Source organism: Aptenodytes patagonicus, chromosome 10, assembly GCF_965638725.1.
Source record: "Aptenodytes patagonicus chromosome 10, bAptPat1.pri.cur, whole genome shotgun sequence".
Taxonomy (NCBI): Eukaryota; Metazoa; Chordata; class Aves; order Sphenisciformes; family Spheniscidae; genus Aptenodytes; species Aptenodytes patagonicus.
In genome coordinates this window covers 1,606,138-1,716,425 of record NC_134958.1, presented here as the reverse complement: position 1 = coordinate 1,716,425, position 110,288 = coordinate 1,606,138, and the positions used below count along the sequence as shown (strand labels likewise).

Below are 110,288 nucleotides of genomic sequence, written 5' to 3'. Positions count from 1 at the left end.
TTCTATAAGAAGGGCTGTTGCCCACCTCTCTCCTGCCCAGCTGAATTCTGCTTTTTTATAAAACAGTAGAAGGGTGCAAGTGCCTCAGTGACCATTTTGCTCTCATGACATTCCCTCATTCTTTGAGATACAGCTTTCAACCTGGACATCTTGCTTTTGTCATCTTTAATTAGGCTAGTAGTTTATCAAATTACTCTACCTCCATTTCTCCTGCCTGGAAGGTACGGGAAGCGTTCTAGCTGCAGTAGCACGGAGCTCTGCACGTGTTAATATATTCTGCTGAGCAGCTGACTGCAGTGTAGACATTTGCAAGTATGAAAACAGTGAAAAATTTCAACTCGGAAGTCTGAGTGCCTGAGAAACTGTTCTTTTTTTCTATAATTAAATTGTTATCTACGAGTTCCTGTGTCTCTTTAATGTGCAGATGAAACCTTTCTCCGTCTGCGGGAATTTTGACCCTGTAATCCTCCTTAGTTTAGACCTCTGTCGGGAGACCTCTTCCTTACATGAGGTTACCTGCTTTTCATTTGTAACCTTCTCAGGAAGAAGCCACCTGTATTCAAAGGGGCTCGTTCTGTGTGGATGTAACATGCTGTACTTTCACATAAAAGCCTCCCAGATACCTCTTAAACAACAAAGTTGGTGTATAGAAACACACCACCATTTCACTGGTGATGTGTTTGCGTTTGTCAGTTTAATTAAAGTGTTGGCTATTTTTATTTTTACTACATTCCTAAGAGTGAAAATGTTTTAATCGCTTTCATAGGTTTGATGCTGACTAAGCCTTTACTAAGTGGTCCACTTCAGCTTCCAAAAAATGAGGCTTTTTGTGGATTACAAAGATGAAAAGAAGTAATTTTTTACACTGTCTTTTGTAAATTGCTCTTTTAAAGTCTTATTTAAACGTGGAATTTTAGAAAGTGTTTTCTCAGCTTAAATTGGTTTAACAGTCATCTTGTAATTAAAGTCACTTGAATGAACTTAGTCTTATCCACAGTATTCTTTTAGTTGTGAGTCTAATGTATAGTTTTATTTAACTCGAAGACAGTTTTTACTATCCCTTTTCCCAGCCTCCAAGTATGAGAGAATTACTTGGAATTGGTTCATTTTACCCAAATTAAAAATATTAAGCCAAAGGAAAGAGGCTGTAGACTGAACCGTGTTTATTCTTGTACTGACTGCTCAGAATACTTCTTCCAGAAAGGGCATGATTTGAACAACTTCCAAAAAAGACGCGTTTCTCTGAAGAGCTGATACTAAGCTACTAAAGTGTGAGTACTAGTTTTTCTGGCTAGTGGCAGGATATAGGATAAATTCTCTTGAAACAGTCACTGAAAGCTGTTCTTGGCTATATAGTTTTGTTGTTTCAAGTAGATCCTTCAACTGTATCCTGGTTTCCAGCTGGTCTGGAGTTTTCTTTCTAGTACCTGGTAGCATTTTCCACCAGCCGTTTTGCTCCATCCTAGCCGTGCAACTTGGCGTGGTGGTCGTGTTGCAGCACACCTGATGGATCGGGGAGTGCCCACCGAAAGGAGCAGCTGCCCATGCAGTCCTTCGCCCTTCCTAGCGGCAGCGCTGGCCGTATCTAGCCCAGCTCAGTGAGTCACCTTGCTAAACCGTCAGGAGATTTCTTTTCTGCTGAGTGCCTGTGTTTTCTGCCAGGCATGCCTGCAGAACTGCCTTGTTGGCCGTGGGAGCATCGGAGCCAGCTCAGTCAGTTGGCGTGGTCGTGACTTGGGGGACATCAGGGAAGGGTGATCTCTTCGGCAGAGGTGAACGTTGACTTGGCTTTCTTTTGAAAGCTTACCCCGACCGTGCGGAAAGAAGTGACTCGTTTTCTCCTGGTGTAGCTGCCTGAACTGGCACACTGAAGAGTCAGCTGTGCCTTGAGGTGGTGCAAGGGGAAGCAGAGGTGGAGCTGGACAGATCCTGTATATGGCCGCGCGTTTTAGCTCAGCCCTGATAGGAAGCTGCAGCCTGAGGAATGTGTTAAACATGAGATGGTGACCTTCCTATGAAGTCACGGGTATTTATTTCTCAGCCAGGAGGCAGGGGGGTCCTCGGTGTCAGCCCGTGCCAGTAGAGTGCTTTTGTTTAACAGTGCTAGACTGCTGATCAGGCTGTCTGGGGGCGGTCAAATGTACAGAGGTTGTTACAGGGGAATGGTTGAGAAGATGGTTTGTTTCTGATAAATGTTCTTTTCATTTTTGCTGTAAGAGGTGTAATGTCGTACACTTGTGAAACTTAAATGGGCTACTCTAACGCTCAGGAGCTTGCCTCTGGCTTGACTTGGAAGTGTTTCTTGGAGAGCAATGTGATGCCCTTTGACTTGAGCTCGGGTTTTTTAATACTTGTCTGGACATGAAAGACTTGCAGAAAAGCTACAAACTGGTATTGATTACTAGCTTGTGTCTTTAATTGCTTTAAAACTCCTGGGCATTCTGAGGAATTATATAAGCTAAGTAGTTGCAAAAATAACATAAAATTAAGTACATCTGTGCTGAAATGATTCTCTGACACAAAGCCTTTTTATTTGGGGAAAAAAAAAAGGAAAAAATTATTTGACAACACTTTTTGGTTTCTTGAGGTTTTTGGTGGTTGTTTTTAAAGGGTATTTTTACCCTATGAATCTTAGTTTACTGGGCTGATATTTGGAAAAACTCAGTTATTAAAGTGGGAGCTTAACTTCAGAAAGTGGTTTTTGTTTTGGTCTGGGTGTTTTTCCCATTAAGGCTTAGTCTTGAAGAAATGAGAGGTGGCAGAGCCAGTTTACCAACAGGCGTAACTTCATGTCTCTGGGTTATGTTGAAATTTTCTGGGAAGCAGTAGCATGTTGTGTTCTTTATTTATTGTAAATATAAATAAAATCTTATAAAACAGTGGAAGTATTAACTAACATACTCTCTTCTTTACATCCTGTGACTGCGTCAGATTATATCTCATTTTATATTGTTTCATGCTTTTCTTGTTCTTTGCAAGATACCTCACTTCAGAATATAACTGTGGAAGTGAGGTGTTAATCTTAGCCTGGTAATTTGGCAGTTTTCTGAGGGGTTTTTTTTTTTTCATCGAGTGTAAAGATGTATGATAATCATTCTGTACAGGACAGGTTCTTACAATAAGACTCATTATTGATCTTATGATAAGTCCATTTTTGGAAAATTTACATGGGTGCTGAAGGAGCACTCTCATTTTCGATATGTAATATATTCATTATGAAATAAACATTGGGGTTTTGGTAGCAGCAGTACCAGCCCTTCCATTCAGGTGTTTAGTACACTTGTATTTACTGTTCACGTGCTCGGTTGGGGGGTGTAACTTTGAGCTCTAGAATCCTGCTACAGCTGCTGGTCCAGTGTTGGTTCTGGTCGTATTTGCTGCCAGCAGCTTTGAGGTTTGTTTACTGGCATAGAACAAGGTAACTGTATTTAAACTGCATGAGCTTCCTATCTCCCAGTCATAAGTTTTTAGCTTAAAATGAACTGCTACTTGGACTATGCTATATTTGTGAAGGGAGGAGTGTATCCCAGAGAAGATAAGGAAGGATCAAGCCAAAGTGTTGTGGCTAAAACATGGTTGGTTGGTTTTTCTTTTCTTGTTTTTCCCTCTCAAAAGTAACTGGAAGAAGCTCAAATGCCAAGATCACAGTTCAAATTGATCAAGATCACACAATTTAAAATTGACCCTGGGCAGCTTGCACATTTCCAAATCCACACCTGATAACGTTAGGGGGTTTTCTCCTTTCTTGCAAGCAAGTTAATCTGTGTTGATTTAAGGGAAACGGTTAATCTAGACTCTGAAAGGTATCTTTCTTTCAGTAAAGATAGTTCACATTTTTCTTAGAGGATACCTCATTTTCTATTAACATTAACGCAACTTGAGTTACTACCCCTTTTCCATAACCACGTTGCTACGCTATGTATGTCAGATCAGTAATTTGTCTTTTGGATTGAATTTTCTGTGTTGTGTCTCTCAGTACAGGTTTTTCTGGTGATTAGGAAAGGAAATGAGAATATTCTTCCTTTGGAAAAAAATGCAAAATACCTGCTGTCATTTTGAGAAGCCTTGGTGATCATTTACAGCTTCATGTCCGATGATGAAACAAGAGGCTTAAATAACGAGGACAGAAATAGTGGAGTGTTAGCTTACAGACTAAAAACGTTTGTCTGTTGTTCTTCCCAACAGTTCTGTGAATTGCCTTGGACGTAGATGGTGTTCCTCTGTTCTTGGAACTTACACCGGTGCTTATTGAACGTAGATAGTCTTAGTCCAATGGAAAAAGCTTATGGTTTCATAGAACTGCAAATTTTGGCCCAAATATGTTTGGATTCTTAAATCAGTCTTCTGAGAATGACCGGGACATGATGTTATGTTGGGACTAAGTACATTTACATCAACCTAGTGGGAGAACATAGGATACAGATCAAAGTCTTGCAGCACCTACAGTAAAGACGTTTGATCCCGTAGCAACCTCCTGTATTTTAAAAAGAGTTAAACTGATGAAGGCTAAACTTTCACATTACAGTTTCAGGAAAGTATGTAAGTTTTGTAACAGTCATAAATGGTCTAATATACCTAAGATGTACATTGCAATGGTCTACATGTAACAATGAATGGAAATCGATTTAGAGGGGAGCAGCCTTCAAGTCAGCGAGTTGACTTGACAGGCCTGTGGTTTTTAAGGAGGGTTGACGCTTTCAGAAGTGTTTGGGCTTATGGTGAAGGATAGCCAAGCCAAGCTAAAGTATCGTAGAGATAAAATGGTCAGCTTCCAGAATAAATACACAGGATCCTTAACCCAGTGAACTGTAGGTGCTCCGTCTAGGATGTGAAAGCTGTCTTAAGGAAAAAAATCTGTCTGTTCGTCTAATGAGGGTGTATAAAGCCTGTTACAGTCCCTGGTGAGTTTTTATGGTAGGTTTGTAAAAGATCCAAGAAATGTGTTGTACAGTGAAAACACAAACTCAGCCTTGACTTGTCACTGTGTGACTAGGCATTGCTATAAAACCAAGAGATTCATTTGTTTCAGGTAAGGGGGGGATTGGGTTCCCTGGGAAAATGTCTTCTTTTTCTGAAGTAGGGTGTGCAAATAAAGCACGCTCGGGGAGGAAAAGATAGACAAGTACCTTCAGCAGAAATACAGGAATTTGTTACTAGCTGTTCTCTTCTCTAAAGTTATCAAGACAAATTGGTCTTCATTTCAGCACCCAATGAAGTGTGCAGTTACAGGACGTGCCTGGTCACTGTCAGTATTAATTTCAGGTCTGTACTGAAACTTTTCCAAGGATTTAGGGAATGAGCCAGCAAGCGGCAATACAGCTGCCATATGGGCAGGTTTTGAATAGTCCGTCAGAGCCCAGAGCGAGGAATGCAGCATTACAGAGGCAGCGAGTTCTGGCGCCCAGTCAGTTTCTGTGAGCGTGTTTAACCTTCAGTTTAGGAAAGAGAAGTCCCGCTGAGCACAGCACCCTTAAAACATTGCTGTCCGACGGAGTCAAAGCATTCCAATACGGGATTATATCTTCAGCTAAAGTCAAGGGCACCTTCTTCTCTTGCAGTCATGCTTAGTCATGGATACTGGGATATACATGGAGAACAGATTTTCATCTTGACAGCCAACTGACTTGATCTGGCTGCTCTTACTCTATGGACATGTCGGATAGGATGTTGCTGTAAATAAAAAAACCTGATGGGTATGAACATGCCATGTCTGAGTTTAAATATACTTAATTGCAATGGGATGAAAAAATCACGGGGTAGGGGAATGAATATTCAAGGATAGCGGGAGTTGTCTTATATCAGCTGAATGAGATCCAGAGTTTTCTGCAGCTCTAACTGCCCCTGTTCTTATCACAGAAGTAACATCTGTGCATCTATTTAGGTTATTTATGGTGCTTGTCTGGTTTGATAATTAGGTTTGTGTCTGCTGTAACCATTTAGATAATGTTTTCCCAGGATCTGCACGGGCAGTGGTTTTCTGCTTTTGGAAAGTGTGGGGTGGAAAGCTCCTTCGGAAGGGTCCCCTCCTGCCCTTCAGGTGATGTCTGTGGTTTGATGCTGCAGTCAGCTCACTCCACTGAGCGCGATGTTCCTGTGATCTAAGCGGACTGCATTTTCCTTTGGAAGCAGTTCATTCACAGTTGCCTTGGGCGGAGGCTTTTCTGTTGTGAGCTGAATGATGCTGCTATTTTCATAGTAGTGGCAGAGCACAAAGAATTAAGAGGAAGGACTTGGAAGTTTCATATCTAAGCTATTTGTTAAGGACCTTGTCAACAATGAGCTTTGGGAAGCTCTTCAGAACTGTTAGTGCCTGTAACTGCAGGTACGGTTAGGCATGCGGCTGTGTGCTGGGTTGTGAGACACTCGCATCGGTGCATCATTTTAGATTCACTGTGAATTAATTGTAGAGAATATCAGCATGGACTTTGTCTGCTTAATCAACTGGCGGTAATTTAGTAGTATCTTTAAATACTTTCTTCCTTCTGAAGAAAACCTTGTTTAGAAAAGCTGATCGCTAGAGCATATGGATGGGCTTTTCTTTGCTAAGAAGGAGATGCTGTGCTCTGTTGATGTGTTCCCCCGCTTGATAACACGTATGGCTGTGGGAGAACCTTCCTGTACCAGTAAGTGAGTCAAAATGTGCGTGAGGGGTAGGTAAGGGGGGATCGGTGTTTTATGAATACCATTCGCAGGTTTTTTTCATATATATTCACACATATGAATGTCTATTTTTCACGTAATTCTAATGTCTCTGGACACGGTCAAAAACTTTCTTCATATCTCCAGATGAAAGTGCTTTCTGAACATGATTGCAAAGTGACCACACTTAAACTGAAAACATTTCACTAATCTGTGGATATGTTACCCTTTTACAAATACTGTTTGATCTCTCGGAACTAAATAGGATTACTCTGGCTCTCAGACTTTCTCAAACACTAAATCTGGAGCAGCCGCTGGCATGTAGCAGCCAGCACCGTGTATGTCGTTATCTGTCTTAAAATTTAGTCCTTCCGTAGCACGACGTTACTAGATGCTGGGGAAAACTAAGTCTGTGAATGCTGCGCTGCCCGTTTGAAGACTTGAGTCATTTTGTAATTTGGCACTTTACTGGACTTAAGGGCTGCCATTTTCCTTAGTTATTTACTGCCTCTGCTCCTGCATTTCTAAATTTTGGGACAACTTTCCCTTCAGTTAGCCAGCGAAGGTTTTGAGTAAGCAGGATAATCTGAGCTTTTTCAAGCTATTTAAATGTCCTTAATACATATGACAATGACATTTGTTAAAGGCAATTCTGAATTTACGTCACGTGAATTACATAAATGTGTGATGCACCGTGATTGCAGTATGTTCAGTAGAAACACACCTCTGCGGAAGTCACACAGCTGTGTAGAGCAGCGTTTTTAAATCTGATTTCTGTCTGAACTTATTTGCAAGGGATCCACACCACGCAACTAAGAAAAGCTTGGCCAGTTGTGAATAGGCGTATATCGGATATGCGGAAGAGCTAATACTACTGTTAAGAATTGAGGCTGCAGACTGGAAAAGGTTGAGAGCCGCTGACCGGGACTCTAGGGACAGTTCGTAGTTTTGTTCGCGGTGCTGGATATGACAGTAGTTTGCACCTGAAATACGCTTGGCTGCATAGAAAGAACAATTCCCAGATAAGCTGGAAGGAAGCTTTTTTAAGGGAAGAAGTTATTTTGAGGCATGTTTCATAAACTCCTTTTGAGCCTATCTTTATCCCCCTTTTTTTTTTTTTTTGCCTTCCTTTCATGACGTCTTAATAAATCTCTTCAGACCTTCCTAGGCCAAACAGGTTTTTGTTGTTACACGACCTCATTCAAGGTGCGCTGGCAGATCAGCTGGTATTGCCGGGGAGCTAGAAATGAGAGCTCAAGCTTTTTGACGCAGTTAAGAAAACAAGGTGTCACGTTTGAATTGGGGATCTCTGGGAGCAGTTTAAGACAGATGCATTGCATGCTGCGGGGCTGAACTCTGAGCAAACACCCATTTTTTCCAGCAGACTGTGATTGTAAAATTTAAAAAGAATATACAGCTTTCAAGAGTTATTAGACATTTTAGGTAAATGGGCTTTCTGAAGGCCTTTGATCTCGAAGGGGTCTGGCTTTTACATGTTTCTTAGATCAGGTTGTATAGGTGTCTCAAAAACCTGAAAAGCTTTCAAATTAAAGGTGGATGGAAAAAAAAAAAATCTGTTGTTTTGGAAGCAGAGGAATGGCAGAACTCTCAGCAGGTGGGTAATCTAGCAGAGGGGCTTTGTTGCATGAAGCTGCGGCTGTCTGAACCTGCAGTGCTTGCAGCCCCCCTGCCTGCGCGCGGGAAGCCAGCTCCCCTGGGGCAGAGCCGTGCAGGACCACGCAAAGGCAAAGCTACGGGGGGTGTGGGGGAGCGAGGGCACAAGTCACAGCCTTTTGTACCGTATATTGTACCTTGGCCTCGTACACGGGGGGGTTGTTGCAGCTGAGTTTGAGAGGCAGAACGTTATTTCTCGCTCTTTGGAAAATGTAATTAATGAAGAGTGGGCTCACAAGTACAAAAAACCCAAGCATGCCCTGTCTTTCTATAAACACACACTAATTACTCAGAAGTACACGAGTTGTCTGCCAGAAGGATGTGTTTTCAGGATGTGTTTCCAGATGGTTCTTTCTAAACGATACATAATACAATATCGTTTTTAAATCGTATTTTAAAACTGGTAACAAAGACAACTGTATAATAAACTGAAAACCCCAAACTTGCATTAAAAAAAACATTTAGAACACATACCAATGCAATTTAGGCTGAAAAATTATTTGGATTCAACAACAGAAGTATGTGATACTTCACATACATTCACACGCACGGATCCTGTGCCTTTGCACCCACCGATTCGACCAAGCTGCGCGTCTCCGTGTGCGCGGTGTGCTGGGGTGCAAAGCAAAACGGAGCCCTCCGCTTGTGCAGCAGGGCTCCTCGTGCCCCGCTGTCCCGTGCAGGCCTGCCACGTGCGTGTCTCCCCCTGTTAGTCATTTGTTTGTCGTTCCATCTCAGTGGCTGAGCTTTCGCGGCGTGTTTCTGCTCCTGCAAGGCAGGGCTGTACCTTTCTACGTACGAAATGTTTGGCTGTTGCATAAGTCACGGTCTGTTAAGTGTTTTTTCGGGCAAGGTGCAATTTTTTTCTGCTCCAAGATAGTCAATTTCTGGGAAGGATCCTGTGAGCGTGTGGAGGCTGTCGGGGGTTTGTGCATGAAGCCTCCCCCTGAGGCTCGGGTTCTGCGATTAGGGCCATGGTGTGGCATGGCAGGGGAGGACCAGCTGGAGGGCCTGGTGTTAGGTGGGTGGGAGTATAGCTTACAAATCCTATAAAGAGTTTACTTAAACATTTAGAAAGCAGGAAAGTGTTTGCTAAGGTGTATAGAGTAGCAGATATCTAAAGCCAAACTTCGGCAGTACAGAATACTGAGTGCTTTGGTTCTTGGGTTGCTTGGCATGAAACACCAGTGGTTTTAGGTTCGTAGAAAAATAGGCTTGGACATGGACCTTTGAGAGGTTATCTAGCCCACCTCCATGCTCTGAGACAGGATAACTTGGTGTAAGCCTTCCTGACAGGTTTTAACCTGTAAATTCCCAGCGATGATTGTGCTGCTTAGCTGTCTCCCAGTTTTCTGAAGGTTTTCTGAGTCTCGGCTCACCTTTTGCTACAGCTTCCGTCAGTACATTTTCTACTCTTAGCAGGCAAGGACAAGGTGCAGTTTTCATAGCTACTTTTTGAGCATTTTTCTAAATGCGGTGGTGTCTCTTGCATTCAGATGTGGACCACCGAGTTCTTGCCAGCTCCCATTTGCTTGGACTTCTGGATTATTCCTGCTTCTGGAAAAAAACATGTCTTAACGCCTTACAACTTAAAGGTCTGTTGTCTGTCTGTATGTGGGGAGTCCGTTCTGTGAAGATGAAGCAAGGCTGCACGTTGCGTGAGGTCATTTGGAGGTGGCGGGTGAACGATCTTTGCGCTTTGGTGTGACCCTTGATAATACATTGGCAGAGCTTTGATGTGAAAAGCTCAGATTGCTGCTTTGGGCTGGCTGTAACTAGTCCGTGTCGCCGTTCATCAGCGTTAGAGTTTCAGAAGGGAGCAGGGCAGATTAGGAGAGAGCAGCACACGAAATTCTTGTCTTTGGGCAGCTTTTTGGTTCTTGTGACTGGTTTCCATAGCAGGAAAATACGCAGCTTTGGTTAAACCTGTTATGTGTGACTTTGTTGTTGTGCTCTAAAATGGTTCCTGTATTTAACAGCAGTGCTGAGCAATGTAAAATCTGCTGTTGCCAGATAGCGAGTGGGTGTTGTGCCAGTGTGTTTGGGCAGATAGGAACTGTTCCTGCAGCTGAAGGGCAGCCGGCAGCTTTCCTGCCTCGTCATGCGCGCTGGCGCGCTCTCCGCTGCCTGCTGAACTGATTCACCGCACCAAAATAATTTGCTGGTCCGGGGCGTTCTTGTGAACCCTACTGGCATCTCAGCACGATCAAGGGTAGAAAACGAGACTACCTTCTGCATGCAGCTGGTAGCTGGGAGTTTGTGTGTCATTAGTACTGAATAGGAAGGGAATTCGTATTTTGAGCTGAAGATCCCAGTGTATGCTGGGATCCCTCTTGTCCAAAGCCAGGCACCTTTGGGAAAACGAGTTAAGCAGTGATTTTGCTGCCAGACCTACCCAGGTGACCCCACAGATTTATTTCCATGGAGCGTGGTGCAAGTATGGGGGCTCGTGTACCATGCATGCTCTTCCACTAGCAAAAGAAGTCCCGTAATCCCAGTGCTGATCAAATTATCATCTGTTCAACGGCAATGCCTTGTGGCAGCTTTTTCTCTCTCTTTCTGAAAAATCCACCAAGTCTGTACAAGAAGAACAGTGGTTCACAGCTGCCGTTTGGAGAAAGGTCGTGGCAAGGAAGGATTTAAGATTATGTAGGAGTGAGGTATGTCCCTGGGGAATGTTTGTAGGAAAAACCTGGTAATTTCCCCCCCCAGTGAATCCCAGGAGCCACTTTCTGAAGTGGAGGGGTAGGTTGCATAAATTCCTTCCCTGTGTTGGATGTGGGCAGCCTGTTGCGTTAGGCCAGCTCTCTGCGCGGCCTCAGGAAGGTGCCAGGGCAGCTGTGCAGACCGTCCTCTTGCCAGGGCACTTTCTGTGCTTGGCTGCTGCATTCCCCTCCTTTGCCTTGGGTCCTCTAACCTTTCCACAGAAGTCAAGTTTGGGTCCTCTAACCTTTCTACAGAAGTCAAGTTTGGGTCCTCTAACCTTTCTACAGAAGTCAAGTTTGGGTCCTCTAACCTTTCTACAGACGTCAAGTTGTCTTCTTTCTGCTCGCGGTAAATTCTGAATCGAAGCGTGTATTCAGCAGTGGCTTTAATCTCTTTTAAAAAAAAGTTGTCATGTTTGTTTCTGTTTTCAAGAGCAGCTAAACACCTTCTTTCTCTCCAACCTCCTTCCACTTCCCCAGCCCTCTGTCGCAGGCCACTGAGGTGCAGAATCACTCTATCCGCAACTGCTTTTAACTGATAATAGTTAATCACTGCCTTTTGCAAAACGGCCTGCAACGTATTTTCTTTCTCTTGCTCTTCTGCTGGCCTGCTCTGTTCTCTTTCATTTTGATTTATAGCTCTACACGTGGGTATGTTAATGGAAAAACCTGGAAGGGACAGATTGTGTATGCTCAGACAGCCACTTCAGGAAGAGTATGCATTTATCTGCTTAGATTTCCATGTATGTACTGCATTATGGCTCAGCAGAGCAAGTGGGATGTGCATTTAATTTAGTATATGTCTTTCCTAACCTGTCACAGTGCTGCTTGTTTTTGCTAGAGCATATGCTCTGATGGGGGCTGTTGATTCAGCAAAAATAACGATAGCCAGTAGAGCTGATCAAATGCTCCAGAAATAGTGTATCACATAAATTATTCAGTGACTGTTGCTGTTTCTTATCACGTAATGTGTTTGACCACTTGGAGGTTGGTGTGCTCCTGTGCAAAAGCTTGCTGAGGGGGCTGTTCAGCTTCACTCACCTTTGCTGCAGGTACAAAGGTTTCCCATGCTTCCCACGGGCGGTACAGGTGGGGAGGCGAGAGCCTGAAGCTCTGGTAAAGGCTTGAAGTCCTCTTAAAACAAGTCCCAGTCGGAGCCCTCCGGTTAGCGAAGCCATAGAGAGCCCCTGAGAGCCGCTGACTGTGCATGTTAGATATTACCGTTCATTTTTGCCCACCAGCTGGACACTGCCACAGTCATGCCAGTAGAAGGGATCCTCGGACGTGTACTGGGCGGTGATTTCGGGTAACCCGGCTGGCTGTGCCCGAAGCTGGGCTTGCACAACCTGTGGGGCTGACGGAGCCGTGGGAGCGGTAGGTGACCTCCAGCAGAAGCCAGCGGGCCCACTGGTTGTTCGGGGAGTGGGAGTCTGGCCGTGTTGCAGCGCAGCGTTGCACACAGCTTTGCCAGCAACAAACCAGTTTAAGAAGTTCTCACGCACTCCAGTAATTCATTCTTGCCCCCTGCCGCAGCAGCTGTAGAAATCAGGAAATCTAGGTTCAAAAGTGTGCGGCAGGTCTTTTTGTCTGGGTGAAGAGATACTGTCTCATGTTTTTCTACAGCAAGTTTGTTTGCTGTCTGATGTGACGCATTTATACTCGTGTCAGGGTTTGTAGGGTTTGCTTTTTTTTGTTTTCTGGGCCAGGTAAGTTATTCACTTAATGCTTAGGTTAATTATATGAGTATAAACCTTCTATGATACTGATAAATGGATTATATATCAAATACTGAGGGCACTGTGTAAAACTGCACTTAAGAAAGGTCTTTTGTTATCTTCCACCTGCAGTTGTCCCTGTCACCTGCCCGATTTGACATGGTGTCCCCATGGGAGCGGCCTTTTCCCTTCCCCAGTGCTGGAGTCGGCTTGCTGGGGATATGCAACATCAAAACACCTTCTGATGCTGGTGGGTGGCTTGAGTGTTGATCTTGGTAAAGGTAGGCAGTAACAAGGATGGGTACACTGGGAGTGGCAGGGAAACCCCCAAGACTTTGGATTTTTTTCCGGAGAAATCTTTGTCGAATTGCAGTTGAAATAGCTGACTTATTCCTCCTCTAGTAGTTGGCTGCTGGGCAGTGCTTTTACTGCATCAGCTTCTATGGTGAAAATCCCAGTTTCCCTTTCAGAAGCAAAAGAGGATCAGGCCTGCAGATCTGCCTAGGATGATAACTTGCCTGTGCACGGTCAATTTGCATTGCAGGTGTGGTTTCCTCACAAGCCAGGGGCTGGAAGGCTGGCTGTTCTCCACAGGCATCCGGCAGTCCCCACACCCATCCTTGCCTGTTGTGCACCACCTTGTCCCTCAAGCACTACAGCTTCTCTGAGCAGTCTCTGCAGTATTTTAACCCGGTGCTTCTCCTCGGGATGGTGAGTGGCCAAAGCAGTCAGTTAACACCTGCTCTGCCCGCCCAGCACTCTTTCCTTGGCGTTGAGATGCCTCCTAGTTGGTGTCTGGTGGAAATGTTGGTTTCTGCGGTATTTTAGATACATCCACTCTTGCGTGCTTTTTGATACAGTCATTAAGGAGATGTGGGGTCTCCTTAGATCCATGAAGAAAGGTTGTGGTGAGCAGAGAACATGAAGCCGTGATCCTGACCGTCCTCCAGGATGCTGTCCTTGGTGTGCAGAGCTTAGGAGGCACCATCGACAGGATCACCTCCCGTAATGCTCTTCTTTCCCATGGCCACCTTTGTCACATGGAAGAAGAGGGGAGAGGAGGCTTCCCTTGAAGGGGTCCGGGATGCGCTGTGGTCTGAAGGCTCTGCTTCACTGCCTGGCTTGGGAGGGCTCTCAGGGACTTGTTCAGCTGGGGACCTGCGAAGCAGCCTGCTCCTCAGCCCTGTCAGTACTGCTGCTGCCGTCGTGGTGGTTCAGTGGGAAGTTGCGGGGTGAAGGACAGGGCTGTTCTTGCAGTGGGCTGGTGTGGGTGTAGTTTCACGGTGTGGGCACTCTGGTGGCAATGTTCCCCACTCCACCCTTGGCTTCTCGTCCCGGCTTCTGGAACTGAGCAAACCTCCCCTCGTGGTGACACAACTGCGCGTGGGACTCTGCGCCAAGCAGGTCTGCGTTTAAAGCAAACACAAAACTGATTTTATCTTTCTTGCTTTTAATATCGTTAATTTTAAGACCTAGATCCGTTCCTCAGTTAGTGGAGACCCATAAAAAGTTCTGTCGCTGACAGCCCAAGGGACAGCCTGGTGTGAGGTGAGAAGATGTCAGCCGCTTCTGCTGCCCAAGTGGGGTGAGCTCCACCTTGCTGCAGAACCAGGCAGGATTTTCATCTTCTTGGTGATTGATCATCCCTAGGTTAGGTGGACTTCATGGTAGGTGGACCTCACAGAGTTTCTGTGGCAGTTTGTGCTGCTCATACCATCCTGTGCATCCAGAATTCAGCAAATTGTTCGGAGAAGGAAGGATTTAAAAGTCACAAGCCAAGAGCTAAATGTCTCCTAATGTTACCTCAGTGCCTGTAACCACCACCCATCACATGCCTCTTGGCTCTTGGTGGGGTGGCATTCAGCCTGCCCTTAATACATTGGCCTGTGTAGGGAGAGCAAGGGGGAACTGCATTCTGTGAGAATATTTCATGTACCAAAATGTGACTCAAGGGGTAGCTCAGTGCCATGTTTTCTTTAGCAACAAAACCTTTTGACAAAACAAACTAAAGCCACTTGACAAAACTATTCCTGCTCCGACGGCCTGGACTTTCCCTCATGCCGCTTTGCTGATAGAGCTACCTGTGGGGGCCACAGCCTAAGTGGGAGTACTGAAATAATCAGTGTTTATTTTTTTAAAAAAATCCTTTAAAAAGAGGAAAATTTGTTCTTGAACTAAACTCCTTCATCTGTGAACTGTATCGTCCCTCAGCATCTGATAACATTGTAAAGCGGTAGAGAGCATTACTGGCCTTGCAAGTGTGTGTCTGAGGAATCTGTCTCCACCCTGAAACTGGGGAGAGGAGGAAAGGAGGCACTGTATTTTTGGCAAAGGTTCCTTCATGTATTTACATTTTCTGCTGCGGCGAATTGCCTGTAACGGCCAAATCTGAGCGATTCAGTTCGTTTGGGTTTTTTTTTTTTTTTTCCTCCAGCCTTGCGGTAGTTTTGCAGTTCTGCACAGAAGCAGATCTGAGGCTGTTTAAATATTGCTTACTTTCATGGTTTATCATGATTCTTCTTGATCTTTCCTCCTGCCAGTGAAGCGATGCTTAAATATCTGTCACATGGCAAGCTTTCAAGTTAATTGTTAGGGTCAATTTGTTGTTAATAGCTGAGGAGACCATGCTAGACTACCTCAGCATCCTCGGGGCAGTGGTACTGTGTTGGTCATACTACAGCTGGGAAAACCCCTCTAAAAGCCAGCTGTGATACCAGTCTGTCCTTGAGACTGATGAATGGCAGGTAGGCTTAGAGGAGCACCGCGGTAATTCATCGGGGAGCTGATGCCCTGCTTCCTCAGGTAGATGTTTTGGAGCTGCTGTTGAACTTTCCCACCCTGCAGTGCCAGGTCTCCCTCTCCGAAGGCAGCAGCGTGTGTGGAGTGAGGGCAGTCGTCGCAGCAGTGATCCTCCTCCGGTTCTGCTGGCTTCTCCCACAGCCTTTACGTTACTGTGGCTCTGTCAGTCCCAAAGGCTGCCCGAAATCAAAGGCTTGGGACAAAGCATGACGCGTGGAGCGGAGCAGCACACCGTGCCAATGGTCGACGTGCCATGGTGGGTTAAAATAGCTGCTGCCCCTGGGGCTGTTTGAGGAAGGACGGTGTTAGGAACCTGGGCCGCCTTCCCACAAACCTTCCTGCTGCACAGATGTGCCAGGTGAGCCGGTGTGGAGGCTCGTAAGCGGGGTCTGGCGTCTGTTGAGAAACCGTGCCTGAGAAGGGAGCTGCTTGCAAGACTAAAGTTTACAGGATGGGGTGTGAAGTACATAGGCAGACATCACTGTAGACATCCAAAGTCAAAACTCACGCTCCAGAAGGTATGTTGTTGTTCTGACTTGCAATTTACTTCCAAGATGTTACTCTGACCAGGATCTTATTTTCTTTTATTTTAGTAGCTGAATGAACATCTTTGTCTCATGAGAATGTACTGTACTAGGCAGAAAGGAGTTACTTCTCCGGAGTGACACTAATTTGGGCAGCGCCAGGCTTTTCATTGTCATGGCAAAGGGTCTTAATGTGGCATGAAAATAAGATGAAATCTGCTACCTTCTCCATCATCAACTTCAGCAATACATGCAGCGTCCACCAAGGACTGCGAGTCCTGGCATTCATTCTGCGAAAAGCAGTGACGCTGCGAGGCCATACCAGATAGGTTACGCACAGGTAACTTAACCCAGCAATAGTAAGGGGAAACTGGCTTGAACATGAGAAGGTCATGTTGTGTTGCTTCTCTGGTTTCCCAAGCTAAGGCCCACTGTGTGTCCCTGAAAGACCTAGGTAAAGCTAAAATTAAGTCAGTCAGATAAATATTTATAGTAGATATGTTAGGATATAATCCTCAAGGGGTCTGATTGCTCTCTCTGTGCTCTGAAATGTACTAAAGGGGAAATAATAGCGCTATAAATACAGTCGTGTTTAGCTAGGTCATTACCTTAGGGGTGTTTATGGTTGTTCTCTAGGGAATAGAGTTGCAGCAGTGAAAAAATCAACAGGGAATTGAAAAACCGGTAGAGGGTGATCCCCTTGCAAATGATACTTCGGTTGCGATGCTTCAGTTACGCAATGATTCGTTATTACAGTAGCAACAGGTTTAAAGTCCTTGTATGTGCAAGTCATGGCAGTAACTAGTGCAGCATTTGTACAGGCTGATCAGACCATTTTGTTGCAGATTTCTTTGGAGAAGCCGAGGCCATCAGCTCCTTTGGGTCGTTGGTGGTGGGGTTTTTTTTTTAATTTCTTTTTTCTTACATTAGAAAATAGAACAGTGCACAAGAGTTTGAGGATTCAGACAAAAATAGTAAAACTATTATGTTATTTTTCAACTGTTGGTTTTCCACACCAATGTACTTAGACATCTTCCGAAGTATTTAATATCTATACACAGACAAAATGCAACTTTCTGTAGTAAATGAGTTTCTTTGATTTGGTTTGCTCTTTCCCTTTATAGGAGCAAAACCTGGTGAGCTGCTGAGTACGTGCTTCCCCTGGAACAGGCTGCTCCAATTTCAGTAATAAAGTGGGTAGAGTTTGCAAGAATTAAAAATGGCTTGCACAGAAAGTAAAAGGACCTAACGTTCATAAACCCACGATCCCCAGCTTCTGTGGGAAAAACATTGAGGTTAATGTGCTGCTCCTTTGACCAAGAAGTTCCTGGTATGTGAAAGTCTTGCTGGGAAACGTTTAGCTTTTAATTTGGTCAGATGATCCCCCGCGGAGGAAGGGAGGCTGGCTCCCCGGGTTAGGAATGTGGGGGTGTGCCTCCTGCCCGCGGCTGCACGAGCCTTTCTGCTTGCGTATTGGGAAGCGCTCTCCAGAAGAGTCAGGAGGGAGTTGTGCAAAACGATGCTTGCTTTATTTTCCGAGGGGGAAGCCAGCGTACATGCGAGGACTCTTTATCCGTCCTCTTTTCCATCTGGCAACTTGAGCCCGTGTTATCTCCTTAATGTCATTTAGTCTGTACTTGTTAGACCTTAGCAACCTTGCCGCTTTAATTCCTATTTCTCTATAGTCAACTCTGAGTTTCTGCAGTATGGCGGCCTTTATAGCAGTGTAGCAGTTTTGGATAAGCATGTATTGTTTAACCCACGCATGACACCAATACTGAAATAAATGTGTCTAGCTGGTCCACGCGTAGTGTTTTACCCTATGCAGACAGTACATGGGGGTATATTTAGGGTCATGACTATATTTAGTACGTCGTTCTGAAACATCTGACAGCCAAAAGGTCTGGGTTGTGGGGACTTTGGCTTTTGAGTATCAACAGCAAGCTGAAACTTTCTCCCGTGTCATCGATGTTTGTTTGGGCTACATAATCAGCAAAGAATTGGTTCTGCTTGAATTTATGTCATCACTCTGTTGATTTTCAGCTTCTCTGTGACAATAGGAGCTCTGGAAGAGAAAGAATAAAGTCTCTTTCCTTTGCTGAATGTAGTAGCGATGATGTGGAAGAAGTAAGTGGACAAAGTGTTCTGTGAGCTGTGTTCTGGCCCGGGATTCCTGGGGCCTTCAACCAGTTGTCCCAGCGTATCTGAATATGCACAGACCTGTGATTGTCAGTGTGATGGAGAAGTAGCCTGTAACTGTGACCAATCGACTTGCCCTCACCCAGAAAGAGAATTTAATTTCTTACTGTAAATTGTGTTTGGCACAAGCTTTATCTAGTTTCATCATTCATCTTCACACCTAACTTCCTACGCTCTTTTTCCTTTGACCTCTGTTTCGGATCTTTCTCTTGTGGTTGTGTATTGTTGCGTTGAATGGGCGGCTGCAGTCACTCCCCAAACACCTGCCGAGCTCTGGAAATTTTGTCACAGATCAGTCAGCATCACGTGGTGGGACTAGTTTATACTGAAACAAAATCCTCTTTATTTATCTTCCCCCCCCCAGGTGGATAGTTGAAAATAGCCTTGTTCAAACAGACCTCCCACAGAAGCCTGTATGAGTCTGGCAGACACTAGAGATTAAGTGCTTCATGATTTGGTTTTGACTTAATAGTTCATATCAGCATTTGAAAAAAAAAAAAACCAAACCACGCCACCCCTTCTTCACTGAAGAGCTTTCAACTTTGTGCTTGACGACTGCATTTATCTGATCATGTACAAGACGACTGATTTTCATGTGATTTCCTTCTAATGTCAAGCCATAAAGCAGCCTGGAGTCTGATCCCAGAAGACCTTACCCAGCACTGTCTGCCAGCTGCAGCAAACAGTGATTTCTTGCGAATAATTAAATCCCTGGGGAGCATCAATAGCTGGGTTGCTAATACTGCATTTAGATAAGAAGGAGGAACTGTAGTTGATGTGGGAAAATTACTTTGAAGAATCTGCTGTCTCTCTAAAGCACTTTCTACTGAGGGCAGATGTCTATCAAATGTTCCTCTTGCCAATTAAACTTAGGGCTGAAACTGCTGCTACTGTAGACCTTCAGGAGGTCCAGCCCTTCATGAGCACATCGGCTTCTTGCTCCAGTCGTCTTCTGGATTGGTGCAGGCTGAGGCTGTGATCAGACGTGTCCCAGAGTACCCCCAGCCCGGCGTGCTCTCCCCACTCCTGGCTGCCCTTAACTGCAGGTACCAGGGCAAGAGCTGGAGTCAAAGCTTTCTCGGCAGCTGCAGCCTATTCCCATCCCCGCTCAGGGCAGAGCCCATGGACATGGCGTGTAACAGGCTGCCCCAAACACGCGCTTGCACTTGCCCCTCACATCAGGAGCAGAAACTTACTGGATGCATCTCGAGCCTTCAGTCGGAGTGGGGGTGCTTAGCCCCCTTCCACACGTCGGACTGTTGTGTTTCCAAAGGGCTAAACGCTCGCAGCTTCTGCCGCAGCTAATGGGAGCTGCAGTAAGAGCTCAGCAATCGTGGAAATCAAGCCTTCAGTTGCACTCTCAGGAATGAAAGGAGATGGCTTATCCTGCCATGAACCTTTAAAAGCCCTGGTAGTGCAGTGGAAGTGGTTTGTAATAGCAAGAATTCATTTGTTAATAAATTTCCCCTTGCTTGTCCTGTCACTAATTCAGCGGGCTTCCCGTGCGAGCCTCTGCTGCAAGGCGGCTGGTTCTCAAGCTGGGGAAAAGCAGCTCAGTGCTTCAGGGATCTTGGTAGTACCACAGTTCTGAAAAAAAGCTTCCTGGCTCATTTCAGTATAGATGGGGTAACATGTACCTATTTACTAGCTTGATTAGCAGCTTGTTTCCTTCTGGAGTATATGCTGTACATTAAGAATAGCAATTGTAATATTTTTAGGAGAGTAAGTTTAAAGGAAATACATAGGAAAGGGACTGACTACATAAAACGCTAACAGGCAACAGTCTTGCACTGGCAGGGAGAAGAAAAATGTTTTAATGGGTTTCCCTGATTACCAATGAAATCCCAAACTGTGTGTTTTGCTATTTTTTATATATATATAAAAAAATACATATATTTATATATTATATATTTTATATCTCAAAAATACAAAGGCATGGATCTGGAAGGCAGAGGACTATCGGCGTTCTTCAGCCGCACCCGGGTCTCGTGCCGCCAGGAAGAGCGCTCGTTGCTCCTGCAGCCCGGTGCCTAGTGGCAGTGTCCAGCACGTGGCCCCTCCTGCTTGGCACCGTTTCCCAGGGCCTCAGGCTCCGACTCCATGTGACGGAGCAAGCGGCTGCAGCTGCAAAGGGTCACCTCGAGCCATCCCTGGGGCTTCTCGGGGCAGCAGGGGACATGTGTCCACACCTCGGGGACTTCAGTTCCCAGTCCAGCATCTTAGTGCAAACCTGTCTTTGGTGGCAGTTGATGGCTCAACTGGGAACTGAGCTGACCCAGATGCAGACCCAGGAGTGGCATTTTCCAGGAGGGAGCAGGGAGGTGGCTAAGGAGGGTAACGCTGCTTGGCGGCGCTGCAGCCAGCTCTGCTGGAGGTCATCGGCCAGAGCCCAGAGTCAGGCTGCTCTCCCTCACTTCTGGCTCCTGCTGCTGCACTTTCTGTTCTCGAATTTTCCCATGACTTGTTTCTCCTGCCTGTTTTTGGTCTTTTTATCATCTGCCCCAATCCCACGGCAGCCTGGTTGTTTGCCGCAGGGGGTCCCCTCACCTAACCATCACCACATTTGGGGACGTTATGGAAATCGTTTGCTCTGGCAGGAGGCAGAGTTTGCTGTTTGGTCTGTCACAGTGATGGGTTTTGTGCAATATGAACGACGGTTGGCCTTTCTGCTCCGCCACGCAGCATGGGATTGACTAGAGGTTGTTTTATAATTAAGCTATAAGACAAGACGCGCCATGTGTTTCTGGGTAACTGAAACATGCTGGGGGTGATGGTAGTTCTGAGGCAAAAGGATAAAGCGACTTCAATGTAACGCTCGCCTGCCTGAAGCGCGTTGCCAGCGCCTGCAGTATTTTTATAATAATCATGCTGAATGCTGAGTACTTAGCACTCTTCAACTTCAAAACACCTTGCAAACATTAACTAATTAATCGGCACAACAGCCCAGTGAGGGAGGCGAGCCCAGGGAGAGAATGTTAAAAGCAGAGTGGGTCCGCGGGGGAGAATTAAGTGGGTAAGATAGGTAATGTTCTATTGCGTGACCACTGTAGCACAACGGAAGAACCCAAGGTGAAATGTATGAGTCGGACGAATGCACTTCTTGCGTGTTACCCAGGTAGGGAGGAGAGGACCCCCGTCCCAGGAGGCCCAGCTGTGCCCTGAGTGCCGAACCATCGAGGACCCTGCAGCGCCGCCTCCGCAGGCTGTTACTCCAGGGCTGTTTGTGCACATCAGGGCTATGTTTTATAGTGCGCATCTAGAAAAACCACCACGTAAACAGGTCTGTTTGCAAAACGAGGCTGTGACTTCCATTGAATTCTGTAGCTCTTCTGACTTAGCAGAACCCTTTACTTTCCTTAATGAGAAATAGCTGAAGTGTCCTGACTTTAGGAGTGACCTATGCATGACATCTTTGCTTGAGGGAGAGGAAGGTAGAGCAGGACTGGTTTTCCTGGAAGAGGTGGGAGTATTCAGTTATTTATGGTTAAGTCTTTTGAAAGAAACGAAACAGTACTATACCAGACTAACTCAAAATAAAAAGTTAAATATGTAATCAGAAATTTCAGGAGTGGTGTTTCTTTTGTTAGTTTGTTTTGAATAACTCTTGCTCTTAAAAACTAGAGAGGGTTAGGAGGTTGGTGGTGTTTTCAGAATGGCTTGTCCATTTGAAATATGGAGAGATGCTGCAGAGCCTCTCCCACAGGCAACAGCTCCCTCTGGGAAGGGGTGGCAAAGCAGAGGCAGTGGCATTGAAGCCTTGTGCTGTGTCATGGTCACAAGTGGAAATCAACTAAATTTCATAAGTGGGAATCAACTCCAAAGCAAAGTGGGCATAACCCTGTTTTTTTCCCTTACGGTTTCTGTTTGTACCGAATTAGTGCCCAGGCTGTCAGACCAGGGCTCTGTCACATGTAGCCGCTGCAGGCGCGACCGCAGCGCTTTGGCCAGGGAGAGCTGGCAGCTGAGCCTGGTTCAGGTGCAGCTTGCGTTCATGATCCACATTCAAGAGAAAAGCATCAACATCTCTTTTGGTGCTGTGATTAGACTGCTGCCACGTCCTTTATTGGGACTGACCTTAAATTCAGCTTCAAACAGCGCCTTGTACGCAGCACTGCTGGTGCCTGCTGGGCCAGGTCTAACGGCAGGGAGCACAGGCGAGAGCTCTCTCCCCTCTGCCGCTGGCTGAAGGCCGGGTGCGGTGCAGCGTGGCCCTGCCGGTGCTGGCACCGTGGCTGCTCTGCTGCTTGTAGGCAGGGAAAACTAGCGGAGCGATTTCTCCAAAAGGTGCCGGTGTGGGAATGCAACACTCTGGGGGGGAAATACAGGGAAGTTTTGCAAAAGTCACCTCTGGTGTGGAAAAGAGGAGAGTCAGCAAGGAGGGGTGTACACGGGAGAGAACTCGGTGGTTCACAGTTGATCTTGTCAGTCGGTTTTGGTGCTGGTAAGTTCCTGTGTGTGCATGATTATTAGTGAGTATTTACAGTTAAACATTTAAGAGATGGCTCTTACAGTCAAATAAAATTGAATTCTCTGCAGGCCCTTATCATGCCCGACACTTAACAAGCCCTTTGCCCCCGGGTCAGGTGAAGGAAGGTAGCCTCCCACATCCCCTGCGGTCAGACTCGCGGTTGGAGGGAAATGCCAGCATGGTTTGTCTGTGCGGTCATAGAAAGTCCGGAGCTTCTCATCCTGGAGTAGATCCAAGAGCTCTTGTGCTTTATGCACAAGCCCATCCTTGGAAGGACGTGCTGTTTCCTGATACTCCTGGAAAACAGTTTCCTGCCCTGAGATAACCAGAAGTCGTTAAGCTTAGCTGGGATTTGTCCAGACATCCGATTTACTACCAATACCCATGCGGGAGTTGTGGGATCAGATGAGGCTGTCGATGTGCCAAATTCTTCCACGGGGCTCTTCAAGCCAGAGTAGAAGAGGCAGTCTCTGCTTAGCTCACGTTATTTGAGGGAAGAGAGGAGGAAGAGGGGGAAGACAGAATGCAAAGCCTGTCTTTTCTTTCTTTCATTTGCATGTATTTTCTGGACAGATTTTCCTGCTCTGACTCAACATTAGTAAGCCCGTGTTTCCCAGTGTGTAATTGTTCTCTGCTGATAGAGGAGGAAGGCGGCTGTCATCATGTGCAGTCAGTGAAATGGCCTCTGATACATCTGTTTACTTGTTTAAACAAATACATCTCAAAACCAGTTCTGTTTGAGGGCAGTGCACAGAGGTTAACTCTGTGTGTGCTAGTAAGTACTTGTATATCGTGTTCTACTTTTTCAAGGAGGCATAGATATATTTTCATAGAGCTCGAGCTCCAGGCAGCAGCTAATTTTGGGTTGTTTAGCAAGATGTAGCTCCATTGCAAATAAGTTAACATGAATGCATTTTCTGCTGGTTGTGGAGTTTATGTTGCTCTTTAGATGAATATAATGAAAATATTCTGTTTGCCTATCCAGACTTTCAGGTATTTTCATAAGTGTGGTCTTGTTTGTGAAACTGGTAAGACTACATCATGATAATCTTTTCTGGTTTTTAAGAGGGCTATGACACAGAGCTATTATGAATAGACAAAAATTACCGAAGAAGCCTGTGACAGTGTTTAATAGCAATCTCTTTATGTCCTTCATTACTGCAAGCATGTAGTCCGCTTTCTCCCAACAAATTCATGGCATCCTTTGATTAATCCCTTGGACTGCACACGTTTTAGTCTCATGTTCATGCATGTCTCAGAGGGTGAAAGAAGTGTAGTCTGTGAAGAAGCAGCTGGCAATCAGGAGGCATTTTATGAGTTGTTTTCTGTCATTTTTGTTTCACTGACCAGTTCCAGTCTACCCAAGGGAGCTGCTGCCACTTCTCCAGGACCACGTAAAGCCTGGATGTGAGGAGCAGTGTGCTCCAACTGAAGCCCCCTGTTTTCCATGCTCCTGGAACAATGTGATGAGTTTCCAGATGACTGGCAAAAGGTTTCGGAGTGAAATAATGCCCAGGCTTGTTCTGTTCCTGACGTCCAACCCCCCAGTTCTCACTGGCATCTCAGACGTTTTGTGAAATTCAGAAGCCTGTACTGGTCCCTGTGTGCAGCAGGTTTGCCAAGGGCTTTTGGAAAGTCTCTGACAAAGACCTTCCTTGGTGTGCTGAGATAGAGAAGTCTCTTAAGGATTGGGGTTAGCTAAATTGTGATAAGCTGCCGGAAGAGATTTTTAGGTTGCGTTGAGCTCAAGGGGAAAAAACTTTAATCCACAAATCGTACCTCACTGAAGGAGGTTTTGTTTTGCGTAACTGGTCAAATGGCGGTTTGTCTGTGTTTTCATTTCTGTTTAGAGCTTAGGAAGAACACTGGCCTATTTGAATCCTGGAAAGGGTTGTACAGAGGCTGACAAAAGGAAAGACCTTCTCCCTTAGAGCGAGGAGCCACCAGTCTCAGAGCTGCGTTGTGTGAAGGACCAAAAATGACCCAGTAAGGGTGTGAATTCAGCCCATGAATAGGGAACTACAAAAGAGAACGTCGCAGAGAGCTGCTGGTGATAGCCGGTGGTCCAAGAGGAGATTCCTGTCCAGGTTTTATTCCTTGCTTTTGGACTAAGAATATTACTAATCACAGAAAGTCCCACTTGCATTTGCACTGAAGTTCCTGTCCTCACTCCTCCACCCTCAGGGGAAGCCCACAGAGATGTGGGTAGCAGCTGTAAATATCCCAGTGTTTGAGGAGACGCTGCGTGGAAACGTTCTCCTGAAGCACATCAGACAGTGCAGGTGTCCTTAGCCTGTCACCTCTCCACTGAGACCACCAGCACGAATCCAGTTTGTGAACCCAGTGTGCTAGTGGCTATGTGGCACACTGAGTAGGTCTTGGACAGGTTGTAGTCAGCCTGTGGGCCTTAGAGAGCTCTAGCTTGCATTTTTGCAAACGTTTAGCATTTAGTAGCTGTGTTTGTGCCCAAAGGATCAATTTACGTAAAGTGTTCAGCAGTCGGCATGCTTTGCTTCTGCAGGAATCTGTCTCTTTGATTCCTCTCCAGTGCCCATTGGCATAACTGGAGAATGTCTCCAAAAAATCTCCTTGTGTTACCATTATTTTTAGCGCTAAATTGCACTTTCTTCTCTGCCAGTTCAGTAATCCTTCCCAGAATGCATCCTCATTCTTGCTGCTTTTTTTTTTCCCATGCAAACATGACCAGCAAGCTTTCTAGGGAACAGACGTAACTTGTGTGGCTTCAGATAACCTTGACATCAGAAAGAAGTGCTTGTGTTGCTGGTCGCCTTACACAAGTGTTTGACACAGTTAGTTATTCAGATGTTTGAGATTAGAAGAAATCCTGGGAGTGGAGCCTTTGCAGATACAGTTTGGATGAATTAACTTCTCTGCAGGGAACTGCCTGGGGGGAGCAAAGCACGCCTGCAGAGACCTCCTCACCCCTCAGTGGTGCACCTGAGGTGGCTCACTGACGAGCAACAGGCAGGAGCGATGCTCCTGTGCCAGCTTCTGACTGCCCGGTGCCACGCAGACACTTGAAGCTGATTATGTTTCGCCACATGAGCGCAATTCCGCGGTCCAAACCTCAGCTGATGTGAACAGGCTTCAGTTCCATGCACATGTCTTTCCATTCCCGACATGACCGCTGTGCCAGGGTTGGGAGAACCACTCTCGGAAAACTGGCTGTTGGCTGACAATCCTCCCTGCAAACTGCTGGTGAAGATCAACCCTTCTCTGAAGCAGTATGAGCCCCATGGAGATTTAGATGAGGAACAGCTGGGTGGTCTGCTCCTCATGGACACTGCGAGGAGGTGTGCTCCTGTCAAGGCTGTGCCTGCTGGGAACAGAAGTTGTGGGGGTCTAAAGGAGCTTGAAAAGCCCTGGGTGCAGTTGGGGGAGCTGGCGTGGAGTTGCAGGCTGTACCCCGAGGGCTCCTTGGCAGCCCTGATAACAGGAATATGGCAGCAGAGCTTCAAGGATTAGGAGTACCACCTTCCAAGTGAGAGGAGCACGGTGCTGTAAATCCCAGTTTCTTGGCTCTTCAGGTGAAACTGCACTTTAGAAATATTTTTTTCTGAGGCTTGACCTGCAAACAGCTTTGCACCAGTGTAGCTGAAGAAGTGGCTTTAAACCAATACAGCACCAATCCTCTCTGGACACTCATCTATTGAGAACTGGTATACTTCTGGTTGGCTTGGACTGGGAGGGGCTTGGATATGGCTCATGGACAAATGCCTTCTTCCAGCTCCTGCCCTCATAGCAGAACCATCTGCTTTTACAGAGGTTTCCCCAGATCTGCCGCAGGAGGTGCCCAACCTCCTCCAGTCAAAATGAATTGGTTTTGGAGCTACTGTTTATATGTTTATGCATATAACTTCTGTGTACAGCTGGACTTGTAAAGTTTACGGCAACTGTTTTCCTATAAATGTTGCTTGTGAGCTTCTCTAACAAAGACTAATTCTTGACAAGTGTTTCACAGCCCCCTAATAATATCACAGCTTGAAGGGCCACACGTTGGAGGCCTTTCCTGTGGCAACAGGTTTTGAAATTTGTGCTTTAACGTCTCGTTTCCAATCACCGGAGTGAGGTTTCCCACTCGGTGCCGCAGGAACAATCACGGCTTGTATTTGATCCGCGCTTCAAAACGAGCCTTGCGCTGCAAGCCCTGCTGGTGCAACACAGCCCGCTCAGGAGCCCGGTGCCGGCACCGACCTCCGTCCGAGGGTGGCGGTTCCGCCTGCTGCAAACATCTGCAGTGGGGGCATCTTCAGGGGTAATGCGTGGTGGTGAGGTTTTCTGACAAAACATTTTTTAAGAGAGCCATCCAGTTTGCGTGGAGGGTTGGCAGCATGTCTTTTCCTTTATTGTCTTTGGGACTCAGCATGTGCTTGGAGCTCCACTCTTGCCAGGAGAATGGTCACTGGTTTCAGTAGATGGCCTTGGGGAAAAGACATCATGCCTCCGTGTTTTGGTTTCCCTTTCTGTAAAATAGGGTTAGTGATGCTTCCCTCACTGTCGCACTGACTCCATCTTGTAGATAATGACGTACTTCGAGGCGACTGTTAGTAAGTACAGACTGTCATTGTGGGATGAAGTCACATGAAGCTCTTTAGAAATGGAAATAAAAGGGAAATAGCTTAATCTGCGATTTCTCCATTGTGAACCATCTTTTTAGATAATATATCAAATCAGGAGCATTGCACTGAGATTACATAGTAGTCTTTGGTCCCAGGTATTACTAAGTTCCTTCTTTTGCTGTTACAGCCCCATCTGAAGTGGTATGAAATGCAACAAGTCACATATAACGTGTCTGAGCAGGCAAAAGAAATAAAAAGACTAGTATTCTGGTAAGTCAGCAGATGTAAAGTTTGGCAGTTAAGGATGTCAGGCATACCTCGACCGGCTCTGTGCTGGTTAGTTCAGGTAGGATAGCACTCCAGTTCATCAGGACAACACGGCGTTCAACACAGGTTATGGGAATTGGCTAAATAAATGCATACGCATGTAGTCCGTGGTAAGACCTTATGTTGCTGCAGGTAAATTTCTACTGTAACCCCAGCAGCTGTGCTTTAGTGAGAGGTGTCAGCAGTGTAAGTGAGCCCTAGTGCATCATGTCCTGTAAAACATTGCTATTTTGAGATTACTGCTCCTGCAGTTGCCTTTGCATCCAGTTATATTGGTGCCTGAGAATATTCTCTGGCAACTCTGATTTGTTCACTGTGTTCTCTTCTGGTAGCTGATTCATTTTTCTTTTTCCTAATTTTAATGGTGTTTAAGCAGAAAACTTAAATGAGTAGACATGTTATTTAGACACTGTGAGAGGTAAAAGTACGAAATAAGGCAGTTTATTTTTCCTGTCCTAGCTAGCCAACCGTTAGCCTACTCAGTCGGCCCTCCCAGCCATGGCTGGATCCAGCCCAGCGCTCCCACCCTCGACTGCCATTACAGGACATACCCATTGTTTCCAGCTAATTGCTTTCTCCCGTACAGGAGCTGAATTCCTTTGAACTGCAGTACAATGTGACACCAAGCATCACGTTGCCTTCTACCTCACTCTCCTGTGACATGTAGCAACCTGATACAGCTAAGACCAAGATAAACGCACATGGCCGTTAAAGTCAACGCGACTTTCCCGTGTTTTATGAGAGCGTTGAACAGAGGAATGCTGATGTGATGTGGTCTTGCACGAGCATTCACTGTCGTTTGAATTAACTAGACTGGTCGTCTTCCCTGCTTTCAGACAAGCTAAGCTGTATTAATCACTTTATAAAGAAATAACAGTGCAATTTCTGTAGACTCAGAAACATGGGAGAAAAAGCAGCATAAATCTTAGTCTAAAGCTAAGACTTAGCTTCATCTGAGCTTTAACTGGGCTGACCAAGTTCTGTTGTAGGCAGCTTGTTTTGGCTTTGTGCCTTACTCCTGTAACTTGTTAACTCCCAGGCTTTCTCGGTTTCTCCTCTGGTTCCCTGTGCAGACAGCCACTCAGTGGCGAGGCTCCCTCTGGACTTTCAAGTCTTAACATCTCCAAGTCATCCTTGAGCAACTCTTCCCTCTGGTTGCTTTCACTGCTCTCCTAGTCCCTTGCTTGGCTGCAGCATGTCAGGATATAAATTAATATCCCATTGTCCAGCACTTTCCTTGGGCTCTGGTGATGTATTTGCAATGTGAAAGCAGATGGAGCATTCAGAGTTCCTCCCAGCAGCAAGCCTTACCCGACCGTGGCACCATGTTGTAACTCAGCGGTGTCCCATCTGCGTCCCAGCCTGCTCTGGCATGCACAGGTGAGATTAAAGCATTTTCATTGCAAGTCCTAGTTTGGTGGGTTTTTTTGGTTTTGTTCTGAAGGATTATAACACAGGGTTATTACATGGTTGTACTGCGAGTTGTTCTTCCCCCCAGCAGAAGAACAAATGCTGCTGCAAGTCACTCCCTCCGCAGGGTAAATAACTTGCAGATGGGCCCACAGTCTTTCGAGATCCATTTGCATCTCACATGAGCTCATATGAGATGCATCAATAGTTGGTATTCGTTCAAGTGAAAAAGAGAGTGTTTCTTCCTAGCTTGGGTCCCTTTTGTGTGTCTATGCAAATCCATGATTATACTCTCTAATCAAAGAAATTCTGGGGATTCCCTGGTGCACTTTAGGTGACTCACAGCAAATTTTTCATTTTGGTATTGTTTTGTTTTTAGGTTGGGGTTGTGGGGGTTTTTTCCTGTTTGTTTTTTTTTTTTAAAGCAGAAATAAATTTGCCCCATTTTCTGTGAAATGACAGCAGCAAGGGAAGCTCCTTACATAAGAAACTTCTTCCAGCTTCTTCCTAATAAGGATGAATTTGGATGCACAGAATAATGTTTCACCACTTGGGTAGAGAGTGATCGGACAATATTCTCATGGTAAATACGAGTAACAGGCATCCTTAACCTTGTGAATGAAATTGAAAAAGCAAGAAGAAATCTTTGTGTCTGTAGTGTTACCAGCCTTCCCCCAGACAGTTCTGGGTCATCGAGTCTGGGCAGCATTATTCTCTCCAGCCTCTACAAGATGACCTGGCTCCATGGCTTCAGCTCTCAACTCTTCTAAGGCTGGTCATATGGAAGTTCTCAGTCAATGGTGTGCTGTCTGCCCAGCTGGATGTGTCCAATTTTAAGATGTGCTGAGCTAGGGCTTGGTGTTGCTGGTGCTTTCAGATACTAGCAGATTAATGTTAGGGTCCTCATTCTGTATTCTGGTATGTACATATGCTACTATTCAGGATTTACACCATGTTAAATTAATTTCATTGTGAATTATTCCCAAGTGCTTCAATATCTCACATGAAAGTTGATTTGAAAGCAAAAATGAATTCATATCTTCAGAGGGACGGGAATTAAGGCAAGTAACTTGTTGATTTAAAGTATTTACCGAGCAACCAAGATACGAAGGTGCTAATCCTGTTTGACATCAATTTGTTGTGTCACTTTATCTAAATTGAGTTTCCGATATCTCTGTTTCCTTCTGTTAAAGCTGGGACACTGCTACTGCTGGGGCTCCAGAGAAACCCTGCTGGGCTGGATGGCATTGCCCATTAAGAAGGTTGTCAGAAACAGTTGAAGTCCTGTGTGAAGTAGTAGTTGATCCCCCCACCTAACACACATCACCACAGGAAAATCAGGGCACGTTGGTGGAAAGGATTTGTTGGGTGCTGTTCATGCGCGTATTGGGTATGCTTGAAGGAGACAGAGCTGCAGAAAAAAGAGAGAGAAAAAGGTAATCACAGCTGTAGCAGGAGTTCAAAGAGTTATTCTGGAATGGCTGTCCCACTAAAACTATTTCTGATTAACTTGCCTTATAAATATTGCCTTATATTCTAGATTGAGTGGTTTTTTATTGTGGATTAGCTTAATGTATTTCCAAAGGCATTTTTGCTCTAGAACAGCAGTCTCTGTAGCATTCATCCAAAATAGCTATTTCACTTTAAAACTGTAGTATTCCTTGATTTGAATTAACTTTCCCAAAGAAAGAGAGAACCTCTGGGGTTAATTGGTAACTCTCAGGAAGAAAATTAGCGCAAAGAACCTGGCTGCTGCTACCAAGTTCCTTTAGCATGCTGGGAAAAAGGACTTTGCACGTTCCTTGTAAATAAGTCCACTCACTGACTTCAAATTTTAAAGTAAAATTAAATTTTCACAGAGCTGCTTTGTTGCTTTGATGGGTGACCTGAAAATAAATTAAAAAAAAAAAAAAAGTGAAATTTTTACCAGTTTCACTCCTGCCTCATTTTAATAGGAGGTATACTTAAATCTATTTCATTTGGGAGTAAACGTGGATGGAAAGGTTAGTGAACAGAGGAAGACAGAGACATTTAGAGGCAGTGCAAAGAAGAGAACGGTGGATTTCCATATTTCTTCCTGCATAGCATGGTTGGGGCTGGGGTGCTGCTGCTTCATCATCTGCTTCTTAATATCAATTTTAAACTTCCTCTTTGCTCTCAATGAGTGGATCCCGTTGGATTTATGAGGCTGGATTCCACGGATTAAAATTGTATATGTATTAATTTTATGAAAGTTAATGACCATTAAATAAGACAGTTGCATAAATAAGTTCATTGGAATAAGTCCTTTGTAGTAATGTTTGTCTCTGCTCAAATGCAGAAGACAAGAATTGGTAAGATAATTTTCAACAACAGTCGACAAATGGTGGAGTCTTCAGTCCCCAGCCTGAGCTACCACATATTTTGTAAATAATTACCCGTGGACATGGTCTGTTAGAACAAGCAGTGTTCCTGCTGTGCCCTGCTTATGCTGAGAGTTGTAGTAACTCCAGAGTGGTTATGTTATGGCTGTTGACAGCTGCAGAGGATCCTTTTTCTCTCGGTGTCCCTACAGTGATGATCTTTAGTCAGCGTTGCAAATAATCTACTGGCAATGCTAATCTGTGTAACCTGAAGCAAACAAAGGGAAACAGAAATACAAAGCAGGCAGGATGTCCCGCTTGTTACAGAAACGCACCAGGAGACTTGAAAGTATCCCAAATCTTTTCTCTCCACTGAAATAAAAAACCCTGGATGGTCAAACAGCTGAGAAGTTGGTATTTTCTAAAGATAGATATCTGTGCCCTGGTGAGGAAACCCAAATCCTGCCTGATTTGTTTGCTGGTTAGACATGGTGGTGGCTTTTTTCTAATTCTGTTTGTATGGGATTTATTTTTAATAGCCCTGTAGAGAGCCGATGTGCTTTGACTAGAGCTGTGTATCATCAACCAAACTGCCAACTCAAGTTTGATTCTTGATTGTGGATGGTCAGGGCTGAATTCAGAATAACTGGGAGAGATTTTGTCTTCCCCCAGTGCTGGTTCCCATGTGCTGCAGCAAATAACTCCCCTAAAGGGAATTTTCTTGAGGCAAATACTACACTCGATAGCTATAGCTGGCATTGTGTTCCCTCAGCAAAGCCTTGGCCACAGGACAAAGGGAGTTGCAGAGCATGAGACCCTTGATCTCTGCGTGCAAAGAATACAAAATGCCTTATGAACTTGGCCAGGGATCCTATTAGCTGTCCCCTGGCAGTGCCCTTTGGTGTAAGATACTCGAGCATGAGGGTGGAACCTCTACCATAAGGTCTCTTTGCCCATTACAAAACTATCCAAATGTCAGGATCAGACACTATCCTTTTTGCTCAGAGAGCAGGTGATAGAGATCCAGTCATTTTTGTGTCGTTTTAAATGTAAAGCTATCCATGGAGAGCCGTTAGGATAGCTTACCACGCCAGCCTGGACCTTCTGATTCCACCCATCCTCAGAGCGGGGGCATCTGCTATAAAGCCTGGTTAAAAATTAAGTGTTAGAGATAAATGGGCATGCAAGTTTGAACCTTCAAACTGAAACTACGAAGCAAGTCCTGTGGCCTGGGGAAATCAAGGTGAATGATCGCAGAGGGCTCTTCTGTCTTACACTCCCGTCCTCTGTGGAAGCAACATTGGCTTTGGCTTCAGGATGTGGCTAGCAGTATGACGCAGTCTTAAAATTACTGAAATGCTTCACAGCTATCAATGAAATTGGTTAAACTGAGTCTTTGTGAATGGATTTTTTTTTTTTTTTTTCCTGGTGAAAAGAATAAACATGTTGTTCTTACTGAATACTAAAGTCAACTTATAAGTATGCATCAGTTACTAACAAGAAAAACAAATAGAAATGTCATCCAGAGAGAGGTAGTTCTGGGTTGAAGTTTAAGAACAAATAGAAAGCTCTGATTTGGAAGTTCATAATTTTTCACAAATAATCTGAACTATGACTTCCTATCACTGCCCTCATCTGGAAGTGTGCTACATGAGATATTTGTAACTACCTCTACTGCGGAGCTTATGTATTTTTGGGAAATGTGTCTCTTGCAGTGTGCTTCGTGAGCCTTACCTGGTGAAGAGTAAGCGGGCTGGAAGACAAGAGATGTGGCAGTCAATGGCAAGTGCTGCAGTCAGACAAGGCTCTCCAGCTCTCGCTGCCACTTCTTCTGGAGGTATGTAGACCAAAATAGGAAGGACTGTGACTTCCGTGTGGTTGGTAGTGTAGCTTTTCCATCTGATGCAAGAGGAGGCTATTTCAAGACGGGCATATAAAAATGTTGGTGGGTGGGGTCTGGGACAATGGCTGGCCATGAAGGGGCTGCTCGTGCTTGGTGGGTGTGTGGGAGGACAGTGAAGTGGCGTCAAATTTAAAGCTGCTTTTGATCCCTTACAATGAATTTTCATAGTGTTAGATATTTAGTGGTTTTCTTTTTCTAAACTCTTTTTTCGGCTTTGAAATACCATAGTGTTTTAATGTTCTGCTACGTAACTGGGTGTTGTGGTTTAACCCCAGCCAGCAACAGAGCACCACCCAGCCGCTCGCTCACCCCCCCCGGTGGGATGGGGGAGAGAATCAGAAGGGTAAAAGTTAGAAAACTCGTGGGTTGAGATAAAGACAGTTTAATAGGTAAAGCAAAAGCCGCACACACAAGCAAAGCAAAACAAGGAATTCATTCGCTCCTTCCCATGGGCAGGCAGGTGTTCAGCCATCCCCAGGAAAGCAGGGCTCCATCACGCCTAACGGTGACTTGGGAAGACAAACGCCATCACTCCAAACGTCCCCCCTTCCTCCTTCTTCTTCCCCCAGCTTTATGTGCTGAGCATGACGTCATATGGTGTGGGATATCCCTTGGGTCAGTTGGGGTCAGCTGTCCCGGCCGTGTCCCCTCCCAGCTTCTCGTGCCCCCCCAGCCTGCTCGCTGGTGGGGTGGGGTGAGAGGCAGAAAAGGCCTTGACTCTGTGTCAGCACTGCTCAGCAATAACGGAAACATCCCTGGGTTATCAACACTGTCTTCAGCACAAATCCAAAACACAGCCCCGTACCAGCTGCTGGGAAGAAAATTAACTCTACCCCAGCCAAAACCAGCACACTGGGTGTATACAACAGTGATTAGATCTATCACTAGATCTTTAGTTATGCCACCGTTTTTTCCTTGACAATATCATAATATATGACAGCCCATCTTGGATGCAGACTGTGGTAATTAGCTTGTTTTGGTATAAAGTTGTTCTAACAGTGCTTTGAAGCTATGCCAGCTGACAAAGCCCTTCAACTCAGCTAGGGCCATGCAAGATGCTGAGAACTGCAGGTTACTTTTATTGATGTTAGTCTCTAAAACTACGTATGGCAAATGTTGCAGACAGCAGAGATCCAGCTGGATTCTGTGGGTTCAAAGACTGTATCAAGAAGCCCTGTGTAAACACTGCATTTTTGTAAAAATATTCCAGATTGCCTTCTGGAAGACGACTAATATGAGTGAATAAGCTAGGCAACAATGGTCTAAATAAAAGAAGTGATAAAACTCACCTGTACAGTGAATGTGAGGTTGATTAATTCTTACCTAAATCAGACATTGATAGGCTCTGTTTTTATTTTCTTTTGACTATAACTGCTCCTGTGATGATCAAAAAAGCTGGATTATCTCCAAAAGTATACATCTTTCAGAGGCTTTGAATGGTTACTTGAAGATTTTTTTTAAAGAAATCTAGAAGGATGCTACTCAGAAGACACTTTACATAGAAAAAATTATGCTTGGAAAAGGCAGTCCAAGAATAGGATTCCTGAGTGATCAGATGCATTTGTCTGTATGCATGCTTCTAAGAGTCTTTCAGAAATGACTTCAAGATTTAAGTCCTTTTTCTCATAGTGATGCGAGTCTTTGCTAACACTTCTGCTATATTTCCTTTATTTATTATTTGTAACATATGGCTTTCTTTACTGTGCATGCTTTTCTCCTTGTAAGTAAGTAACACCTCATAAGCATTCAAGATTATATCTTTAAATGAAAATATAATATCCCATGTTTGTCCTATAGCTATAGCACAACATATTGTTTACCTCTCTGGGTTTGAGATAACAAAGCTGCAAAAGAGCTTTGATGTTAAACAGTGACTACAGCTGAATACAAGTAGCTTTTAAGACCGCTGCTTTCTTGTCTTTTATTATATGACTGTTTATCTTTATTTACATTATGTTTCTTCAGAAAAGTTTGACTTTAATAGGCAGCATTCATCTCCTCAAAATGTTGTAAAAGTACCTACCGGCTCCTTCTCACATCAGTGACTCTAGAAGCTGTGTTACTTTTTAGCATCCCCATCAGCCACTAGCTGAACTGGCATGGAGATCTTTGCCCAAATGCCAGTAAGATCACAATGAGAGATTGCTGTGGCTGTTCTTCATTATGTTTGACCACATCACAACCCCCAGTGAGGCTACAGCTTGCATGAGATCAGCTCATGGAGGAAAATCAGCTGCCATGGCAGACAAAGAACGTTCTTGGGGACAGAAGAAAGCATTCTGAAGAGTCTTAAGACAAGGTGTGGTGTCCTTGGTTGAAAGTACAAAGCTGTAATTGTCCAATTCCATCTGCAATTTAGGAGTACTGTTGGATTTTGCAGTGCTGCTAAGCTTTCTCACAATAGCACCCACTTGTCACTCTTCCCAGTACCTCAGATTGGCTTAAAGTCTTGGCTCATTTCACTCATTTTGTCAAAACATTCCCACAAATGGGCAGAGAGCTATGAAGTCATATTGTTCAACGTCTGCTGGACGTTTTTCAGTCAGGTCTAATAATGAGATTCTACCCCCGCTCTAAGCAGGAGGCTTCCCTCTAGACGTGTCCTTTCTTCCACGTACAAGTTTTATCTGAAGGGAAGCTGGACATTTTGCACATTTTTGGGGATTCCCGGATGTCTGGAAATCCAGGATATGCAAGTGCTCACCTGGGTTTCAGTGTTTTCTGGCTGCTTTGGACCTCTTGTACCTTTCTGGCAGAGACAGGCTATAGGTATTAAATCTGATGCATTTGGTACGTCAGGCATTTTGCACTTTTGCAATCTGTACAAGTGCATTCTCAGTAGGTTGGGTACCTCCCAAATACACTGGTGTTTTGAGGCAAGTTATGCCTCAAAGAGACAAGGAAAGTGAGCTGCAGGTGCCTTGCTGTCTGTGACAAGAGCAGCGTTGGATACAGGCAAGGTGAGAATGGAGGATTTGACTAGCTCCACAGATGACGCTCTTCTTTTGTGTACCTTCATCTGTGGTCCAGTCCTGGCCTTCTGCATCATCTCCAAGGGAATGAGGAAAGCTGCCACTGAATTCCTCCTGATTTCATCCTCTTCTCCTGCTCTTTCCTTGGTGTCCTGTATTGACCAGTGTCAGAAACAGGGTTAGGCTAGATTGACTGTTGGTCTGATCCAGTCTGACCCACTGTGGTGGTTCTCTTCTTCTTAAAGAGTGCTGTTAAGACCATACCCTTTGCTCTTGTGCTGGAAGCCCTCGCTCGTTAGTATTGTAACACCTGAAAGCTGGAAGGATTTGAGGTTTTTTTTTTTTCTTTAGTGTGAACATAACCCTGCAGAAACTAATGGGTGCAAATGGCCCCCCAGAGTGAACAGGACTTGGGAGGACTGCTGGGAGGAGAGAGCAGCAGGCGCGAGAGTTTGCCTGGCGTAACGGCACTGGGCACCGGACACTGCATATTTCTGGGATTCAGGTCTCAAAGTCTGCTGCTATAGGAGGTACTCTGCAATTATGTAGTCTGGTGCCTTTGGGCTTTAGGAAAAAATTCTCTTAACACCTTTTTGTTACACTTTTCTTACTGCCTTCCATCAGGCAAAACACATCTGGCTGGTGCTGGGCAGGCGCTGCCGTTCCAGCTTTCCCATCTCCGCTGCTTCGGTGCGGGCTTTCCCCGACTTCCTCCGCCACGCGGGTTTTGCACAGAGCTCCAGGGCTTTTTGCTGGCTCTTGACCTGCTTCGCAGTGGAAAATTCTTCCACAAGTGTTCCTTACAGGAAGCGAATGAACATCTCCTTTAAATGGTCTGGCCGCACGGGGAGGAAACGGGTCATTTTGTGAAGTATACTGTTTACCGGATAGCCAATGGACTGTCTCCAAAATACATACTTAGCCCAAAGGAAGAAAAATATCTGGGGTGATTCAGTTTTTGTGTCAGTGTTTTAATATCATGTAGTTCATACCTAATGAAAAATGTGCATTTTTACGTGGGCTAAAAACATCTTATCCTGTACCAGGAAATTAGTAAAACCAAGTTTTAAATTTCTTTAAGTAAAAAATCCTGGGTGTGTATGGCTTGCCAAGTTTTATTTTACTGTAACACTTTTACCTTCATTATAATGGTTTGTGGTAGGGGTATGAAACAAAGGTAATGTCTCCCAGTGATACCGATAAATTTTGTACATGTTTTACTCAGTAATTCTAACGCAGCAGCCAGCTCAAGGCTGGAGCACGATCTTGGTTTTATGCAGGGCTGGTTTCATGATGTCTTCATTTATAATTACAGTTTCTGCCAGCGTCTCTTTGGTATTTTTGGTCCAACCTCAGGCTGAAGGGAAAGTGCTGCATTCCCTAACCCAGGAGACATGAGTAAGTGTGTTGACATGGATTCGGTGCAAGATTAGTGCTGCTTTGGCTTCAGATTATCGAGATCAGATCCTATCCTGTAATGTGATACTCATTCATCCAAATTCAAAACATCATAATCTGGCAAAAACAAAATGCAGCCGAACACAGTGTTTAATGAGGGGCTAAGGCCGATTTTTGCCGTGGCATGGATACTGCACAGTTGCCAGGGAAGGCAACGACAAGTGAACGTGGGTACGTGAGTGCAGCACCGGGCTGTTGATGGTGCTTTCGGGAAAACTCTGCCTGTACAGAAGTTGCCTGCAACAGAAATGCCTGTAACATCCATAACGTGGGTGCTCATTGCTTCATACTGTTAAATAAGTATCTTCTTTTGATAACTGTCAAATGTAAAAGAAAATAGAAAAAAAGCAGCAGAAATCTCTAGGTATAGAGGCTGAGCCCCATGAAAGTGAGCGGGACGTTTTGGGCTTCTCTAAAGGTTAGTAGTTGGTGAAACACCCAAGGGTCATCCAAAGCTTCATGGTCGACATTTGAAACTGCGTCAGAGCACAGAAAGGATCCTGCATGTGTCTGTGTCTCTGGATCAGCTCCGTGATCTCTATCGGATTTGGCACAATCAGTTACATGACTCCTCATGTTTCCAACAAGTAGGTGTTTGCACAGTGGATAAGAGCCTTCATTTTCAATCCAAAACCATTCATCAGTCTGCTCCAGAGGTCAAATCCTCAAACAGTTTGGTAATTCTAGCATCGTCTTCTTCATGTGTTTCCAGCACAACCTGGTTATGACTTTTACTTGAAAGTGTGTCCAGGGCTACGGCAAACTCCTCTGAACTGTTTTGTTAAGCAAACTCCCATATCTCTAGACTTTGCTTAACAATTGCAAAATGGTTAGCCAGTTAATATTTATCCTATTGTTACTAAAACTCACAATTCAGTGTGTCTTACTTCAGAGAGCGGTGTATGTGTCAGTACTAATTTTGAGCTGTTCCTTGAGTTAGAGCCTCCCAAGCTAAATTAAAAGCAACTGTGGCTTGAGCTAAGTGACTAAAGGACATGTTTTCAAAGGCAGCCAATCACTTAAAGATGCAGTTACATTCAGTTTCTATCACCTATCCTTTTGGATGGGAATTTCATTCCTAATTTACTATGGGATCTTTGTGAGTCCCTGGGGATATCTACTCACCTTAAAAAAAAAATTTTTTTAAAGTCCTGCTTGAAATCTCCCAGCTGAAGACTGTTTCAGTCTAGCATCTTCTGTGGATGACACACAGAATGGCACAAACCACATCCTGTCTGGAGACTGCATCCCTTCATGAACAGCAAAAACACAGTTGTAGAGCTGTTCCACCAGCTGTAATTTTGAGAATTTTTTGGTACTCTGAGTTAGGATGTCTCAAAGGGACAAGATTTGTGTGAAGTTGTCTGCGAGACTGTGAGTAAGCCTGAGACATGATGCAAAGGAGGGAAAGGTGGTTTTAACCTGTCTGCCCTGGCTCTGGATTGTAATGGTTTGTGTGCAAGAGCTGCAGCCGGTGTCTGCCTCCTTTCAACTCCTCGGGAGCTGTGCCGCCCCTTGTACCCCGCAAAGCGTCACAGCCACCTCTGTTGTTTTCCAGAGGTGCCTGCGAGATTTTGGGAGGTGCCAGCTGGGGATGTTAAGAAACTCCCTCCTTTTTGCATCGGGCAGGTCTCCATCGGCCAGAATCACTCTCTCAAAACGCGGTAGCGTGCTCTGCATGCTAGGGGGTTGCTCTGCATGCTAGCCCTCTCTCTGCATGAGAGGGCTGCTAGTGGATGAAACATGCTGGACTGCCAGTGTGGCTTCAGTATAAAATTGGCTGGAAGTCCTTGTCACAAGGCTTTGTTTTCGCACGGACTTGTTTCCTAGTGTAGAAGGAGCAACTCTGGTCCAGTTTGGAGTAAGTTGGCTGCCGGCAGCCTGGCTGGGAGAGGCGATTCAGCGTGGCCAGCCGCTGCCCGGGAAGCCGTACCCAACCATGCGGTTCCTGCACCGAACTACTGGAAAAAATGACTTGCTTAATGGGATGCAGGCTCACGAGCTGAATCAGCCTCGGCAGGGTTTTTGTTGTTTCAACTGTTTCTTGTATTGAAAACTCCACTCCGCGGCCATCTGTGAAGGCTGGCTGTGTACCAGTGGTGTCGAACCAGCGCTGATGATCGGTGTTAACTGCGGAGGGCAAGCCCTGCCCCTGGGCAGCGAGGGGAGGTGGAGAGGGGCAGGTTAAACCTCGACCCTTTGCTCTGGGGCAGCTCAGCCGAGGCGAGGGAAGGCGTGTAGCCTGGCCAGCAGTGCATCTCCTCCGCCCTGGGCAGCAAAGCACAAACTGTGCATTTTTGTGGAGAGCAGAGAGACAGCGAGAGGGTGGCAGCTGTGTCAACCCACACTGCGTGCTTAGTCTATTAAGGTTTTGTCTGTCAAATGCATGCGGGCTCTGCTGCCTCCAAACATTGTTTGCAGCTGCAGCCATCGTGCCCTTTGTTTGGTGCAGGCAACTGTGCTGGGGCTGTGCTTGCTGGGGGGCTTTCAGGACCTGGTGGCTTGCAAAGGGAAATGCTTTTCAAACCTCCTCTTCCCCTGCCATGTAGAAATGGACATGGAGAGAAACGGGGATACAATCAGGTAGCGCCCCACGCACTTGCCTCTCCAAGTTCCCGACTGCCTTTGCCTTGCCTAGATGCAGTGAAACTGTACATTCGCACTACATAGCTGGGGACTATGCAAGGGGACTGTCACGCTGGCTCAGATAAACAGCAGTGTAGCCGGTAAGACGCAGCCAAGTGATTCTCCGGCCATGTTCAGCAGAGGTGCAGCTACAGCTGAAATTCTGGGTCTGGGTTTTGCACGTTCTACTTGAAGAAAGTAGTGGATCACACTAGAGAAGAACAGCAAAAATAATAGTGGCAAACCCCAGCAGAAGCAGTAACAGCACTACTTCCCCACCCCATGTTCTGTATGCAACAACTGAAATAAGGGTTATCCAGCCTAAATGACAAAGAATTAAAGAGGGAGAGAACAGGCTTCAAGTGTGAAGTCAGGGCCATACAAAAGGACCTGCTCCCGAGGTCCGTGGTGGATCGCACAAGAAGAAATGGGCCGAATCTGCAGCAAGAAGAGTTGGCGTGAGGCAGGAGGAGCCTGGGGCTGGACTCCTGCCTTTCTGCTGCAGAGAATGCAATCTTCACAGTATGTGCAAAGCGTTGAGTTCCTTTACCTAAGAAATGGGGATAACGATGCTTCCCTCCTTACATGCATGTCTTTATCACACGTGAGGGCCCTATGGGAACATCAGGTATGAAACCTGTGGGAGCAGGTCTGCAGCAGAAGAAATAATGGCTGGTTGCTTTTATCCCAGCAATCTGCTTGTTTCTGAACTACTCGAGTGCCATAGAGGTGGAAGGGAGCTCAGCCAAGCATTGCACTTGAGCAGCAGCTTGTGTTTACGGTGTAAGGCTGGAGCTGGTGAGCATGTGTGCATACGAAGAGTGTGTGTGTGTGTGTTTGTGTGTGCATGTGCCCGAGCCGATGGCACTCCCTGCACACACAGCAGATGCTCCCTGCATGTACAGCCGCACAAGCCTGGTGGCTGCATCCTGGAGAGCAAATTGAGAGCAGCCGGTGTTTTGTCTTGTGACTGTATCAGTGTGTCTGCTGGCATTTTCAGGTCTGTTTTAAGGCGTGGCAGAGGGTTAGTGCTGTATACAAGAAGAATTTGATTTTGCTGTCAGCAGGCTCCTGCACTGAGGTCCTCAGGGCCATGAGAATTTATGCAGCCAACATTGTCTCTTGTGCGAGTCTTGTGGATGGTAGAAATAAGGCCCAAAGCAGCGATGTGGCTTGCCTTTCATCTCCCAGAGCCTCCTCAACCACATGCACAGGCAGCTTTATCAGCTCTTGAGACTCCATCGTGAGTCTCAGGATACTTGGTAGCTTGGCAAAGAGACAGCTGCTTGATGCACAATAGTTCAGGGAAACCTAAGTATTTTTCTAAAGGGAGATGAGGAAGGAGGGATGTTTCTAGCCCCTGTGCTTGCAGAAAGAGTCCTGAAAATGTGAAGGAGTGATAATCTCTTTTTCATGCTGAGCATTGTTTTTAAGTTCAGATCTGTGCAAACTTTCATACTCATACTACTGCCTCTTGAAAAGCACCTAATTCAGAGTGGCAAGCCAAGGAAGGTGCTTTACCTGCCTTGTAGGCTGGCTGCGGGGTAGAGAAGTGTGATGGGAGAAGGACGGTGCTGGAGAGAGGTCGGGAGGGACAGAACTGCCACTCTGGGTTCCCTTGGAATTGCCACTGGTTTAGACAATCAGCAGCATGCTTGCAGCAAGGTTTGTCTGTGTGGGGCCCAGCGCAGCGCCCACGAGGTGAGACGCTGCTCACCTACGCGTTTGCTCTCTTTGTCTTTGCCTGGGTGCTTGGGGTTGGCTCCAGCTCCCAGCAAAGCCCCTAAAGTCCTTTCAAGGTGGCTGGATTGAGTGCTTCTACCATTCTCTTCATGAAAGGATCTAAGCACCTTGGGTCTGAGGGAGCGCTGAGGTTTAAGCATTATGCCAGTGCCTCCAGTTTGTACTTTTGCGGCATTTTATAAATAGCAGGAAATATGGTCATTTTCAGCGTGCTTTTCTAAAACCCCGATTACTCAACCTGCAGCGCAGCATCTTCTACAGTTAAGGCTGTCTATCATTTCTAGCCTTGACCGTGACCTGGCTGGAGTCAGACCTCTCTGAGCACTGCAGGGCATCTTGGAAGGATGCTTCAGCACAGATCTGCTTCTGCCTGGATCTAATGCGCGGGGGAGCTGAAAGCTCTCTGTGCAGATTGCTCATTGAAATGCAAACCTCATCCCAGTAAAGCTTCTGTCTGCCAGCATCCCCTTTGACAAACTGATAATCCATGATAACAGAGAATTTTATCTCCATTCTTAAACATCTTCAGGCATGATTATTAGTGCCTTCCTATTGCACAATAAACAACACAGAGCCCTCAGCTTTTCTGAAAGCGGGAGGCATGCAGGTTACATCTGCACTGTGGGTGAGCTGTGCATTTGCTGCTTCTGCAATCAGCCAACAAACCCCTCCAGACTTCAGAGGCCAGACTGTTGCTGCTGGCAGCTTATCTCCTTACTCAACAGCAGAGCAGACTCTTGAGGTGAAAAGCTGGGCCTGTTGAAATCAGTGGCAAAGTCCTACTCTTTTTACTTGAGTCAGGATTTCTCACTTGATCTCTTCATTTCCGAGTGGGCAGAGGAAAAAGTCCTTTCTTTTATGAGTGCCTTTTTTGGAGTGCAGACTGTGTAGCTGTTCTGCTTTTGGTCGTGCAGAAGGTGTGCAAGGTGTTAGAGGTCCTGCAGTCCTGCCCTGCCCTGAACAAGCTGTGCTTGGGAAGGCAGGAGCGGGAGGACCGGGTCTGTCTGTACCCCTCGTGCATGGCACACGGCTTTGCCAACCTGAATACAGCACCTGGTTTTCACCCTGTCAGGATTGAAACACATCTCAACAACATACCCTGAAGAATTCCGGTTAGGGTATAGGCCAGGAACTTCTCTTTTTGGATCCTTTGGTAACTTGTGTGACCCCCTCATCTGATTAGGCAAACAGTTTGCTTAGTGCTGCTAGAATCAAATTTGTAACTCTCTTTGCCAAGCATGAACTTCCCTTCAGGCAGCCTTGACTTGTTTGCAGGTACGTGTGTAGAGTGCTACTCTTGCGTGTAATGAAAGTACAAAAGGGTTTGTGCCGCCTTCCTGGCAGCTGCAGCAGGCAGTGACACAGCTGAGAGGTCCACAACAGAGTCTATGAGAAATCCAGCGGTTGAAACCCCACCATATACATGTTTATGGTCAGTTTTGAATCAGAAAAAGCCCTGGAACTAGCAGTTCAAACATGATTTCTGACCAAGTAGAGGTTGAATAGCCACTATGCTAGATCTAATTGGGAATAGAAACATGTATCACTCTCAACTCTGATGCTCGTAATGACGCACTAATGGCATGTGCACTGCAAGGCACCGCAGCAAGTACCTTGCTGCTTTCCAGAGAATACTCTGACCCGCCAACTGGCCGCCTCCTGCTTCTGCGAACAGAGCAACGTCGTGGGTGCCAACTGCCCCAGAGGGCAAAGACCCCGTGCCTCGCCTCCCAGGCACTGCAGCAGAATTGGCTTTTCTTTCGCAGTTCCTGAAACGTGCCCTGATTTGCTGTCTAAAGAGCAATTACACAAGCCTTTATCTCATCTGCTATTTTTTGCCGAAGACCTCAACTGCACCTGGGGGTTTTTTTGGTTGTGGTTTTTTTTTTTCCCCCTTTATCTCCTAGAGACTTTGTTGCACCTGGCCCCTTGTTCTTAGGACACCACCTTGATCACAGAGCACCTCACAGATAATTCTGGTTGTGTTGTTTCAAGGCATTTCCTCTTTCTCTCTCTCTTTTTGTGGTAAACGTTGGTAGAGCTCTGCTGAGACACTGGCTGAACGTCTAGCCTGGTATGAGTTTTTGCTTTTGGAGAAATCCTTCTAAGATGTCTTTTCTTGTGCTCCAGAAATGCCCGTAACAAAATCCCAAGTAAGGTGGAGGTAGAAGAAATTCAGCTGTGAGTAACCATGCTTGCAGTGATACGGGGCTTGCTGGTTTTGACCTGAATGCTGCCTCAGTGCCTACACGCCTGTGCTGCACCTCTGTAGAGCTGACGTGTGCTTGAGTCACCATTAAACCCTGCTTCTGGCACAGCCTTTGTCAAACTTGATCAAATAAGGAAAAAATAGAGGTAGAGGATAGAGGCTGGCTTCTCTGCAGCTGAGACATTGCCAGGCTCCAGACTGCAACGGCAGACATTTTCTGACAGACGTCTGCAGAGGGAGAATTCTGTTACCACAGAATGTGAAACTGCTGGTTCGCATTTTCTATTTTTCATTTTTATACCATTAAAATAAGCAACGCCCCTGTGGAGATGACTCAGTTTGAAAAGGTGGCAGGAGGGTTCCCAGCTCTCCTCTCCACGCTGCGAGGGCCTGGTCCGTTCACCCCTATCCAGCTACTGCCGGAGGCTGGGCAGAGATCCTGAGGAGCTCAGCCGGTGAAACCTGGGGCTTTTTGTGCCTCCTCCTGGGAACTGGCCCGGGTGCCGTGCTGGCCGTCGGTGGCAGGTTCCTGATGCAGATGAGACGTTGGCCATGAATCAGACGGCAAGAAAGGGTTAATTATAAGCAAAATGGTCGCTGGCTCTTCTGCAGTACAGCCTGTTCAGCAGCTGGAACGGCAAGGTCTGGTCTCTTGTCTCCAACCTCCCTGCGCAGGACAGAAAGCACGCTCCGTTCCCGCTCCCAGCGGGCAGGCAGGGATATCCCCCAGCCGGGCAGGGCAGGGAAGGGAGGGGAGCTCCTGGGAGCTGCTCCAGGCTTGTCGCAACCCCACGGGGCAGCACAGCGTGAGGGCCCCGCACTTTCAGGCTGCGGATGTGGGGAAAATGGCTCTAGGTTGGCATCTCTCCTTGCCAAGGGAATTGATTTAGCAGTTGCAAGTTATGATGGGCCTGGCTGTCGCCGGTGGAAAACTCTCTTGGGGAAGCAGCGGGTTCCCGCACAGAGCATTTCTTCCCTGTCCAGCGAGGAGGGTGCCAGGCCTGAGCTCCCCGGGACCAGCAGCCTCCTGAGGCCCTGCCTGTCCAGGCTCACCAAGGCTGCCTACGCAGCACTCCGGTGCTAAGCTGGGCTGCCCGTCCTCCACTGCACTCCCCAGGGAGCAGGAGTTGCTCCCGTTGCCCCCTTGCCTGCTGTCCCAGAGGGGTGGTGAGGTGCAGGAGAGCCCCTCCAGCAGCTTCAGACCTGCTGCTGCGAGGGAGCGCAGGGACAGGGCTGCTTTGCCAGCTCTGCCCTTGACCTGGCGCAGCCTCCTCTGTCTGGGTGTGCAGAGACATGGCCCTGGGTAGGGTCTCCAGCCATGCCGGGCGCTCCCTCTCTCCCTGCACGTGGCCATAGGCATTGCCCCATACATTTAGGCACTCGCAGTTGCCTAGTGAGCTTTCCCCGAGCCCTCTCCCCTTCTCAGAACACCCAGCCTTGTCCCCAGCCAGCTCCTGGTGCCTAGCTCTGTGCTGTCAGGTTTGTATTTTACCCAGTGCTGTTCACTTGCATGCCAGCTCTGCTTATCATCTGGCTTAGCGAGCTTTTTGAGGTATAAAAATGTTCCGTCTTGAAGTTTCATCAGGCACTTTCCCCCACCTGAGGTACCGTAGTCTTTCCCCCCCTGAAAGCCACTGCTGCTTCAAGAATTGAAGGGTCTGTGCATTTGCCCTCCAGACGCGGTTGCATGGGGGAAACAAAAGCAACCATGAACATTCATAGGGTGGGAGCGATAGAAATAAAGGATCTGACTCCTTAGGCTCTCCTCTGGGCCCACAGTAACAGCATGCAAACAGCCTTGCAGAAAGCAGTCCTCACCTTCGGTCGTGGTTTGGGTCTGAGCCCAGCGCCGTGCTCAGGTGCCATGACAGACTTTGGTGACGGGAAGGTAATACCTGGGATCCCGGGGTACACGGGGGGAAAAAGACCTGAAAACAAGCTCAGCTGAAGGCCTCATTTTGATACTTTTTTTTTTTTTCCTTAGCAAAACTGATACTGGAAGCTATGGGACACACCAGCTCTCAGTCACGTGTGGCTTGATGCAGTTCACACAAGCTCATCTGGTCTTTGGCTGCAAGTGAAGCTTCTTTGTGCTCCCAGCAGTGATTGCACCCCCCTGTATTCACAGCAGTGTGCACCCACCAGGTAAGAAACCCAAGTAAACATTGGATGGTAGGAAAATCTTTGAGATATTTCATTTTTGTGGGAAACATGGAAAAGTGTACTTGCCCTGTCTTTCCATCTTCACAATGGCCTGTGTTAAGCTGCTCTCTGTCTGAAGGAGCAGGGCTGGACAGGACTCTAGAGAGACAGTTTCTGTTGCTCTTCACTCAGCCGGAGGCATTGGCGTTGAGCAACCCTGGGCACACCTTCCCCCCCCCCCCCCCCCCCGCAACCCGAACACGCTGCCTGCGCATGTGTTGGCGCCCGGCCGCAGCAGAGCCCTGCCACTGGCCCCGTGGAGCCACCGGCCCCACAGCCCCCACGAGGCAGCCCCCAGCAGAAGCAGGAGCAGTGTCGCTGAGCCCCTGCCTGGCTTACAGAGCTGGGGATGTAAATCCAGCAGCTGCTCCATCGCTAAGGCAATCAAACCCTTAACACTGGGGCTGGATCCAATGCCAAGCGTCTGCTGGAGTGGTGCTAAGCACGGCGTTAGCTGGAAGCGGGAGCTCCCTTTGCAGTGAAATGTGGGTATTCATGTGTGTCTGTGTGGGCACTTGCATGCCCAAGACATCAAATTGGTTAATTTATATTTGGATTACCACCTATTTTCATGCATTAAACATTGCCAGCTGCGTGCATGATGGCTGCAGCACATCAACTGCTTCTGTTCTCTCCCAGACTTGTTATTTTTCCCACTGGTTGTTCTATCTATTTCATGAGAGTGCTACAGTGCAGTTCCTTTCGCACAGTCTCAGGTAGGAAATTGTAGTGTAGCCTATATATTTTTAGCATTACTTAATTAGGACTGGCAGGATCGCAGGTTTGTTAGAGCAGAGAGGGACCTCATAGCTGGGATCAGCTAGCTACAGAGGCTGAGGCAGACTGAAAAAAGAGTATATTATAATCTTTGGGAGATTTAAAAAAACTTATGCCTCCCCTCCAGTACTCCAGACTATTGAGCTTTATCAGTTTTACTGCAAACTAAAAATGCTTTTTGTGTAATGACAGCTCTTTAATTAGAACTTGGAAGTAATAGCATCTGCTGATTATAGCATGGTCCAGCATGTTCATATTCCTCAGTTTTATTTCCAGCTCTGCAACTAAGTTGTTGCATGCCTCAAGGCAAGTGACTTCACCTCTCAGTGTCTTTACTTCCACAGATGGGATTAAAACCTCCACTGGAGATCCCTGGACAGAACCTGCTCAAATGGCACAGTCTTGGGTTACTTTTCCATCCTGTGCATGTTTGGGAAGCCATCTATCAGTCCAGTGGATGAGGGTTTGGGATTTGCCTTGTCCAGGCATACCCTGTGAGATACTCCAGGTTTGAACAATGGAAATTTTATAGGCTTCAATTAACTGGCTGGGCAAGAAACAACAGCTTTGCAGTAGAGTCCTCACTTGCATGGAATGCCATTTAGTGTCTGATCTCTCCTCGCCAAAGAGAGATATTAAAATCTGTCGATCCAGAGTGCATTTCTAGAGTGATGAAAAAGGGGAAAAACCCTCTCAGTTTGAAGCGATCCTCAGTTCTGTTAGTAAAAGGGTTTGTTTCCCAAGAGGGATATTATATACTAGTGATTATGGAAAAAATGAAGGAACACAGTTCAGAGAGAGACAGTATGGCTAATTCTGCCATCTGCAATCTTTCCCCCCCACCATGATGTAGATGAAGGAAGATGACAGTGGTTGCTGTGATGCCTCTCTTCAAAGGGATTTTGGGATTGCCAGTTTGAACAACAGGAATAGAGTATTTATCCTTATAGCCAAAGGTAGCAGAGTGCTGTGCAGTCCCTTACCGAGTCACCACAGTCCCTTTCATTAGGGATTTCAAATGCAGGCAATGAAAGATTGTTTTAAAGTAGCCTCAGTCACTAGATAAACCGGGGCCAAGTCAGAAGGGAAGTACCCAAGGAAACGGACGTCAGATCAGTACTGAGAAGTGGCAGAAAGGACAGTAAATTAGTGTTACGTATGCTTACTGGCAAGCAGTGGTGTAAACTGCAACAAGCGAGTTGCAATTTTTTTCTAGTCTTACTTAAAAATGTTCCCAAAATCCGTGAGTACAGCGTCACAGAACGCCTGATATTTTGTAATGCCGCAAATGCTGACCTTAAAAGACACCAGAAATCTCACTGGGAGTTTTATCCATTTGCAGTGGAAACATGAGGTCTTTAATAGTGAGAATGTTTCAGTAACTTTCCGGGATTTTTTCCACTCTGGCACAGCTGTTCCCTGACAGATTGCAAAAGAGAGGAATTCAGTAGTAACAGCTCGATCCTGCAGGATGCTAAAGCCTTTCTGCCCAGGGCCGCGTGCCCTCAGCCCCTACCCAGAGCAGCTCGGCGTCTCACAGGCTTACTCAGCTTTTTGTAATGTGGAGCCTTTCTTACCCACTTGGCCTTGCCACTGACTTTTCTATTTCTGTGGAAATGAGCCAAAACTGGTGCCATTCTCTGAAGGGACTCATTAGCCTTTCTGTCTAGGAAAGGACTCGGTATTGTTGTAGGAAAGCTGCAGAGCAATGATATGACTTGAAAATTTATGCCTGAATTTTTCCCTCTTAGAAAAGCAGCATCTCGATGCTAGATTTAGAAACAACGGCAGCATAACTGAATTGTTTATTACGTTGTATTAAGGTTATGTAGAGGAAATGTCAAGGGAAATGGCTTCTTCCCCCCGTTTCTAAAACTAAGTATAGACTCCAAATGGGTGTTTATTCTAGTAGAATTTAACAGTTTGGGAAAGGGTGATTTTTTTTTAGTTGATTAAACAGAACAAAATATGGTAACTTTGCTACAGCTGGCATGATCAACACTAATTAAACCCCTCGTTCAGACATAAGATACCCATTATTGCATAAGCAGTCCCTGGGCTCTACCCGTACGGCACTAATAGGGTCAATGGTAAAGTTCTTGCCAGCTTCAGCAGACCAAAGGGGTTTAACACTGTTCTGGCCGTTCCTGGTATTTGCTGCCTTGCAGAGCAGTGCATTGCAGAATCCTCTGTTGTTCAAAAGAAGGCAGAAAACATGTTTTCCCTCTTTTCGCCCTGGCCTTTCCTTGTCAGAACAAGGGAGAAAAGCAGGAGGCTGAAGCAAAACTAACATGAGCAGGGCAGGATGATATTTGGTTACTTTGGGGGCAACTTAGCTGGAGAGAACTGCTCACTGGTTTTAATACAGCTGTGGTAGTCTGTGTAAGAGCAGGACATCCCCACTTCCCACCAAGCATCCCCAGGCTGCTGCTGCTCTGCACTGGGAAGGGCTCTGCCCTGTGCAAGGTGATGCTTTTCCCTGAAACAGACCCAAACTGCTGCGTTGTGTTGTAGCTGGGAATGGCGATTTAGCTCTTTAACATGTGGGAATGGCGACGGTCCAGCACCCAGAAATCCCACCTCCTTGCAGCACAGCACGTCGATCGTTGCTTTGGCACTGATGCCAAATTCACTGCTGCCAGAGCACAGCCAAGGGGAGAGCAGAAAGCCAACTCCTTCCCTGTCTCATTTTGGAAGTCCTGTATCTTACACTACAAGGGCTCCCTAGAAGAGCCTATGCCGCAGGCAGAAAGGATGGCCAGACCATCACGGGTGAACCAGCTGTGGTGGTAGGGAAGTGTTGACTCCCTCGGCAAGGACACATTAACTGGCGTTGTTTGTGTTCCCAGTGCATAATCAGACAGGACACCTCCAGTCACCTGCTGCAGGGAGTTTAAACTGATCAGGGTGGTACTTTTCAGCTGCTGGAATAGTAATTTTTTTTAATTGCTCCAACTTGATTGCATGCAATCATCTGCCCTTCAAGGAGAAAATGCAAGGAAGGTTGTTTTAACTCTGAGGTCAACCTCTTCTAATTACTCCTCTAGGCCTACTTTGCAGACTTCCTATTTGACCAGTGTTGAAACTCAGACGAGCATTTATCCGAACGGAGGCTGCTTTTGCTGTCCTTCACTAACCTCTTGGTCATTAACTATAGAAATTAATGTAGGGTTTCAGCTCATACATATATAGAAAAGAGATATATAACACAACGTTGGATTACAATCCACTGAAGTGTATGTGTAACTAAGTGGGTCACATCCTACACTACTGTCATTCCTGTGAGGATTTTTAAAACATAAAGCCATGTGTAAGTGACTTCAAATGTAAGCCTTGCTTTGGTTTTGTTTTTCTTTTTCCTTAATAAAAAGCTTTTCAGAAGTGAACCACAAAGCCTGGCTTTGAAGCTGTTGGTCTGACGGGGCACGACGTTGCACTGGTTCAGCGAGCGCGGGGCTGGGAGCAGCCGGCCCTGGCTCGGGTGCTCCCGGGGACCTGCCGTCCTCACTGCTGGGCTTCCTGCTCCCCCGGCACTCATTTCCTGCCTCCGAGAAGCAGAGCTTGTTCTTTCCCTCCTCTCCACAGCAGCGTGACCTTGCGTGTTTATTTTGAAAAGCTGTCTGCAGAACTCTTTAGGGTTGTTCTCTATTGTAAGGGGAAAAATTAAAATCAAGTGAACAGTCGCCTCTTTAAAAAAAACCCAAAGCAAGTGATTTTTGCTTTGTGTAGCAGGGTGCACTGGCTTCTGCATCTGCAAAGGATAATGGCTACAGATTTTTCCAGCATAAAGTGACTTATGGCTTAAATTTGTCCCACAGGTCCCTAAGGCCAGGCCTACATTAGAAGCTTATGATAATAAGGAAATGCTGGTTAAAGAAAAGATTTCTTTTATGCCATTTCTGTATCATTAAAATCCCACTGTAGGTATATAATTAAATCAACATGATTTTTTTCCTGTTTAGGTTATTTTACTTACTGAACTGGGAGATGCTCTGCCAGCAAAAGTACCCTTACTAGGAAAGTTTGTAATTTTTACTGCATTGAGAAAATCTGGTGTTAGAGACAGGGCTGTTATGTCAAGGCTTTTTTTAGTCTAGACTGTGTCTTCAGACCAGAGGTTTAAGAGTATTTTGGATAGCAGGTAGTTGCCAAACTGCCTTTAGCAGCCTAATCCTGGGGACCAAAGCCCATCGACTGTCAGTGTCACTTCCGACAAGGTGACCGCCTGTTTGTACCACCCAGCAGCATCAGTCTTGCTGATGAAAAACGAATTCTGTTAGAGACGGGATATGCAGTCTTTCCTACAGAAGTATCAGCATCAAAAGCATGGGGAAAATAAAGATATATTTCACTTACATATACTGCTTAAGTGAATAGCATAACTGAGGTATCAAAGCAACTTTTGAGTGGAGAATCTGAGTACTCTCTTGATTCTGATTCAGCAACCTGTTTAAGCATATGCTTATCTCTGCTATAGATCTGCCTGGTTAAAAAATAAGAGAGAGAACTGAAATGTAGTAGCCAAATCTCCAGTGCTGATTTAAGGCTTTTCTTCCCTCTGTGGTTTTCTTCTGTCTGTGGTTTATAGAAAAAAACCAAGCTGAGAGCAGCTTCTGGCTGTTCTGGCAGCCCTGAATGGAGGCCGAAAGGCGCAGAACGGCCTTTTATCCAGGGAGGAGAGCAGCAGATCCAACACATGGGGGGGAAGAGTTGTTCCCACATTCTCCAGGGCTTGCAATGGTGTTTGTCAAGCAAGGTTTGTCAAGCTGCAGTCCTGCTCAGGGAGCCAGGGGAGCTATTCCTGACATCAGGCATCCCATCCAAGTGCTATTGTGTCCTATGTTTTTAGCATTGCTGAGCTTATAACAGATAAGGAGAATAGGCTGCTAAAAAGAGTAAGTGAAGTAGGCTCCCAGCTTGCATTACAACAGAGAGGGAAGGCACAAGATCATGGCTGGAGCACGGGCAGACCGCAGGGTCGTCAACCCACAGAGTGGCCACAAAGCGGGGGGAGCAGAAAGCTCGTCAAGCGCACATGCAAGTGTTGGAAAGGTTTATGGTCCTTATTCCCAGTGGGCAGCAAGCAGATGTGGTAATTAAGGCAAAGAACCTCATCGTCACATACAGGGATTTACGTTCAGAAATGCTGACAGCTCAGGAACAGGTTTGATGGTTCAAGCGATTAGATACACAGAGCTGCTGGGCTGCACCGAGTATGGTCTGCTGCTCAGACAAGCAGGGCTGGGCTCCTGACCCGCCTGTTCTCTCTCTGCCTTAGTCCTTCCCCCTGGAGCCCCCAGCTGCTGTTTTCCTCACCAGCCTGAAACCCCGTGCCCAGCCTACAAGAGAGATTTGAATTTTGAGCAAACCTGCGCTAAGGTAGGTAGTTTGGGCAGAGATTCTGTAAAAGCCTGTGGTTTCAGCAGTTTTGCTTTGAGTTTTGGGTGGAAACCTGCACTCAAAGCGAGGCTCACATGCTGCAAAAGAACCAGGCAGAAGTGTTCGCACAAACTTCTGAAAGTTAAAGTTTCAGATTTGTTCAGCCCCAGAACACCCTCTTTTCAGTTCCCAGGGTGCTGGAGTGTAAAGGTGTCTCTTGGCAAGAGCGGAGGCAGCGTGCATCCTTCTGCTTCTCACCGTTCTCCCTCTCCAGCCTTACCTCCAGGAGGTTTTATCTGAGGGGCTTCTGGCTGGCATCTGGCTGGATCATTCCACCAGTGAGGGCACCCTAACCTTGTCCTCTGTGCGTGGCAGTGAGACCCCACAGCGCACGCTGCCTGGCTGCCTGGTAATGCATTGACTGTCAGCTCTCGCGGGGTGGCCCCGGCTGAGGAGATGGGGGTGACAGGACCTGCTGCTCAGCCTCTGGAGGGGTGGTGGAGGAGAGAGGCAGGACAGACCGGAGGTGATCCTGCTGGGGGGGTTCAAATCTGACGGCCTGCTGAAGACCAGGGGAATTGCATGGCTGGGTGCTTTAACGGCAAAAAGGGTGGGAGCCTGGGATTTCAGCCCCAAACTTCCCTCTGATTGTGGGAGCTGTGAACAGTAAAGGCAGACATCTGAGAAGCACGGGAACGGTCAACCCTCGTTAGTGGGGATGACGATACAGAGTGGTAGCATGGCAGTCCTGCTGCTTATCTGTACAGTCCTGCAGACTTTTTGGCCCTTTTGGTTGTGCGTGTTGAATATAGTGGTTGAACCTTAGAGACTCTTGACCTGCTTCTCTTTGGCTGTGGGCCTGTTGCTGGTTCCCAGCTAGTTACTGGTCCTGCTGCGTGGGTAGTATCTGGGCTCCTATCAAGCCCAGATTTAGAGAGGGCTGTGTATCTTTGAGCTGAATCTTTATTTCAACGCTAACCCACTGGCAGGTCACAGATGTAGTTTTATTTCCCTTCCCTTGTCCTATAGTCCTGGTTGGATGCCTTGGCTGCATGCTGGAGGATTTCCCCGTGTCCTGTGAAGGATGAGGTTGTGGCTGTGCCCTTTATTCTATGACAAGTTCAGTATCTTTTGGAAGTGCCTGGGCTGAAATTTGTGAGTAAGGAAAGAAGGGACCCAAGTGCAGGTGGTGGGCTACCAGCCCTCCCTCACTTCCCTGCCTTCCCAGCGCCAAGGGAGAAGCAGTACTGGTCTTAGGACTCAGTGCAACGTCTGAATTCATGTAATAGCTCTGTCCTGTAATGGGTTAAATGAAGAGCCAACTATTAATACTACAAAATGTTGGGGGAGCCAGTTTGATTTGAGATCCAAATGTGTGGCATGTTTCTAATTGTCATTGTGTGTGTCCATCCCTAAAGCCACCCCCTCTCCAAATACACAAATGGAGCATCTAGAAGAAAGGAGCTCTGTGACTTCTCAAGCTGCGGACAGACACTGCTCCATTTGTCCTCCTCCAGCATGCTCTCCATGCTGGAGCTGGAAGTCATTAACTGGCATGTTTCCACCTAATTTGGACTCTGATCTAAGCTTATTATGGCAGAGTTTTCTCTTTGGATCTGTGCAGTGCTGGTTTTGCTGCTGCTCTGATGAAAGAATAGCTGTTTGGTGGCTTAAACACTACCTCTTTGCTTCCAATATGCCCTTGTGACCTGCTCAGAAGATATGGACTTAATAAGGCAGGATCGTAGATACTTACGGTCCCACCTGTGCGGTGGGAAGGAAGCGTGTGCCTGTTCAAATGGGAAGCTTTCTGGGATACAGGAAATCTGCTCTCTAACAGGCAGTGCTGGAAGGCCCTGGCAGTATATACGAGCCATATGTAACCTGGAGCATTATTAAGTATATTTCTTGTCCCATGGGACAAAATGAGGAAATGAGCCCCATTCATCTTTGCGATCAGTGAGATTTTGTCTGAGCAAGTCGGGTAGGACTCAAGATGTTGACTAGCCTTCTGGCAAAAGCATAGATTGAAATAAAAAAGTGTAATATTGCACCAACTCTGCCTGTAGTGAGCTCAGTAGATGGGGACAAAAGGTTTTAAGAGTAGGATGTCGAAAGCAAATCTGTGACTGGGTGGTCCTAGAGAGATTTAATTGAGGGATATCTTAACTGTTTATCCTTTCCCAGGGGTAAGGAGAGTCATGAATAAACCAATGATTGACAGTTAATGGCTGCATTCAGTTCTGTCCCTTATCTCACCATGAGAAATGGTTATTGAACAAAGCCCTATCCAGCCTGGGTGTATAAACATATTAAACTTTCCATTTGAACTTGATAGGCTGATCTAAAGTATTCTGTAAGTATACAGGTACATACCACTAGTGATAGCATCTGGTTCAAAAAGGAAAAAATACCGCATCATTCAGGCTATTGTAATAATCACTGAGGGTAGCTACAGTTTCCCTGAGAATAGGGAAGAGGGACCTGCCCATGCCGGACTTGGCCAGCCCTGAGAATAGCTACTGTTTTGTTTTACTGCAAGAACATGTGTATAAAGGATTTTTATGGCACTTTAAGCTGCCTGATCCTCATGCACAATACAACCTCTGTTGAATTTTTTCCCTTTCTTCTTTCCCTTTCCTCTTTCCCCTGTTCCCCCTCCCTGTAACAGCTGTTTGTTCTAGAGTTTGAGCTCCTGACAGAGGTTTTGCTACCTTCACCAGCATTAGGCACTGTTCATTTACAGGGTCAAGACTGAGCCAGCTACAGTGAGGATGTGGCAGGAATATTTCCATGTTTGGGGTGGTGTCTCTGTCGTGGATGTTATGCTTTTAGCCTCTGAATAAACACATCTAAACCTCTTGGGTCAAGTCACTAGGCAGCAGGGCGAATTGCTCCTTACAGATTTACCTCTCATGGTTGGGCATGTACAGCAGGCACTAACACCATCTCTTATGTGCAACAACCTATCTTCAGAGAACTTGTAGGACTGTATAAGGATGGTCGTGTAACAGCTGCCCTGTTACAGCTTCCTCCCAGCTGTGACCTTAAGGCTAAATGTTTTACCGTCCAAGTTGCTGAAATTACTTTAGCTGGGCCAAGGAAGGGCTGTAAGGGAGGCTGAGCAGGTAACACAGGTAGAGCAGAGAGCTGGGTTTCTCAAGCAGTATCTCAGCCTGCTTTAGCATCTCTGTTGAAAGTATGAGAGCTGCTGGTGCTGAAGGCAAAATAACGAGAGTTCAGCCACAAGGGAGATGCCAGCCAAGAGAGTATCCCATAGATAGCTCCACTGACAACTCCTTCATGCTGGGCTGGCAAAAGGCTGAGGACTCGCCGGGTGGCCAGCACCCAGCAGGCAGAGCACTCCATGCAGGTGGCAGTGCTGAGGCCCAGGTGCCAAATCTGCAGCACTGTCAGCCTCGGTGGTGGGTGCTCCAGGCTGAGGTACTTGGCCTGGCAGTAGCAGCAGCTCTCGTAAGTAGAAGTGCTAACTGGACATCAAGAGAGCCGAGGGCTATATCGCTTTTCTTTTGTATTTCTTCTGCTGAGCCTTGCAGACTGGTACTGGACACCTCTTAATGAGCATGCAAATGGGCAGCCCAAAACCTGTCTCATGTCCAGAAGCATGGGGCAGCTTAGGGCCCTTTGTTACCTTGTGCCTGGCAGAGCTTGGCCAGGACATGGCATGTACTTTGTTCCCTGTGTCCCTCAGGTGCTGCCCAGGGCCCCTGGGAGCACAAGCTCCAAAGAGAAGCCAGGGCACAAGGGGGAGAGAGGGACCTGCCCATGCCGGACTTGGCCAGCCCTGGTGAAACTGTGGGGCCCTCCAGGGAGCTGTGGACTCTGAGCTGTGAGAGCTTGTTCCCGTAAGTTGACCTAATCTCTCCTTGGCTGTCCTGGTTGTGCTGTGACTAGTGTGTGCAGGTTGCAGGCAGAGGGCTGACTTCTGAGTAAGAGTGGGGGTTTTGTTTGTTTGTTTTGGCTTTTTTCTTTCTCCTAGTGCAGCACTGTCAAGTCTGGGCCAGCTAGCAGGGCTGTAACAGCCTTTCTGCAGGAGGCTGCGCAGTCTACTTGCACTGAAGGAAAAGTGCGTTTTATTTCGGTTGTTTTTTTAATGAAAAGAAAAATCTTTTCCTTTTTTTTCTGGATCAGTGCTCTTTGTGAGAACATTAAACTGGCTTATTTTGCCTTACCCAGCTCTTTCCACAAAACACTTTTCTATACTTGTCTCTTTTAACAACTTCTCTTGCTGAAGTGAAGCATCCTAATTACAAAATAGCTCTGGGCTGCTGGCGCAGGCTTGGCAAAGCCATGCAGCCCTCCTGAGATGGGTACCTGTGCAGGGCAATGCCACCACGTGTGAAGCTCCTCTGGAGAAGAGGCAGGAAGGGAGATCTGGTGCTCTGCTTGGTTTGTGCCCCGAGAGTAGGGGCCTGAATGAGGCTTCCTTTTGTGGGCTTGCTAGCAAGAGTGAATAGTGCGGCGTGGGCTTGTCAGCACAGCCAGGCTGCATATTATGACAGGTGGAGGAGAGAGAATTGTGGGTGTGGAGAAGTGTGGGTGTAGAGAAACTACTCAGTGGAGGGGTGAGGTTGGAAGGAGTGGATAGGGAAGAGCCAGAGGCGTAGGTGTCAATTAGGATACTGGTGAGGTGGCTCCTGCCCATGTGCTGCTCTGGCATCATGCATGACCTTCTGGGCAAACCCTCTCTGTGGGGTCGTTGGAGTGAGGAGGGGTCTCCCAGAGCATCTCACCCTCTGAAACCCTCAGGAATTTATCACAAGGTGCTGGAGCTCCGTGGAACGACAGCCCTGGTGTCTCCAGTGTCACAGTTCCTGACCAGCAGCAATGGGTACAAATTTGTGCCCTGTCTCGCTGCAGGCACAACTGAACGTGTAACGGCATCCAAGTATGTGCCACCCATGTCACTCGGCCTCAGAGACCTCTGAGGTGACAGTGGTGCTGGACTTGCTGGTGCTGCCCAACTGTGCTACCGACTGCTGGGCATGGCTGTATCCAGGGAGCTCTGTCAGGAACACATGTTGTGTCACGGTGGGGTGGCCCCTGTGGTCCCATAGCCATCTGGTTCTGCAGCGGGCATCTGCCCTTGCTCTCCTTGGCAGCATATATCTCCTCTTCCTCCCCAGCCCTCGGAGCCACAGCTCTTCTGAGTGTGCTGGAGCAGCAAGATCCCTAGGTGATGGCCGGCAGAGCCCCTTACATCAGGCAGCACCGCAGACAGGCTGTGGGGGGGGGGTGTGAGTCGGGGAAGCCGAGCATCCTTGGAGGAGGAACAGGTGGTCCTGGCATTATCTGCCCCCTCTCACTGTATATAGTGCCCAGTAGAGACAAGGAAGAAATGAAAGTTGCTTTTTCCCCATCTGCTTCTTTAAATGTAGGTGCCATGTAACTCAATCCCGAACCTCAAGGAGGTGTGCTGAAAATATGGGAGTCCACAGCGAGGTCACTCATGGGTCACGAAGCAGCAAAATACGGTCTGTGCCACCACGGGGCAGGGAAGGAGGTTAATGTTTCACGGTATAGTTAGCTGAGCGGAGTAGCTCTGTCAGTGTTTCACTTGGTAGAAATTATTTATTGACAAGGAGGGTTTCCAGGCTGTTCCAAGGAAAATTCGTTGGGAAACTGTTGGGATTTCTTCCAAGTTAAGAGAAACTATTTGGATCATGAGTTGAAAACTGACCCAGGGATGCACACTCCTGTCAATCAGTTACATTTAGGAAAGAAAAGATTAAAAAACTCTGACGCAGAGCCAAGCACTTAAAAGGCAGAAGTCTTTGCATCGATTCCAGTGGTAAAATGTCAAGCCTTGTGATTTCCTGGACCAAGTGCAGAGAAATGAAAAATATGAATAGGCCAAATACTGAGATCCTCATTACAGAAAAGGGCCACTTGAGGGTACCTAAGATCTGGCCTCTCATCAGGGAGATACAATAATTGAGGAAGCTCTCATTGCAGTCCTCGGCCATAGCCTTGTGCTCAGCATCCTCAGCAGCCTTCTTTTTCCTCATCTGCCAGCTTTCTTTTTGTTTCCATTCCAATTAAAAAAAAAGAAGACGAAACTACCTGCTCTATTTTTAATCCTATTGGTCTGTAGATAAACTGCATGTTAGATGATTCATAGATATTTATCACTTCATAAAGTTTAGACTATAAAAAGCCTACCCCTCTTTTTTGACTGATAAACAACTACGTAAGCCTTGCTGCTGTTACTCGAAATCGAAGTTAGACACAGCACTTCTGAGAGCATTTGTTAGTTCCTCAAGTGGGCCATGTGGCCTTTGCAGAGCCAGAGGGGAAACTTTGTCCACTTGTGTGGCCTTCAGGAAGCACGACTGCCCGGTTTCATCTAGAAAGACCAAGCTATGGAACCCATCTGATTAAGGAAAAGTTGGGCATGGGTGCAGGCTGTGTTTGACCATGCCAGGGGCTGGGCCCAGCAGTCTGCATCTGGTGGTCGTACCTTTAAACCCTAGTGCGGCTAATTAAATTAGAATTTGCATGTGATGAGGGTTTGGGGTTTTTGGTGCCAGCGTGGCTCTTCACACTGACCCCTCTGTTCCTCGGGCAAGTGCAGCAGCCAGCCTTGCAGTGAACCTTCTATGTCCGTGATTTGCTCTGTGACCGTGGTGGGGGCCTGATACTTGGTTATAAGAGCAAGGAATGAACGGTGTGATACCTCCTGAGTTAGGAGTTAGGTTACTTCTCTTGAAATGAGACTCACCAACGGAGCTAACTGCCACTGACCAGTCTTTGAATTTTGTACTCAATCCTTCTCTTAATTGGCACGTCTTCTCCAAGGTGAATGGAAGTTACCCCCAAATCCACAGGAGAGCAATTTCAGCACAAAAGTGCACCCAAGGGCACTCGAGAAATTAGTGGTAGCCTCCTTGGGCAGGATTTCCTTGTTAATATTGTATTTCAGAAACAAAAAGAATTGGGTGAATTTGCCTTTTTTTTTTTTTTTTCTTTTTAACTAAGAGCATAGGCTGGAATGGCGTGGCGTTTGGGCAGACATTGGACAAAGCCTGAAAAAGCCTTGACCTAAAAGGTACTTGTCAACAGAGGCTGGAGCCTCTTCTGAACCAAGACCATGGATTTGGATTAAACTAGCAACTTCTGACACTGGAAGAAAAGCAAATCTGAGCCTGGGCTTCTGGGCCTCCTCAAACTTTGTACATCGATCTGGTTGCCACCAAGCCCAGCTGGAAATTGATGGTTGCCCATAAAGACAGTATAAAAGCTGTTGCAATGTGGTATTTTATGGAAGCTATTAAAGCTGTCAGCTGACCCAATCTGTACCTGAAAATGTTTATCTTCTATCACACATTCACCTTCAATTAACAATTCAGTGGTTGCAAAGACTTTTTAACCTTTGTCCGCAGTTTTTCTTCTGATTTAAAATGATACATTAGCCTTCTCTCCTTGTTAATGTGTATTACTATGCTTCATGCAGTTGCTTTTTAAAATGCAGACTAAAAGGAAGGAGGGAATAGTAGCGAGACCCCTTTGGCTTGCTAACCTTTTCAGGCTACTGAAGATGAATGGGAAAACTGGAGGCTGCTCTGCAGATTATTTTAGCAATTGTACATGAATGCTTTGAAATCTGGACAACTGCTTGCACAAGGAGGATTTTGGTTCTGAAATAGTATGTGTGTATGTAGCGTGGAGGAGGATGTACAAGGAGGAAGGGAGTGAGTTTGACTTATCTTAAAGCATGTTTGGTACTACTAGCATAGAGAGCAGCAAATATTTTGCATTCCAGTGGACCAGACCCAACCCCTTCACATAGAAAGAGAGGTTTGCTACTTTAGGGACTCTTCTGCTTCTTCCAGCATTTTTCCTCAACTCTTCTGTGGCCAGTGACACAACTCAGCATCCAAGCTGGTTGAAGACTGAGCTCTCCGATTGCTGAGATACTAGTGAGGGTATCTCAGCTTTGGGAGTGCAAATGGTCTTCAACCTCACGGTAATCAGATGATACTTGTTGGGCCTGGAGCTGTCACTAGAGGCTGACACAGAAGCTCAAGGAACTGGAGGACGGCTTCCGCCTCCGCATGTGACTGGGAGCGTGTGAGTCCCAGCTGGGAGTGCTAACGGGGTAGATGGCTAATTCCAGCCTCGTGTACCTGTCCTACCCACAAGGCAGCAGCGGTGGTGGAGCTGGAGGGAGGGCTCTACCGGGGATTAAAGCCAGTGTGGCAGGTCTGTTCTTCCAGCACTCCCAAAATCCAAGGAAGAAGAGCCCAACCTCTCCTGCGTTAGTGTAATTACTAATACAGAGAAGAGGGTATCTTCCTGCAGACCCTTGTCATCTACTCCTGTGAGCAGTCTAGATCAATACTCCCCATTCCTCCAACGCGCCCAGGGGTCTGATTTTGCTTTACATACAAACCTTTTGTAGCAAGTTATGAAGACCAGTTTTAAATGGTCACTCTACTGGGACACTGACAATGGATATGGAGAAGATCTGACGAGTGGTGTTTTCTGCAATGTATTAATAACACAAATCCTGTTGTACAGGATGCAGCAAATAAAACCTCCATATCAGTCAGCTAAAAGTAATATCAACATTAACTTAGGCTGTTTGCAAACTTGATCTTGAAGGATTAGGCTAATGAAATGAAGGGGGGGGTAATGTTTGAATAGGAAAAAGTAGAACATTTCTGATGAAGAATTTAATCTGGTGTGCTGAGAACTGATGTTACTGCATGAGTTTGGCATCTCTTAATGGTTGTATTTTGTATACCTCGTATTTTCATGCCAAGCACTAAGCTGAATGCTTCTCTGTGGATTTGTTCTGTTACAAACTATTTGTTATTTAGCCTCATGGCCATTTCTGGAGTCTGCGTCTGTATTTCTGGTTAAATGGTTGTTTGTTACCTTTATAGAGTTATATAGCCAACAAGGCAATGCTCAGCTAGGGCTGTCATAGTAACACTCTTTCTGCTAACAAGGAGGAGTTGTACAGAATTAAAAAGAAAAACCCAACCCCCAAAAAACTAGCATGTGAGAGGTGTGTTTATATTGAATTGTTGGATAAAGTTGTGCAACCCTATATGCAACCAAGCGTGGTCAGGCTGCCTCTCCTGCCAGGGATGCCACCCACATCTGTCTGGGTTATGCCTGCATCAGCTGTTTCCTCCAGCCCTCCACCTTGTGCTGAGCCTGCTGTTGCTGGGTGTTGCTGCTTTACCTCCTGAAGCTCCACCAGCCTCCCCAGGGCTGAGGCTCTGCTCCTCGCAACACCTCCTCCTGCAGGCAGCCGCTCCTGCTCCTCCTCAGGTGCCGCAGGTCTCCTGAGCCTGCCCAGAGACCCGGATGGGCCAAGATAATGGAACAAGCCTGGAGGTAAGTAAGCCCTGATTAAAGAAATGGTTTTTATCAACGTGTCTGTAGATAAATGGCAAAGTACAGCAGCGATTCAGCAACTCCCTGTGAGGAACTGCCACGTGAGGCTCCTGCGGGTGGCTCTTTGCAGGAAGCGCAGAAGCTTGCTGGAAATACACTGAAATCCAAAAAATACCACGTACAGACCTAGAGCACTGGTTGCTGGATCATTTTGTTCATTAGGTAATGGCTGCTTCTGACAGTAGAAACAGAATTTAACTTGCAATAGTAAAACCAGGATAATTTCTAGACTTCTTCGGGGACCAGTTTGCCCACTTTTATTCATGAGGTAATGAAAACAAACCTTCCCACTCTGTAGCTCCTAATGCTCTTTCTCTATTGGTGGCCTATTTTTCTGCTTAAGGACAGGGAGGGACTGTTGAGTCACACGCAATCTCATGCCTGTCTCCTCCTCTCATTTAAATATTAATATGATGAATTATTACTAGAGTAACAGCTGTGCACTACTCATATCACAGCAACATAACCTTCCCCTCCTCATCGGAGCACAGCTATTCCTGACTCGCGTTTTCTGGTTGACCTTCTCACTTCTTCTGGATGACTTTTTAAAAATTACTTCATTAGTTCTGGTGTGGTATCATTAGGATAACTGTTTGTTCTGTTCTTTCTGCTTAAATATTAATGATACTGAGGAATTCAAAAGATAGCTTCAGTAATGGTAAGTTAAATGTCTGTGTGTATTCTCCTGTGAGATCTGTTTGTTTAGAGAGAAAGAAGTATAAAGGATTAAGATCAGTCTAACTAACACTTAAAAACATCTCTCTCCTCGAGCATTACCAAAATAATAATATATTGTCTCTTATATAAATAAAATCATTGTAGTCAGCTAGTGTTTCTAGATAATTCAGAGGAATACCTAACATTGTACCTAGAAGTACTAATGCATTGCATTCTCTGTAGATAAAGTATTATAAGAGAGACTGCTAATAAAATCATGAGACAACTCTGGATAGACTGCTGAAAATAAATATTTGGCATCAAACAAAGAAGGGGAGGGAATACAAAGGAAAGATAAAACACCATGAGTTAGCTCAGTAAGGTTGGAAATACCAAGGTGAAGCATTCCCAGGCAGATTTGGAAATGTTAGTAGATGTTAAGTTTTGTGGGTAAAGGTGGTCCTCTGCTGAGCACCTTTTTGCCTTGTTCTTGTGTTTGTGCGTGCGTGTGTGTGGTTTACAAACCCACAGGTTTTTTTCTCCTTGAAAATGTCACTCCTTGGAGTACTTTCACGCTGCAGAAGGGGCGGCTGGGTTTGTTGGTTTCTGGACCACTGTTGTGGAGAACTTAATGCCAGCTGGAGTGTTTAGAAATAAGGTTTACTGGATTCGCTCAATTGCTCATATTTAGCATTGGATGAAACTTTTAACTCCCTGCTCTTGTTACTTAGGGAGAAAAAAAAATCTGAAATGCTCTTACAAAGATTTTAAAACGCAATGTCCATATTTTGATTTGAAGTTTTTCATTTTAAAATTTTGTTTTAGTAAATAAGTTTTCTTAAAGTCAAACAAAATGCTTTCCATTTGAATAAAATATTTTTATTGCTTTGTTGGGTTTTTTTAAATAGCTCCTAAATATAATGGGGAACCTAAAAAATTAATCCCAATTTATAAATGATGCCCTTCTTTTCCCACTCCTGAAGAATGAGTAGAAACTTTTTTCCCCAGTCAGCCTTAGCAGTGACGAGAGAAAGGGAGGCGGGAGGCTTCTACTGCCTGAGAACTCTTCCCATTCAAAATCAGTGTCTAACCCCATGCCTGGTTAGGGGTTGGGGAGAAGAAAGAGTGAAAAGAGAATACTGCAGAATGTGTTTCTAAGTCATTGACTGCTCTGATGTAACGCTAAAAGTAGTGCTGTTACTTCTTGACTACTTTTTCCACTCTGCTTTTTTCTGAAGAAGTACTTAGTGGAAACAAAGAGCCCGATCCTGACTGTTTGCAATTCCCACTGTAGTCAACAAGAGTAAACTCATGAATTGAGACATGCTCGGTACCACCTATATACATATCGATATGTTGGGTTTTTTCCCCTCTGTGTTCTGTTACTCCTAAAGTTTGTGGGAGTTGCAAATTTTTTTTTTCTCAACTTACCATTCGCATCAGGGATTTTTCGATTCTCGTGCAGGTTACTGTATTGCAAATTATTTGGCAAAAATGCTGCTTTTATAAAAAGCCTTGATAAACTGGTAGTGTGTTGCCCAGATAAAATCTCATTTCAAATAGTCCCTTCAGATGATTATCTGCAGTGACTGCAAATGAACCTCGTAGCAATCTCGTAACAACCGTCCTCGTGGACGGAAGAGAAACCTGCTGTCAGAACTACAAATAATTTACGTAACCCAATTTAAAGCTCTAACAAAATGTTCCCTTGTTAAGAGGATTGTTATACTTAACGTGTGAGATGAAAATACTTTCTGAAGGTCAGGAATGCACAGAAGATAGATTAGATCTCTCGAAAAGACAAAAAATAGGTTTTTACCAGAAATTTTTCCTCTGTCAGACATTCAACTTGGCATTCTCGGAAGCTTATATAAGCACAGCTTTACTCCTGCAAATGCTGTGTTTGCTCTGCAGAGGGAGAGGAGCCTCGGAGCTTCAGCTCTGCACATGGAAAAATATAACTGAAGGTAGACTGGGGACTCAGGCTTTTTTTTGCCACCACTGGCAGCATAAATGAAAGTTTGTTTTAAAGAACACAAGGGCAGATTTGGGGATGCATTTCCTAGATTCTGCCTGCTGCAGCTGCCAGCATTACGCTGAAGGACCCCAGGCAGTTTGTGTACCTGCTGCAGGTGAGATAGCCACTCCGCGGCGGTGGGGTGCCCAGCGGCCAGCGCGGGGCCAGCCCGGCCAAGGACCCGCAGGTGGCGGCAGCGTGGGAGCAGCTGGGCTTGCTGATGCCCTGCGGTATTAACCTGTGCGAGCAGGAATGACGGGACTGAGCTGTCCCTTTTCGAGGTCTTCTGCTCGTGACCATAGCTTGGTAAAGGTCCTGGGAACTGACCTGGCTGCCGCTGAATGATGGAGGGGTGAGACAGACTCTGCTGAGGCTGGAGATGGGGGCTCCGAGAAGTACCTCTAACCCAGGCAAGGCACTGGGGCACTGAGTCGTGCACTCCTGGTGTTCAGTGACCTGGTTGCTTATGCTCAGTCGGGAGTTAATGCTGTCTTTGTAAAACTGTCAGAGCCACAAAACCTGAATTTGACGTGTCGGAAAACAGCTTTGTGAGATCCAGCTTTTCATAATAGAATCTGTGGGGTGGGGCAGGTCTTGAAATGCTTTTCACATAGGATACAGTGGAAATAAAAAGAAATTACAGCCTCTGTAACCATTGGAAAGTCAGGCTAATGTTGCTGTTGTCCCCATCCCCTGTGCACAGTTACATGTGGTTTCTGTCCATCCCTCCAACCAGCCAAAACCTGAGATTAGAGAGAAGCTGATGATGAAGACTATTTAAACACTTATGTCCTCACCTCCTTCACTGTTGCATTCCCTTAATTCCTGGGGTCCCTCCCTGTAACCCCGGGTCTCCTGCCCCGCAGCCCCGCTAACGGCAGCTGCAGCAAGGGGGCGTGGGGTCTGTGCCCAGGACACAGGGGAAGCAGCAGGGTTTGGGTGGTAGGAGAGGCTGCGTGACTGCGCGTCGGAGCAAAGTAATAGGAAGAAACTTTGTCCTGGAGAGTGGGATATTTTCCTACAGGAAATGTCCTCTTCCTTTCCACTGCTGAGAGCTTTTTCCCAAAATACCTTTGCGAAGGGGAAGAGAAGCTTGAATAGGGCCCTCCGCATCCCAGCAGCGAGTGTCTGGTGCCCCTGTGGGGCCTCCCTGTGTCCCCCCCCAGCAACCTCTCACCAACCCACAGGGAGGACACTGACAGGCCCGTATCTTTCTCAGAAACTCTCTGGTCCACTCTTTTTTCCTCCCTAATGCATTCCTGTGTAGGAACACTCTTTTACCACCACCTCCCCTGACAGCTAGCGGCTTTCCAGCCCCGGGGATGTCAGGAGAAGGCTACTTGGAGAGGCGACGCAGCCCGTTAGCTTTCTGGGTACCTTCTGCTGCGGGAGGAGAAGGTGTGAATGTGCCTGTTCCTTTGCCCAGGCAGAGGAGTGGTGATGGAGAGAGGCTGTATGTGCGGGGAGCAGTGGCATAGCAAAGCAGAACATAGCACTTGCAGCCCCTGGGTGACTCGGGCAAGGCTGGGAAGCTCTCGTGTTGGGATTGCCTTCGTCTCAGTGCCTGCCTCGGTTTCAACAGACCATGACTTTGCTGACGGCTAATTCTTTGGATGGCAAGATTTTTGTGCCAGGTATATTTCCAAATCTGAACTTTGCTGGAACGTTTTGCTTAAATATTTTGTCATTTACAAGAACCGGGGTGGAGGAGAGCATTGATCTTGCCCTGCTTAAAAACAGACAAACAAAAAAAAGTTATTAAAAGGCTCTTGCCTCTTCCAGAAGAGGGGGGCACTCTTGAAATCCAGAATCAAAGATGCGTGTTTTATATCGGTGGAAAATCTCTTGATGTCTGTGCACTGGAGACCTCAGGTTTTGCAGACTGGATAGATGTGGTAGCAGATAAATTCCCACGCTGTCTGTCGGTCCTGGGTGTGCTCCAGCCCAGTCAGCTTCTGAACAGAAATTTTCCTGTGACTGCATCTATGGGCTGCTGCAGGCTGTGTTGGGTTTGGGCACCTTAATTAAATATAAGTGGACTGTTCCTCCCATGCACTGCTTTTAGTGGCTCCTGTTGGCTCCAATTAAGAAGCTGGAGGTAGCTACCTGACTCACGTGCAGAAGAAACAAGGACCAAATAGGTAGGAAATTTTTAAGGAGTAGGTTGAGAGAAAAATCTTGTAAAAATGAGATTTGAACTGGAAAGGAGGAAAGAAAATAGAAACTGGGAAATGGGAGGAGACTTGGAGAAACTAGGTGAGCAGCTGAAAGGGAGTGGAGAGGCTGGTGTGGAGGGTGTGCAAACACAGCTACTCGGGGTGTACAAGCATAGCTATTTGGGGGCTTCTGGTGCTGGGGAAAATCAGAACTGCCTGGACAAAGCCTAGAATAACTTGCAGAAATTGAGAGCTCAGAGCTTTGGGGATCTGCACTTGGTGCAATAAGTACCAATCACTTTGAAAAGTGGGTTGAAAAGTTGAACAGTGGAATAAAGTACCAATCCCTTGCCAAATTCAGTTCTAGCAATCTTAAATTGTGCACCTGCTATTAAGGACTACTGTGACCTTGATCGTTGTGACTCAGTTCAGGAAAGTGGAAATGATAATATCCTGACATTCTTGCAGATTGTAGAAATTAATTTAATGGGTATTTGCAGAGCCCTTAAACCCTGGTGGTTCTGTCCTCAGACCGGGGCAATGTGTGATGAATAAGACACAGTGCAGTACACTGATTTTATTTTTTTCTTGGTATCCATTTACTGGCAATCAGGTGAGCACTATCTGTCTTGTGCAATGAATGAAGCAGAGCACTGAGCACTTCTGAGGAGAAAAAGGAGTATCTGCTCATGCAGTAAAGCTGTATCAGAGCAGATAGAGCTTGTTCTGATTACTGTGATTGTCATGTCACATGGAGTTCCCTTCGAAGGTCAGAGAAGTTTACTAGCTGACATTAAGGCCCATATTCCCATGTTCTCCTGCTATCTGAAACATTAGAGCAATCAGAAAGATAAATCATCTTGTTCCTCTGTGTGAAAAGGTTCAAAAGTTTCCATTACTACCCTGCTGTTTCACTTGATTTCGGCAGTTACCACAGGTTCTTGGTTGAAGTTTTCCTACTTGACAACAGCTTGTTCAAGCCTTGCCACTGATTTACCATCGCTTAGCAATGATTACATTTGTACTGTTTTCTAACAAATATCACTGGACCTAGGATGATAAACATGGGGTACAGGGTAGTACTTTGATCACAAATTGTACATGTAGTCCTTGAATCATTTTTACTACAAGCAAATTAATTGCCTTAATTATTTAAACAGGGATATTATCACAAACCATAATAATCTCGCTTTACTCTGTACTTCTAGGAAGTATTTAGGTAGTCCATGCAGCTGTGGAAATACCAGCTCGGGTAGTCTGTCAGGAAAAAATAAACAGCTGACATCTTGAAACCTTTGCTGGGCTGAAGGGAAAACCACCGACTTGGTTTTGATGAATATTGCACTGTCTTGTGAAGTCTTTGTGAAGCATCTCTGACAGACAGGCTTGAGAGTGTTAAGTCCTCCCTGGAGTTGCCCTTGGAGCAGGATGGTTTGGGCAGTGGTAATGAGACTCCTAGTCCAGCCCTGGCAGGATGGTTCGACTCTGAAAGCAAGGGCTGAGACTTGTGTCCATCCTTGATTTCTGGGCTATACCTTTTCCAAGACAGCGAGAGAGGCTGGCTGTCCTAGAAAAGTTAATAGCAAGGAAAAGCTGAGAGGTTTGTGAGCTGCAGTCTTACCCCTCTGGGCCACCATTTCAAGACACAGACTACCAGGAAGAGTTTGCCCACTGTTGTCTGGTGGCTGAAGCCTGATTCTTCATTGCTTTGGGTGGCCAAGTGAGATCTCCCACTGCGCAGCCTGACCTTGTCACAAATAGTCTCCCACTACTGAACACGAGTGAATGGATTTGTGCACCTAACTTCTGTGATAATGGATGCAAGGGAACAGAAGAAGGTCTTTCAGCTGGTTTGTGGTGCTGTGAGCCACTGGGGACATCAGATTACAGATAGGAAGCATGTGGTAGCTCTTGCTGTCATCCAGGGCAATGCTAGGCTAGGTCGCGGAGCACACGTGAACGCTATGATCATGTTGGAGTCTGTTGAATTGCAGCAATCATGAGAACTAAGTTTTGCATTTAGAGTTGCTCCAAAGGTTGAAACTCCTCTTCTTTGAATCATCTTGATTGCTTTTGTTTTAGGAGTGTCCAGATTAAACAATAAGAAGAAATTTGAGATAATGGTTAGAAACTTTGTTTACAAAAATAGGTTTATCAGCAAATTATTATTTTTTTTTTTAACTGAGACTTAAATAGTTCTCCAGTGTTTCATAAAACACAAAGAATGAGGGAGGAATACCTTTTCCCCTGTCACGAAATATAGCATTAGATGTATGTGGTATCTCTTAAGTTTTGGTTTAACAGCTTTTGACCGAATGTGATTGAAAACTGTTTAGAGATATGCTGGAGATAAGAGAATGCTGATGCACTAAAAAGCAGAAGGTTTCTCTACCTCTTTAACCTTTCTTAGTTCCAACTCACTTGCAAAGTAAATCTCACTATTAAGATCGTGAAAGAACCTCTAGGCATAACTATACAGTGAAATGTTTACCTATACAAGATAACTTTCTGGTTTTAGGACTGCTGCTTAGTGATTTCTCAGCACTGGGGTATCCTACGGAGGTATTTCTGAGAAGCAGTCTGCGTGAGCCGTGCACAAGAAGAGTGTGTCTCTGTGGAGGAGGCTATCCAGTGGTGCAGTGAATAGGCATGTGAGACACATGTCCTCGTAGGTCAAGAAGCAAAAAAGATATACAGGATTTCTTTCCAAGTGCAGAAAAGAATGAAGTCTGGGTTTACAATTTTAGGGGTTTTTTTATGCTTGTGGTCATTAAGGACAATTGGATCTCCTGCACTGGAGCTTTCATTGAGCTCTGCAATGGCTGACAGCCTTGTCCACCTTCTCTTGTACCCTTCTCTCCTGCATACACACAGTGTGCGAACACCCACTAACAAGTGGATTTGCTTTTACGTCCTGGAATGCATGCAGGGACAGACGTATTCCGTTTCTGTTTGCACAGTCTTTAACTGAGAGAGTTTCGGATGGCCCAGTTTCAGCACTGTCACACATCTAATAGAGGTAATAAATCCTATGTCTCCAAATAACAAAAATTCAGTCAGATTTAATGTCTTTAACGCAAAAAAAAAAAAAAAAATCAAGTTCTTTAGACTTACAGAAATTTAGATCATGGGTAAAATCAGTTACTCAGTACAAAAGCTCAAAAAATGTCATGTATTATTTACTCCTTTCATAGGTAGGAGCACTTCTAGGCTGTTCTGTCTGTCATGGGAACAGATGACTTAAAAATGATGGGTAGAAACCATCCAATCCTGAGAGCAGGATGCCTCTGAGGTATGGTCACGAGAGGGATCAAATAAGCAATTCTCTGATAAAGTAAAATCTCAGCAGAAGCCTCAGGCTAGCCTCCCCAGCGCTGGGTCTGCGGGAGAAAGCGCTGTGGGTGATTATGACGATGCCCCTGTGCAGAGGAGTGGTGTGCTCACACACTCTTGCACTTCTAGTGCCCAGTGCAGAAAGGAGACAGGTCTGTGGCTGCTTCGAGGCCAACTCTTCCAGCCCCCTGCCACGCTTAACTGCAATGCGGGAACGTAGAGGACTCAAATGCATCTCCCTCTGGGCTGAATGATTCAAAAAGCACATCTGCCGGGGAGGTGCGCTATCTATTTCTCACTAATACTTGGAGTCTTCCATGTATAGCACGCTGCTCCGTCATCAGTGGTGTGAAAGCATGGTGAGGAGTGGGCCGAGAGGTGCTTGCTGCTGTCAGAAAGAGGAGCAACTTGGTAGCGGGGGAGAAGGCTGGTGTCACTGCGTTGAAGTTAAATCTGGTGAGAGTTTTGCCATGGACTTAAGAGATCTGAGAGTTTGCCCCTATTCCAAATAAAGCATTTATTTGGGGATAAATTACTGGGTTTTATCTTTATGGAAGCTGATAGAAACAAAATGAGACAGAGAATTGATTCTACATCCTGTATTACTGTTGCAAAGAGGAACAGATAGCTCTTGGGATCAGATGAATAGATACAGATTAACCTCTAAGCAACTATTATTGGAGCCCATTTAAGCAGTCTGAGTTGGAAGAGCGTTTGCTGAAGCTGATGGGAAATGCCAGGGTAAGAAGATGATCCCAGTGTTTGGCACCAGTCGGAGTCTGGAGAACCTCCAATGTGTGTGTTGGCATTTATAGCGTGTTAGGAGGGGAAAGCTCCTCCTCAAGAGCAAAAGACAAAGCGGCAAATTAGACAATTCTGGTCAGTTTTTCCTCTTCGAAGGAAAATTTAATTTTCCTGTTTTTCATTGTAGTGTAGTTGCAAGCAAATAGACTTTTTGCTTGAGCTATAATAAGATAGAGATCTTGTGTTTCATAAGCCTGATACCCTCTGCAGTAAATGATGCTTCTGTGCATTTTTATTTTTTTTTTTTTTTGCCCTGTGTAGTAGTCAATGGTGCAAGTCCCTCTTTCTGAGCACTTCAGACAGTTGCCCTCTGTGGAGTGGCCCGAGATCTTGCTTCATTTCCTGTCATCTGTCCAAAGCTATTTATAAAAGGTCTGCTGATTCTGGCACTTAGGCAAAACCCGGTTTTCATGAGAAAACAAATAGTTTGGAAATGTATTCCCTCCCAGCAAGTGTCTCAAAACTGTTGAGAAAACCTGAAATGTACTAGAAAATCTTAATGAAAGCTAAGATAGAATGGGGTTGGAGAATGGGGGGAATTGAATAGTCCCATGTATTTGTAGTGGAAATCTTTAGAAATAGATGGTGCAACATGTGCTGAGAAGAAGTTACAGAGGATTAAGGGGGAGGATGTGGTTCCAAAATGTATTTGTTAGCAAAATAAAAACTTTGGGTTTTGGTGTCTGAAGATAAAACAAAACTGACTCAAGGTAGCTTTTGAGATGCTGAATATTTGCCATACAATTTGATGGTAGACATTTTATAAAAAGTTTCTACCTTTTGATATTTTTTAGGTTTTCCATCTCTTTAGCTTCAGGAGACTGACTGGGGTAGGAGTCTGGCAGGGACAGTAGGAGGCATTAAGCAAAGTAGCGTGTTTCCCAGTCAATCTGCTGTTCATAAGTGCTATTTTGGGAATCCTGAAAAACCGTGTTGGCCACAGATGAAATGCACCCTGAGCAACAGCACTCACATCGGCTTCCCACTGGCCTGCCTTGACCCTGCTGGCACCGTGCTTCTTGCCTCTTTATCTTTAGCCATCCAATATGTTGCTTGCTTGTGAAACAGCTGCATCCATGAGCTTTGGGCATGTTGGAGACCACTGTGTCCAGGGCAAAGTGAATGGAGGATGGCCTTTGCCTGAGCAGTCACAAAGACACGATTTCTGAATGCGTCTCACAGTCCAGCTTGTTTCATCCCACTTTCACAAACCACCATAAGTACCACAGTGCCGCAGGTGGCCTAGGCGGGATGGGAGTGCATGTCCCACTCGTGAAGGCCTCTACAGGGTGCAAATCTAAGGAGCAGCAGAGGTCTGAGACTCTTCCGCTATGACCAATTAGTATTGCTTTTCCAACCCCCAAGTTTCTCGCGGCAGCAACAGATCATCTTCTTGATGGCTGACAAAATTCACTTCTGGCCATGCTCTTCGTATGTCGCTTATTGCAGAATAATATTTGAAAGTGTTTGAAATGCCTCAACTCACTGCACCTCCCTTCTCTCCTTGTAAGCTTGTAGATAACATTCGTTGCTATTTGATATGTAGAAGTTGTGTAGCCTCAGGCTGCTAAAGCAGTGTATTAGCTGATGCCCATGTACTTCTATTGAGCTTTGCCTGCTTTAAATGTATTTCAAGAGGATTCTGGTGTTGGTGAAAATGTTAGCGAATATTAGTCGGATTTTTTTTTCTCTGTAAATGACAAGCACTGCAGCACCAGCTGTATTTACAATTGCACAGCAGAGGCTTTATGCAATAGCAATCAAAATGCTGCACGTAGGAAGGTTTACTGTTCTATAGGAATGAAGAAGAACAGTTCTACATAGCAAGATGTATAGTTCTGCAATTAAATGCAATAGTTCTACAAAAACGTGTAATTGTTCTACATAAATCTATCATCAGGCCTTTATAACTTCTGCTCAAGAGCTGACGTACTTTCCAGTAGGGATCCAAAACCAAATGCATTTTTTGCTGAGAGCACCCTGCCCTGCTTCCAGGGCATCTCTCCACATTGGAGTACTCAAGGTATTACAGATATTTAAATAATATCTGTACAGTAATGTGCTGCCATACAACTCTAGCAGCACCGCAGCCGACGCAATAACTAGCACAGAGATGCCTTAGACAATTGCTCTGGGGCCACTTCAGTGGGCAGACGCGTTCTCCTAACTGCTTCACTTGAGGTTTTGGAGGTGGGGATGGGAGCGATGCCTTCCTGCAGGTCTGAACGGGAGAGAACTGTCGCACGCAGAATTCTCTTGTACTCTCTCTGAGGTACTGGGGAAAAAAACATTTGGTGCTTCTTGTTTCCACTTCATCCTGTGCTTTGCCTTGTCACAACAGCCCTGTTCCTCTTTCTGTAGAATGTTTTTCAGCTGTAGATTCATCCACTGATTGGATCTACAGCCGGGCTCCAGCACACCTCCCATGTCCCGCGCTGGGAAGTTAGAAGCAACTCAGGCCACTTGGAGCACCCGAGTGTGAAAATGTGGGTACTAGTCATCCTTTAAAAGGTGATTAAACCTAACACATACTGCCTTAATTGCCTACCTTGGTAAATTTTTCTACAGGTTTGCTATTCTGTGCATGAAATACTGATAGCTACCTCTATGTAAGGTTAACTAACGAGGAGTTAATGAAAGGCTGAGAAATCTGGGAGAGCGCCAGCCCTACAAGTGAATTTCACACACAGAGGGCTGATGCTTTCAGTGATGACCCAGCTACAAGGCAAGTTTTCTAAGCTTTCCTCTTCTCCCAGTATTGCCATGGCTTTGCCAACTCCTGCTTTAGGCAGCTGCTCTGTCCCTGTGCTAAGTGTTGGTTAAGACATAGGAAAAGCAGGCAATGGAGTTGTCTGACTTAATAAAAATGTGTGATATTAAGCGGGGAGCCTGCATGCAGCTAGCTGTACTGAAGTGTCCTAGATTGCTGATGATCTACCAAGGGGGAAGAATGACTTGTTCTAAGTGTTTAATGACTTTTTTCCTGCAGATTCACAGAATTTCCAAAGTATGTCACAGAACCCATTTTTTTCTGACCTCAAAGTTGAACATTTTCTGTGACTTTCTTTTTCCACCTTCATTCGCCCTTTGTACTTTGCGGCCTTTGGTTTGAATTGGTCTCTGTTAATGGTCTGTTCTTTTCCAGTCTTTCTATTGTTTCACACAGGGATGAAGATCTCAGGGTTTACCTTTTTCCTTTCTTCTAAGTTCCCCAATATTCTCATAGCTTCTTTCCTGATCAGAATGTAGACGGTACAAAGCTTGCTGCAGCAAACTCAGTTCCACCAAGCGAGTGCAAATGAGGTGATAGCATGCTGTCTGTGCCCAGCTAGCTTTGGCTACCGCCAAGTAGACTTTAACTAAAAAAGGGTTTTGATGCAAAAGTTTGTTAAAAGTTTTTCAGATGGCAACTTCTGTGTGGCTACCTGCTAATAATGCTGGCATGAAGTATACTTTAGGATTTATTGGGAAAACTTTAAAATCTGCAAACCCAGAGAGTATTCGTTATGAAAATGTGTTTGTGTTAAAAAGAACAAAGAAAAAACCCCTATGTCTAGTATGGAAAGGTGTAGTCTGACCTTTTCCAGGAAACGGAGGTGCCCAAGAAGTGAAGGTACCCGAGCTGTTGGGTTATCAGTGAAATTCAAATTTATCTGGACTATTTGTGCTGAACGTCAGCACTATGAAACTGCAAGCTGGGAGAGCAAGTGATTTGTAAAGGCTTTGCTTAACGCCTGCAGAGAACTAGGCTAACTGGAGAAGGCAGCAGTTAAAGGAGACCCAAACAAACTATTGAAAACTCTTGGGGAGCTGTGCCAGGAAAACCGAATCGTACTTCAGGGCCCAGATCACCCTGCAGAACATAGGTAAGCAGGAACAGGCCAAGGAGGCATCAGAAACTGAGTGTTTCTTCAACCTCTCCCCATCCCCTTTTAAGAAGCGGGATTTTCTCTCTAAACTTATTCCCGTCCTCGTGCAAAATGAATCCTAGACTTTGGTAAGAAGCATGGTCAGTCCTTAAAAATGTATCCTAGGATACATTTCCTTTCCTCTGGGAAGTTGTGGCAGGAGCGGTGTGGTGGGCGCCGTGGGTACTGTCTGCTGTCAGTCTTCCCCTGTGTGTCTTAGCAAATTCGGCTGCCCAGGGGACTGATCCTGCAGGACAGGCCAAGAACCAGCTATCACCTTAGATACCTTAATCTTCACTGGGGGTGGAGGCTGCCTGATGTGAGGTACACGCTTGAGTTCAGCCTCTTCTGAAAATACCTGGAATCATTAGAGAGAACTGCATAATGCCAGAAAACAAAGATTTCCCGCAGAAAAGCCCAGCGAAGCAGTGAAACTGAGACAAAAGCCTGGAGCTGCCAAGTCACCTTGGGCAACCTTTTCAAACAGTCTCCAAATCTTTCTTCCCTTGCCAATCATAATAGGTGTGGACACTTGAAAATACTTCATTCCCTTTTATGCCACAAGTAATGATTCACACACAGGACTGAAATATTACATTGGAATTTACTGTTTGATTTGAACTTGGATATAATAAATAAATCATTGCTTCAGTTCTAATTATTTCTTAATTGCTGGGCTTTATGACCCTCGAAGTCCAGTTCTTTTCTTACTCTGCATCCTACTGACAGTTAATATCTGCAAATATTTTAGAATGGGTTGGTATCATATAGCATATCATCTATATGCTATGTAATTGCATTCTTGTGGAGAATGGGGAAGCAATTTGATACAGTAATTTATAGCCTAATCAATAGGATATTAAAAATCTGAGAACAGATTAGCAATTTGCTGGATTAGATAGCTATAAATTGCCCTGTGACACACAATTAAATTCTGAGCAACTCTTTCTCACGTGCATTGTAATTCTACAAATAGTGAGGCTGAAGACAAGTAACATCCCTGCACCATGCCCTTCCTTGTCGTATGACTTTCCTCTAGATTGAAGGATCTCGTTCACTAGATCCTACCACAGACTATGCTCTTAGAATGGCAGAAAAGAATTGGGGGGGGGGAGGGGGCAAAAAAAAAAAAAGCAAGCTTTTGATTTATTAATTAGGAACCCAGAAAAATGGTGGTACATCTGGACTACGTGAGATTTATGAGTGAGCGTGTGCTACCCAGGCAAGGAAGCTTCCACTTACTGCAAGCCTCTTCCGTGTTTGCTAAACTACTTTTCAAACAGTCTGGGCTGCTGCAGAGCAAACTCCATGGATGTGCGACTTCTCCACCTGACTGAAATGGCAATGTGGGTATTGGCAGGTAGTCCCAACGGACACAGTATGAGGATGGGCTCTCCAGGTGCTAATGCAAGGCTGTAATATAAAATTTTTCTCACTGCAGTACCCTAGGATCAGCTTGCTCTTTTGTCTCTCATAATGAAAATACTTCGTATGGGTGGAAGGATTCTTTAATTAACTAAATAGCTCTGGATTTAGACATACAACCACTGCTGCTCCTGCCTTTTTTTGAGTCCCAAATCTCTTCCTTTAATGCAAGTAAATACTCCTCTGTGGCTTGGCTCTGGTTGCCGTCCTAACATCACCTCTTCCAAATATGCACTCCTGCAGGTTTTTTTATAGACTGTATTTAAATACCGGCCTTCTGGAGCAGCCAGTGCTGTAATCTTCCAACTCTGTTTTGCTGGGTGGGCAGGAGAACTGCAGCTTTGTTTCTGATTTTTCTCCACTGTTGGCAGCATGGTTAGCTGCCTATAAATCAGCAAATATTGTAAAGTGTCAGCTTAGTTACTGACTTCTGTATGTGTGCTATTAGTACAGTGCTGTATTATCAAATGCCCGAGTCACCTCTCCTGCTAGTGGGGGCAATGTCAGAGTTAGCAACGCATCTGACTAAATTAAAACAGTTAATGCTTGACTTCATAATTGAAGAGGGTTTAAAAGTTACTTAAATAACTTTAGAGAAGCTGGGTAGGGAGCTCCTTGGATGTTGACGTGTGACTAGTTTATTAAAAATAAAGTTACGTGATTTAAAAGTGCAAGGGTCAATTGGATGCTTCTGTCCAGAGGGCAGCAGAGCGAGACGTAGAGCCCTAGTACTAACTACAAATAACCTCTGTTTAACCAGTAAAAACGAGTATTAATTGTTTTATCTTCTTTTGAGTCATCCTGCACTGAAAAGGCATACGAGGGACCGAGGGAAACCGCACCCTGTCTTGAGAGTTGTACCAAAACTGTGTTAGTGGAAGCGTAAGGCTCTTCTGATACCTACGGGCCTGGTGTTTTCATGCCTCTCTCTCCACTAAGACTGCTGTATAAAAGTCTCACGGGGAAAAATTTAACGTTTTAATTATTTTGCTTTATTTTGTTGTATTAGTTGTGATTTTCAGGGAAAAGTAGACTTTTACTGTCTCTGCCTGTGTCTGTTAAGGGAGATGCAAGAGAGAAATCCTTCCTGGTGTCTACAGAGGTGACAGCAACTGCGAGTAGTTTGTAGGTGCTTGTGGGGAGGACATTCAGGTCCCCCATGACACTAAGACTGCAGAACATCTGAGCCAAAATGTCCCCTTCGGAGAAGGAAAGCCTGCCTCCATTGTTCCCGCCTGCTGCCTTCCAACCGTGTTTTTGTTTCTCTACCACGAGGGACATTTAAAGCTAGGACGGCTGAACTGGGCCCGCACAACCGCTTCCCCGCCTGCCGTTGTTCAGACCCCCACACGCCGACATCCGCAGGAGCGGTGCTTGCCCGGCGGCGACTGATGCTGGGCTTCCTTGTCCCGCTGCTCCTCTCCCCTTCCTCCACCCCCGGCTGTCGCAGGGCCTGTAACCTGGGCATGGAGGCATGGCCCGGCTCTCTTCCCCGCATGCCCCCAGCTGCAGAAACCCCACGTTCCCACTCTCTCCTCCGCCTGTGGGGTTTCTTTCGGTGTGCTGTGTTGTGGCCAAGGGAAGTGCTGAAGAAACCAAGCCCTAGGCCTTGCCGAGTGAGGCGCTGCCAGGGCTCGGGTCAAACGCAGGTTTCAAAAGCAGAACTCCGACTCTAGGGAAGCTGTCAGGAGGCAGCGGAGATCAAATAGGAGGAAGCAGCAATCGTAATTGAAGCTTGGAGTATTAACGCAGTCCTGGAGGGCCACCATCAGCGTCTGCAGGCCCCTAGTTCGCGGTAACTTCGGTGGCAGCGTGTAGCCCCTGCACACGGCTCCACTGGGCCCGTTCCGTTAAGTGTTTGACTCCGCTGGATTCCTCTGGCTAACTGGACCTACGGGCTCCTGGGAGCCGCCGTGTCCCACGAGGACAGGCTGGGCCGCGAAGTCACCGCTCAGCGAGAGGGTGTCCCGCCGCGGCCCCCCAGGCCCACCCCGCTGAGGGCAGGGGGTCGGGTGCTCCTCCGGACTGGAGGGCGCGGGTTCGCCGGCGGGAGGGCCCTGCAGCGCGGGCAGGCCTCGGGGGCGGCCCTGCCTCCCGCGCAGAGACCCGGGCGGCGCCGGGCCGAGGGCGGCCCCGGCCCCGGCCCCGGCCCCGGCCGGGCGCCGCCGGCCTTCCCGCCCGCCCTCCTTCCCTGAGGGCCGCCCCGGGCCCCGCCCCGCCCGTCTACCGCCGCGCCCCGCCCCCGCGGAGGCGGAGCCGGCGGCGGCCCCGCCCCTCCCTGCCCTCCGCGCCGGGTTACATGGCGGCGGCTGCGGCAGCGGTGACTGCGGCGAGGCGGGCGGGCGCCGGGCGGGAGCCGGTGGCGGGGCCGCGGGGCCTGGCCGTGTGAGCAGCGCAGACCCCGATGAGCCTGGGAAGGCCCGTGAGTGCGGCTGGGGCGGCCGGCGACGGGGGGGGGAGAGGGGCGTCTCGGGCCGCCGCACGCGCGGGCCCGGCCCCGCCGCACAAAGGCGCTTTGTTCCTTCCCTCCCGCCGGACGGCGGCGGCGGCCCCCGGCCCGGCCCGCTCCGCGCCGCGCCGCCCCGCTCCGCCGGGGCCCGGCCCGGCCCCTCCGCACTGCGGCGGCGGCCCGGGGGCAGCGGCGGCCCCGGGGCTGAGGGGGACGAGCGGGGGCGGCCGCGCGGCGCCGCGAGGGGGGCGCTCCCAACGGCCGGGGGCCGGGCGGGGCCCCGCCGGGGCCGGGGGGTCGCCTCTCCCGCCGGAGCGGGGCCCGCGGGGTCGGGGGCGGCGGGCGGCGGCCGCGCCCTGAAGGGCGTTTGAAGGTAGGGCTCCTCCGCGCTGCGGCGGCCCCGCGGGGGCGCCGGGTCCGGTGGCCGCGGTGGGGCCGGGCTGGCCGCCGCGGCCGGGGTCGTGGCGGGGGTGGGCCCCCTCTGCCCGAGCGGCCGCCGGTGCCTGGAGGGGATGTGCGGGAAAGGAGCGACGCTGGCGGGCGAAGCTGGCTCGTCCCGGAGGGGCGGCGGGAGGAAGGATGTCCTTTGCCGGGACGACTGCGGGCGGGCGGCTGCCGGCGGGCCCGGCCGGCGCGGGGGGAGCCCGGCCTCTCCGAAGTCTGCGGAAGTTTTGCTGCTGCATTCGGCGCCGGCGGCTCCTCGCGGGGGACTCGGCGCCGCTCTCCCGCCGCCGGGCCGGGAGGCGTGGGGAGAGGTACCGCTCGCTCCCGCTGCCGGGGCGCCCGCAGGCTCCCCGTCACCTCGAGCACCTTTTGTGGGAAAAAGTGCCTTAATGCTTTTCATAAGTAGCTTGAAACACCCGATGAAAATAGCTTGAAGAGAGGCGGCCCGAGTTTCGGAATTTGGAAGAACAGGTACCCTTGGCTAGGCAGGCAGGATGCACACGCCATGCACACTTCTGCGTGATGAGTATCTCTTTCTCTGGCTAATTCAGTGCCATTTTGGATCAGCCCGACAATGGCTAAGTTAATTGTGTCACGGAAAAAGAAACGGTGGTTGGCATGTTGTCATACGGCCGGTGCAAACGTTGATAAAAGCACTATTGTGCTTTAACAAGCTTTTTTTTATATATATATATGTGTGTGTGTGTGTGTGTATAAAAATAACATTGTGATAGCATGATGTGTTTATAAACCAGCTACAAATTCCAGAAAGTGGTGGCTTAAAATAGAGGTAGATTTTAGTTTGGTAATTGGGTTCAGAAAATGTGTGCTGTAAAGCTAAAATGGGAACTTTTCATTTCAACCTCTCGCTCGAGCTCAGTCCTCGCTTGTGCGGTCGTTATCTTTAATTCACTCTTGACTGGTTAACTGTTCAGTGGAAGAGCAGATGGTAGAGATCTGCTGAGGTGCGGAAGGCTGTGGTTAGCTGACGGTAAGCTTCTTCAGCGGTGAGTTTTCATTGAATTATCCGAAGGGAGGACCGAACCATTTTTATTTGTGATACAGAAAAACGCAGTGGATTTCTGTGTGCTTTCACAGATCCCTCGGAAGATTTATAAACTAATAGTAACATTTGCTGACTGCCAGCACAGAGTTCCCTAAACAGTGTGGGGAGCAAGTAGGAGGCTTTAGAAGAGCGGCAGTTTCGTGAGTTGGACGATGACTCACTCTGCCTACTGACTGCAACGTGGCTGATCTAAAAAAAATACTTCTGTGCCCCGTATTTTTATAGTCAAAGGGATAGTACTTAGCAGGTTGTATAATATGTCGTTAGTCATTCTTGGTCTTTCTTTTGTGAGTAATGGTTTGATCATTATGTGGTCTGCATAATCAAATTAACTGGTATCTTTCCGTCTTATTTGTATTTCTGAAAAAGACGTCTCATACTTGACTGTGTTTCAGTGTACATCCTGTTTACTGAAAACTGTGATAAATCCACGTGCAGAAGTTGAGCACGACTTGAAGGGGCTTGCGTAATGTGTGAAGCTGGTTGTGTGCGGTGATGTCTGCCGGCACTAGGAATGATTTCAAAGACGACAGCCCTTCTATGGGTCAATTCTGTTGCCCTCTCCCGAGAACTGATCTGTTTTAAAAGCATAGTTGTAAACCACTTAGGAAACTAGTATCTTTGCATTTCCCTCTTTAAACTTTGTGGGAGGAAGGAATAGAAGTACCGCATTAAAAAAAAAAAAAATGGTAGTCTTGGAAAGGTGACAGCCTAAATGAAAACATCAGTGCCTGCGTGAATAGCCTATTCGGCACAAACTGGGGGTGATAAACACCCCCTTTTTGTCCTATAGTCCATCATGTGTTGTAAGTGATTAGAGCATGTTACGCACAACTGAAGAGGAGTTTGTCATTTCTGTTTATTTAGTGTTTATTTTCAAGACAGAGGGTTGGACTGATGGTTATGACTTTCATTGAAATGGAAAATGTATAAACCTAATGGGTGTTGGTGTCACTCTTAAGTATTAGTGTTTTAAAAAACCCACCCCATTATTTTCCAAAGTTAAAAATCACTATAAAATGCAAAGAAGAAAATTTGTTACTTTGAGCTCATTTTGCCTTGAGAAAAGCCTTGATTTCTTCTGGTTGATTACCCTTTAAGTGATTATTACCTTAGAGTGAAAGAAAGTTTGGGGTTAACTTTTTATTTTCCATCCCTCCTATCTGCTTCTGGTCCACAGGATTATTTGTCTTAAGTATCTGTTTGCTATTAACTCGTGGATGGGGAAACTAGTTGAGCTGCTTCCCTGGCACGAGCGATGCTCTGGGGGCTGCAGTCCTGGCGGAGGAGCCAGCTTGCGGGCGATGGCAGCGAAGGGGCTCTAGCGTGTGAGCAAAGGGCTGCGCTGGGTGGGAGAGCAAACTGGCGTAGCGAAAGAAGCAGATCGTCAATGTGAAAGTGGTTAATGCGTGGGGTTAGTTTAGAGGCGTATTTTTTTGTTTAGACAAGGTTATATGAACCTGCTACAGCGTTGTCATCTGTTACGTTTCCAAAGCAGAATTTTCAGTGGCAGTAAACAAAAGATCACTCTGTTACTGAGTCTTAATTTAATTTGTTTTAATAGCGGGGTGTTTTTGCTGGGACAATCTCTAATTGCCCTCGTCATACTCATGTGAGGTTGGTAGATAGGCTGCCTCCTGGTCGGCTTCCTGGGACTAGGTCCTGTTTTGAATGATAGCTGGGTCCTGCTTTCTGTGGCCTTGGGATTAAGTCGTTTGCTCATAGTTACGTAGGAAGTTTGTAGCAGGATCAGGTCAAATTGAAGGCTGCAATGGGTTGCTTATGTTGCCAACATTTGTTTTCTTAGCCAAATCACTCTGATTCTGAAAATCATTACATGCCTTCCGAAAATGTTGCAATTAGTGGTCACCCAGTGGAAGGATATAGTGTAAGCTGATGATTAAAAATGCATCATTTCAGGGATACAGAATGAAAATTTTAGGACTCCTACTTCAGTAAGCAAGTGGGCCATAACTCCCTTTCTCCTTGAAGCAATAATGTCATAACTGCTCTCGTGTTGCAGTACTGCTGCTGCCTTCGTTTAGTCATGGCAGTAAGGGGTAGGATCTGAGTAATGGCAAAGAGATCGGCAAATCTTACTCCTTGCTACTGATGGGCATCTCTTCAAATCTGATCCTCTGCTGTTTGATGGAACTAGCTGAAAGAGAGGTTCCAGATGTGTCACCCAGCTGGTGCAAACCGATTCTGTATGGCTGCGTATTGAAGACATCAGCAATGTGAAACAATAGGCCTAATTATGGGGAAGAATACAACTGGTTTTAGATGGTCCCAAGGATATAAAATAGAGCTTATTGCATGGTATTTGAAGAGAGGCCTTGGACCTTGAGTTAACATGAAAGTTGAAGTGTGAGTATAAGCTACAAAAATGAATTTCTGTAACAATTTTTTTTTTGGGGGGTGGGGAATGAAAGGAGAAGGTCTGCAGTGATGTAAACTTTTTTACAGGCAGCAGCTCAGAATGAGTGAGCCTGAAAATGGTGCATGTGAGTGAGAAAGTATTTTTAGGTTTATAAAAAAGTTAGAAATCAAGAGGCTAGACTTCTGGTTTTTATAACTGTGAACAAAGAGTTGGATAGTCACTGATGCTATCCTGATTAACTCTAGGATAAATTTGATATTTGTTCTTTAAGTAAATTCATGGGTATTACAAGAGGGGTCCTCACGCTGATATCTTAATACTGATACAAATTCAAGATAGTTTAGGGAAAAATAAGTGTTACCTCATCATGTTTGTACTAAGGTTGTATTAACCCTTGTAAAACACTGTCTAAAACTGTAAAACATTGGCAGTGTGCGAAGAAAGGGATCTCGAGGCAATAGTTACACAAGCTCTGAAGATCCCCCTCCTGGCAGGGCACTATACCACATCAGTGGAGGGCAGCGCAACGCTTTTCAGTTTAGAAGTGCTACATTTGGTGATCCTTATTTAAAAAGAAAAACCCAGCAGAGGACAGCGCGTGTTCCCTTCTTCTTTCCTGTGTTTGTCACGTGGCTGTACGGATACCTGGAGGCGGGGGGTGTGTGGCAGGAGGGAGCGAGCCAGGGCGCTGGGGCCGCGTGTCTTGGTGGCAGTCAGGCTTGAGCCTGAGGAATGGTAATATTTAAATGTGTTGAAACAGTCTTGTTTCTGTTTGCCAGTGTGCCTGCCTTTATTTTTTTTTTTTTTCCTGCATGCAATTCTGATTACTTTAGTGAATTGAGGCCATTATTTAGAATATGTTAATAATTTGTCAGCTGCTTTTGCTGCTCTGTTCAGAGTGGGGAGACTTGTTTCGCTTGGTCCCGGTTGTCTCACTGAAATGCTAGCACGGTTTTAAGGGAAAACACTCGTACAGTTAACTCTAAAGTGTTGGGATAGTGTGGAGAACTTGACATTTATTTAGAGAGCTGGGTGAAGAGCTGAAATGTGTTAATCTAAGATCCAAGAGAAGACATTTAGTGGTTTGATGTGACCTATAGTTGTTGGGGAAAAAACATACAAGTGACTTGTAATGGAATTGCCCAACCTTAACACGCTGTGTGAGGGACACCTTTGACTCTTCTCCTTGTGGCATCTTTGAGCTTTTAAAAGAAATGAGGATGTTGTGCAAAAATACAACATGTGGTCTTTATGACTGCATTCTGCTGCTGCAGACAGGGAAACTTACTGAGAAAATGACCACTTTTGTTTTCATAAATAGTAGTTGCATTCATTAGACTACTAAAAAATAAATGGTGTCTGAAAGTGTCCATATGTTAGGGGAAACGGTTATAGAATGTATCAGTTACTGTGTAAAATGTACTCGCTGTTAGTTTTTCTCTGTAATCTAGGTTGGATAAGTGTAGAAATAACATTATTTGTCTAATATGTAGGAATTACCCCTATGATTCCTGTAACAATGAATCAATAGAGGCAAAATTATGATTTGAGGTGTTGGTAAACTTTATCCAAAATCATACAGATTTAAGCTTTATAAGTGGCATTGGATGTGTGCTGTATATTCTGGAAAGTCAATAAATACTGGGAGTGCACAAACCTTACCCTTTTCATGTGAACGGTACCCAGTTATCTCTTATTACGGGGAAATAGTTAAAACCCTGATTTTTGTCTTGGAGTAAAAGTTTAGTGGAAAGAATTATTCCGAAATTTAGTGACTGAGGTGCAGGATATTATTGTTTCTGACTTCTCATAACAGCTGTATTGGAGAATTACCAAGCTTTCTGTGATATTCCCTTCTTTATTATGACTCAGTAGGATTTTTACGTTGTGTGCCTTATATTCTCTATAGGTTATATCTAAAACTTTCACAATACCTGTTTAGAAATGGTGGTTGGTGATTATTGTCAGTTTTCCTCCACAAGTATGAAAAGTGTATGTAATTTCTAGTTAGTTTAGCTTTTGTGATGGTTTCTTATTTTGTAACTGGACACTAAATAAGTTGTATATTTAGGACAACTTAAGGAGTTGGGGGAGGAGGAGGAAGGCTTCTGTATGTATTGGAATACTGATGTATTTTTCTCTCCCTTTTCAGGTTGTCACGGAGTAAAATGGATGGTAGCTTTGATTGTGATTGTGGTGAGCTGGAGCCACCTGATCATTAACAGAAGGCATCTTTTGTAAATCAAGAGCTGCCAGTTTCCCGTTTAACTAGACTGTAAACAAAGGAGAGAAAAAGGAGGAAGAAGGAAAAAAAAAAAATAGTGCTTACCAGCACCATAGAATGACGCTGCTCAGGACCAGTCCAACACTGAATGTATCTGCACTGTGAGGAGGAGGATGTTAATAGAAGCCTATTATGTGCATATTTATTCACATTTTTGTTAAATGTTAACCAGTTTAGCACAGTAGAGCTGAGTGCATAGTATGTCATTTCATTCCGTTTGAGTTTCTTGTGAGTATTTTCTTTAATATCTGCAGAAATGCTGCACCTTTCTTGAACTATGAATGCTGCAATCTTTCTATCTTATGCTCAGTTTGAGTTCTAGAGCTTACGGGCTCTAAATTCAAGGGGACACAACAGGCCTGGCTGGCTCATAATGAAATGAGAGTGTCAAGAAACCATCTTGCAGTCAAAGCCAAGTGTTTCTTCTCCCTTTCTGTAAGACCTTTCCTTCAGATACCAGTGGAAGTGTCTCCGCGTGTTTACAGAAGCTTAGTAGTTTGAGGAAAAGGAAACGTAAAGAATTTTAAAATGGCAGAAAAATTTGAAAGTCTCATGAACATTCATGGTTTTGATCTGGGCTCTCGGTATATGGACTTAAAACCACTGGGCTGTGGTGGAAATGGCTTAGTTTTTTCTGCTGTCGATAATGACTGTGACAAAAGAGTGGCTGTCAAGAAAATTGTCCTTACAGATCCCCAGAGTGTTAAACATGCTCTACGTGAGATCAAAATTATTAGAAGACTTGACCACGATAACATTGTCAAAGTATTTGAAATTCTTGGTCCTAGCGGAAGCCAGTTAACAGATGACGTGGGCTCCCTTACAGAATTGAACTGTGTTTACATTGTCCAGGAATACATGGAGACAGATCTGGCTAATCTGCTAGAGCAAGGCCCTTTACTGGAAGATCATGCCAGACTTTTCATGTACCAGCTGCTACGTGGGCTAAAGTATATTCACTCTGCAAATGTTCTGCATAGAGATCTCAAACCAGCTAATCTTTTCATTAATACTGAAGACTTGGTGCTGAAGATTGGTGACTTCGGTCTTGCACGAATCATGGATCCTCATTATTCCCACAAGGTATGTGGAGAGTGGAAATATTCAAGTGATACACTGACAGACGTGCCTTCTTAAAGTAGCAGCCTTCTCCCTTTCTCAGAGGTAGATAGTCTGTGGAAGGCCCCGTTAGCAGGTGGGCTGTCGTATTAGGGATCATACAGTAGAACTGGAATGCTTGCGAATAGAGCAAAACAGATCTCTGGATGACATGTTTTGTCTTGGATAGGACTGCTGCAAGCATAAAGTAAAACTTTTTCTTTTTTACTAGATGTGTTCAGAAAAGCAGATTTTTAACAGTGAATTCAGAACCTGAGATTAAGAGCAACATTTAGAGGCATAACTGTAGAAGCCTTAGATGAGTTTATAAGCGGTGCGCTCACAGTGTGCAAGTGTGGCTGCTTCCTGGGATTGATTTACAGATACTGTCTTCCTGGTTTAGATGATGTTTCACAAGAGAGTTCATTATTATCTCTGCATTTATTTGGCATCTGGGAATAAAAAAGTTTTGCTGCAGTACCTCATTTGACTAATAAATAGTGTCATACTTCTATATTGTTGCTGTTCACTCATAAAAATACTGCCGTTCCATTTTAAAAGGTAGAAAGGCTTAGTAGGGGGCACATGGTACTATCCCTAGGACCTTGAGACCAGAAAATCTTGTAGTAGTGCATTTAAAAAATAAGAAGCAAGTAATTAAAAAACCATACCCCTTAAATAAAAAAAAAAAACTAAGTAAGCTTTTTTCTTTTTTTAAATTAATTTCATTAGGGCCATCTTTCTGAAGGATTGGTTACTAAATGGTACAGATCGCCCCGTCTTTTGCTGTCTCCTAACAACTACACTAAAGCCATTGACATGTGGGCTGCAGGTTGCATCTTTGCTGAAATGCTGACTGGGAAAACCCTCTTTGCAGGTGGGTAGAATAAAAATGTGTGTGTGTATATTCCTAAAAGGAGCGTTACTGCTTAATTATTTTCCTAAAGAAAGGTTGATTCTCATAGCTAATATCAATAGTCATTGACTATCAGGATATGCTATATTACTATGCAATTATATAAGCAAACTATAAATTGATGTATTTGTAAAGCAGAAGACATTTCCATTTTTGTTACTCATACTGATGTGTATTTAGATAAATATCACAATTTAATTTAGTACTCACATATATGGTAAATCTGTCTGTAAGTAGATTAAGCTAAATTTATTGGATGCCAAAGAAGTATTCTAAATACATGTATTTTAGTGAATTGATGTATTCGGGGAGTATTTGAGGATTACGAGTGCCCTGAGTATCATATTCATAAAGACTTATTTTTTTGCTGTAGTCAACCTAATCACTTCTCACTTCTTTATATTTTAAATTATGAAAGAGTAGCCCTTTTTTCCCCATTCCCAATTTTTTTGTCATCTACAGACTGTTTTGACCTGATCTTTGTTTCAGTGGTATAGCGAGGACTCTTTAAGATTTAAAATTTAGCGTGGCATACCAAGGAAATGTGTAAGCTCCAAATGTTTCTGGTAAGATAGGAAGCAATGCTCTGGTCTCATTGGGTGCATCTACATTAGTGCTTTGGTTAGGATCAGGAGCAAATTTTTGAAGCAAATCTCTTGATGGCCATCCTGTACCACATTGCTGATTTAGCTCAGTGCACAAACTAGAGTCTGTTTTTTGTTGGTTTTTTTTAAATAAAATGAAACTGCCATTTGCACTGCAGGAGATGACCCAATGTGCTCCACCTGCCGATAGGCATTCAGTCCATGGGAGCAGATGAGCTAGTCTAGAGTAAACCCCTGAAATGCTTGTTTTGTGTGTACCCTGGGGCCTCAGCAGCAGCTGTCTCATCCAAGCTTGCTCTTGGATTTGCTCCTGTTGGTCTAAATTACTGGGGTAATACAGATAAAGTCTCTAAGAACTGAGCTTGCATTTCAAAGTTCACATTCCTTTAGATACATGTGGACTAAAAGCACACCTCTGCAGTAATTCTTAGCTTTGTATGTCAAAGTAATGAAATTGAGAGCTTTTTCCCATTAAGTACTATTAATGGAGTACTGTCACCTTGGAATCATTATTTTATAGAAATCAGTGATTAAGAAAAGCCTCTTCGCGTATTAACTTGCAGTGAGTTGCTAACTCTTGAGTTACTAACTATTGGAGTTAATGTCCCCAGTGCATTAAACGCTCGGCTGATAAGAGTTTTATTAGGTTTCTCTTGCATCAAGCACTTCCACTGGAAAATAGTGAAATAGTGGGAGAAAGCCCGTGGGTTTCAGCATTCGGCATAGATTGATTGCAACTGCTAACATTTTGGCTTTTTTTTTTCCGAGTAGCATTGGTATTTGCCAGAGGTTTTTATAGGTCTAATATCTGTGTAGTGAGTTAGATTTTTTTTTTTTAAACTCAATCTTAGTAACCAAAATCCTAAGTTCATAGGCTCGTTTATGTGCCCTGATTGCATTGTGCAGATACCTAGAAAAATATTTTTAGATGTGGATGTGACCCTCTGATAGTTTAGCACTGCCATAGTTTTCTGATCTAAAGAGTGGAGTTCTTAACGTCATGCATTTGGAAAGGGAATGTGGTTGGAGATATGACAGTTAGCCTGTCCTGAGACTCTGAATAAAATTGTTTTGCAAAGTTGTTTGGAGGGCTTGATTTGGTAAATTTGCAACTTCCTATCTACTTCTGAACCATCCCTTAGGAATCCTGCTGTCTGGAAAGCTGACTGGAACGGGAAGGAAGAACGCAGATTAAAATTGCAGAATACCTGGGATGAGGGAGGGAAGGGAGGTTGAGGCAGAGGAATTCAATAGCTGTTCCAGACAACTTCTGTAATTCTTTCTTCTAAATAAATATTTTAAAATGCTCATTTCATTTATAGTGGAAAGAAAGCTGATTAATTTTAGGATGGATAGGACATGAAATAATGTTACAGTAGAATCTGTTTTCCAGCAAATTACTGACAGTATAACATCTGATAGATTATATGAAGTGATTTGTAATAGTCTGAAGTAGGAGGACAAAACAGCTTTTTCAATCCAGCAAATAAGTTAACATGAGGCAGGACTGATTCAGCTGGGGAACGTAGGTCTTGGTCAAATTTTCCATAGTGACTTTGCCTCAGCTTTTCTTTAAGTCATCTGGCAGATGTGTGGTAGGATGTCCAGTGCAGACCGTCGTGCAAACTGCTGAAGCAAACTCATAGCGCATAGATTTTGAGATGGCACAATCTCTTTCTGGCCCTGCCTATTTTTGTATTTAATGTCACATGCATCGATACCGCTGATGATTGCCCAGAGCTGCTTGGTGAAACACTGGCATGCAAACAGCCCTATATATTTTCATCTGCTAGTTGAATCTCTAGGGTGCTACATGCTTCTTGGAGCTGAACAATAAATTGAGGTAGACAAGCTGTATTTCTGGGTACTCCAACTTTAACACTGGTACTGAATATAGATGCCGTTCATTATTCAAAATTTGCCTGCTGTATAGGCCCTTATAGTTCTTTACCCAGGGAAACTTCAGATAGTGCTAAAAGTGTTCTATAATTTCAATCATAATACAGTACTTTTTTTTTTTTTAAACAAGATTACACTACTTAACTGGCAGGTGACTTTTGGTCTTGCACCTGACAGTAATACAGGGTTTCAGAATAGAATATTAATACAAATGGCTGTGGCCTGTAAGATCTCCTGCTGAGCTAAACCACTACTGTTTTTATTAATGAGGGACATAAAATTCAAAGTGAGGTCAAATATTGAATTCATTAGATGGATCAGCTGAAAGGGGAGGATTGCAGTATATAGTGTGTAACAAAAAGATAGAGTGTTGCTGTAGAGTACCTCACCTATGGTGAAAACATCCTTGCAAAAGGTTAAGTTTAGGTCGCTTTATCTGTGTGTAGCAGCTCTGTAATTCTTCATACACTACAGCATTTTTGAGAGCTCTTCAGATTTATTAACATTCAAATTTAGAACTTCAGCCCTTCCTCTGTTGTAGGAGATAATAGTCTTCTACTGAAAATAGCTGCTCGGAGCACAAAATTTTGACATGCCTTTCACATACAGGGATCAGAAGTGTTTGAAGTTGAAATGGCAGCTTGTATTTTCTCTTGGTGCTTAGGTGCGCATGAACTTGAACAGATGCAGTTGATTCTAGAATCAATTCCTGTTGTACATGAGGAGGACCGTCAGGAGCTTCTCAATGTAATTCCAGTTTACATTAGAAACGATATGACTGAGCCACACAAACCTTTAACTCAGTTGCTTCCAGGCATCAGTCCTGAAGGTAAGTAATTCAGAAAAAAGTACTACATGTATTTCAAAATCACAAAATAGTGAACAACTTCACAGTGCATGTGTGTGATCGTTAACAGCAAGTTTCAGTTAGAAGAATCTGTGCATTTTCTGAAGAAGGATTGTCTTCTGCTGTAATAAAAGAAAATTTTCTTACATAATAGCTACTTGGTAATCTTTTGGAGTAGAATTGTGAATCTCTGCTGGACCTGTTCGCACTGGAAGACTGATTGAATTGCTCTCTTTTGAGACACTGGCCTTCCAAATATAAGGGAACATTGGAATGGAGTCAATGTAAAACAACTGTCTTTCAAATCTTGTTAAAAGAAAGTCCCCAAACCAAACTGACAGCAGTATTTCCTGGTAGCTGTTGGAGGATACTGATCCAGGGTGAAGCATTCTGTCTCTTAGCATTTCTTCCTGCTTTAAGTTAAATTATTGTTGATCTTAGATTTGACCTCTACTCTTCTAGCTTTCCTATGGCTACAGGATGCATGTTTGGCAGTATAGTGTCAGTAGCTGATACTTCACAGGTGGCTGCGTTTTAAGCAAATGCACACTTCTAGAGCAAAGCACTGCGCCGTAATCTTAAATTCTAGATGTCTGAAATGTCACTTTTCTCCTATTTAATGATAACTTTCTCTGCAGCGCTGGACTTTCTGGAGCAAATTTTGACGTTTAGTCCCATGGATCGATTGACAGCAGAAGAAGCTTTGTCCCATCCTTACATGAGCATTTATTCCTTTCCAACGGATGAGCCTATTTCAAGTCATCCTTTTCACATTGAAGATGAGGTTGATGATATTCTGCTGATGGATGAAAGTCACAGCCATATTTATAATTGGGAAAGGTAAATTTATCACTTAACTCTGGCATGTAACGTAACTGAATGGTTGTGTGCTTGAAGTAATGTTGCTTTATGGGCATCATTTCCTTTTCTGTTTGTTTCTTCTTCTTAAGTTGACCTGAGAATAAACTTTTCCCTTATAGGCAGTGCATTGTCATTGGGTTTATAATTCATTAGACTGACTTGGATATGCTGATGCATCCCTGAGACGCACTCAGGACTCTAGAATCTAAAGTTAACCCCTCCATTACTTTTTTCCCCCACAAAAAACATTTCTCTAAAAAAATAAACTTTAAATGGAGAGAGTTTTAAGTATGATTGTCTTCTCCAATGCTTAGCTCGTATAATAGTAAAGAGATTTACAGTAGTCATTTAAAGTCAGTTAAACACACTTTAAGGAAGAGTTCTGTAAATGGAGTGAGCTATTGTACATAATTCTGGACTTAAATCTTTCAGATGTGCGTGAGGATTACTTTATGCCAGATTAAATTAAAAACCTGGAAAAGGTACCTGATTGAATTGAGGAAAAACTTTATCTGTGTTGAATTGTCACTATTCTGTAAGGGAATTTCTAAACTTAACTGTCTCTGTCGTGGGAGCTAGAAGACTGTTTGTTTTTTCACTGCTAACACTTAGGAAATTGTTTTACAGATACCATGAAAGTCAGTTTTCAGACCATGACTGGCCTATTCATAATAACTATGAAGCTGATGAAGTTCAGCGTGATCCAAGGGCTCTTTCTGATGTTACTGATGAGGAAGAAGTGCAAATAGATCCTCGCAAATATTTGGATGGAGATCGTGAAAAGTATCTGGAGGATCCTGCCTTTGACACCCACTTCTCTACTGAGCCTTGCTGGCAGTATTCAGATCACCATGAAAACAAGTACTGTGATCTGGAATGTAGTCACACTTGTAATTACAAAATGAGGTCATCTTCATACCTAGATAATTTAGTTTGGCGAGACAGTGAAGTTAACCATTACTATGAGCCCAAGCTTATTATAGATCTTTCAAACTGGAAGGAACAGAGCAAAGAAAAGTCTGATAAGAAAGGCAAGTCTAAATGTGAAAAGAATGGGTTGGTGAAAGCTCAGATAGCACTTGAGGAAGCATCACAGCAACTTGTTGAAAAAGAAAGGGAGAAGAATCAAGGATTTGACTTTGATTCATTTATAGCAGAAACCATTCAGCTTAGTTTACAACACGAGTCTACTGATGTTGACAAATTAAATGACTTGAATAGCTCAGTGTCTCAAATAGAGTTGAAAGGATTAATATCAAAGTCAGTAAGCAGAGAGAAGCAGGAGAAAGGAATGGCTAATTTGGCACAGTTAGAAGCTCTGTACCAAACTTCTTGGGACAGTCAGTTTGTAAGTAGTGGGGAGGAGTGCTTCCTCATAGACCAGTTTTGTTGCGAAGTAAGGAAAGATGAACAAGCCGAAAAAGAAAACACTTACACCAGTTATTTGGACAAATTTTTTAGTAAGAAAGAAGATGCTGAAATGCTAGAACCTGAGCCAGTAGAAGAGGGGAAGCTTGGGGAGAAGGAAAGAGAAGAGAGCTTTCTCAGTAACAGTGGAGAACTCCTCTTCAACAAGCAGCTTGAGGCTATAGGTATTCCTCAGTTTCACAGCCCTGTTGGTTCGCCACTGAAATCAATACAGGCCACGTTAACGCCTTCTGCTATGAAATCATCTCCCCAAATTCCCCACAAAACGTACAGCAGCATTCTGAAACATCTAAATTAAAACACTCAGCAGACATTTCTTTTATATTCATGAGATGTGTTTGTCTTTTTTTATTACTAGTGTAAGTAATTTTTTTACTTGAATCAGACGGTGTAATTTTGGTATGGATTTCATTAGTTTTCTGTTTACCATTGTTTTTACAATCCAGAATTACTTTCTATACATGAGTTACTTTTGTTTTTAAACTGGCATGTCGTTTGCACACAAAATTAAAGAATAGAGCAAAATAATGCAAAATGCAGGAGGTAACAAAAAAATGCACTAAACCGAGAAAAAAAAACATTCTCTCAGTAAAACAGTGTCCATGTTTTGCAGAAAAAGAACCTTGCCTTGAAATTTACACAGTGAGACTGTACATAATTGCATGAAAATATCTATTTTTCCCAAAACATTTTTTCATTCATGCGTATTTTAGAGTTTTTCATACTGTACACATTTCTTAGACACATGATACCAGCAGCAACTGAAATGAATGCAGAATTTGGTACGCATGTGTTATCTACCTCAAGGTAACAGCAGTATGTGGCAAAACATTAACCACCCATAGTGCTTCTCATTATGCACTTCTATTTAGCCAGCATTATTGTAGTAGCTATTCTTATTGAAAATCATTCAATATTTATAAATGTTCTGGTATGCATTCTTTATAGTGAAGTGTTAATATGCAGCACTTTTATTTATTTTAGCAAATAAGTATATTTCTGTAATTATAGAAAGTCAACTTAATTTTTGAGTTACTTTTCAGATAAAAGTTTTTGTTTAGCACTATGGTTTTATTGCCTACATAGCTGGATATATATTAACATCGGCTTATTCTGAGGCTATCCAATACATTTTTTATTTTTATTTTTTAGTTTTCATTTCAAGTAAAGCACTCACTGTGTATAGGAATTTGTAATTGGAGGTGCTTGATCTCTACAAAAGAAATTAGGAATTGCTTTATTATCAAATGCTCCTAGAAGTCTTAATTGTGTTCATTTTTTAAAAATTTTGTAATGTTAGTTGTGTGCATGGAAATAATTAAGGTACAACATTACTGTAGGTTAAAGTTCTATATGGTGAGACATTTTGTTTTTACTGTATGTTTTTACTGAATGATTCCTGTCCCGCTCCCACCCCCCCTCAAAAGCAAGCATGAATAAAATTAGGTTAAATATAGCATGTAGCATCTCGGTCTTCTGAAAATTTGTTTTACCTTCTGATTTTTTTAAGTACTGGATGTATCATTGGCTCCCCTGTTTAAAACGAAAAACAAATAAAAACATGGCCAGCAAAAATGACTGTTGTGTGTGTTGGTGGTTTGTACAATGGGAGATAAAGAGGTGCTACTGTAATGCAGCTGGCTGTGTTGTGGAGGCAGGCCTGCCCGCACGCACGCCCCAATCCGAGGTGCTCCAGGGAGCACGAGAAGTTGTCTGGCAGTCTACCCTGGAACTGCCGCCGCCGGGGATGCAGCGCCCTGGAAGGAGACTCCAGAAGAATACCTCTGTCCCAGTGCCTACGGCCCGTATTTAAGAAGATCTTCTGTAATGGTATGGCTATGAAAGCGTAAGTGTGCGGTAGCGTCAGTAACCATTTTTGATGAAAATACAATTGACTTCCAGAGCATAAGTGAGCATGACTGTTTCATCAGCTTTTTAGACGGAATAGTGTTAAAGTGGAAAAGCTGCTGCGAGCGCGTGTGAGCACCTTCACTCCAGGTTGCCAGCGACATGAAGGTAATCGTGCGGGTCCCTCAGCCAAGAGCCTGGCTGGAGCACTTTGATTTCAGGAGCAGGACCAGGTAACTCCTATGGGATGTTTCAAAATGTGCAGATCGGGTCTCTGTTGCAGCAAGCCCTGAGAACGGTATGTATTTCTCTTCCAGTTCCTCCTGTCAGAACCATTCCTGAGGGAGCTAATTAGCCGTACAATAAAGCTACATCTTTTGGCAAACTCCTACACCTTTTTCTATGACAGTGTCTTAGTTCCTCCAAATTTTTCCATCCCTCCTCCCTGGCTCTGGCAGATGGTGCAGCTGCAACTCGCTTAAAACAAGGAGCTGCCCCTTCAACATAGCAGAAAATGGTCACCTGGGGAGGTGGGACACAGCGCGTGTCCTTGGGCATGGTATGTGAACGTTTACGCAGCCGTATCAATTTCTGTGTACGGGGCCGTAGGGAGGAGGAGATGGCTGGTTGCCCTCTCCTAGGCAAGGGACTGTTTTGAAGTGGTGTGGTAGGGTGGTGGTGGTTTTTTTTTTTCCTGAGATTGGATGAAAGCAGTGGGTGGGAAGCGCTTAGAAACTGGAAACAAAATTCAGCTTCCAAACATCTCGTGCAAATGATGTCTCTTGTTTTGTTGTGTGGTGGGTTTTTTTTTTTTTTCCCCTTCTTTGAGAACACCAATCAAACTCAACAGTACTTAAGAAGCCTGTGATGGTAGAAAGGGAACATTTTGCACTCAAAAAGGAAGGGGAGAGTCAAGTGTTGAGCCTAAATCCAGCAGGGTGCTTCACTGCCTTTGACTTCTGTTTGTGCTGGGGGAGCAATGCTGTACAGGCACTGCTGGCTGCTTTGGTGAAAACCCTGCTCTCGTAACGGGCTCCATCCACGGATCGTTGGAGGGTACAGCTAGGCAGTCTGGATTATGAAGTAGAAGTAATTCCCTATGTGGAGATGATTAAAGGAAGTAAAAGTGCTTCCTAAGGACCATGCAAAGTGAAATCTACTGCCAGAAAGGGAAGATAACTCTGAGTGTGGAGCTGGGTTCTCCCCTGGCAAACCGCAGGAGTCCTGCCTTGGGAGAGCAGCCTGCAGAAAGTGCAGGGTTTCGCCGGGTCTTCCCAGGGGGTGGAAGGTGGTTTCTGTCCCGCGCTCATCAGCCATGTCCATCCCTGCAAGAAAAAATAGGGCAGTTACATGTTGTAGCCCTTTGGCTGTGACCTAGCAACTGAATTGTCTTTAAAAACAAATTATGAAGAGCCTTAAATTGTAAGCCAGATAAAGGGACCACTGTTGCCTGCCAAGGTGCTTGCCAAGTAAAATGGAACACCCTTATTTAACAAAAAAACAAGAAATGAGAATGTTAAACGTCTTTTAAAATTATCTTTTCTTCTCTATGTGGTCTTTGGTTAAAAGGCAGCATTTTAAAGCATGTCTAACAAGAACTTCAGCTAGAAGAGTTGATGTTTACCCTTACTGAACAGACCAGGACAGAGCATGTTACATGTACTGTCATCACGTGAGATCTGGTAACTGCAAACTGGCACAATGCTTAACAGTTTGTTCTGATCGGGAGTTCTCAGTCATGGTCAGTTAACTTTCTCACAATTGTATTTAATTTTAATTAAGAGTTGCTATACATAATCTCAGCTATTTATGTAAGACTTTGCCCATGCCGCTGTTAGTGGTACGATGACAGCACGAGCAGCGTGTCTCAGCTAGTCTTTGCCTTGAGCACAACTGCTCTGCTGGGGCTGTAGGCTGGACGTAACCAGCTGGGACCTGGGGCAGCTGGGCAGTCCCTGCTGCTGCATCTTCTCCGCCCCGGTCGGCAAGGTGGCCTGTATCTGCAGCAATGAGTCCCCTGCCTACAGCTAAATTTGTATGCCCCGATTTACTTCGTTTTCCTGTCACCTTGCTATCGCTTTTTCTGTGCTGTAGAAGTCCTTAGCAGTGTGCCTGGTACATACGTTTAAACCCTTGCTCAATTCTCACTTTGGCCTGGCTTATTGCCTGGAGGCATTAGTTTACAGACAAGTTTTTGATGCCTTTTCTTACAGGGGGGAGGCTTCCTCCTGGAGAGTTTTTCTTCTGTATGCAACTAATGTTGCTCTGGGGCTATTTTTGCTATTTTTTTCTGTCCCCTTCTAAACTCTGCGATAGTCAGAGATAGCAAGTTTTTCCACGTGTGGACTCTTCATCCCCTGTTCTACAGGTATGTATGCTACAAAACACAGAGAACTGTAGTTAAGGGTCCTGAGGAATTCAGTGACACGCAGCGGTGCAGATTATTTCTGGGTATCAATAGAGGGGGAAAAGCATCCTTAAACTAAATCTGCTCTCACAAGTTGTCTTCCCTTTATTTATGCTCATTTTGCTTTTCTATTGCTGAGATTTGGAAGTGCTTGTCAAGCCTTCAGTTAGGTTTTACACATAATTAAACAGTAAATGTCCTCGTTCTTCCGAAGATGCAATCCTGAGCAACAGCAGCCCTGAACCAATTCGTTCCTTATTCCTTGAATTATTCCAGTGCTTTCAAAATCCTGCAAATTCTTGTTTGTTGTTCTGCCGCTGTTTGCGTCAGACTTGAGCTGAGCAACCTGGGAAGTAACGCTGCGGGGTATTTAGTAACAAGCAAATAATCCAGATCACCGCTGGCACCCAGCACTCTTGGGCTTCCATTCCAGTGTCTCTATATTTAAAATGGTTATCTGCTTACTCCGAGTGCTATTTGAGAACTCCTTAAAATATTGACTGTTGAAAAGTTCAATGACTTCTTTTGACTGAGAATTAGCGTCGCCCGTAAGGTGATTTGCATGCACCAGACCACGTGCGGAGGCAGCTCTGCCCCGGTAGCCCCTGTGGACGTGGTGATTAGCCGGGTACGGCCGCGCTCTGCAAATAGCTGTGTGAATAGCTGGCAGCAGCCGTCGCGTCGTGTCATTGGCTTTCCTCTGGAACCTGTCTGTCACATCCTGACTGCAAAGCAGCCCTTCTGTAGTGAACTCAGATAATAAAATTCCTCTTGTAATCTATGTGCTGGTCTACAGCAGCCAAAATTACTTTTAACCTTTATGTCACCCAGCCTGGATGTTATGCGTGGCATGAAATACGAAAGCGTGCTTTTTGCAGTTGGGTGCAGGACAGGGAACTTATGACTTGTCTGGCTTCGGAGCCAGCGATACCATTGCCTTTCGCAACCCGCTCGCCCTCCCCGGCTTTGGTTCCCTTGTTGATAAAACAGAGGTGCTGGGCTGTGATGACCCGCAGGACTGCGGGCCGTGTGGCTGGGCTAGTGCATCCTGCGCCGCCAGCGGGGCGGGGGTCCCTCGCTGTCCCCTGGGATGGAGGGCCGCTGGCTGAGGGCACGGCTACACGGAAAGGGATGTGGGGAAGGACTTCTCCTTCTGTGTTAGTGGGGGACTTGGGTTAATCTGCCCTCACCGATAATACAGTCAATGGGTGTTTCTAGGGTAGGGAGTCATTACTAAATTGGTGGCTGACGGTTTGTTGGGTTTTTTTCAGTTTTAACATTTGTTTCCTAATCGGTAGAAGGCTGATACATTTTGTCCTAATTCGGTATAGTTCCACATTAACTTGTGCCTTCGCTTACGCTTTTGATTTTTCCAAATTTCTTGTAACTTCTGGTTTAGGCTTATTATATTCTTCCAGTAATCATTCGTGGCTGAGTACAGTCCAAGGCCTGTGGGTGATCTCCTGCCTGCTTGGTTAAAGATTGCTGGCCACTCTCAGAATAGATGTGAGGCCTAATAAAATACAGGCTTTCCTTTATATCTGAATTTTGCCATGTTCCTCAAGTCATACCCCAAGGCTCCGGTGCTGTGCAGCATGGAGGCTTCTTTGCCACACTAATCCCACTGTGGCTGGTGCAAGGTAAGTATAAACCTAGTCGTTTTTCTGTGTCATCATCTCCACAGCATCTTCCAAAAAGGCGTCTCCACGCCGCAAGGTAGCCAGGGTAGAGTTTCTGCTTTACAAGATGGTTGATCCTTAGACACGCTTTTAGTTTGCGGCCCAGGCTTCAGCTATGGATGCTCCAAACCTGGACACTGGCAATAAAAGGACATTTTGTCATTCTTGTTCTTGGGGGTGCCGTTCAGACTGGATTAGAGCTTAAATTTTCAGTGCTAGAGGCTGTAGAGAGACGACATGTCCATTCAATGTCTGTCTTGAATTTTATCATTTTTAATCATTTAAAGTCATGGAACTGAATGACAGATTTATTGTGACTTCTGTGTTTGTTTGGATATAGATTTAAACAGTACAGTCCTTGAAATAGCTGGATAACTAGCAGAGACATTTTTAAAGCCTATGATTAAGAAAGCAGATGGGTTTGGTTTTTATTTTGTGTTACATCTGCCTCAGATTTTTTTCTGCTAATTCTACAGAGTTTCTTAGCAAATTTGATGTTGACACATACTGAAAGATTAAGTTACTTCTACATGCTAAGTTGTCTTTTGGACCCTTATGCATGATACTTCACTGATTTTCCATGATTCTTTATTTTCTTTTTACTTGCTTTATACTTCATGCTGAGAGACCCTCAGCTGTTTGAGTCTCTCAATTTTACATCACACCTAGCCCGGTGAAGGAGCAAGGTGCCAGTCTATACAGCTATTGGAGTGCAGAGCAGACGGGAATGTCCTTTGGGTATTGCTAGCACTTATATTTCTATTGACCTTGCTAACTGCATCACGTAGAGTACAGCATAGATTTCCAGCGAGACAAGGTACAAAACCTCACCGTGACTGGCTTAGGGACCTGTATGGAGTGAGGAGATTTATCATCCAGGGCAGAGGGAATCCAAGAGTAAAGCAAACCCTGAAATTCAAATGGAGCCGTGGCAAGCTGCGCAGCCACCGTGCGGCTCACAGTTTGCAGCTGCACACCAAAAATTCACCGCTAGCTAGGGAGAGCATGGAAGAGTGGCTGTCCAAACCTGTGTGGCTTTTACTTGGGTAGTTAATCGTTGCCTCATTTCTCTTGTCCTGATAAAAGCATAATTATGTCAGCAATGAAGCAGGTTTTTTGGTTCTTCATCCATTATGCAGCAAGATATGGAAGCACATAGTTGCTTGATTTAGTGGCTGAGTGGATTGGAAATGACTTGATGTGAAGTGGGCTGTTGGCCATGGTGGGGGTTTGGGGCCAGCGGCAGGTACCAGTGCCGGCAGCGGAGAGGAGCCGGGGCGTGACCAGGGGAGAGTCCAGCTCATCCTCCAAAATGCTGCTACAGCCCGGGGAGGAGATTTCCACCCTGCCTGCCAGGAATTACAGTCTGCGTTGGCATGGGCGGGAGGAAAAATATGATGGGAAACAGGGAGATTAAAATAACCCCAGTGAAAACAGGATGTTGGAAAGCTGGTAACGGAGCGGGGCTGCAGGGCCGTCTGTCTGCGGAAGGCTGTCTGTCTGTCTGCGGAGGGCTGCCGGGAGCAGGGAGGCTCTCGCACAGGGGCTGTTTGGGGGAAAACACCCAGTTCTCACATGCTTATGGGCCCACACCAAACCCCCGAGGCAGAGGCAGCACGGCTCTGCTGGCAGCAGGCTGGCATCTTGTGTTCCCCAAAACATGACTGATCATGGCTATTTACACAAATGTGTTCGCTCACCTTCTCTCAACACCTGCCTGCTCTCTTTTTCATCGGATGAAGGTCATAAACCATTCCCTACAACACATCAGGCTGGCACCACATTTATTTAACTGATACGACCTCACAGGCGCTGCCAAGCAGCGAAATGAAGCTCTATTTCACAGCTCGGCTGTCACTAGGGAGCTCTATTTCTCCCAGCTGATCGCAGCCTGCTCTCCGAGCTGTGATCCATGGCTTCCTTCCAGCCTAAAACAAAATAAAAACCAAACAGTGTTTTTCTCTTGCTAACTGACTCTTCCTTTCAGGGGCTGACAGCAGCAGTTACCGGCGTGGATTTATGGCAGGCTTGGCGGGTCCCTGCAGACGGGGGAGCTGGTTCCCATCACCAGTAGCCGGTTTGCGAACCGTCAGAGGTTTTTGCTGCAGCTGGTGATGGGCTGCCGGCTGGTGCTCGGCCAGCTCGTTGAATCCCTCGCACGCCCATCGCTGAAGTGTTTCTGCTCCTTTGCGAGCCGGGAGAGTCTGAGTGCCAGAGGCTGGTTTCAGCCTGGGAGGACGTGGTGGGCTCGCAAGAGGGCTCTACATTGCAAAGTCCCAGTCTCCAGCACGTGTAGACCACGCTCAGAAGCAAGCATGAACTCAGCCTTAACCCTGTAATTTATGAGTTCATTGAGCCATTAGAAAATGCATAATAAAATCTCTGAGGCTAAACTAAACTGGTTTATTCTTTAAGGTAAAATAAACATTACTATTTTCGATGAGTCCAAACTGCTATCCACTTATTTACCATCCATGGTCAAATTTAATCTGCTATGTACACTGTAAGTCACCAGTGTTTGTCAATGCAATGCAGAATCAGATGGATGCAAAACAGTCCTTGGGTAAGAACTGTGTCATCAGTCTTAATCAGCTGGGCTGTGGTTATCCCAGAGCAGTTCTTCCTGGCCATCTGGTCTTCTCCCAGTTGGGCGTTACACCCAGATAGGCATCAGTCTAGTCTCTGTGAGCTTTCAGCAGAGGAAGGAAAGCTCAGTAAATGGCAGGCACCCCCAGGCTCTGCCCAGCACCGTGCAAGTCCCGCAGCAGTGAAGCTGAGCTCCGCTGGGTTTCCCTGGTGCATCTGCAAGTTACTTTTCTCATCAGCGTTGCGGATGATTGGGGTCCTTAGGATGCCAGCATGGCTAGTATTTCCTATAGCCTCGGCTTCTCTTCTTCCATGCTCAATGAGACAGATTTGCTCTCCGGGTCCATAAAATAGTTGAAATGCTATGCTCATCCATGAACATCACAGATGTTCACTACATCCCCTGGCTTTTATGACAGGTGAGAAATATTAGAAGGTGATGGACTGCTTGAAGTGAAATAATTAGCTGGAGTTAGTGGCCTGCCTGCCCCAGAGCTCAGGCAGTTCCCTGGAGCAGGGGGATGCCGAGCTCCTCTAACGATCAGCCCCAGTACAATTTTTTCCCAAGCAGAAAAGAGAAGATTTTTAAGCTGAACTTCTTCACTGTTGCAGGATTTGACATGAATTTTGGCATCTGCAGGCAGTGTCACACGAGAGCCGGCTTCAAACCCACGGAGCCAGAGCTGGGGAGCCCCCAGCACACCGGGGGGGAGGCAGGGGCACCCCTGTGGCAGCCCAGAAAACAGATCAAATTCATGTTAGTTTTAAGTATTCAGATCTAAAAATCTCTCCAGGCACCACTTTAATCCAATTTACAGCGTCTGGCTCAAGTGAAGTATGAGAAGAATTTGCTTAAGCTATTTGAGTGGCGATGTGCAGCGGTGGGGAGCTGGGCAGGCAGGGCAGCCACCTGGCACCGGGCTCCTGTCCCCTGGGACCGTGGTGACCCAGCAGCCAGGAGGGCTCAGGCAGCCCGGGGTTGGGAAAGCACCAGCTCCCCAGCACAGGCACCCTGCACACCGGCAGCGAGGACAGAGTGGTAGCAGGTCGGTGGCAGACCACCTTAGTCCTTCCCCACCTTCTCCTTAAAATACTCAGGAAGCTGCTGTAAAAACCAGGTTGGAGACCTTACTGCTCATGCCCTTGAGTAATTTGCCAGCGGGGCATGTTGCCTCCGGGTGTCAGGGCACCCCATTGCCATCTCACTGCCACGCACCTCCCCAGCCCCATCGCCCACCCAGCTGAGCTCACAGAAATTTGGGAATGAGATCGTTTTCAAATAGTTTAAGCCACCTTCGCTTCCTGGTGAAGGAAAGACTCAGAAGGCTTTGCAGCGTGCTCAGGTGTTAACTGCTTTCCTCCTGCACCCCTAAGAAATGCGTGTGTTGTCTTTTCCACTCTACGGCAGGGAAAATGGAAGATGGAGTGGTCAAGCCTTGCCCCAACAGAGCAGGGTGCTGGCTGGGGTGGGACAAACCGGGCTCCTCCGAGATGCTGGAGTTTGAGTCACCTCGCAAGAAGCCTTAAGGTAAGGAGAAAAAGTCATTTACAGCTTTAGCTCTTACTTTGTCCCTGAAGTCTATGTAATGTCCTGGCCATTTATAGAAACTGATGAACCATGTCATCTGAATATGGAGCAGTCGCAGGGAGAATTGGAGCAGCGGTGGTGATTAAGGGTAGCGTCCAGATGAGAAAGTGGTGGGAGAGCTCAGCGCTGTGCTCCTGCCAGCGAGCAAAGTCTGACGGTGCCAGGGAGCAGTGCCATTTGGCAGAGGTAGCACATCCCGCCTGGAGACAGCGCTCTGGCCGTGCTGCCTTGGAAAGGCGAGAGAGGGCTCTGGGCTCTGCTGGGGTTTGCTGGCTGGCCTTTGCAGCGGCAAAGGAGTGGGTCTCGCTGAGACACACGCTGCGATGCTGGGGCAGCGCCCGGCCTCAGGGTGGATGGTGCCCCCGGTGCACGCCGTGCCCAGCCGTGGGGGCGATGCCGGAGGGCACAGCGGTGACCGCATTTCTGTCTGGGCTCTCAGCTGCTCAGCACCCCCTGCCAGTCCTGCGGGAAATCCCACCGGCCCCTCCTCCCCCAGGCTCTTACTGTCGGGGTTCGTGGGGTTCCCTCGCCCAGCCGAAATGAAAGCGGCATGCCGGGGAGCGCAAACCCAGGGTGCACAGCTGGCTGTCCCAACCAAGTGACTCGGTGCTGTCACAGCAGTGTTTACCAAGACCGCATGCCATTTTCCTTGTGGCATTTCTGTGTCTCTGCCCCGGCCCTGCTGCACACAGCTGCTGCTCCCGCCCTTCTCCTTGGCTGAGGGTTGCAACACTGGAACGGTTCCTGACCTTGCTTTCAGAGACAACGTGGAGGGCGAAAAAGAGACGTAAGGTTTGGTCCAGACTGACTGAAAGGGAGGGAAGATCAGGTAAGCCTGTTACTACCGAAATTGTGCCGTTTACCACGGTAGCATTCATGACTTGGGCCAACAGAGAGGTCTCGGGGGTGGCATCATCACTGCGAGGTGGGATCTTCCACTTCTCTGTTTTTGGAGTTTCTCACACCGGGTAACTGAGGCGGGGCCAGCATCCAACTGCTGCCTAAGGACCTCTTTGCCACGGTGGTGCTGGAGCCCCCACGTTGCTGGCAGCGGCCACCACACCACCTCTGCCTGCGTGGGCAGAGACTGCCTTTCCCCGAGAGCCGTGTTGTAACGCCCTGATGAAGCTGTGACGTACGGACCCCGTGTGCACCCATGGCCCGACAGCGCAGTGCAGTCTTACCCCAGCCCTGTAGTAAAGCAGCTTGTTCTGGCATATGACGGGAAACAAACCTTTCCGCGGCCGTGGCACAGCAGCGTGAGCTGGCCCTAGGGCCGGCTTCTGCAGTCACGTGGCCCTGCATCCAAAGTGGTTCAACTGCCTCTGGTGCAGTTGTACATGTATTTTACGGCCATTGTCACCATCTTTCCTGCCTTCCCCTCAGAGGAGAGCTTGGGGAATAATTAATTCATTAGAAAATATTGTTGTACAAATGCTGATGTTAAGTCATTTTATATTGCTAAATAATCAGTTCCAGTTGATGCTTTTTTTTAATTTCTGAGAATGATGCCGCAGTCACTTGGGTGATGGCAGTAGTGCTCCCACCCGCCGTAACAGCCCGGACTTTAGGAGGTTGGCCGGGCAGTGCTGAGCTGCCATCTCTGCTATGTTGGCAGCACATCCACAGCATTACAAATGAAAATTTCCAAACATGAAGGCAGCACTGAGGGAGAGGAAAATTTCCCTCCAGCGAAGTATTCTGCTATTGCCGGGGCAGCGTGGAGCGAAAGCAAAAAGGATTTCAAGACCAGCTTTCGGCTGCATGTTGAGGCTCTGATTATAAAATGCAGCCTGAATGCACCGTGCCTGAACCAACCCCTCCCCCTGCCCAAACCTTAAGCCGAAGGATTTAAACAAGCCCTTATGTAATATGGTTTATAGTGTTTCCAGTAGAAATAGGTGTTCTAAATATAAATGATTTGCAGATAAAATAGGCTTATATAAAATGCTTTACTTTTATATAACCCTATATTGGCATTGCACCCGACACCTCCGTCAGCCACGAGCCCAGCAGGAGTGTGCGCAGTGCCGACTGCCCGGTGCCGGCTATGCCCAGTGCCGACTGCCCGGTGCCGGCTGTGCCCGGTGCCGGCTGTGCCCGGTGCGGGTGCCTGCCTGGTGGGGCGCAGGCTCGGGTCTGCACTGGCATCTGCAGTCACAGGCCAATCCCCGTCCTGTCCCCACCCCGCCAGCCAGTGCCCCCCCAGGGACGGTGCCTCCTGGAACAGGCGTGCTTGGGTTGGTACTTCTCATGTTGAAGTCCCTTCCTTCTCCCTGCCTGGGGATTCACTCGCCGCAGCGATCGCAGGAGCCTCCCCATCAGTGTCGGCCCCCGGGGCGGTGGGGACACCCCCAGTTTCTAGCAGCAGCGCCATGGTGGTGGTGATCATCCAGGCTCAGCAGCTGGAGGTTGCAGGTACTGTCCCTTGGGGTCAACTGCTTTGGTCCTTTAGGCAAAGAAAGTTGTTTTGAACATTGAGAGCTGGATATCTCCTTCATCCCTACATGCATGAAGGGATGTGTGTGCATATATGTGCGTGTGTGTGTATATATGTGTGTGTATGTATTTATACACATATGACACAGTAAAAGAACATGCTGATGGCCTCCAGCTCAGGGTTTGCAGCATGGCCTCGGGCTGTGGGCTCTTCCCAAGCTGTGGCCACAAGCCCGGTCAGCAGCCAGGAGCAGCTTGCCATCACAGCGAGGCCATCTGAACTTCAGGCTCTTAAGCGAAGTATCTCCTTCGCCACAGAGCATGCCATCAAAGGGTGAGCCCTCGTGTGCGATGCCTCTTCTCCACGGCCAGCTTCATCAAGACTGTGGTTGATCGAAGCCTCTGTGCTTCCCGTCCAGCTCAGTACTGCATCAGGAGCCATGACAGCGGCCACTGATAAGGCTAGCGACAATTAGCTTGGAAATAGTGTCTTCTGAGCAGAAAACAATGGTTGCTACGTTACAACCTTTATGTATGGGAAAAATATTTAGTCAAATCTTGCACAACAGCCTTCAGTGCATCACACCAACTGTTTGCTCTTAGGGGAAGGACTGATTACTAAGTATTTTTAGCTACCGACATGTGTACAACACATGCATATAATTCTATATAAGTATATAGAGGTATGTATAGATATGCATATCTTGTTTATACACACATATATATTTTCATTTTCATATATATGAGAAACAAGAATGAGTTTTTCAGCTACAGTGTATTTTTACAACAGATCAGTATAATTTATCTCTCTGCCATTAACATTTCTATCCAAATAACGCCTTATTTATGCTGACTCCAGAGAAGCTCTTTTGACAACATGGGAAGATGCTTTTTATTGTGAAGCCAGAACTGTCAGCAGCCGCTATTATTGCTGGTGGGACTGTCAGTTCTCCAGGTAACATGACTTCATTTTTAATCCAGGTCTGTTGGAAGATATTTCATCCGTCCTGCTTTTGTCAGTCACGGAAGGCAAACTTGCCATGAAGAAATGTTATGATGTGTGACCTTTGAAAGTGACTGTTGCCCTTTCCATCTTGGTCTGTGCTCTATTCTTCATAAAAGCCTGTTTCTGTGGTGCATTACGGGGGAAATAAGCCATTCATCTTTGTCTCCGCTGCCCTCACTTCTGCTGGGGGAGTCACTCCCTGCAGGCGTGTGGAGAACGCTGGGTCAAGCAGCACTTGGGCATCTTCTAGAGCTGGACGTGCAGCGATTCACCAATCACTTCCTTTTGGAACTCAATAGTTGTCTGTAGTACAAGTGCTTCTGACCCCCAAAAGTTATTAAATAAAGTCATACACAACTAAAAAGCAAAAAAAACCCCACCAAAACAGAACAACAGATCTACAAAGCGGTCACAGAGTGTTTTAGACCTCCCAGCACTGAGGCCACCTTAGCAGCCCTGCCATGGAGGCTGCACTTGAGCCTCAGGTGTACCTTCAGATGCATCGATGTAGCTGGGGTGCAGCAGCTTTTTAAATTTAAATTAATGGCTTTCATAAGTACACGGAAGGCTTTTGGGAGCTTAAATAGGAGGTGTCTGTGTAAGGTATGGTTGTGTGAAGAACGGCATAGCAGAGTGAGGTCCGGAGACCTCCTTTTGCTCAGGGCATTGACAACATGGCCATGTCGATGCGGCGTTTCGGAGCAGGCCTGCTGCCATGGCAGGTCCCTCTCCTCTCCTCTCCTCTCCTCTCCTCTCCTCTCCTCTCCTCTCCTCTCCTCTCCTCTCCTCTCCGGGGAGGAGGTACGATGTGTTTTGCAGGTTCCAGGGGGGTCTGCAGACCTTTGTAGTCAAACAACCTCGACACAATACACTTAAGCTCAGATTTTACTTTACCCTTTATCAGTTTTTGTCTCTGTGGTTTGAGTCACACAGCCCTTTGGGCATTTACCCCCCCCCCCCCATGAACGGCCATTGCTGATGCATCAGTGCATCCCTGCCGTTGGAGCTGCTGGCATCCCTGGGGCAGCGGGGTACAGACCGTAGCCCCAAAACCTCTTTAAAACAAATCTGAGCCTCTGCCCAGCCTGCCTGCAGCAGTGCCAGGTTGCAATCCACTGGTTAAGCTCGCCAGTCTAATTCTAGTCCTCCACGGCACAGCTTCACAGACATTCTTAGCTTAGAGAAAGAGGCTTAGTGCGCCTATTCTTCTGGAGGGGGCTACAGATGGGGCTGCGGCTATGCTTTCTGTATGGGGTGGGTGCCCTAACCTTGCTCCCAATGTCCTGGCGCAGGGCAAGCTGGCAGTGTCCTGGGGAAGGGTGTGTATCACAGTGGGGGACACACGGCACACAGTGGAGCTGGAGCACGCTGGCAGCAGCAGCTCAGAGACAGAGGGCGAGTCCTCCTGTACCCCCCAGACCCCAGAATGAAACCTCTCTTTGCCAGCACGGCTGCCTGGGTGCAGCCAAGAAATACCTGTGCTCTCCATGGCTGTTTGCTACCAGGAGCTCAGCAAATTGTCTCCTCCTGCCACTTTCCCTTGGGCTAGCGCACAGACAGGTCGGACGCTGCTGGAGCGGGCAAAGCCACAGGCTGGCATGAACACGGTGCTGAGCCCATGGAGTTTCTTCCTTTATGAGGCAGGAAAGAAGATAGAGCAGCATAAGCCACTGCTATGATAACGGACCTGGAACCACCTTCAAGTTATAACACCTCTATATTAGTATTGAAAGATTCCCAGTGCAACCAAGGTAGAGAGTTATAACGGAAGAAATAAATACATTCCTGTGTGTAACCAGGGCCACAGGGAACCCTTCTCTCCCCCAGCAAATGCCAGAAAATATGCCAAAAGCCAGTCAGGAGCAAAACCCAGTTTGCTCTTTGTACAGTGAAGCACTGGCTCCCAGGTAGGGCTGCAAAGCATGAAGAAATGATGACCCTTGGTCTGAATGCTTGGTGCTGGCGTTGCTGTTTGAACCCAGGGCTCTGCCAGTTCCCGCATGCTGTGGCAGCCAGCGGGGTACTGCAACCCTGCTGCCAAACGTGATGGGGCTGAAGAACGTGGTAAAAACCCCACAGCTGCAGAGAGGGCTGCAAACCTCTTACACCCCCTGAGGCTCCTTAGGGACCATTTGAGCTCAACAACAAAAAAAGTTATATTACATATATAATATATAGCATTATATACCTATATAAAAAATACAGCATTATATGTACTAAACTTTCTATTATATATACATAAATATATATGTAAACATTATATATGCATAACACACATTCATATAGACATGTATGAATAGGTGTATGTGTATATATGCATACATGTATGTCTATATATACATATAGGTGTATGTATATAAAAAATATATGTACATACATAGCATGTCTATGTGTATATGTATACATACATGTATACGTATATATGTATGGGTGTATAGACTATTCTGTATGTGTATTTAGACTAATGTATAGAATAGGTGTATATATACACATACACATATATGTGTGTGTATATATATACATTCAAATATACTGTCTACACAGATGTGTATGTATATAAAATATATACATATTTGCCCTTACAATTCATTAAGGAAACTAAATTTCGGTTGCAGTGATCAGCCCACAAAAACTAAGCTGTCACTAAAAACCCACCCCTTCCCCTTATACTGTTCTGCTATATGTCTGAGAGGATGGTTATTAATGTGCCACTTTATTTTTCCAGTAAGTATGAAAAAAATAAATGCTAAGAAAACTGCCAGAAGAATTTTGCTTATTTTTCCTGGTTCGAAGCTGGGTGATACGGCGCTCAGCATGAAGACGTACGTAAGACTATGAGCCACACTCTTTAAAACTTAAGCCAACTTAAGCAGCAGCTCCTGGCAGCAACCCTTGGCAAGCCTCGGGCCGTGTGGGTGGCACCATTTCTTCAGACATCTTGGAGGCTCTGCTAGAGGCCTTAGTTTGGCCACTGTGTGAGTGCTGCTGGGTGACAGCTCAGCTTACTTAGCACACTTTTCCTGCTGTGCTCTATTAGCTTATTTTTATTGCTGTGCTCCTTCCCAGATTGCTTTCTATTCCATACCCCTGAACTACAAAAAATGCTATGTATTTGCTGCAGAAAGGCAGGGTGCTGGAAGGAGCATAGCTTGCAGCAGCAGCTGGAGAACTGGTTTAATGGCTTCTGTTAACAGCCTGCAGCAAGTATGCATGAAACCAAGATAGGGCAAAAACTCTGCTGAGCTGGAGTCAGAAAGATGTCATCCTACCCCCTGCGTGCACTAGTGCCACCAGAGCCGCTCTGCCTGCCTACCTCCCTGCCGATGTCAGAGGGGTTTGTCTGAATGGTGCCAGGAGAGACTTGCTCCTATAGCCTTTGCAGTACTGCGCTTGCAGCCGGGTAGGAAGCACAGAGCTGGTGACTAAACTCTGGCTTTAATGTCCAAAACTGCAGATCAAAAAAAAAAGATATCATTTTACTGGCAAAATATTCAGGTGAGTATTTTTTGCAGGCACGAACCGAGCAGCTGCTTGGTGGCCAGGTAGCAAGTGGCTGGGAGAGGTCTCTGTGTTCCTGTGGAGGGTGCTACTGAGTTCATGCTCATGGAAAGCTGACAGCAACATTTCTGAGCCAGACAGACATCTCTGCAGAGAGGAAGGCAGCTGAAAACAGAGCTGACCCTTGTTAATGGTGTAAATCCTATCTTTTTTTGCAAGAGGCATGACATGCACACTTCTGTTAAAGTAACAGCATAAAGCACCAAGAACAACCACTGGAAATTTGGCAACATCTGGTTTTCAGTGCTGAAAACATGCCAGCCCACTCAGGCAAATGTGGGACAATTTTAGGAGCTGAAAGACAAGATGAAACGGAGCTACACCCTTGTGCCTTGTATCTGGTGTGGTGAGAGGCTGGCCACCACGCTCTCGTGCTCTGCGGGCTGGCTGGCAGCCTGCTGCCGTCCGGGCGCTGGCCAGGCTCAGTCTTGGCATCCCCAGCTCAGGCGCGAAGCCTGCAGGAGATGGTGCCTCCATTTGCAGACGAGATGGTCTCTTGCTCACCAAACGGCACCGCTTGC

At 45.9% G+C, this 110,288-nt stretch overlaps 1 protein-coding gene and 1 long non-coding RNA gene across 7 annotated transcripts; both read left to right on the top strand.

Moving 5' to 3' along the window:
• The first annotated feature begins 33,119 nt into the window (after positions 1–33,119).
• MAPK6 (mitogen-activated protein kinase 6) lies at positions 33,120–94,234 on the top strand. 6 transcript variants are annotated; one of them, XM_076347762.1, is made up of 7 exons: positions 33,120–33,219; positions 46,277–46,437; positions 84,871–86,085; positions 86,833–86,977; positions 90,185–90,349; positions 91,006–91,207; positions 91,856–94,234. In XM_076347762.1, the coding sequence occupies exons 3-7, from the start codon at positions 85,531–85,533 to the stop codon at positions 92,952–92,954; spliced, it is 2,166 nt and encodes a 721-aa protein (XP_076203877.1). In that variant the 5' UTR covers positions 33,120–33,219; positions 46,277–46,437; positions 84,871–85,530; the 3' UTR covers positions 92,955–94,234. The 6 variants fall into 6 exon arrangements, with proteins under 6 accessions (XP_076203877.1, XP_076203874.1, XP_076203873.1 ...); XM_076347759.1 differs by lacking the exons at positions 33,120–33,219; positions 46,277–46,437 and adding an exon at positions 61,841–62,019; XM_076347758.1 differs by lacking the exons at positions 33,120–33,219; positions 46,277–46,437 and adding an exon at positions 62,506–62,737.
• A 3,717-nt stretch (positions 94,235–97,951) lies between these two features.
• Positions 97,952–101,040, top strand: LOC143165232 (uncharacterized). The gene is made up of 2 exons (XR_012996223.1): positions 97,952–98,551; positions 100,578–101,040. It is a non-coding gene; the product is annotated as an uncharacterized LOC143165232 (long non-coding RNA).
• The last annotated feature ends 9,248 nt before the right edge of the window (positions 101,041–110,288 follow it).

What these genes read in the sequence shown, in the direction of transcription:
- MAPK6 (XM_076347762.1), top strand. Translation starts at nt 85,531, where the DNA reads ATGGCAGAAAAATTTGAAAGTCTCATGAACATTCATGGTTTTGATCTG. An exon ending in TCCAGGCATCAGTCCTGAAG is followed by an intron (nt 90,350 to 91,005) that starts GTAAGTAATTCA and finishes CTTTCTCTGCAG; the next exon opens with CGCTGGACTTTCTGGAGCAA. An exon ending in CATATTTATAATTGGGAAAG is followed by an intron (nt 91,208 to 91,855) that starts GTAAATTTATCA and finishes ATTGTTTTACAG; the next exon opens with ATACCATGAAAGTCAGTTTT.